This window comes from Hibiscus syriacus, unplaced genomic scaffold (assembly GCF_006381635.1).
Source record: "Hibiscus syriacus cultivar Baekdansim isolate YM2019G1 unplaced genomic scaffold, ASM638163v2 tig00117000_pilon, whole genome shotgun sequence".
Lineage (NCBI taxonomy): Eukaryota > Viridiplantae > Streptophyta > Magnoliopsida > Malvales > Malvaceae > Hibiscus > Hibiscus syriacus.
Window position 1 is genome coordinate 397,890 of NW_024063516.1, and position 144,179 is coordinate 542,068.

At 34.6% G+C, this 144,179-nt stretch overlaps 11 protein-coding genes and 3 pseudogenes across 14 annotated transcripts in view; 6 read left to right on the forward strand and 8 right to left on the reverse strand.

Moving 5' to 3' along the window:
* LOC120194763 (filament-like plant protein 4) overlaps positions 1 to 2,556 on the forward strand; it is a 5,331-nt gene extending 2,775 nt beyond the window's left edge. For all 3 annotated transcript variants that reach the window (XM_039196972.1, XM_039196973.1, XM_039196971.1), the window contains exons 4-6: positions 1 to 1,408; positions 1,521 to 1,575; positions 1,896 to 2,556. The exon at positions 1 to 1,408 is cut by the window's left edge and continues 912 nt beyond it. In XM_039196972.1, coding sequence (XP_039052903.1) covers positions 1 to 1,408; positions 1,521 to 1,575; positions 1,896 to 2,315 — 1,883 coding nt within the window. In that variant the 3' untranslated portion in view covers positions 2,316 to 2,556. The remainder of the gene's footprint in view (positions 1,409 to 1,520; positions 1,576 to 1,895) is intronic.
* A 7,445-nt stretch (positions 2,557 to 10,001) lies between these two features.
* On the reverse strand, positions 10,002 to 10,604 carry LOC120194665 (auxin-responsive protein SAUR50-like). The gene has a single exon (XM_039196918.1). It carries the CDS (start codon positions 10,562 to 10,564, stop codon positions 10,247 to 10,249), a length of 318 nt encoding a protein of 105 aa, XP_039052849.1. The 5' UTR covers positions 10,565 to 10,604; the 3' UTR covers positions 10,002 to 10,246.
* Positions 10,605 to 16,950: 6,346 nt separating this feature from the next.
* On the reverse strand, positions 16,951 to 19,808 carry LOC120194593 (endoglucanase 10-like). The gene is made up of 6 exons (XM_039196857.1): positions 19,365 to 19,808; positions 18,911 to 19,194; positions 18,376 to 18,813; positions 18,060 to 18,201; positions 17,626 to 17,792; positions 16,951 to 17,495 (listed from the first exon to the last, which is right to left on the reverse strand). Exons 1-6 carry the CDS (start codon positions 19,579 to 19,581, stop codon positions 17,163 to 17,165), a joined length of 1,581 nt encoding a protein of 526 aa, XP_039052788.1. The 5' UTR covers positions 19,582 to 19,808; the 3' UTR covers positions 16,951 to 17,162.
* A 2,806-nt stretch (positions 19,809 to 22,614) lies between these two features.
* LOC120194650 (putative HVA22-like protein g) lies at positions 22,615 to 25,719 on the reverse strand. Its single transcript, XM_039196902.1, has 7 exons — positions 25,432 to 25,719; positions 24,244 to 24,287; positions 24,056 to 24,154; positions 23,900 to 23,956; positions 23,753 to 23,816; positions 23,446 to 23,655; positions 22,615 to 23,126 (listed from the first exon to the last, which is right to left on the reverse strand). The coding sequence occupies exons 2-7, from the start codon at positions 24,273 to 24,275 to the stop codon at positions 22,707 to 22,709; spliced, it is 882 nt and encodes a 293-aa protein (XP_039052833.1). The 5' UTR covers positions 24,276 to 24,287; positions 25,432 to 25,719; the 3' UTR covers positions 22,615 to 22,706.
* Positions 25,720 to 26,701: 982 nt separating this feature from the next.
* Positions 26,702 to 29,486, reverse strand: LOC120194642 (tRNA (adenine(58)-N(1))-methyltransferase non-catalytic subunit trm6-like). Its single transcript, XM_039196898.1, has 13 exons — positions 29,205 to 29,486; positions 28,987 to 29,114; positions 28,767 to 28,887; positions 28,608 to 28,689; positions 28,396 to 28,466; positions 28,251 to 28,292; positions 28,039 to 28,163; positions 27,875 to 27,968; positions 27,639 to 27,741; positions 27,387 to 27,565; positions 27,195 to 27,300; positions 26,932 to 27,018; positions 26,702 to 26,857 (listed from the first exon to the last, which is right to left on the reverse strand). The coding sequence occupies exons 1-13, from the start codon at positions 29,327 to 29,329 to the stop codon at positions 26,759 to 26,761; spliced, it is 1,362 nt and encodes a 453-aa protein (XP_039052829.1). The 5' UTR covers positions 29,330 to 29,486; the 3' UTR covers positions 26,702 to 26,758.
* A 16,235-nt stretch (positions 29,487 to 45,721) lies between these two features.
* Positions 45,722 to 47,939, forward strand: LOC120194607 (annotated as a pseudogene).
* A 17,865-nt stretch (positions 47,940 to 65,804) lies between these two features.
* On the forward strand, positions 65,805 to 67,170 carry LOC120194716. Its single transcript, XM_039196949.1, has 2 exons — positions 65,805 to 65,808; positions 66,179 to 67,170. The coding sequence occupies exons 1-2, from the start codon at positions 65,805 to 65,807 to the stop codon at positions 67,168 to 67,170; spliced, it is 996 nt and encodes a 331-aa protein (XP_039052880.1).
* Positions 67,171 to 72,327: 5,157 nt separating this feature from the next.
* LOC120194570 (AP-2 complex subunit sigma-like) lies at positions 72,328 to 78,953 on the forward strand. 2 transcript variants are annotated; one of them, XM_039196837.1, is made up of 6 exons: positions 72,328 to 72,423; positions 72,543 to 72,641; positions 72,764 to 72,814; positions 77,771 to 77,944; positions 78,308 to 78,367; positions 78,630 to 78,953. In XM_039196837.1, exons 1-6 carry the CDS (start codon positions 72,421 to 72,423, stop codon positions 78,723 to 78,725), a joined length of 483 nt encoding a protein of 160 aa, XP_039052768.1. In that variant the 5' UTR covers positions 72,328 to 72,420; the 3' UTR covers positions 78,726 to 78,953. The 2 variants fall into 2 exon arrangements, with proteins under 2 accessions (XP_039052768.1, XP_039052769.1); XM_039196838.1 differs by having other exon boundaries at positions 72,329 to 72,423; positions 78,694 to 78,953.
* A 254-nt stretch (positions 78,954 to 79,207) lies between these two features.
* Positions 79,208 to 84,055, reverse strand: LOC120194717. Its single transcript, XM_039196950.1, has 13 exons — positions 83,395 to 84,055; positions 83,008 to 83,267; positions 82,857 to 82,914; positions 82,188 to 82,312; positions 81,891 to 82,089; positions 81,515 to 81,815; positions 81,367 to 81,424; positions 81,220 to 81,280; positions 81,072 to 81,126; positions 80,901 to 80,991; positions 80,455 to 80,802; positions 80,178 to 80,381; positions 79,208 to 79,866 (listed from the first exon to the last, which is right to left on the reverse strand). The coding sequence occupies exons 1-13, from the start codon at positions 83,465 to 83,467 to the stop codon at positions 79,441 to 79,443; spliced, it is 2,259 nt and encodes a 752-aa protein (XP_039052881.1). The 5' UTR covers positions 83,468 to 84,055; the 3' UTR covers positions 79,208 to 79,440.
* A 4,803-nt stretch (positions 84,056 to 88,858) lies between these two features.
* On the reverse strand, positions 88,859 to 89,506 carry LOC120194571 (gibberellin-regulated protein 1-like). Its single transcript, XM_039196839.1, has 3 exons — positions 89,287 to 89,506; positions 89,165 to 89,207; positions 88,859 to 89,079 (listed from the first exon to the last, which is right to left on the reverse strand). The coding sequence occupies exons 1-3, from the start codon at positions 89,368 to 89,370 to the stop codon at positions 88,898 to 88,900; spliced, it is 309 nt and encodes a 102-aa protein (XP_039052770.1). The 5' UTR covers positions 89,371 to 89,506; the 3' UTR covers positions 88,859 to 88,897.
* A 5,758-nt stretch (positions 89,507 to 95,264) lies between these two features.
* LOC120194572 lies at positions 95,265 to 98,082 on the reverse strand (annotated as a pseudogene).
* A 23,627-nt stretch (positions 98,083 to 121,709) lies between these two features.
* LOC120194627 (pathogenesis-related thaumatin-like protein 3.5) lies at positions 121,710 to 123,807 on the forward strand. The gene is made up of 3 exons (XM_039196887.1): positions 121,710 to 121,844; positions 121,963 to 122,656; positions 123,153 to 123,807. Exons 1-3 carry the CDS (start codon positions 121,781 to 121,783, stop codon positions 123,313 to 123,315), a joined length of 921 nt encoding a protein of 306 aa, XP_039052818.1. The 5' UTR covers positions 121,710 to 121,780; the 3' UTR covers positions 123,316 to 123,807.
* Positions 123,808 to 128,879: 5,072 nt separating this feature from the next.
* LOC120194682 (thaumatin-like protein 1) lies at positions 128,880 to 130,889 on the forward strand. The gene is made up of 3 exons (XM_039196923.1): positions 128,880 to 129,178; positions 129,250 to 129,913; positions 130,570 to 130,889. The coding sequence occupies exons 1-3, from the start codon at positions 129,127 to 129,129 to the stop codon at positions 130,802 to 130,804; spliced, it is 951 nt and encodes a 316-aa protein (XP_039052854.1). The 5' UTR covers positions 128,880 to 129,126; the 3' UTR covers positions 130,805 to 130,889.
* A 6,317-nt stretch (positions 130,890 to 137,206) lies between these two features.
* LOC120194681 lies at positions 137,207 to 141,662 on the reverse strand (annotated as a pseudogene).
* Between the last annotated feature and the right edge of the window lie 2,517 nt (positions 141,663 to 144,179).

The window sequence follows — 144,179 nt, forward strand, 5'->3', positions numbered from 1 at the left end:
GTCCCTCAAAAGCATTTGTCCAGATCCCTACAGAAGTTTACTTGAGCCAGACCGCTAGCAATCCACCGAGTATGACTTCTTTGTCTGAAGATGGAAATGATGATGACAGAAGTTGTTCTGAGACATCGGCTATAGCTTTGATATCTGGACTCTCTCAATTCAAGAAAGAAAATGGCACCGTAAAGTCGAACAAAACTGAGAATGCGATGCACCTGGACATTATGCACGATTTTCTTGAGATGGAGAAGTTGGCCTGTTCTTTAAAAGATTCAAGTGCAAATGGTAAGACAACTTCTGAAACTGTTAAGAGGAATACTTCAGGAGAGATTTCTTGCAAGGAACTCCATTCTGAAAAGCAGCATGATCTATCACCACCAGCAAATCACATTTCAGATACAGATAATTTGTCCGTCACAAAGCTTCGAGCGAGGCTCTTGACGGTGCTTCAATCAACTTCTAGAGATGTTGGTATGCGTAAAATTCTGGAGGACATCAAACATGTTGTGCAGGATGCAAGCGAAATCCTGAATCAGCATTCGATCAATGGTGTCTCTGAGGAAGTGCATGCCTATGTTGGCACATGCAATGGACAGACCTATTCTGGAGGTGGTAGCTTAACTGAAGAGAAAAAAAATCCCATGTCCCCAGGTGACAGGGTGACTTCTGAAACTGTGCGTCAAGAATTAGCTACTGCACTTTCTCATATTCATGATTATGTACGGTCCTTGGAAAAGGAAGCAAGGGCAGTTGGTGACATCTCTTCTGACGGAAAGGGATTAAGCTACAGAATTGATGAGTTCTTGGTCACCTACGATAAAGTCTTGTGCAGCAATGTGAAATTGGATGATTTTGTTTTTGATCTTTCTGCTGTTTTAGGCAAAGCCAGTGAACTAAGATTCAATGTGCTTGGCTTCAAGGGTAATGAAGTGCAAATCAGTAGTCCTGATTGCATAGATAAGGTTGCTTTAACGGAGAATAAGGTAACACAAAACGATTCATTAGGCAGAAGCTATCAAAATGGCAGTGCCCACTTTTTAAATCCAACTTCCAATACTGAGGTTCATGATGATGGAAACATGGTCTCAGAATATCAACCAAAACAAACAAACGAATTCTCTTTGGAAGAGTTCAGGGAATTGAAGTCCCAATTACATGAAACCGAGCAGCTTCTAGCAGAAACTAAATCTCAATTGGTTTGTGCTCAAAGGTCAAACAGCTTGGCTGAGACACAACTCAAGTGCATGACAGAGTCTTATAGAGCACTAGAAACACGTGCAAATGAGTTAGAGACCGAGGTGAACCTTCTCCAGGTAAAAATAGAAGCTCTGGAAAGCGAGCTTCAAGATGAAAAGAGATGCCATCATGATGCTTTTGCCAGATGTAAGGAGCTAGAAGAGCAATTGCAAAGGTAAACATTGAATTCTTGTTGGTACAATATAGAGTTACTGCCAAATATTGTTGCGTTACTCTATGTTCCAGTTTATTTTATGACTAACATAACTGTTTTCCATCACCTTTAGGAATGACAAATGTTTTGTATGTTCTTCAGCAGATAATGACCTCAAGAGCAAGCAGGTAAGGCTACATTTCATCATGTGTTTTTCAAAACCGGTCTTTTCAGACCCTCTAAGAAATCTAATATTACTGCCTAAAATGCCAAATACTCTTGCATGACCATGGCATGCTTTACGCTGTCCCTATCAGAGGTTTTTCCCTGGGGTGGAAATGTAGCAATGGAGAGATTTTCTAGAGCTTAATTCACACGGATTTGAAAATTTTGGATAAAGCTTCTTTCATTTTTATTATGTTTCATAGTTGTGCTGTTATTGAAACTTAATTTGCTGCTTTAGTACAAGTCATTCTTCCTCTTTTCAAGTTATAATTTTCTTCCACAGGAGAAAGAACTAGCAGAGAAACTAGCTGAATGTCAAGAAAACATACTCCTTCTCGGCAAACAACTGAAAGCTTTCCATCCTCAGACGGATATAATGGGATCACCATACAATGAGAGGAGCGGCAACTATGATCCCGACACCAGCTGCATCTACTTGCAGGATTTATATCAGACAAAGATAGACAGTGTAGCTGTTGCTTGGGGCACTGGAAGCGGAACTGGTGCAGAGTCCCCCATGGAGTCATTTAACATACCATGCAGCCCATCTGATACTGAAGCAACCCCTTTGAGATCACCCATCAATTCAAACCCCAGGTCTACAATGTCGAGCTCTTCATCTTCGTCTTCTACCCCAATTCCGGAGAAACATTCAAGAGGCTTTAGCAGATTCTTTTCCTCCAAAGGGAAGAATGATCATTAAGCCTGCGAATTATTGGTAATAAAGTTGATTGAGGTAGCCTCTTAATAAATGTTTGAAGAACTGAAATCGTTTCTTAGGTTCACGTCAAAGTAACATTATAACCAATGACTGTATATGGTATCCATGTCTGTTATTATTAGTGTTTTTCATTTACTCGCTTCAATTTCTGTATGTAGTTTTGTCCTTTGGATGTGCCATGTCTATAGTTCTAAGGTTTTTATCAAACGATTATATTTAAATACTCTTCCGTCTAATCTTTTCAATAAACAGGAGAAGCATATAATTTTTGCTCTAAATTGTGCCCTCATCGACAGAGAGACTGACCATTTTTCCATTATTATCTTATCTTCCAGCAGAGTATATGAAGTGCTTGTGGAAAATGATATTGACAGAATTGATATGCAGGTTTAATGAGCTTTATTGCAAACCCGAAAGGCTGGGGTCATCCATGGGTGAGAGGGAGATGCTTGTCATCCTGTTTCTTGGGCTCACACTTCAAGACTCCAGCATTGCTTATTAGTTAGCCCAAAACCCAGAAACAGCCGAAACTATTACCAACCAGCATCTTTAGCAGAAATGATGAAGAATGCAAATTGATTCAACGCAGCAGGCCCAAAGCTGTATTTCTCTGCTCTGTTACAGACAGCGAAACAGATGCCAATGGGCATAGGCAACTTGCACTGGGATTCCTATGAAATATATATTTTAATATATTTTTAAATAAAAATAAAAATAAATTATTTTTAAATTAAATTAATAATAAAATATTTATTTAATAAGTTAATATAAAAATATTTTTTAAAGTTAATATATTTATATATATAATATTATGAATTTAAGATAAGTACTCATACATTAAGATATAAAATATATATACATCATGTTGTTTATTTTAAACTAACTATTGGTCTTGGCCCTCTTGGCTCAATAGTTGGGCACATGCTTGGTGTCCTAAGTGACTCACGTTCAAATCTCTTTTGTTTCAATTTGCTTTGTTTTGTTTTCTTTCAACCATATGGTGACACGTGTCACCCTCAAATTGGTAGAAAATAAAAATATTAAATGAAAATAAAGTTAGTCATTTAACTGAATGGTGGCATATGACATCATTCGATTTGAGAATTAAATTTATTTTAATTAAAAGTATAACTAAATTGAGATAATATGTAAATAGAAAACACCAGATGTGTGATTACATCAAAATATTTAACGAAAGTTAACTCACAATTACCAAGTCTTAATTAAATAAAAACGAAAAAATGACCATATATTATGTTTTTTGAAATCAATGAAGAAAAGTGAACAAAACACAAACATAAATGATCAATTATGCAGTTAATCCAAATATATATATATAACATAGAAAAGCAAGAGTGCAACCAACAAGTATATATTCAAGCTTGTTTTGGTTTTGATGGCTTTCATTTAATTTTATAAACTCAATTGTAAATTATTAATTAGAAACTTGATCCGGAAATGGATATAGTATGGGTGTGTTTGACAAACAGTTTTTTGAAGATATTTTAGTTTATTTAAGTATAAATAATTAATTGATAGTCAAATCTTCTATTTTTAGTGTTTAGTAAATATTTTTTTGAAAGAGTTTATTGTGCAAAATAAGCTGAAAATGAAAACGTTGAAAAATCCAGTGGTTTGAAAGAGTTGATTGCAAAATAAGATGTTAAATGAAATATCTGACCTTATTTTTTTCATAATTACATCATTACCATAAAACCTAATATATTGAAATAGTCTTCTTCCTAATATATTTAAGTTGAAATTTTATTTTATTATTCTATTTTTTAGTTGTAGATTCTCAAATATATTTTAATTAAGAAAATATAACAAAACATGAAAGTAAAAAAGAATGTAGATTTGATATTTTATACAAAGTTAATAATATGTATGAATCTCACAAGATTAATATTTGAAAATATTAAATTTGAAAAATAAATTCAAAATTTTTAAAAATATTCACTAATTTTCTTAAGGAATTTTTAATTCATTGTCGAAAACATTTTATCCGAATAATTTTACCCCAATAAAAACTAAAATATTATAAAAAAAATATATGTACTTAACAACTAAATGTATCATACACTTATTTGTCATTTTATCTATATCAGCTATCAGTTAAATTTTACCAAATAATTCTATATACACAGTTAATCAGATCGATTTCTCAAATCAACTAACCAAATCAGTTAGTTAAAACAGAGCAATCAGTTGTTTGCTAAACAGCCTATATATATCTTCTTGTTTTCAATCTTGGAGCTGTTAATTGGAACACTCCAATAATCCCAAAAGACTTATATAAGTGCAGCGACCCCAACAGATTCGACGAATCAGAGAACGATGATTGATTTTGAAGTGTAATAATTGTTTTTGAATGCATGATAATGCATTATAATTTGTCTTCATGGACAAGAAAACTTCAAGTTCGTAATGATTTTCTTTTTCTTTTTCTTTTGAGAAGACTCTTTACTAGAAGTTTATTGTTGTGGAGGTTGACCAAAGAGAATTGACTACTATGCTCCACGCCTTTCCTTTTTTCTTGGTCAAAACAATCATAAATCACCAACAGGAGGACTCAAAAGATTTGAATCTTTCGAGTTTTAAGGTATTTCCTTATTCGTGTAACACCTTAATCTAGTTAGATTCGAAGATCTATGGATTAAAATGTTATACGAGACTATCGAAATAATGATATAAAAATTTTCTTTTAGAGTTGTTTGTAAATTTCTGAAATTTAGACATCCATAATGTAATATAAAAGCATAGTAATAAATTGGGTTTATAATTAACGGGAGCTCCCAAAATACATATGCAAAATAATATCAAATACCGAATTTCAAAAGAGTTACAACTGAACACATAACAAAGTCCATAATAGTACATGCCCTCTAAAGATGACTCAAGACGTACTCTGAATGATCTATGGAAACATGCACTGATACACTGGAATATTTGATGATGATAGCTCCCCACAATCTGCTCCCTAAGAACCTGCACACGAAAACACATTCCGAACGTTGAGTTTACGAGCTCAGTGCCTCACTAAAACTGTACTATATTATATGCATTCACTAAATAAAATGGCAAGTGGCTCAAGTTTGAGTATACAACTACTGGACTGCTAATTTGTGGTTTACATCATGAAGCAAGTGGATTCTACATCTCGGAGCTCACGCACCCCTCTAGCATTACCGAAGCACCATCGAGTACTCATGGGTGAGATTCGAAATTCTGCATCGGAACTTACACCCACTGACTTACTCCGTCGAGTCGGGGCATCTGCCGCCCAGTCGACTGCTGTAGTGTCGTGGCACTGACTTGGATCCACTAACTATCGTATTTTTTCTAAAAGGAACTCAAGTGTCCTGATCGTTTCTCAAGCGTCAAACAAGGCTAGTTTTATGTAAATCTAGCTATTTTCGTTTCTACTGTTATAATATTAATTATTGTTCTCGATTGAAGTCTTATTTGAGGATATACTGAAGTGTTGGGTACCTCGAGTTAGATTCCCTTAAAAATTTGCATTTTTGTCCAAAATAGACTAAAAGTATCGATATAGCCCAAGAGTATTGATACTCCTAAAAAAGTTTCGATACTTTATATAAGTACTGATACTTTTAAACATTGTGTTCTGCCTAGTTTCAAAACTTTTTGGGAGTTTCAAAACTTTTTGGGAGTTTCGAAACTATGACCCAAAGTATCGATACTCTTGCCCAGAAACTCACAAGTTTGCCCGAGAAGAAGAACAAGTTTCGATACTATCTCTCTAGTATCGAAACTTAACCTGCAAAGAGCATAAAATATGTACAAAAACTCCTATTCTACTATCCCAAAGACCTTAATGAGGTCCCCAAACATTATTAATGATTTATGAAGATACAAATGAGCATAAATAGGGCTTTAAACATGTTTATAACTCTAAAACATGAAATCTACCATGGGAATGCTTCAAGCTTATGCAACCTACTACATTTCATCTAAATGACTTAAATATGGTATAGTTGAGTCAAGAGTGAGTTACCTTTGATGCTATATTGCTGGAAACGTCAAAAGCTCAGCCTAAAGTAAATTTTTCCTTCTCCTTAGCTTTGAAGCCTTCTCCAACCTCTTGCACTAAACAAAACCAAATGCAATGGTTACTAACTGTTGCCAGGGATTAAGGAGGGTTTTGAAACACTTCCTAAGGCTAGAAATATCTAAAAAATGGGTTGGAGCCATCTAGTTCCTAAAACCCTTCTAAACATGTTTCTTGCAACTATGGTGAAATAAGTGTCTTGAGAGCTTGAGGCAAAACTTGAGATACAAGGATCATGATTCTTACCTTTAGGTTGCTGAACTAAGGTTGCAAGACTACCAAGTTTCTATCTTTACTTGGTTCTTGGAGAGGAAGAAAGAGCTATGAAGATGAAGATTTGAATAGGATGATATCACCAAGCAATTAAGGATTTCAGCCTTAATTTTGAACAAGGGTAAATTTGCTTCTTTGGTCCCTCCAATTCTGACTGCAGATTAAAAACACACTTTTTATTTCACAAATGGGCTCAACTCAAGCCCAAATCCTCTTCAATTTAGCTCAAGGTTCCTACAAGCTAAGGAATTAAACCAAGGCTCACTCGAGTTAGCCCAATACTTCTAACCCAGGATTCGGGGAGTTACAACTCGCTCATAAGATTATGCTGTATAATTCAGACAAAACTTCATCCCATAATGTTTTCATCTAATATTTGAATTCAACTTCAAATTATAACATTTGAACGGATAATACCTTGTACTTATCCCAAATTAATAAAAAAAACTTAAAATTACAAAACGAACAATATATTTATTTTTGAGGAGAATCAAATTTAATCATCCACCTTTTAGTGATTCAAATATAATTTATACTGAATCAAGTATTCATCATACCATTTAAAATTTTAAAAAGATAATAATATTCGAATAATTTATAGATAAAAATAAATTTAAAATTTTTAAATAAATTTCTTGATTCAAATCTAAATAATTAAAAATAATAATAGATATTCAGCAAATATCATATATTTAACTATTTTTTTTTACAAAAAGAACGATATACGTGTCAAATGATTCGTTCCAAGATATTTTGTTGGAGTGATAGTAGTAAGAGGAAGTTTTTCCACCATCCTTATTGGTAGGAAATAGGAATATAAGATAAATAGTTGGTTTTTCCACGGTGTATGGATAGATTAAAAGCTTAAAAAAAAAAGCTGAATATCGTGGAACCATTAGCAACATGTTAACCCTACACCTGCAGGCTACAGGCCACCCCACCTCCCAACATTAGTGGCTGCCTGCCTTTCCCTGTCCTAAACTCAATAATGGAGCAACTAGCATCAGTACAATGTGGCGGCGGGTCGGTCAATGGATCCACCAAAAATAAATATCACCCACTCATCCACACTTTATTTTAAACCATTGTTTATTTATCCACCACATTATGATTGAATTTTGAAACGCTTTCTTCTTTTTGTGTCAATTTTAAACCCCCCCCCCCCAGTCACCACTACAACTTCTGCTACTGCTATGTTGTTATATTCCATTCGGATATTTAAACCTTAAACATTTCTATTCGAAAACCCCAACTCTTTGGAACTGAAATAAAAAAATCTTAAATCTTAAATCGAAAAACTTTCGAAATTTTATGTGGGTTTTCACTTGACTAGGAGATTACTCTGAGATGAATCAATGTAAATTTTAGGTAGAAGAGAAGAAGAGGTTAAAGAGATGAATGAAAGCTTTTGTTGGTTTGTGGGGAAGGTAAGGAGATTAATGCAAGTAAAAGAAAATAACTATAATTTAATTACTAAATCTTCTATTTAATTAATTAAAAGTGTTTTATTAATTAATAAAATATTGTTGATATTACTGGATAACAAATTTTGTTAGACAAACATAATTCGGAGGAGTGAGGATCGAATATCAAAAAAGACTAAATTATTTAATTTCTAGAATACAAGTGTTAACTAAAAACTTGAGAGTAAATGCCTGCTTTATTCAATGTTTAAATTTACAAGGATCTACACTATCATTAGACCAACAAATTTGTAAAACGACCTTTCTCACCTTTTCTTTGAGGCGTTACAGTTAAATCCAAAAAAGGTTATTAAATGAAATGTTAAAATCTTGTAGTATTTATTCTAAAATCTCTTAATCAGTTGATAATAAATACTCAAATATCTTGTTGCTCAAACTCTATATCGAGATAGCTTACTTCATACCTTTCTTATCCTTATTTAGGTACAGCACTTTGATGATAATTGTATAAGATAAGGTTCATAGCTTACTTCATACCTTTCTGAATGGGTGTTAATACATCGAGCAACTTGCTAATCAAGGTTTAGGTGATAATCAAAAACGCCATTAGACTTGAAATTCAGTATCATGTTAGTACTCATTATCAGAAATATAAAAAGCGACATTGTAACCACTTGATTTGATATAATACAAGATCACATGGAGAATTTCCACTGATTATATATAATTCACGCCCATTCTATTATTAGCTTTACAATTTATAATGTATGCTTATACAATTTAGCTTCATTATAATTATAGTAATGGGTTGCCTCTGAACTAATTAATCCAAAGATGGGCAGATAGCAGTTAACCAACTGAATAGGTGAAGGATAACTCCCCTAAACAAAACTGTTTACACCAACCAACCACAGGTACTTCTAATTATATATAATATTTTTAAAAATATACTCTCAAAATAATTAGCCTACTTGAAACGATTTATTTTCGAAATGATTTTCATAAAAAAAACTGTTTATACCAGTTATATTGAAAATTATGTGTCACTCTTCGGGATTATTTGTAGCGAAAGTCAAAAGGTGGAAACAGACAGAAAATGGCATCGGTTGATGTCGACTATTGCCATCTAAGGATCATAGTCTCTGGTCAATAAGGAGCAGTAGTAGGGCTTTTTTAATGTTAAAGGTGGTCCAATGCAACAAATAAAATATTTTTAAATTTTTACAGAGTGCAGTGCAACCCTGTATCGCTATTGTGGAAAATATTATGTTACAGTGTTATGTCTATCAAAAACATCATCTGCAATCTGAACCGTCCAGTTTGTGGCTCATCACTTCACTTCACTCCACTACATTACATATAATATACTTGATTTCTTCTTTGTGGATCCCCGGGTAATTACAAAATAATTTGTTTAGATTTTATTTAGCTATAGATAATGCACTTTGACTCTTCGTAAATATTTTGAAGGACAACACTCTTTTCTACTAATGAAATTATTCATTAGATTCTTCTAGATGGATGTTGAAAGTTGATTAGTGATTTTGTTTCAAACATATATTGTAGAGGTCAAATGATCGGTAAAACTGAATGTGTAAAAGACAAAAACAATCTGATGGAATCAAGTGGACAAAGTATTGTGCAGTCCGCACACATGTTGTGGGGAAAGAACTCAAACTTGCATAGGAATTAGGATTGCAAGTCGGAAAACCAGAATTTTAATTTCCTTTCAGAATTCTTTTGGGTTTGGCTTCATGATCTGTGCTAAAACATTCCAATGACACCTGTCTGTATGTCTGTTATATTTGTTTTTTTAACAGTTGTTAACATAAATAAACCCAACACTAGGAGACATAACAAACATGCAAGGAAAATCAGATGATTGGGACGATGGGTAACGCCAAATATCCTTGATATTAGTTCCCTTGCCTCACAGAGTGTGGGTACATTGGCAGTTGGTATACAAGTCTAAAAACCCACATAAATTAAATACTATTTATGGGTTTTGGGGTTAGAGTTTAAACAACTTGGTAAAAAGGGGGGAAAAGAAGATACGAAGGAGAAATTCTGATGAGAGAAGCAATGAAGCAGCTTCATCTTAATCGTATTCTCCGAAAACAGATTCATATATGTTGTCCTGTTTTTCATCTGAGCATGTATGTCAGAGACTGGAAAACTTCTTCTTCACAAGGAATGGTGAGACCCCTGTCGTGATCAAACCCAAATTCTTCTTCAGCTTGATGAAGCAAACTCTGAAACTCGGGTCGGTTCAAGAAAGAGATGGGGATAATGTATCTGCTTCTGTTTTCACCCACATACACAACGAAATGGCCTTTCGGGACATCCAGAGGGAGTCCCTGCTCATCGTCGTAGCTTTGTTTCTTTCCTAAGCTGGAGCACCTCCTTAGGATTTGCTTGATGGCTGCTGTCTGAGGTAACTTGTTTGATTTCCTGATGGCCATCTTCTTTGAATTCCCACTGGGGTTTAGATTTGAGAGGAGAGTTTAGATAGATGTGATAAAGGTTGGAATGGAAGGGGGGATATATATACAAATATTTACATGGTTAGGTAATATGAGTTTGAAAAGGATGGACAAACAAAGTCATGTGAGGTTGTGGCCTTGTGGGGACAAAGGACAGACCATGGGTGTTTTAGGGGGGTTTGTACGAGTTAATAACAGGACATCCCTCAAAGGTAACATCATTGGGATTACTCCAACTTGTTGTCTGTTGCCCTACAGAAAGACACCATGGTCCAGCTCTCTCTCTCTCTCTCGCTCTCTCTCGGGCTTCAACCTTCCCTGTATTACTCGAGGACTAGCCCACCTCCCTTCATTTTCCCAATGTCCGATTTTGGTTGGTATATGTTAGCTAGTAAATCTTAAAAAGGATTTACTAATTAGCTAGTTATTACAAAAGGTAGAACCAGTCAAAGTTGGTGTCCAGAAATCAAGCAATCTTATCGAAATATGTAACCATGGTTTCTAATGTCCTAAGTTCGGCAATGAATCAGGAACTCCCAACCTTAGTTGCCAATGTGCCATAGCAAATTGCGCCTTATCAATTAGAAAAAATGGTGAGATTGGGAGGACAGAAACTGCCTCATTTGAGATAAACTTTCAGTGGCACGTGTGATTGTTTGATATAATTTGAGCATATTTGAATCGCATATCATATTCTTAATTGCATTAATCATTCACATTATGCAAATAAAGAGTTCCCTTTACTTGCAGATGATCTCTTGGTATATGAATATTTATGGACTTTTGGTAATGGTGGTCCTTGAGCTAGCTTGCTGGTGGAACTACCAAATATGAGCATAGTCATAATCAGATCATAAATTTGAAATTAAATGAGGACCACTTGCTCTCCCTCCTTATGATCCATGGCACCACAAACTCTCTCTCTAATTTCCCCATGTTCTAGGGTCCAGAAACTGCAACTCGTGGTCTCAGTTTCAACGCAAAGTATGCTCTGGTTAATGCTTCTTTTACGGCTACGTACGTCTTGGACTGTACTGTACACTTTTGAAAATCTTTCAGTCCGTTTTCAATCATATATAGTTGTTACCCTTATTATCAGTAGTGTTTTCTGTTTGGTAGCTATGGCATTAACTATGTATTAGTACATTGATCGTACCTGAGTCTCGTTGAATAATTAATGCATTGTTTTAATGTTAATGAGAGCATACGTGCTTTGGTTTAAGACAAACAGCGTGTATCTCTGTATAATATAATTTCCTCGTATTCCGAACTTCCCAAGCCAAATTTTTGTTCCACTTTTGGTTACAACTAGAATCAACACATGTTGAATGTGGGGTGAATCTGATCATAATAACTGATGGTAATTCATCAACAAATTCAATGGATTGCGTTGCAGGGCTTGTACTCGAAAAAGAAAATAAAGGCAGAACTCGTTGACCAAAGGGCACAACACAATGTTCTGTGATTGAAATTAATTTGTTTACCGGATGTAAGATGGAAGCTTAAAAATGGATACTGATACAAACAAAGATAGATCGACCGATGCTTAGATGCAATTGCATTTCTGAAAACTTTAAATTCTCATTTAGTTTAGATATATTTTTTATATTTTTTATTGATAATTTTATTTTGAATCCTTAAAATTTTATAATTTCATATCTCTAAATTTCAATATAATTTATTAAAAATTTGTATCTTAAAATAAAATCTTACAATCCTCCATAAACACGCAGGCGAGTACAAATTCTACCGATAGTCGAACGGTAGTGACTGTTTTAATGAAGATTTGAGAGGCCGGGTAAATATTTAATTCTCGGGTGGAAGAAAACGACCTCACGTTTAGGCGTGAAAGGTAAATGAATTAGGGCCATGTTAGGGGTTGTTTGTTTACATCTTAATGGAATTATTTAGCGCTGAATGTTGAACTGTTCAACATTCAACGTGTTTGTTTCTGACCTTTGAATGAAGACTGTGTTGAATGATTAAGCACCAAGGAATATTCTGAATGTTTCAGAACTATTATCAAACAACATGTCACATTTAGAGCTAAATCATACAGAGCATTTGAATCATTCAACGCTTAATAATTTTGAAGTAAACAAACAACCTCTTAGTTTTTGCCCTCCCAAAACTTCTCAAGATGAAACAGTGGGGTCCATCTGACATCTTGGTTTATCTTACTACGACTAGAAGAACCATGACTTTCAAAAAATAAACCGCGTATTGAAATTTAATTTTTTTAATTAGCTACTTATTTTAATGATGATATCTTATATCTATCATAAAGTTTTGTTTGTATCTATTCTCTTAAAAAATTGTGATATTAACATACGTGTGTACTCCACTAAAAAAAATCTCTCTAAAAACTAACCTTTTTAACTCTCGGGAACCATAATTATATGTTGAAGGAAGAATTATCAAACAGTGTTCGACGCGAGATATTATAAGCTTCGAGCATCTGATGGTTTGCCTCAGGATTCTTTATTCCAAGAGGTTCTTTTATTTGTATGTATTGCGTAAGCAATTGGTTTGAGGTGACCATCTACCTGCGGAGCAACCGTACAAGCAAATTGCATGGGAAAGAAGTTGACCTTTTACTAGAAATTTATGCACCAGACAGTAATTACAAGCATGTTCCAAACCGAAGAAAAAGCTAGACACCGACTTCACAATCTGTAAATATAGAATACTTGACGACAAACCAGAGGCAAATAATCGAAACCCAATGCTCCGTTCATATTTAAGGAACCAAAAAAATATTGGTAGCTAGGGATGGTGACCCTTGGAGGCAGGCAGCTCGACAGAACCAAGGAAATTCAAACGGTCAACTCATAGAAAACTCGATCTTTAATTTTGTGAATGTATTGGAGAAGAAATTAAAACGGGATGGTCCCGATTTCACAGGTAAGCCCGTATGAATCCGGATCGCCAAGGACTTACGGATGTACCATAAACGGAGAGATAAAGCACGTGTACTGTGTAAGGTGAAGGAAACCATAATGTGAACGTTTCCATTGATGTATATTGTAACAACTGCATTAGTTAATGGTCTGTTGAAATAATTTATAAAATAATAATAAATAAATTATATAAATACAAACTAATATTTTACATACATATTAGTTTTGTTAAGAATATAATAACTTCTTAAACTAACTTGTTGATTGTGTGTTTTAGCATTAGTTCATGAAAAGCTTTGTTTAAATCCCATGAAAATTAATTTTTCATCAAGTGAATCTAACAAAACGATGTCGTTTTGAGTTTTTTTAGAATCAAAACAGTCACGTCAAAACGATATCATTTTTGTGAGGCTATCACATCAGTAATGTCATAGTGTGTAGCTTTTATGTCATCATCTTGTTAAGTCATTTACGATGGAGTGGTATAATTGTACTTAAAAGTAAATGTTAATGCTGAAATTGACAAAATATAAAGCTTTATGGTATAAACAAGTCTACGCTTAAAGTTTAATGTAATTTACCCTAAAGAAAACTCTGTCGACTAAATAGCTTTGGTGATCTTCGATTGGAAATTAAAAAAAAGGCAAAAATGCATAAGTGGCCATTGTACTTTTTAAAAAAATTAATGTGACATTCGTATTATTTTTTTTATTTCAATGCGACCATCGAACTAAAAAAATAAAACTAATGTGGCCCTTTGACTAACAAATTTCATCGTTGACCATTACGGTGCTAACGTGGTAGTTCATGGTACTGACATGGCGGTCCATTATGGTTAATGACGTGGCAGATGATATGACATACAGACTAAATTGATTTTATAAAATTTAAGTCCTTATTTAATTTTAAAAAAAAATTAAAAATTATTTTAAATTTTAAATATAAAATTTTTCAAATAATTAAGAAATTAATTATAAAAATGTTAAAAATAAAATTTAAATTATTAGAAAATTGAATATACATATTTTTTTATTAAGTACAAAGTAGTATTTGTTCTAATATTTTTTCATTAAGTTAAGGTAATTACAAAGTAGTGTATGTTCTAATGAATATACATATTGAAAATACTAAAATTGTTATAAACTCCTTTTTAAAAAATTGAATAAATATATAATATGTTATAAAGTAATTACTTATAAATTATTAAACAATTATAAAATATTTTTAAAAAGATATATTATACATAATAAATACATGAAACATATATACATATTATCAACACTTATACAAAGTATTCTTCCTGAATTAATCAAGAATTACAAAATTTGAATTACTCTATACTTATAATTTTTGAATTAGTCGAAACTTATTATGTTTTTAATTACTTTTTGTAAGTCCCAACTAATTTGAAAGATAATTAATTATATAATAAGTTTCGACAAAAAATATAATTAGAAAATGTAGTAAATTTCGTCTAATATAAAATTTATTAAGTCTCGACTAATTTAAATTTTGTAAGTCTCAATTAATCTAATAAGAATACTTTGTATAAGTGATGATATGTCTATATATTACATGCATATATTATACATAATATATCTTTTTAAAAACATTTTTAATTTTTAAATAATTTATAAGTTGTCATTTTATAACCTATGATGCATATTCAAAATTTAAAAAAAAAATTATAATAGTTTTAGTATTTTTAATATGACAATTTAATTTTTTTCATATTTTCATATTTTATTTTCTGAATATTTAAATAATTTTATATTTAAAATTTAAATTTACTTTTATTTTTTAAAAAATTAAATAAGCCCTTGAACGAAAAAGAAAAACAATTTTACCCTTAAATAATATCAAAAAATTAATTTAGCATATCTATCATGTGATCTGCTAAGTCATCAGCCACTGTAGAATACCATGTCGGCATTGTAGACCTTCATGCTAGCATCGTCACAGTCAACAACGTAAAACATTGGTAAAAAAACACATTGAATTTATTTTTTGAATTGAAAAATCACATTAAAAAATAATACGATAATCATACTTATTTTTTTAACTACGGGGCCTCTAATGTTTTATTTATCTTGAAAACAAAAAAGTACAAACTGTTGTTCACCATACTGCTAGGACCAGAGACAAACTGCTGTGTTTGCAAAAGGGTGAGAAACTTATGGTGGAGACTGAGACTTATGGTGGAGACTGAGTAAGCCTTTACTTAACAGATATTTGGGCGACCAGTTGCTTTTGATGGCTGTCGGTGGATAAGCCTTTTAGGACACTGCGTCTGTGACGGGTGAACGACTATGGCTTTGCTCATGTGGGTAGACCATTCCACTACTTGGGTTGTGTCGTTTTGATCCCAAAGTCACATTTTTCCCTGTCTTATGGCACTGTCTCACCAATTTTGCGTTGCAAATTACAAACTCCAGCTTTGGATAAACATAAATCAAGCGTGCTATAGCTTTAACTATGCAGCTTGTAATGTTGCAATATGATAAATGATATTTTTGTGAGTGATACTTTTATTAACTTTGGAATGCCAATAATTTTGGCTTGCATATTTTTTATTTATTTGTTTTTTGAATTGGAAGGTGTCAATGGTTTAAATAAGAATAATTCTACAATACAGAGATTTTGATATATCATTTGAAACAAACGGTTGAATGTTGGACGATACAAAGTCGAGCAATGAAACTTGATAGTGGTCAAGAGCGAATATCTTCACCAGTCGGTTAACCTCAATTTGTATTCTTGTGGGATCCAAAGAAGCTCCGTAAAATAGGCTTGATTTCAAATATCATAGATGACTTTTATTACTGGGAGAGGGTTGAAGTCTGAGCTCGAGATAAAGACTAACTTCACGACTTCCACACAGTCTGATTGCACTTGGAACCATTCAAAACCATAGGTCCATGCCACTTGAAGGCCAATGTAGAGGCTCTACAGCTCACCTTGAAGAGGCGTGACGATGCCAAGCTTTCCGAAATCAAACAGTCCAGCTACAATCGCCAAAAGCGGAACACACCTCCAATAGAGCCGAAACCAATGATAGATGACACCAAAGAATTAGTGTTCAAAGCAGATCCAGTCTTGCAGAGGTGGAGTCTATCTAAAGGACTCTAGTCGGTGTTGATGAGGAGCGGCAGCCTTGGAGAGGCCTAGACTTGCGAAGTGGAGATCCTAGACAGAACTAAGGCGGACAACATCGGATAGAAGTGAGCAAGACTCGTGAAGCGAACTCATGGCGTCATTTCCAAGACATATTATCATGAATAGACTCGTAATATTTTTTATTAATTATTGTATATTTCAAAATGAAACAATAAATATATGATATGAATTTAAAAAGAAGCTAGACACTTAGAGTTATTGTCTCATGGTTGTTGATGTACGTATTTGTTCGACTCCCTGGGAATGTTGTATTCGGACCAAACTAGTGAATCCAGCAAACCAAGAAGATAATTGAAACATGGATGGAATTGAACGCTCACATAACCACCACCACAAGACGAAAAAAATAGATACATATGAGGGCATCCCTCTAAGATACGACCAAAACTCAGTGCAGGTGAGCCGCATCTGAGTTCACCCGTGTAGAACAAACTACATGGTATCGATACAGCTGCATTAAAGTACAAATATGAAATGGATTACAGACTATGGTTTTACTTTTAGGTGAAGGACTTGACTGCAGAAGAGGTAGTGACCAAACTTGAGAGGAGACCAACAATTAGAGCACTGTTATATGTTGTTGGCTCTGCTTGCATCGAGTTGTTCCGGGAATCGATGAATGTTTCATTAAGGAAGGGCCCACCCACGAGGCCTCCAACGGCTACATTAGGATTGGGAACAGTTGAATCTAGCCACTTGAAGCCATCCGTGCAACCGGTCGTTGCATCGGATGGAATGGAAGCTCCTCTATGATGCACGTATTGTGGGTATTTATCACCATACCCCACAAGATAGCTCATTTTCAAAGGGTTCTTGCCCAAGACATAATCAGCCTGGAAGCAAAGATCATTATAGAACTGTTACCGAGTGGAAATGCAGATTGATACTTTTAGGGGCGTATTTTTTATTCTTCAGCTGCATCTTTTTTTCAAACATATTTCTCTTAGAATGTAAACAACTTACTTGTGATTTGGCAAACTTCCTAAGATATGATGGTTTGAATGAATGGTCACCACAGGTTATCTTAGGAGTCTGTGATGTAAGCATGTAATCGCTGTAAAGAGCAGCTAAAAAGGCAGAAGCAACAGGGTGCTGCAGAGCATTCCATTCACTGACCCATATAAGACCACCTGCACCAGAAAGTTCATACAGGTAAATAAAATCCCAAGGATCAAAACATATTTAGTTTATATGTAGCCAAGTGATCTAGATGTAGAGGATGAATTTAGTAATCTAGATGTAGACAATATCCAATCTCAAGTCCATCAATTTCTTAATCGAGTCTAAAATCGTTTTATTTGATAAGGAACTTTCTTCAAACCATTTCTCTCTGTCGAATTCAAAGGTCCGTATGTCAAAATATGAATTCCATTCACTTAGCTTGAAAGAAGAATTACCGTCTGTTCTGCTGGATGTGGCATAGGGAGATTTTGGCAGAATACTACACATAACACCCTCGGCAGACTTCCTATAGTTTCCAAGGCCAGAATTCCCAGAAACACCTTTGGCACCAAACAAGCTTAACCTGGAAAGCAAAACCTGCATAGATATACGCACCGTACAAGTTAACGCCAACTATTTTCTCACTAAACGTGCTTAATATTCGAGAACTTGGGATTTCTCATATTATCACAATGCTTGCGACATGTCTATGTCTAATGAAGGTCAAAGAACAACAAGATCGCTTCAAATTCCTCTAAAAGAGAACATTACCTGGGTCCCTGCATTTTTATTATCCCAGCTAAACCACGTTGGACTTCCCCATGAAGCAAAATCTTTCCCGTTTTCCCCAGTCGCATATTCAAGGTAAAATCGATCGCCTGTGGCATGATAGAGCCAGCTTGCTGCCCATAAGAGCTCATCCCCGTATCCCGTTGAATTGTAATACGTTGCAACTTCTGGGATGTTCTCACTGTAAGAGCCTCTATATTTGTCTGCAAAAGTAAACAGTTGCTTGGCATGCTTAAGAAGCGTTCTCGAGTACGTTGAGTCAGACGTCTTAAACACCAGAGATGCCGAAGCCATAGCTGCTGCAGTCTCAGCCGCAACCTCTGTCCCCGGAACAGATGTGTTCACCTGAGTGAGAGGCCTCTTCTCTTTCATTTTTTCAGGCCTTTCCCAACATTTATGATCTGTCTCAGGGTCACCCACCTACCATAATGTTGGAAGAAGGAAAATATCTTTACATGTAAGTATATTTCATAGGCTTTCTTTCAAGAGATTGTGGAATTAGATTCCAAATAATAACCTGAATATAGAGTACGTTGTCTTCAGGATGAGCATTTATAAGGAAATCAGTTATCCACTTGAGAGAGTGGTGAGCAGGTTCCAGTTGATTCACTGCCGCCATCTGATCTCCATACTCGAGGATAGCCCATGATAATACAGTAGCAGTAAATGCCAAAGGAAACCCAAATTTCATGTGATCCCCAGCATCATACATGCCCTTGGAAAGATCTAACTTCGCTTCACTTCCATCCTTAAGCCCCGAATCTCCTCTCCATGATATCTTATTATCCACTAACTTACCAGCTGCAACAAGAAGCACGTTTCCAATAAACTACTTGTTTGAGTAACTAAATATCAAGCTAGTTTAAATCAGGGTCCCTATGCTAAAGGCTTGTAGGGAAAAAAAGTTAAATTTCGATCTAAAATGTACGAAAACTGAGCAAAAGAGGGTAAAAGAAAAGAAAAAAAGGTACATTTTTGAACGTCGAAGAATTGCATTGCGATTTTGAGAGCATCACCATACTTCTTGTCAATAGCGCCTGGAGGACCAGGGACGGGCTCCGGTTTATTATCATTAGTGTGATCCATTTTCTTCTTGATTCCATAAACAACAGCTCCCACAACAAGAGCCAGTATTACTATCACCAGAAACCACCCCAGACACCCTCCCGACTTTGATTCTTTCCCCATTCTTTTTGTCACCTCAAAATCCAACCAAAACACACAAATCTGGAACCTAAGATCTAGATGAAAACAAGCGCATCAGAACAAAGGAAATGTTAAAGAGAAATGCCGGGTTAATGTGCCAAGAAAAATAGGAAAGAAGAAGAAAATCTGTGGAGCTGAATGGCTCTCAAAATTTTTGTGACTTGTAAGGCAGAATCAAAGTATTTGTTTAATGGGTAACTTCTTGCAGGGCAGAGACAGAGATCACCGACACAAAAATTTGAGGCGGACTATCAAAATTTCAGTAAAAGATAATAATGTTTTCTTTGTTTGCCCGCTACTTGTACCTACTGATATCTTTAGTTTGGTCGGGCGAGATAGATTCAGTTCATCGCAGCCGTTGATGTTAATTTCATGGGGGACCTACACCAGTGTCTGGTGCAGTGCAATGGCTTAATTCCACAACCGATAACTGGTGTACTTGAATGGACCGTTGATCTTGTTTTTAACTGTGATTGGCAATTTCACATTTGGTGGGTTGAGTCGGTGTTCCTCCATGCATTGCTCTTTTTTTTTTTTACATCCTCTGGGCCTGAGGAACACCATGTCTTGGGCTGGAGATCTTTTACAGCTCTCCTGTTTGCTGTCTTTTTTTTTTTCAAAGAAAAAAAATTGTTATAATGCCACTAAATGATTACCGTTTTGTCGACGTATGGGATAGAAATCGTGGAAAAGTTCCATCTCCGGACAACATTTTCTGTTAACTAATCACAAATGGAACCTATTTAACTTATTACCAAAAAAGGAAACCTTATATTCAAATTTATTACAACTAATTATTATAATATGGGCACTAAAATATAGTATATTATTTTTTTTCAAAATCGTACCAAACATTTAGTTTTTATTTTATTTTAGTATTAGGTCGTTAAAAACTTAACGACGAGCTCATCGGTCATCGCATCTACAATCGTTGATCGTCGCGTCCGTCGCTAATGAAGCCCAACCTTTCTTGCTCGTACCTTTTCGACCCCCTAAACATGATTCCGACCTCCTAAACATGATTCCAACCTCCGTTTCGTCGGAAAATACATCAATCTCCCCAAATCGACGATGGATTCTTCGACTTCTCCATCCTCTAATCTCTGTCGTCAACCATATAATGATCCTAAAATGGACTATGTTGATTTACTCGTCATTATGTTGATTTACTTGTCATTCTCCCGTGGTCTACTCTTCGGATTGATCGTTTGTCCATCAGAGCTATGTTTCATCAGCTCATCTGTTAAGTTTTTAGCGGTGGGATACTAAAATGAAACGAAAACTAAACATTAGATATAATCTTAAAAAATAAAAAATTTAGATATTAAAACAGAATAGTTTAGATACTAAACACATAATTTATCCTAAAATATATTCATAAGGGATGAACAATTGATAAAACTTGGGTTAAAATAAATTAAGAAGATAAACGATCATATTTTAAATAATAAAAAGAATAAAACTTGAGCATTAGATTATTATTATTATCATTATTGGTTTCGACGGTCGTTAACTCGTAGAAAAATATAAATTGAATGGTTTTCCTAGTGGGCTCACATTACTCGATGGTCGAAGCTGCTTCTAGTGGGAACCTGTTCGACCCATTCCTTTCCATAGTTCAGCAACGGGCTGCGAATATAATAAAAATGGTTGTCCCTTGTTCTCATATGTAATGGGGTAAGGGGGAGGTAAGATAGTAGGCTGCCCTCAACACCAGGTTGAGAGCAGCTTCCGCAGAAGACCTCCGAATTATAAAATATCCTCCGTGGGACTCGATCGCACGACCTCAAAATTAAGAACCTTGTACTCTACCAACTGAGCTGGATAGTCATCTCGGGCTGCGAATATAATAATTATTCTTATTCATGCATCAACTTTCTACGTAACATTACAGACTAAGGGTTAATTTTGATGGAAAGCTCATCCATTGGGTAAAGTAAAGACTAGTTTTGATGGAACGCATACGAGAGAAGCTCGGGACCACAAAGGGTTCGTGTTAGGAATTAGGATGTGTGTGCGGTGATTGATTTGAGAAAGACTCTCCATCCATTTATGCCACAACGGCAGCTCGGAAAGGATTAGAGGTGGTGAATCATTCTGAAGGTGATTGATTCTCTCCAAGAGATTCACAAGCTCAAATGACATCTCACCAATTGAACATATCTCATAGGACTGTATATAAAACAGTGCGGAGATTAAACAAACAACTCATTTACATCTCCAAATTTCGCTGTTCTTGTTCTGAGGAGTTGTTTTGGTTAGAGGATTATCCTCCCTTATTCACCATTCTGTTATTACTGGCGCTATTCATGCTTAACCAATAGCGGAGTTCGGATTTTCCCAAAAAGAAAAGGTAAAAGGCAACTTCCTTCCACGTAAAACAAGATTAGGAAAAGCGATCCGAAAAGAAACAAAGCTGCATCTTGTCTTAAATTTACAAAAACTATACATTAGAAAGATCTCCAAAAACACATTACAGTTTCATGCTACCTAATTCATTTTTTTAGGAATTAATCGACGACCTTAGAGTCCATCTTAATCAGCTTTGGTGTGCCTTAAATTCTTTTAATTAATTTTCTGGCCCAAAGCTACATAAAAGATAAAGCTGAGCGGTTTAAAGGAGGTCGATGACGCCAGCAAATATTCTTGCCAAAGGTAATTTGCCATCCCTCGTCCTAACCCTTTTTCAGATCCCTTTCACCAACTCCCAAACAACTAAGCACTATAAAAATTTAAAAAGATACCAAGAAAGGCATCAAATAACGGTACTCATTGAATCTGGTGATTGTTGATGGAAGGATAGAATTAACTTTCATATCATTCGACCGTTGTTCCCAAGTACAATTCCAGAATTCACTTCATGCCAAAATTTTGTCGGATCTTTTGGCGCCTAACACCTATAACCAAAGATTATATGGTTGAATTAATTGGACCCAATAACCCACGATATGCAGTTCTTTGGGGGGGGGGGGGAAATAAAAGCAACAATTGAAATAGAAACTAGAAGGCAAGAAATTTAGAGCAACGTCAACAACAACGATTCATTATACACCTACCAATTTAAGTGTCAGTTCAGTATACAAAGTAAAGGAATTAATACCATTAGTTTAACGAGCTGCAGAGCGATTTTTCCTCAATCTACCACGTGTGAGTCGAATGCTTTCTTCCATGAGAGTCTCTATCGGGGGAGGCATTGTGATATCATTCCGTGGAGGTGGCGCCGGTTCTATTTGCATTGCTTCCGCTTCAGTCTCTGCAGGCTGGCTAGAACTTTCCAATGTTGTATCTACTTTTTGGCTATTCGATGATGCCGAAGAGGTAGTTGGTTTAGCCACTTGTGAAGTCACCTTTGAAGGTCCCACCTCTTCAGCTACTTCCTTCTGTTGTTGACTTGACGATGCAATAGATGTTGGTGAAGGCGGTTCTTCAGCCTCAGGCTCTGGCTCTGCTGCTTGTGCTTTACTAGATGATTGATGGCTTGGCACACCCGAGGGTTGGCGAACCCTAGCACCTTGTGCTTGAGAACTCTAGAGTTACACGAGAAGAAATAAATGAACTTCAAATAGATATAACCATGTATAGAGAAAGAAAAACCAGAATAGAAAAGTTGGAAAGATTAATTACTTTTCAAGTACTAAAGACATTCAATTAGCATACAAATGTTACAACTGGACACGCTGTACAGAGTTTTTGATGCACTATATTCAGGTCATTTTCTAACTCCATAGGAACCATTTTTACAAAACATCCAATTTTTGGTTTCATCAAACTAAACTTGTTGCATAAAACTCATACGGAGGAGGTAATGACAGCACAAACTAGCGTTGGTTATGGTCTCATAATTACCTGAGGTTGGTGAGGTCTTGGAGTTGACTGTGAAGCAACATATTGCAGGATCTCAAAAATTCTTGTCTGGCCATAGCTTGCAGCTCTTTGCCAGTAAAGAACTGCCATATCTCCAGCTCTTGTCCTTAGTTCCAACAAGTTACGGTCAATTTCATTTTCGTGCTTTGCAATATACGGTCTAAAGAAGGATTCGTACACATAAGATGTTCCCTGGAGAAAATTGAAAACGTAAGGGCAATTAAAGAAAACATCAACATGTAGATGGATAAGTAAATTTTACTTGTTTCTTTAAAAGTAATACACCTACCCTTGTTTTAGGGTACCACAGGTATATAAAGAATGCCAACTTAGCCTCACTATACATTGGAACCCTTCAAAAAAAACAAAAGGGGAAAAGGCACAGTGAGAAACAGAACAGACATGAAAGCATCCTTATTGTTTTAAGATTCCATACCATGAAACAAAAGCATCACCAATTCTCTCACTAATTGTCAAAACAGCCACCAATATCCTGAAACCAGAAAAGAAAAGGGCGGAAATAAAGGAAAAGTTGTAACATAAATTAAATTAGAACAATCTTATATGAACAGAACACCAAATGAAGACCTACCAGTACTTGCACCAAAACCGCAGTTGCTCAATGTCAGGCTTATTCATTTCAACAGTTTTATAACACTCATATGCTGGATACGCATAGCCAAAAACCATCCTGGCAAATTAAAACTAAAAGATTATTTTCAAGAAAGGACATAAAATAATACTAAAATGAGAGAGAGCCAGTTGTAAAGCAAAACATACACAAGTCCTCTGGTAAGAAATGATCCAATCATTTTGTTAATTTCCTGGAAAAGAGATTACTCCCAGGAGTTAAAGACAGCATCAAAATCAACATTATAAATCCTAGAAAATAAGAACAGTCATACATATGCTAATTGAAGCAAAATATCAGCCTGAGTGACAATATATATATATATCCCTATCTTTCATCCCCTATACTATCCAGATTCCTTGAAAGGTTAAAAATCCAAATCCTCACCATACAGGGAATTTGAGGGAAGTGATTATTTCTAATGGGAAATGTAACTTTTCAGTTCAAAAGAAAATGAAATTAGTAATAATTTGTACCATCTCCAATTGTCTTCAAAAGAAAACATAGAGTGATATTGTTACCCAAGTTTATCCTCTTTGGAAAGCAAAGAAAAATAGTTGTATAGTTTGAAACATCTCCAAATCTCTTTCAAAAGAAATCCTAGAGTGAATTTGTTACCTAGGTTTCTCCTGTTTCTCTTTCTTTCCTTCCTTGATGAATTACTAAAGAAAAGGAATCACTTCAGTTCCCGCTATCCGAACATGCAATAAATCCCAATCAAACAACGCCTTATCAAGTTGAAACGTAAGAATTTCTTGGGCCCATAAATCTAAGCAGGTAAGAAATATGCCAAATACGATTTAATGAACGAGATTCTCTTAACAGCTTATGAAAAGACTCTTAAACTTGGTTCAGCAAGAATTTTCAAATACCGGAAATGAAAACAACATTAAACCTGTTTAGATGTCTATTTATCATCATTTTTTCTGAGCAACCAAACAGAGGAGTACGAGTAACGTAAAGTTACAAGTACAAAAACCAGATTGATCCAGCTAATCAAACCCCAAGATTAGTCGTAACAAGCAATGAAGTATTAAACACTAATTAGATAACAAAATATAGGATGTCGTACGGAACTATAAGTGTTCAAAATTTATGCAACATATCGCACCGAGAAGCAGTGAAAACAAAGAAATAATCGAGTGAAACGGGAATACCGTCGAGTTCAAAAATAAATCAATAAAAATTGATTAAAAATATATTCAGGCAATCCAGAATTTTTTTTTAAGAAAATACAGTTATCAACATTCGATAATGTAATGTCAGATGAAATCTTAATTGCGGTGCTAGCGAAATCAATCACCAAAAATAAGTTGGGAAGGCAGAGCGATTGTTACCTTTAAACAGTAATTTCAATACGACGATGCAAACAAGAATGCAACACGATTAGAATCGGAAACGATAGTTAAACTAGAGCACTGAAGCGATACACATGAGGACTTTTCAAGGAAATAATATGAGTAACTTTGGAGAAGATAGCCGGCCAACAGTAAAATCGGCGCCGCCAAAATACGACGGCTAACCGTTACGAAGTCGGTGGTAGCGGTGGGAGAGTGAAAAAGAATCTTGGGGAAAAAATATTAAAGAGAGAGTCGGAGAGAGAAGATACAGCATTAGTCTTTTCCTTCGTAACGTTAAACCAACTTACCCATTATACCCTTTGGAGACTAGGAAGAAGCTTCTTTTCAGGGAGGTCGTATATTAGTAATATTGAGTTGTTTCTGTCATAAATTGATTTAAATACAACCTTTCTTTACTGTTAATTTAAGGAATTTACATAAGAGAGACATTAATTGATTAGTAGTTTATTTAAATATGTATAATTTTTTTATATAAATTTTGAATAAAATAAATCATCTCCATAAGAGAGGCATTATCAAAATTTTAAAAAATTGGAATTGCTTTGAAGTAAATAATATATTAAACAATATTTATGGTTTTTTAATTTTTCTTTTTTTATAAAAAAAGGAAGAATCAGCAGCTGAATAATTAATGGGTAAAGTAAGTGATCGTTAAGGATAACGATCAAGGACTCGTTTACTTGTAATTAAAAGCTTATTTAGAACACTTCGGCTAATATAACAAATCAGATGGTGGGTCCAATATTATTGGACTACTGATGAATGTCTAAGCAGCCCTAAATGTCAGCTTTACAAATGGGTGAGCCCGTTACAAGCCTAAAAAATAAATGGGTTTTCCAGAAATACGTGGTCACCACCGACAGCAGAAATAATGTACACATGAGCAGTTGTCAGCCAATGCAAAAAGCACAGTCCCAATTGGCATACTTCCCTGAGACCATTGATAGTGAACATGGTCTGGGATTGAGCCACTGGAAAATTAACCAGAAATTGCGATTCGAGATCCTGTCACTGTTCTTATTTCGACTCAGATTTACCCATGGTGGTGGTGGATCTCCAAGCTGCGCAACTTGAAACTCTAAGATACCAGCCTCAATTCAAAAAAAATTCAACTTTTAAATTCATTGGTTAAATAGAGGTTTAAAATAAGAGCAACCCTAAACTCTCGACATACTAGGAAAGTTTTATTTGAGCTAATAAGAAGGAAAAAAAAAACAAATCCCTTCTACAACTGATTCCTTGAAAATAAGCAACTGAATTTTACTAATACACAATCTTTTGCCTTTATTGAAAAATGTAGGAACTAGGGTTGACTTATATTAGTATGCATCCGAGTACCACTTAGGATGTAGCCTCCAGTTCCACTCATCTGCATGCAGGGATGGGTTCTTGATGGAAGCACCTGCATATTAATAACCCCGTTATTCCCACAAATAAAGCATCAGATAGTTTTAAAATGTTAACGAGGAAGATGACCTGATATTCCCGTAACCAAGGTTCTGAAATTTGTAATCCAATTGCCATTTTCTCAAGTTGCAGATTGTGCATGCATGTTGCAAGAGGCTGTATTTAGACACAATAGTTTGATCAAGTTATTTTCTAGGGAATGACTGGTACCACAGTTACTCTTCGCAACAGAAATACTGTAATTATCAGCTTTATAAAAACAAATAGAAGTCTAATCTTGGTTTCTTTCAAGATTTAGACCAGTAAGAAGAGGTGAAAGCGAAGCCAATGACCTGCAGATACTGGTGATAAATTGCAAAAGGAGCTGAGTATGTCAGAAGAGGCAGAAAATCCTTAACTAAGCCCCACGCATCCTGCTCCGGTGCAGCAATAATTAGGCTACACAAAGACATTGAAATTAAGAATTATGGCTATATGATTCTAATGTTAAGAAAGCAACTGTTTACTTCTGTAATTGTAGATACCTAGAGAAACCATTCTCTTTCCACGACTGAATGGCTTCTTTTGGGGCTTTTTCTCCAGCTTTTGGAGCCTTGCAAGTTTTGCTTGAGGAAGAAAGTTTATTCTCAGGAACAAGATCCGTATCACCATTATTGGATGAAAGGTGAACATCTTCCGTGCCAATTGATAAGGATGTTTTTTCCTAAAACATATCACAATACATTAAGGGGGTTTGAGATAAAGAAAAAACCTAATCACAAAGGAGCATGACTAACATTAGATTGACTTTCCATTGTACAGTCATCTTCATGTTGGCTGACCTGCTCACCAGTTTCAATTTGGACTGAGCACAGGTCATTGAAGGAACACCGCAAAATTCTGAGGAAAAATGGAAGAAAGTACATATTTTGATTAACATAATTTTGCATTCATATCTGAGTTATGCACATGTGAATGTCAGGTGACAAAAAGAGTGACTAGTTGGGAGCAAACTCAAAAGTTGGAAGTGTACCTCTTGCAAATTTCATCACTGAAGTTGAACATCCTTATTATCTCTATAGGATATGGTGTCCCTCCAAGATAAGTACTGCACACACTACCGGTACCTGTGACCACACAAAAGATCTTCAGGTAAGCTAAGCTATAAAAATGCATTTGAATAAACTTGTTCAATACCTCCTAAACGCTCAGCCACAGCACCAGTAACAAGTCCACCAACCATATCCACTACAAGGGCATCTGAGTTTGCAGTGACGTTAGCCATTGAAAGCAACAGAGATAAAGCATCCACTCGCAAAAATCTGGATCATAAGAAAGGAACAACAAATTAATTCCAATTGTTACATGACTGCAGAAGTAACTTATAAAAAACCATAGTTAATGATTACCCAATTCGAGCAGGATACTTCTTGAAGTATGCCTCACATATACTGACACAATAGTAGCAAAATGCAAGTCAGCAAGGAGAGAGAGATAAACCATTTAAAAACCACATCCCACAAAAGCAGCTCGAATAAAGAATAATATAGATACCTTCTACAAAAGGGTCGTCTAAGAAGTACTCTGGGTGCATATTTCTTTTGCTTCTTAAGCCTATATTTTTCCTGCAGATGAAACACAGAGACATTTATATCTCCGTTTCATTCTTTTTCTCCTGATCTTTTACAACCCTACCAAACCAGCTTGTATTCGAGATTGATAACCATTAATAAAGGTAAGACTCTTTGAGAACGAAATAAACTAACCTGGGAGAACTGTGTTTTCTTATCAAAAGTTGCACTGTTAGCAATGAGTGCCTCAACAATTTCATTCCCCGTTGCCCCCTGTCTGCATCACAAGAGAAAGAAGCAACTAGTGAAAATCCGTGCACACACAATAAGCCTACACAAAACACAGTTTTTAACCTCCGCATTGCATCTATATCTTCACCGGTGAGGGTTTGAGCTTGATTATTATCAATTATTGCTCGGTTGTCACGGGATTCTTCCTGTAATTGACTACCTCCTTCGTCTTGAACATTATTCTCTGCAAATAAAAACGACAGATGAGTCTTATCCAGAATGAGTTTGAAATCAATTAAGCCACAAAATCACGTTTTTAGGGAAGGGGGAAAAAGAAAGAAACCTTCAGTAGGCGGAACAAAGCGGGAAAGGTAAGGTTTTTCCTTTCCGCTTTCAACTTGAAACAAAGACCCAAAGGGACAACCAATCAATGGTTGCAAAGAGTATGTCTTATTCCCAATTTTCAAGGTACTGAAACAGTGACACTAACGAATTAAACAACGGAAAATTTAAAATTTCATAATCAGTAAAACGAACTGTTTTAAGTAAAATAGAGCTTACGAGCCGGCAGAGAGACGAGCGAAAACAAGGCGATCGCCGTCATTGATGTCGAGCAATACGCTGCAACCTTCGCAGGTTACTCTAGGATTTATAACAGGGCCCGATTCAGGTTTACTTTCGGACATGTTAATATTCTCTTATTAAACAAAGATTTGCTCTTATTCTGCCGTGTGTGTAAAAGAATAAAATTCACAAACAAGAATCTGAAGAACAACTTCAGTTCACTAAAGAGACTTAGGTTTTGCGGAACATTATCTAACTAGTTGGCATTCCAACAATCAACTTTCCCCAAAGAAAGTAAAACCTTAACGTCTAGGGTTTAAGTAAAAGTTTAAAATAAAACCGCTACCAGTACAACGAGGAATGTTCTGTTTTATCTTGGATTAAATCCTTGGGCTAAGCCCAAACCATAACAAAGGGATGTCCAAAAATCAGTCTTGAGTTTTTCCATTTTGTGGCATCGTTTAGATTGAGTTAAATGCCAAGCAAATTTTGGGGTTTTTTTTCAATAGAGAAGCCCCAAAAAATTGTAAAATAAGTCGCAAATATTTTTATTTTGAGATTTGCGGTATTTGTGCATAATGACATGGGGCTAGAGTGTAGGCTAGTTGGTCCGTGAGGCTCTTAGTCGCTTTGCTCGGTTGCTGGGTGCTAAGGCAGCCTTAAAGCTTAAGCTTGATTGCTTAAGTTGTTGCGAACGTGAGAATAAAAGAGAGTGAACGGAAATAAGAGATGCAAGAGAGTATTTGGCTTGGAAGTCGGGTTAGTCTTATTTCCAATAGAAAAGAATGAATGAATACAATAGGGTGGGGAGGCCCCTTTTATAGTGATAATCCCCTATGAGTTGATGGCTAAGTCTACTTCTACTCTAACTAAAATTACTTCCCTACTTAAGTTAAAACTCTAAAGGTTGAGTCCTATTTGAACAAGGATGGTGGTTTTGTCTCTTTTCTTAGAGGGGGCCAATTTTGGCTTGAGGAGGCTCGGATCATGTTGTGTTCAGCCTTATTCCATTCTGTTGTGGGCTTGGCCTGTGTTGGGGCGTGCTTGGTTCATTTCTTGATGCGTCTGGGCCTCGGAGTGCCTTGGTGCGTGTGGATGTGGGCTGGATGATGTTGGACTCGACTTCAAGGTCGCGGTCCGTGACATTCTCCCCCACTAGTTCTAGCGACGCCCTTGTCGCTTGGCTTGCATGAAATTGTTCGATCTTGTCTCTGAATTTCCATAGGGCTTCGGCTGGTTCCCAGCTCCCTTTGCTTTCGGGGAGCCCCTTCCATTGAACTAAGTACTCATGCCTTGGTTTGTGCCCCACTCGGTGAAATGCTCTTTCAACGTGGATTATTTCGACTTCCTTTTCGTAAGAGGCCTTTATTCCAATTGGATATCAATGAGAGATACTTCGATTGGGATCATCCTTGTCTGGATGGAATGGCTTAAGTAGGCTCACATGTAACACCGGGTGAGCTTTGATGGTTTGTGGCAAGTCTAATCTATAGGCCATGATGCCTATTCGTTTCTTAATCGTGAAGGGTCCTTCGTATCTTCGAACCAACCCTTTGTGTCTATCTTGGTTGTGCAAGATGTTTGTGAGTTTGGCAAAGACAATGTCACCTTCTTGAAAGTTTATGTCCCTGCGATTTTTGTCTGCCCACTTCTTGGTACGTTTCCCCGCTTTATGTAGGCAGGCTCGGGCTAACTCGTAGTTCTCTTGACATTCCTTAGCAAACTGATAAGCGGAGGGATTGGGTCCTTGGTACCCAGCTATAACCGTGTTGGGCGTGAGCGGTTGTTGTCCGTTTACAATCTCGAATGGGCTTCGATTGGTGGCTTCGCTCATTTGAAGTTATAAGAAAATTGTGCCACATCCAGAAGTTTTGACCAGACGCTTTGGGTAGCACTTACGTAGTGCCTAAGATAATTTTCTAAAAGTCCATTGCTCTTTCGGTTTGCCCGTCGGTCTGTGGGTGGACTGTAGTTGAAAAGTTCAGGCTTGTCCTCATCAATTTGAATAGCTCAATCCAGAACCTGCCCGTGAATCGGGTGTCTCGATCACTGATGATTGTCTTGGGGACACCCCAATATTTTACCACATGTTTGAGGAACAAACGAGCTGCTTCCTTGGTTGGGCATACTTTGGACGCAGAGATAAAAATTCCATACTTAGAGAATCTATCAACTACGACCATGATGCTTGATAGTCCCTCTGAGGGTGGGAGTCCAACGATGAAGACCATGGAGATACTTTCCCATGGTCGCTCGGGAATGGGCAAAGGTTGTGATACATGCATCACAAGGCTCACATCAAAGGAAAAAATAATAACTCTTCCTAATGATCCACTCGTCCAAGCTTTGGAAAAGAAGATCAGAACAACATCAGACTTGCGACGACGTTTTGAATGGGATCCTGATCGTTGTTGGTCAATATGTCTTCTTGATAAACTACCTTCTGTCTCTTATCTTTCCAACGGTTCTTGAATCGCATCAATCCGATATCGGGAACTCAAGATATGACTATTTTACTGAAGACGGTGCATGCAGGAAATCCTATACGGGATTAATATGGGATTTTGTAAATATTACGAATTTTCAATATTTATATTGATTATTTGTGATATAATTTAATATAGGATGATGAATTATCTTTTAGGATCAGATTTATTATTTTATTAGGAATTAAGGTTGGGTTAAAACAATAGTTTTAGTTATTATTTTTTTATTAGGAATTAGAGTTAAGACATGTTTAGTTTGTTATTATTTTATTAATTAGTTATTTAGGACCTTTAGAACTCAGCCCCTATATAAAGAAGGCTTCATTCAACTTTGTAATCAAGATTTCTTTGATTAATAATACAACGAGAGTTCGTTTTTGCAAGTGCTGATTGCCTTGTGCCTTCGAAGCTTCTTCTCCTGGAGTTCTTTCAAGTTATTGTGAGGGAGATTAATCTTCACACTCCAATTTGCCTTTTCATCGCGACTAGGAGGGTTGGTTAGAGCCATTTATCGAGTTTGCCTTTTCATTGCAACTAGGAGGGTTCGATAGGACACTTATCCATCTATTTTTCCACAAATCCATCTGCACCATCAATCATCTTTACCGTCCACCTTCGTAAGGGAGATCTTTTGATTTCTTTATTATCTTATCTTATTTTATTTTCAATTTCTTTATCTTTTGTTTATTTTGTTCTAATCTTATTGTCTTGAAGAAACCCTAAAGAATCCTAGTTACTGCCACCACCTTCCCCTATACATCCCCTTTATTCTTAATCGAGTCTAGAGTTTTCTAGGTTTGATTCTTCAACAAGAGCAACGTTCATTAACCCGCCACCGCTTCCCTATCAATTGGTATCAGATTTGGGTCGATTCTTGGAAAGAAGCAAGCAATCTTGCTTGTTCTTGCACATAAAACTGTCAAGGTATCTCAACGGAGCTAGTCCAGAAAAGATTCATCGTTTCAGGTTCTTTTTATTTAATTTTAATTTAGATTCAAATCCTTCTTGTTAGTTTGCTATTTTTTTCAAAAAACAAAGCAAACTTTTCAAAAAAAATTGAAAACGAAGGTATTTAGGGCTAATTTTCTCCAGATATCATATTCATCCTAATATAAATCTCCAGTCCGAAATTCACCCAAATCGGAGTTCATTAGAACCTTCAAATACGTTCTTCAAATTTCATCGGCAGATTCGATCTAGGATCTTGTCGAATTTCTTGAAAAATCTACAGGAGGAATTTCGTGGTGAAAATTTCCATATTACAACTTCATATATTGAAGATCATTTAAACAAAAAAGTAGAATATTTGGAGATTAAGAACACCTTCGAACAAAGCGATCAAGAAAAATAGATTGTTTGAGGACTCACCGTTCAACAGAGTCCACTGGATACTACTGAAGGTATTTTGTTCTGAAATTTTACAGGTAGTGTCTTGACGCATCGAAAGACATTCAAGAATTTTCCCAAAATTTTTGGACACCGGTAACCCCCTCAAAAACGTTGCTCAAGTTGATCCAGCGTTTTCCAGGCTTCTGGGTTGGTTCCTTTTTTTCTTTGACTCTTAGTGCTTTAGGTTCTTTTGCTTTTTCCCTGTTATTGTTCTTTTGCATTATCTAACACATTATATTCCTTGTTTTAGTAAGACTAAAGAGTTTGCATACTTCTTCCTTCTTTGCATTCTCGTTCTCTTGGAGTCTAACCTTTGTTTGGCCTCTTAGAGCTTTTAGGTTTTTCTTATCACCTTTGCTAGTAATCAAACTCCGATACGAACTGTGAAAGACTAATTGGTAAAGTGAGTTTTAAAGAGTACAAGATTGGCTTACTTGCCTCTCATTGTGTTACTTTCTTGGAGTGACTTGCGAGGTTTCTTGCTTTGTTGAATTTTCTTTTTTTATTTTACTTTAAAATTTTCTTTTAAGTGTTATGATTTCAGGATGGGCGACAATAACAACAAGACACTTACGGCTATCTTAGTCATACTTGCACGACTCACGACTCAAGTTGAAATATTTGATAATATCGTGAGAGAAAGACAAGAACCACAACTGGATCTACCAAACCAAAATCCAAGACCAAACAATGCTGGACTTTTGGTACCCAGACGAGAACAACCACGTTTCCAAGCACCCAAACTCTTTGCAAAACCAAAGTTCATGATCCCGTCTTTCAAAGGAGACAATGATCCGGATAGGTACATCGATTCGGAAGGAAAAGTTGATCTCATGTTCTCATACCATGACTGCCCCCAAGCTAAACAAGTTCCCCTCATCACCATGCAATTCGAAGGATATGCTCGAACTTGGTAGATGCAAACAAGGAAAAAGATCCAGAACTTCCAGATTCCAATAATCACTTCTTGGACCGACCTCAAACAAACTATGAGAAAGCGATTCCTACCGACACATTATACACGAGAAGTTAAACTACGACTACACCGACTTCGACAAGGTAGAAGTTCAGTTGAAGACTACTACAAGGAGATGCAGTCCTTACTCAATAGGGCTAATATAACCGAAAAAGAAGAGGTCATCGTGTCAAGATTCGTCTTCGGTTTAAACTCAAACACCACTGATCTTCTTGACCTCCATAGGTACGAAAACCTTGAAGATACACTAAAGAAAGCAATGACAATCTAAGCACAAATCCAAAGGAGATTCCGATTCAGAGAACATTACGAAGGTACTTCATCCTCTTACGAAGGTAATCCTTCAAATACTTCCTCATCTTCTACTTCATCTTCTCTAAAAAAGCCAAGAGATGACAAACCTGACAAGGAGAAAGAACGACCAGCAAAGAATGACACACTTCCAGCCCCTAAAGATCAAATGATAATTTGTGAAGAGGTAGGGAAAGCAAAAAAAGAAAAAGATGAGAAAAGGGCAAAATCAAATGAGGTCACTAGTTACAAAAGCCAAAAGAATAATGACTCATGGGTGGTGAGTAAACCTAATTGTGAGAAGAAAAGAGTGACTCAAAATCTATGTGTGAGCACAAAAGAATTAAGAGATAAACTTCTTTACAAACAACCTTCCATCCTTGTTCACTTTAGGGAATCAATTGTTTCGATTTCTAACATTAACAAGGATTTGCCTAGTGTGTTTTCATCTTTGTTACAGGATTTTCGAGAAGAGTTAGGTGATCCACCTAACAAATTACCACCGGAAAGAGGAAAACAACACCAAACCAATCTAATTCAAGTTCCATCATACCTCATCAAACATACAATATCGAAGAAACCAAAGAGTTAGATTTGTTACGAAAAGGCTACATCCAGGAAAGCCTTAGTCGTGATGTCATCTTAATGATGAAACAGGATTCGAACAACTCCACAGGCTTTATAGTTCATGCACCGGGAATCCATGTAAATGATGAGAAAGTAAAAACAACACGAGACTGGCCCACACCATCTTCCATCAGTAAGAGTTGTCAAATAGTGCTAGGTGACCTTCCTGACGGGTTACCACCTGAAAGCCCTAATCACTATGCCATATAAATGAAGTGCCACCATTTACTAGAGTCCATAGGTAAGTATTTTATTACTCATTTTAATGATATTGTAACGTACTTCTTCTCCATTTTACAAGGTAAGGCTCGTGAAGTTGTCATCCAAACTAAACACAACTCCTTTAAGTGCATAACAGACCGAGGTAAGCAAAACACAGTAGACGATGCACTACCACAAAGGTATACTCTTACCTATAAAATGCATACTACTATTCTAAGAATTGAACATATCAAATATGTATATCATAATAACTCGGATATTTCTGATATTTCTACCCATACTTTTAAAAGTGCTTTTAATGAGATTTATCTTGTATATGAGTTTCCTTGTCAACTAAACAGGTTCTACAGTCCACAAATCTCCTCCCGAGAATTTTTAATTTATGAACCACACTTAGGAGACTTAAGGGATTACTTTAACAAACCAGTTGATATGGTTTTTAAACACTCATTCTTGCCACACACGAATAAAACCATGGAGAAATTATCTGAAGCAATCATACAGAAAGCCAACAGTGGTCGGCGCCATGTTGAATTTCAACTAAAACATCAGATTACAAGACTTGTATATAAAAGAGGATTTCAAGACTACAAGAAATCAATTCCTACAAAGAATAAACCTCGACTAAAACGCATAAAGAGACATCACATTGATCCTGGTAAATGTTTCACAAGTTTTCCTTTCAACATATCTAATTCTCTTTATTTTGGATTTTCATATTCGAGGACGAATCCTTTTGAGGAGTGGGGGAATGATACATGCACTAAAGTCCATAATACATGCTTCTTTGGACTAATGTTTCTACTTGAACCTATTAGAAGAACAAAGTCTCGAAGATTCAAAGCATATCTACTCGGTAAACATCATGTGAATGAATCATTAAACTATTCTAATGTTACTCCCTTTAATGTTTCAGATTCAAGGTCGAATCTTTTTGAAGAAAGGGAGGATGATACATGCATCACAAGGCTCACATCAAAGGAAAAAATAATAACTCTTCCTAATGATCCACTCGTCCAAGCTTTGGAAAAGAAGATCATAACAATAGCAGACTTACGATGACGTTTTGAATGGGATCCTGATCGTTTTTGGTCAATATGTCTTCTTGAGAAATGACCTTCTATCTCTTATCTTTCCAACGGTTCTTTAATCACATCAATCCTATATCGGGAACTCAAGATATGGCTATTTTACTAAAGACGGTGCATGCAGGAAATCCTATACGGGATTAATACGGGATTTTGTAAATATTACGAATTTTCAATATTTATATTGATTATTTGTGATATAATTTAATATAGGATGATGAATTATCTTTTAGGATCAGATTTATTATTTTATTAGGAATTAAGGTTGGGTTAAAACAATAGTTTTAGTTATTATTATTTTATTAGGAATTAAAGTTAAGACATGTTTAGTTTATTATTATTTTATTAATTAGTTATTTAGGACCTTTAGAACTCAGTCCCTATATAAAGAAGGCTTCATTCAACTTTGTAATCAAGATTTCTTTGATTAATAATACAACGAGAGTTCGTTTTTGCAAGTGCTGATTGCCTTGTGCCTTCGAAGTTTCTTCTCCCGGAGTTCTTTCAAGTTCTTGTGAGGGAGATTAATCTTCACACTCCAATTTGCCTTTTCATCGCGACTAGGAGGGTTTGTTAGAGCCATTTATCGAGTTTGCCTTTTCATTGTGACTAGGAGGGTTCAATAGGACACTTATCCATCTATTTTTTCACAAATCCATCTGCACCATCAATCATCTTTATCGTCCACCTTCGTAAGGGAGATCTTTTGATTTCTTTATTATCTTATCTTATTTTTATTTTCAATTTCTTTATCTTTTATTTATTTTGTTCTAATCTTATTGTCTTGAAAAAACCCTAAAGAATCCTAGTTCTTGCCGCCACCTTCCCCTATTCATCCCCTTTGTTCTTAATCGAGTCTAGAGCTTTCTAGGTTTGATTCTTCAACAAGAGCAACGTTCATTAACCCGCCACCGCTTCCCTATCAGGTTGTAGCAATCATGCTGGTCTCTTTAGTTTTATCTTATCTTGTTGGCACACAAGGCATTTTTTACGTAGGCTTCTACGTCTTCATTCATGTGCGACCAATAATAATGTTCGTTTAACAAGGCCATTGTTTGATGAGTCCCGGGGTGTCCTGCCTACTTGGAATCGTGGTATTCCATAAGGAGTTCCTTGCGTAACTTTCCAAACTTGGGCACATAGATGTGGTGCCTATGGGTATATAGTAGATATCTTTCAAGCCATAATCTTCTAGATTTGCCTTCTCTGGCGTATTCGATTAGAGATTTGACTTCATGATCATGCAATAGTCCTTCCTTTATGCGTTCTAGCACTTGTCCCTTTGGTGAGCTAACGACTTCGATGTTGTACCTTTGGCTTAAGGCATTTGCGATACAATTTACTTTACCGGACTTGTGTTCCATGGAGAAATCAAATTCAGCAAGGAATTCTTGCTAACGAGCTTGTTTGGGGACACCTTCTTTTGGGTAAGGAAATAGTTGTTCACGATGATATCGGTGAATACTATGAATTTTGATCCGAGTACGTAGTGCCTCCATAAGCGTAAGCAATGGATTACGACAATCATCTCTTTTTCGTGGACTGAGTATCTTCTTTCAGTCTCGTTGAGTTTCTGGCTTTCATAAGCAATTGGGTGTTCATCTTGCATGAGTACTCCCCCGATAGCAACATCGGATGTGTCGGTATGAATCTCGAAAGGTTTGTTGTAGTTTGGCAGGCACAACACTGGCTCACTTGATAGAAGGGGTTTGATCTTGTCAAAGACCTCTTGGCATGTTTGATCCTAGACCCAAGACTTTTCTTTCTTAAGTAACTCGGTTAAGGGTATGGCGATCCTAGAGTATTCTTTGACAAATCTTTGATAGTAATTGGCCAACCCTAAAAAATATCTTAGCTCAGTTACCTTGGTTGGGGCCTTCCAATTTTCAATGACTCTGATCTTGTCTTTATCCATTTGGATCGTGCCCACTCCTATTATGTGACCTATGAAGGGGACTTTCTTTTGGGCAAACGAGTGATTCTCTTCTTTGACATATAACTCATTTTCTCGTAGAACTTGGAACACTTGCCTCAGGTGTTGGACATGTTCCTCTAGTGTCTTGCTATATATTACGATGTCATCCAAGTAAACCACAACAAATTGGTCTAGAAAAGTTTGTAATACCTTATTCATGAGGGTACAGAAAGTTGCTGGGGCGTTTGTAAGGCCAAAGGGCATTACGAGGAATTCGTTGGAGTCGTAACGTGTGACACATGTTGTCTTTGATTTGTCTCCTTCGACAATTCTAACTAGGTAGTATCCTAACCTCAGATCTAGATTGGTGAACCACCTTGCGTCGCCAAGTTGATTAAACAAGTTTACAATGAGGGGGATTGAATACTTGTTTTTCACGGTGAGCTTGTTTAGGGCTCGGTAGTCTATGCACATTCGGAGGGTCTCATCATATTTCTTTTAAAACAACACTGGTGCCTCATAGGGTGCCTGGGAAGGCCTGATGTAACATGCATTGAGGAGTTCCTTCAATTGTCTACGCAACTCTTCTAATTCTGGAGAAGCCATTTGATAGGGAGCTTTGGTAGGCGGTTTTGCGTTTGGCAAAAGTTCTATCTTGTGATCCACTTCCCTTTTTGGGGGCAATGTCTTGGGAAGTTTGGGGGGCATTATGTCCTTGAATTCGACCAATATTTATCCTACTTCTCGGGGGACATCTTCGGTTGCAATTTGTGTCTCGCTTACTAGTGATGCTAAGAATGTTGTCTCTTTCTTGTGCACAACTTTGGAGAATTGTATTACGGATAAGATATTGGCTCCAACTCCGAGTCCTTGATTAATTGGGACAATGCATTGATGTTTTGGGTCCAAGATACATAGACAGTCAGCAAAGGGGATCGGGAATGCATTGATCTTGTCGAGAAAACTTAACCCGAGAACCACATCGAAATCGTCAATGGGAATTACTTCTTTACCAGTCCAGCTTCCGATGTTGAGTTCAACTGCTTTGGAGACTTCTATGATTGGAACCTCTTCGGTATTTACGGTTTTGATGTAGCCACTCGTCTTGTCTATGCGAAGGGCAAGTTTACTTGCGACTTGGTTGGACATAAATAGTTCTTAGGCGCCGGTGTCCACAAAGGTACTTAGTTTCTGTCCCTTTATGGAGATGTCCATGAACATGAGCCCTTTTTCTTTAAACCCTTCTTGACTTCCATGGAACTTTTGATCGATCTAAGTTTGAGAGTTTCAGTTTCTTCTTCTTTTTCCTTATCGGTTCCTTCGATGGCAGAAAGTTGATTCTTTTGAGGGCATTCTCTAGCCAAGTGTCCCAGCCCCTTGAAATTTTAGCATTGGATGGGTTGTTTTTCCCGCTTTTCCCCTTGTTGGGCTTTGTTATTTGATGGCTTTCTATGACCACTTGGTTTTTTGTCCGGTTTACCTTTGAATGGTTTCTCCTTATCTCCACCTTTGGCTTTTTATTTTGATTTGGAAGAGTCATGCTTTCAAACCCCAAGTTCTATGAGTGACTCGACAGTAGCCAAGGCTTTGGCGAGATTCTTGACTCCTCGATGTTCTAGCTCGTTCTTCGCCCATGGCTTTAGCCCATCCATGAAGGTGAAGAACCCATCCTCTTCACTTAAACTCGAGACTTGAAGACTTAACTCGGCAAATTGTCGAACATGCTCTTTCAGTGAGCCGTCATGCCTAAGACTTCTTAGTTTTGATCGTGCCTCGTTCTCGACATGCTGGGGGTAGAATTGCTCTTTGAATTCAGTTTGGAACTCCGCCCAAGTTCCCATGGTGGTGTCGTCTCGCTTCATCTCGGCACACTTGCGTCGCCACCATAAGAGTGCTAAATCTGTTAGGTAAACGACGACAATATTTACATTTTCAGTATCATTCTCGATGCCCATGGCTCGGAAGTATTGATCCATGTCCCACATAAAGTTTTCCATATCTTTGACCGACCTGGTCCCTTTGAACTTTTCTGGCTTAGAGACTTCGGCTCGGCTCTTGGCGGTGTTGGTCATCATGTTGCCAGCCACGGTACCTTGCACAAGGCTACCTCGATCTTGAGTTGCTCAATCTGTAACATCCCAAACTATGGGTTAGTGATTAAATTATAAAATTTCAGAATTTGGTGATTAAAGTGGAAAAGTTGAAAAGTTCAATGATTTATTTGAAAATAATATTTGAAGGGTTATTGGTAATTATTGAAAGAGTCAAAGGGAAAAAGGGTCATTGAACAAATAAAATAATAAAATAATAAGTAATGGGTATTATATTACCCATGTGGAAGATATGTTTTGGGAAATAAGTTCCAGATTACTCTTCCATCTTCATCTTCTTCTCTTCATCACGTGAAAGCTCAAGCAAAGGTGAGTTTTTTATTTTGTTGATTATTTGTTGAATTAAAGGTTAGGTTTTGATCATTAGATGATAACTAAGCTTAAGGAAAACTTAAGTCATCTTAAAATCAAAAGATGAAGAAGTTATAAAAGATTAAAGAAAATGGGTTTTTAAGTGAATTTTTGGAAAAGGGGTGATATGTTGAATTTGAAACTAAATTTGACTTGTCATCAACTTAATTAAGAGATATGAAGTGATAGAATTGGATTTAGAACATCTTGAAAATTTGGTATGATTATTGATTTCCATATGAAAGATGTAATGTTGAGATTTAAGATGAGATAAATGGATATAAATGAGTTTAAGCATGTGTATGTGAGTTAAAGATATGAAAGGGGTTTAAATATAACAATTAAATTAGAAGGAATTAATTTACGTGAATAAATGAGAATTCTGAACTAGTGTGCATCGGTACACATTCAACATGTACCAATGCATCAAGGGTAAATTTCTAGAAATTATTCAGTGTGCATCGATGCACACAGGTAGGCATCGATGCATGGGAATTTCGAAGCCATTTGGTGTACCGATGCACCCATAATGCATCGATACACCCCTAAAGGAAAAATGGAATTTTGGTTTATTAAACTAGCTTGAGTTATTAACATCAAGTTATAAGGTTTAGGCTTTTAATAATCGTATCGGAATTTATGTTTATGTAGATATTGAGCCTAAACAAGTTTCGGAACAATCAAAGAATTAGGATCGAATCAAAGCAAGGTTAAGGTGAGTGCAATTTAATTTGTGCTTATGTTATAGAACGAATATTGGCTTGCGATGAGCCAGTGACGGATTTACTATGGTAAGAAGTAAATTCTAAAATATTAGGTGATTTATATGTGTTAACAGGTTAATATGTATGTTATATGATTTGCATAAGTATAGGTTAGTATGATAAGTCATATGAAACAACATAAATTATCTATAAAATTATATAAGAATATGAAATATGTTATAGAAATTACATGATGACATGTTTATTCCTTGGTGTTGTGATATATTGGAAACATATGAGAACAAGAGATGGTATGATTGGTATGATGTATGAATTCATGAGTAAAGGCATATATGAATATAATTTGTCTGCATTATATGTCATGTGGACATAAGAGAATAGAACATGTTATATGATACGAGCTATGTGACATATGAATTCATATGAAAAATGACATGACTTACATGAAAGTAAACTACGTGATTATATTCACATGTGATATGTGATCATAAGAGCAATGATACAAGTACATGAATATATGAAGCATAAGAATAATGCCCATGTTATATGATACGAGAGCTATAGGTATAGTTGGCATGCCAAGAGTAGAGAGTCTACGCGGTCCTTCGGGACAAATTCTACGTGGTCCTTCGGGACATATATGTATTCTTTGGAGCATATATGAGGTCTTTTGAGACACTTACCTGATCCTTGGTATATGTATATGATTCTTAAGAAATTTATATGTGGTCCTTATGAACAATCTTATATGGCACTACGGTGCATTTCTACACGACACTTCGGTGCAAATTCTACGTGGCACTTCGGTGCAATTTATACGAGCTGTGGTAATAGCATTAGTGCACAACCTCAATGTACTCACATACCTTCAGTTCTCACCAGTGTACCATGGGCTAAAAAAGAGATAATAACAAATATAATAAATGTTATGTATATGCTTTTAGTGATATGAAATATTTCACAAGAATGATACGATGTTATATGTGTTTCCTTATGAGGATATATATATGTGTTATATGATACACATAAATGGTAATTACAAGATCATATGGTAAATAAATTAATGATAATGAATGTGAAATGTTAAACGTGTTGATAATGATATATGTGTATGTGGGTATATGTTACGGAAATGATATATGTTTTTATATGATATGATAGTATTTGCAGATGTATACCTTTTGTTTATATGGAATGGTATACGGTTATATTATATGTTTTATATGCCTCACTAAGTCATCGACTTAGCGTGTGATTGTTTCACACGTAGGTTTGGAAAGCGAAAAGAGAAGTAAAGAGGAACAAGACATGTCAGTTCTCCTTATCTAAGATCAAATCATAAATGTAAATCGAATTACATGTATTTTGTTAGAAAGAATTTAGTTGGCATGTAATAATATAAAAGATTTGAATCCGATATGTTTTAATCGGTTTTGTAAAATCATATGATTGAATTTTGTAATGTTTTAAATGTGTATATGAAAAATGAAAATTTTATACGGATGAAACCTTGGATTTTATGAATTTATATGTATTTTACGAAGTTACTGTAGCAGTACTATTTATAAATACATTTTTGCTACAAAATTTTATAACAAACACAATTCAATAATATATGGTCGTATTTTCTTAAAATGAGTTCAAATGTTTTGATATTTTGTAAGAAAAAGGTTTTGAAAAGTCAATGTGACATCTCGGACTCGTATACGGGTCGGATACTGGTTGGGGTGTTACACAATCTCCTTATTGATATCTTCAACTTCGATCCCCGAACCTCTATTCTTGAGTTCTTCGACCTCTTATCTTAGAGCAAAGATTTGGGCGTCAACAAAATCTTCATGTTGAGAACTCTTTGAATCAAATCCATTGAGTGTCGCTTGCACATCCTCCTGGATACGCTCCAAGGCTTCAAGCTTATCGAGATCTAGTGATCCCAGCTTCTCAAGATCGATGGATTGTAGTAGATCCAAAACCTCCTTGGTCTCTCTCGTAGAATCCTCAAGTATGATGATCTTGCCTTAGATCAATGCGAGCATGTCCTTTGACGTTCATCGCTTCTTCTCTGGGTTGCGAGCCTCGATGCCTTCAGGTGTTGCTGGTTCGCCGCTTTGAGTAGCCATCTCATTTGGTTACGAAACAGGCTCTGATACCACTTGACACGGGGCTAGAGTGTAGGCTAGCTGGTCGTGCGGCCCTTAGTCGCTTTGCTCGGTTGCTGGGCGCTAAGGTAACCTTAAAGCTTAAGCTTGGTTGCTTAAGTTGTTGCGAACGTGAGAATAAAAGAGAGTAAACGGAAATAAGAGATGCACGAGAGTATTTTGCTTGGAAGTCAGGTTAGTCTTATTTCTAATAGAAAAGAATGAATGGATACAATGGGGTGGGGAGGCCCCTTTTATAGTGATAATCCCCTATAAGTTGATGGCTAAGTCTACTTCTACTCTAACTAAAATTACTTCCCTACTTAAGTTAAAACTCTAAAGGTTGAGTCCTATTTGAACAAGGATGGTGGTTTAGTCTCTTTTCTTAGAGGGGGCCGATTTTGGCTTGAGGAGGCCCGGATCATGTTGTGTTCGGCCTTATTCCATTCTGTTGTGGGCTTGGCGTGTGTTGGGGTGTACTTGGTTCGTTGCTTGATGCGTCTGGGCTTCGGAGTGCGTTTGTGCGTGCGGATGCGGGCTGGATGATGTAGAACTCGGCTTCAAGGTCGCGGTCCGTGACAATAAGCTATAGATCCTAAAATAAAAACTCTGATGACTTAATGTGTTAAATAAAAAACCAAATATAAACCCAAATTTTGAGCTATTTTAATTCCCTTATGGCAGAAACATGTGAGATCAGGTGTTATGTCATCTTCTTCCGCTATATGCATAAACATTAGTGGGAGGATGTCGCCATAAAACATCGCGACAAACACAAACCTTGTAAACTTGGTTTTTGTTTTTTTATCTCCGGAACGTGAGAGGTGACCAATGTCGGCCAACTAATATAACGTCAAAGGCTCCCAAGTTGCACATGCGTTTTTGTGCTAGATTTACCCTCTAGCTTCTGCATCTCAGCCATTAAAAACACTGTGGCTTGCACATGTAATTTCACATCGGAAGTTTCTTTCTTTTTACAAAATTTTTAGAACATACGTGTAAGCTTCACATTGCTACCCAATAAAACGATTAAGATTCTGTTTTGTTCTCGTAATTTATGGTCACAAAATAGAAGCTTACTCTAGCATTGAAAATAAAAGAGAAACATATAAGTTGAATAGTAGCAACTTAGGGATTAAAATAGAAAAAAATGAATGCTTGGTTTACTTTTTTATATTAATGAAATCATATTTCAGATGTACTTGCAAGGAATCATTGTTTAATTATAAATAACTTCCATGTGAGATTTGTTAGTTGGTTTGTGTTTGTTTTTAATCAGAGGTTTGTGTTTGTTTTTTCTTGTGGATGAAAAAAGGGATGGTTTCTTTTCATACACTACTGATCTGGCTGAGCCCTGTATTGCCAGTACTGTTTACTGAAATTAGTCATCACCCATTACGGGGCACAGAAAGCAAGTAGGGTTTTATACACCCACACGAAAACTCATAAGCTCACCAGTAGACATTCATGGCGAGTCGGTCAATTTGTACCATGTGTGTGAGGCCAGCTAGACGGTCAAGATATAATAACCTAGCCCATCCACGTCCATGTTGGATTCGTTGAGAATGGGATGGATAGATATAGATCGAGCCTTATTAGGTGGACATTACACGGAGCAGGTCGTTTTTTTTTTGTGCGCGCGCGCACCGCAAACGGATAGTGATTCAGACAGAGACATCGGGAAGATGCAAATTGCCATAGGGACGTTTCCAATTCTTTGTGTGTGTCTTGTATGAATTTTTTGAATCCCTGGACCCCATTCCTACATTATTATCCCACACTAATTAAACTCATAATTCATCGCCCTTTTCTCCCTTAATATCACCACTTAAATACAAAGAATAATTATAAGTGCAAATTCTTATTTTTAATGATAAAAATTTCAGTGTAGAATGAAAATGGGTCGATCATTCACTCAAGCAGTTCGGTGAATCTAGTTTTGTATTGGAGCCGGGAATTATAGTAGTGGTCCAAGAGATATGCTCATATGCACTTCCACGAAAGAAGTGAGAGAGTTAAATCACAAAGTGAAGAAACATAAATGCAATAAATAAACAGCGACCCCACTCTCACCATCCTCACTGTGCCTTCTTGGTTCTTAGTCCTCATTACACGTCTCGGATCCCTCTCCATTTCCCCACCCAAAAAAAATATATGACCCTCTTCTCCTAGTTCCTTCTCAAAACTCTTCTTCTTTTTTATTTTATGAAAGAGAGTTAATCTCTGCTACTACTATTCCTTTTATTATTATTGTCTCCTATTGTTTCGTTCTTCTTTTTATGGCTCTCCTCACTTTCTTACCGGAGACGGCGGCCGAACCCATGAGAGTGAAACCACCGTCCAAGCGTAGAAAAAACCAGGTGCAAAAGCAAAAGCAACCGTCTTCATGGGACCAAATCAAGAATTTTCTCAGTTGCAAACAGATCGAATGGTCGAAAGTTCATGATCCTTCCAAGAATAATCAACATGGGTACTCAAAGCTGGGTTCCTCTTGCAAGTCCATCTGTAGCTTCAAGGACGTTGTTCATGGCAACTCGAGGAGAGTTGTTCACAGAGCTGATAACTCGCCTGAGAGTAGCACAGTTGGTCAAGAAACTGGGTTACCGAGACGCAAAGCTGCAAATAGCTCGTCAACCCGGTCGTTTTCGGGGTCAACAAGATCTAATAATAGCAGCACAACTTACACGTCATCTTCATGCAGAGCTATTCAATTCAGGAAGCTTTCTGGGTGTTATGAGTGCCATATGATCGTTGACCCCAGCAGGTATATATATTTATAGTATAACTTAATTTTTCCCTCATTTTCCAAAATAAGAATTTGCTTCTTTTACATAAGAAAAATAATTTAAAGAAAGTATGAATCATCAGGTACCCGTCCTCAAGAACAACAATCTGTGCCTGCTCACAGTGCGGAGAGATCTCCCCAAAGATTGAAAGCTTGGAGATTCATCAAGCTGTTCGCCATGCAGGTACAGTAATTCCCATATCTTCTATGCACATATTTTACTATCGTTTTCCTGAATTATTGTGCAACAATTTATTTAACAACCAATTTACTGCTTACTTGATCCCAAGCCTGCTTTTTTATCTTTTAATATCAATTGTTTATATGGGTTACAACATATAAAAGCTTAATTGTCTCTTTCTTTTGCTTCATTTTGTCTTAACACCTGAACTCAAAAGTAAATTCCGAAATTGTAAACTTGCTTTTATTCTAAAAGGAGTCTCACTCTCTTTCCATTTATCCAATCAAACAGCAAAGTATGATCACTATATGTCTATATTATTAACAGTCAAGTTCTTTTACCACCGTTCTCCTTGGACTTCATTTGAAAAATCACTCGATATATGCTGCTTAATTTACATTTGCTTTAAGGTTATTAATTGCACTAAAATCTCGCCCCACCCATTTTCCGATTGATGTTCAGTACGACAGCTGTCACTTTTGATAGATATTGTAAACATGGTGTCTATTCATTGGTGTAATATTACCCCACCTGTAACGCTAATTTGCACGGTTTGTGAGGATCATGACCGATAAAATTATTTTTTAATTTGATTTTTTGTTCTTGTAGTTTCAGAGTTGGACCCAGACGATTCGGGCCGGAACATCGTAGAAATTATCTTCAAATCGAGCTGGCTTAAGAAGGGTATTCCGATCTGTATGATCGAACGGATACTGAAAGTCCACAACACCCAACGCACCATCCAACGGTTCGAGGACTGTCGTGAAGCAGTGAAAACGCGTGCTCTTAACAGCTCCAAAAAGAATCCCAGGTGTGCAGCCGACGGCAACGAACTCCTCCGGTTCCACTGCACCACAATGACGTGCTCCCTCGGAGCACGTGGATCCTCCAGCTTGTGCGGTTCGATCCCGGGTTGCGGAGTCTGCACCATAATCAAACAAGGGTTCCACAACAAAGGCGGAAGTGTCACCGCGGCAGCAGAATCCAAAGGAATCTGCACTAGGCTAGCAGCGGCAGGGCCCACGACTCACTTAAATGTACGGACGGGCGGAGGGCCATGCTTGTTTGCCGTGTGATCGCGGGAAGGGTGAAGAAAGGGGCGGATGATGCGCCGCCGTTGGAGGAGGATAATAGCAACAGCTTTTCGGTTTCGACTGGCTCGTACGATTCTATAGCAGCATACACCGGCATCTACTCCAACCTGGAAGAGTTGGTTGTCTTCAATCCAAAGGCTATCCTTCCTTGTTTCGTAGTCATTTACAAAGCCCTAGAATCTTAACTCGGTTGAAGTCAGTTATCTAAGTATCGACATCATTTTGTCAGAATTATCAAAACCAAAACATCATCCTTAACCGTGTACATATGTTTAGATCTTACGTCGTGGCACATGAGATCAAAGCCTATGTTTTCTTTTTCCTTTTTGAAAATAAATTGGATTTCAATGTTTGCTAGACTAGCTCGACTGCATGCATGGCTGATAAACCTAAAACTTACTTTTGTTGGCTGGATATTTAAATTGAAGATGCTCAAGTCATTGATTGCTCGTTGTATGATGAAAACACAAAGACAGACAAACAGATAATATTTGTAACAGAAATACACGGCACGGCAGTTAGCAACGGCAATTTTCTTTCATTTACTTTTCTTTCATTTACTTTTCTTTCGAAAGGGAGAGAAGTTCGAATTGTCCTCTTCAATGCACACCTTTCCCGGTCAATTCACTCACCTACAACTTGTGCTTTATCAGTGGGTTAGTGGTACCATAATTCCTAACTCATACCCATACCATATTTTACCCTACAATCTAATTGAAGAATATCTACCAGCACACGAATTACATTAAAGTATCATTTCAATATATTGCAACTAAAATTAATAAATATATAATTTAATTATAGTAAAAAAAAACCTAACCGCCTTCTTTCTTTTCCTTTTTTTTTCTTCCATGTAATTTGTGGCAATTTTATTGATCAATTCAACATTTTCTTCTTTAATTTTGTTTAACCGAGGGTGGCACAGATTTTGATGCTCATTGTCGTCCGCCGTTTATCTTCTTTCCTTGTTTTTTAAGTTTTTTTAATAAGGATAATTAAGTCTTTTTGACATGTTCTCTACCTTTGTAGCACATTTTTCTTTGCCTTTTGGTAGTTTACGGTTTTTTGCCGTTGTTTTCGATTATATTTTTTCTCAGGGTTTGATTTGACACCGCAACAACTAATCAAGATGGTGCTTATTAGTTATCATATTGATCTTTCCTGCTTTTGACCATCGGATTGATTTGAATATGCATTTTTTGTTCGTGAATAGTTTTCTCACGCCTCTCGACTTTGACTTGCGATTTATCGGTGGTCTTTCAGTAATTTTATCCCTTTTTATGGTTCGTTTACCGATGTATACATATTTGTTCATATTTGTTCGAGCATTTTGGTTAGATTTTTTAACATTTTTATTCTTTGGTACTTGTGTGATCTAGGTGGCGAGTTTTTGTCTCCATGGTAATAGGAAAATGCCATAATTATATTTTAGGTTTACGGATATTGTGACAAGCATAACCCGTATATGTCTCGAATAACGAGTTATATATGTCACATTAAACATTCTTACTTTCATTGAACATAAAGACCTTAATATTTTGAATCAATTTAAAATCTCATTTTAACAAATTATACCCATTTTATTAGTCGGGTAAAATTGTAAGATTAGGAATGGCAGAACGACCCGAACTCGACGGGGAAACCCCAAACCCGACGGGGAAACCTAAAACCTGGCTAAGTTCGGGTCGGGTTTGAATAATATCGGGTCGGGTATCGGGGTAAAATTCGGGGATTTTTTTTGGGTTCGGGTTCGGGTTCGGGGCAAGGTATCCCCGTCCTGCCCCGATATATATATATATATATATATATATATATAATATTTTACATATTTTATATTAATTATATATATAATATTTTTTATTTTTATATTAATTATATAATATAAACCCTAAACATTTAAACCCTAAACAATAAACACAAAACCCTAAACCCTAGCTTTTATAATTATTAAAGTAAAATTTGGTTGATTTATTGATAAATTTCTCAATGTAGGGAGCTACCAAAGAAAGTGACAAAAATGGCACGACGATTTTCGATGACTTTATTTGACTTAATATTACGTATGCATCTTCGTTGTATGATTTGAATATCGGAACAAGTTTGTATTTAATTATGTATGTGTTTTCTTTTGGAGTTTAGACAATTATTTAGAATTGAGTTTGAATTTGTGACTGTAGTTTGAATTGTAAATCATGTAGACTAATTTTCCAGTTTTTGGTGATCGTTTTTTTCTATTTTTTATGAAAACAACGGCTGCTCAATTTTTCTTGGGATCGGGTCGAGGACAGGGAAAAACAATTTCTGACGGGGAACAGGGCGGGGATGAGAATTCATTTCGGGGACGGGGACGGGGGAGCAAAACCCGCCCCGAACTCGCCCCGTTGCCACGTTGCCATTCCTATGTAAGATGATAATCTAACATTCAAATCAAAACCGATTTTAGACAGTAACTAAGAAGTTCAATGTTGTTTTGCAACACTTATGAAACTGTCTGAATGTTGTCAACTTTAAAATCATTTGGTTTACATTTAAAATATTTTAAAATCTAAGACTATTTAATCATACCTTCGAATATAATTATGCAAATAGAGATAAAGCAGCCTTAATTTACTATTACAGACCCTTTAAAAATTTAAGTCTAACAGAGCTACCAAATAGATAAATTATACATGTCACTAAAATCGAAATTATACCAAAAAATTCTTACTGATACTGTAGGTAGGTTGATTTTTTGAAAAGATGCATCAAGATGCCACTAAAATAATTTAATTATAGTAAATTAAAGTAATTATAAAGCTTGCATATATTTAAAACTAATAAATACTATTACAACTAAATATTTACCGAAAAGCCACACTTGATATTGAGACGCAAATGTATTATGTAAGTGCTCAATGTTGGAAATATGGACTGAAAAACCACACTATTAGCACTGACTGAGAATAATAAATTTAAAGGAAAAAATTGAAACCATTAATTGTGTCATGGTGGAACCACTGCCTTAGAAACGAATTCGCACCGATATGTGTAATTGCTCCAATAGGTGGATCGTCCCTCGAGGTTGACACGGTCGCTACAAATTTTGTACACTTGAAACCGGAGTGGACTGTTGGTGGTATTGCTCCTTAGATCGCTAGAAATCTCTTAGTAGCTGTGAGAGCTTTTGAGAGAATTATTTGAGAATGAATTGGTTGAGAATAACCTCTCTATTTATAGGCTTCACGTCAGGGGCAAAATGGTTCAACGTGTATCAGATTTATTTCTAATTTAATTATTGGATTTAAAATCTATTGTAACAGGTGAATTAAACAAATCAACCTGACCTCAAAACAACCCAGATTCATAGTTTGATTTCTAGCCATTTGTAACTCCTGATATTATTACTGTAACTCATGTAACTGGCATAATAATCAGCTGTTAATTCCCTTTGAATAGAGATGTAAAACAGTTCAGATACATCCAATGTTACACATGTTTAAATTCCAAAAATTGGCTTGAATTTCAGAAATCAAAATGACATCTAATTAATCTCAAATGTTACACTCTGAAATTTAAATCAAACACAACCTATAAATACCAGACGAAATTTTTTTTCACAATTTTATTTGGTATTTCAGAAAAAAAAAACTCTGGTCCTCACCTTTGCAAGTTTATCAATATCTTGTTGGTTATTACCTATTTTTATTTTTTAAATAAATATTAAAATTATACATAAAATTTAATAAAATATAGAAGGTGATTTATCAAATTTGATTTCATGTGATTGCATACAAAAAGCTTTAATTTTATTCAATTTTCCCAATTCATTGATATAATTGTCAACATAATAGTATCATTTTATGTTTATGTATTGCATTTACAAATAATTATATTTATCTAATATAAAAAATAATTTTAAAATTAAATTTCATGTTTATAACTACATAAATTTAAAATTAATATATCATATTGTACATTTAAACTAAATTAATAGTAATTTTAATATTTATCCCTTTATTTTCTAAAATAGATATAAGTATGTTGAGTTAATCGATTGACGGAATCGGCCAAGAGGGGGGTGAATTGACAATTAAAATTTTGTGGAAGCTTTTGCAGAAAATTGAAAGTAATTGCACAGCGATTTAGAGTGGTTCGACTTTATCAACCAAAGTCTACGTCCACTACCTTAGCTATCCACACTAAGGATTTTCCAACAAATTCACTAATTTGTTCTTTCTTTTGAGGCCAAAGAGATAACCTTACAACTCCATCAAGAATATACCCCAATTCTTGAGAACACTCTTTTCTCAAAGAGAAGATTACAAATTTGCAAACTCACAAGAAAAACCTCACAAGGCAAATATGTTTGCATAATTCTAGAACAAAGAAATAACACTCATGAATAAATACAATTGAGCACAATAAGTGTTCTTGAAAGCAAAACGAATATTGAATGAAAAATAGGCTTGAAATGCTCAAACTTGAGGTTTGATGCTTTCTCTTTGATTCTCTCTTGATTCTAGTTGCTTGATGTTTCTTGTTCTTGATCAATGACTTCTAAGCTTGCTTAAATACACCTTGAATCACTTCTGAACGTTGGGGATCATTAATGAAGTTATTGTAGCCGTTTAAGTGTGAAAACAATAAATATTTCTGCTTGGAGCGTGGGGGGAATCGGTACCCCTCATGGGGAATCGGTTCCCTAAGTGTAAAATTCAAATATTTCGACCGTTGAACAGTGGGGGGAATCGGTTCCCTCCGAGCATACTGGAATTCTCGGAGCCAAACCATTCAGAGGGAATCGGTACCCCCTTGGGGGGAATCAGTTCCCTCTGAGCAATCTGTAATTTTTTGCTTTAAAATAGTTCGAAATATTTTGTAAAATCGTTTTGAAATTATTTTAAGATTAAAACTTAATTTTACACTTGAGTAAGGATTTAAAATGAACTTTGAAATACTTTGAGTAATATTTTGATATTCGATTTAATATATCGAATATGCTTAGAAAAATCATTTTCAAAATTAAAATTCTTTTAATTTAATTTGTTATACCGAAACAACAAAATGTTTTCAACAATCTCCCCCTTTTTGATATAACAAAACATTTTAAGATTTTCTAATTTCAAAATGAATTTTGATTTTGAAAAATACTACTCCCCCTTACTTTAACACTACTCCTCTTCAAAAACGCTTTTAACATATTCTACCCATTTTTGTTAAATCAAAAAGACTCGTAAAGGATTTTAAACAAGGTTTTGAAATCATTTAGCCAATTGATTATATATATAAACATAAGCTGCTAAGAACACAATCAAAAGAGATGTTAGCCATTAGTTTCATAATCAATATTCATAAATATGTAAATGGATAATTGGTCATATATGTCTAAAGATGCAAAATAAACACGAAATTCATACCAAATGTATTAAACATAAGTTTGAACAACCAAAAATAAACAATCAAAAAACATTCAAAATGTTTTAACAATAAGTTTTAAGTTCAAAGTAATAAAGCAAAACACATAATCAAGCATCCGTAAGAGGATCGGGAGGAGGAAAACGAACTCGCATAGCGGTCATTTCATGAGTGAGTTCATTAATACGAGTGTTGGTTGCTTCATTGTTTGCACGCATCTCCCGAAGAATTTCCAATTGTTGAGCTCCCATTGTGGATAAATGGGACTCTATAGAAGAAAAGCGTGAATCTATGGTAGCATATCAGAAATCGAATGTCTCCATAAAAGATTGAAAATATGGAGGCATTTGATTAGTTTGTTGTGCTTGTTCCTCGGCTGCTCAGGATCATCTTCGGCTTCATCGATATCTCATATTAATTGCTCAAGTTCAGGATCGTCGTCATCTGCTGGAGGAGCTCGTGAAGAACTAGCTCCCGGAGTATCTTCAGAAGATCGAACCCATTCACCGGTGTCCTTATTCTTTATCCATCCCGCTCTCATTAAGGAAAGAAGATTAATTTGTTTCTTGAGAGGAAAGACGACATCTAGACCTACTCTAAACCCGACTTTAGAAAATAGATTACTTAGAATGCAACCATAAACTAGAGAGGAACAAAGTTTCTTATTTGGTACTAAGTTTACGGTTTCAACGATTTCAGCAAAAATAATCTCAGGAAGATTTATTTTAATACTGTTTTGGAAATAATGTAACCACCAAAGATCTAAAGCACGAAGAGTATAGTAACAACCTCCGGATGGTCGAAACCACCAAGAAATCATTAGATGAAGAAAACGATCATGAAGATCTAAGACACTCGCATTATCCATTCTTTTATAACGAGAACCTAAAAGTTGTTTTTCATTTGATATACCATCATTATCTAATCTTAATTCATTAGCTATGTAAGCCGAGTCAAGATGGATGAATTGTCCTAGGAGATAGGAACAAACTACTATGGTTTTGGTTTGAGCTCGGTTTTTAACACACACGACATTTGAATAGAATATGTGAACAAGTTGATGGTAAACTATAGGTTCAAGGTCACAAAGTTTATCAAATTTACACTCTTGTAAGAGAGGAATGTATCTAAAATTGATATATATCATAGCTTGACGAGAAGGGATACGTTCTTCTCTAATTTTGTAAGAGTCAAAATATTGATAATACCAAAAACGATGATTTCTAGGACCAGGATGATTAAAACACGAGTTTTGGATAGTCATATTAGGATCAATGGGATTAGGATTAGGAATTGGAATTTCAGGAATAGGAGGAGGATTTGGAGGTGGATTTGGTTGACGGTTTGAGCGACTAGATGATGACCTAGCACGTTTAGGATTGGACATTGTTTAGGAAATCAGAATAGAATGGATAACCTGCAATTTAGAAAACACATGTATGCAATTCAATTAATCCCAAAACTCAATTGAGTTCTCAATATTTCAAGGTTCTCTAAACCAATCCTAATGGGCAAAGTTTTCGAAAAACTTATTGAAAAATAAGGTTTTGAAAATCAATATATGTATAGTTTTTATAACAACAACGTAATTCAATCAAAACACAATAATTTTTTTATTCCAAAAATTTCAAAAATTTTGGAAAAAATCTTGTGTTTTTGATGAAATTAGTTGTACAAATTTAGTTTCTAAACACTAATAAGCAATGCCCGATCACTATTTCTATTTAGAACTAATTAAAACTAGTTCTATGTTCAAAATCAATAAAATAGAGAGTTTAGAAAAATTTACCTTGAAAGATGAGATTGAGTGGATTTTGATGTTGTTTGCATGATTTTAATGATGCTAGCAGGTTTAGGAGATGATATTTGAAGAGAATTCCGATTAAAAAAGTTGATTTGAGGCAAAAATGGAGATAGGGAGAGTAGAGAGGGGAAACAGCGGTAAGGAATAGAAGAAAAGAGGGTTTGAGCCAAAAATAAGGGTTCTGCCCGATAAAACCAGAACCCCAATCGATTCCCCTTTATGGGGGTATCGATTCCCTCTGCCCTATAATTAAAAATCTGTATTTTAAACACTCAAAATGCTAAATTACTCTTTTCTAGTGGTATTGGCAACTCATATATCAAAAATTAATTATGTTCAATCAATCAAATTAATCCTTAAACTACATTTGAACATAAAGTTAATTTTTCATCAAAAATCATAAACTCCCCATAACTAATAGCAAAGAATGCAATCAAAAAATATTATAAGCATTTTTCATTTATTCTTAAAAGTGCTAAATTTATTTTAAACACTAAGTGAATATAGGTCAGTTAAACCTAATTCTCTCCTAAGTGTCCAAAAACGTTCATTGTCTAAAGGTTTTGTAAAGATATCCGCTAATTGATGCAAAGTATCAACAAATTCTATAACTACATCTTCCTTAGTGACATGGTCTCTAATGAAGTGATGTATTATTTCAATGTGCTTAGTTCTAGAGTGTTGGATGGGATTTTTAGTGAGACAAATATCACTAGTATTGTCACACTTGATAGGAATGGTACCTACTTCAATTTCATAATCAAAAAGTTGTTGTTTCATCCATAAAACTTGTGCACAACAACTACCAGCTGAAATGTATTCGACTTCAGTGGTAGATAATGCAACACAATTTTGTTTCTTTGAAAATCAAGAAATCAGCATATTTCCAAGGAATTGGCAAGTACCGAAGGTGCTTTTCCTATCTAATTTGCATCCTCCATAATCCGCATCAGAAAAAGCATGCAAGCTAAAGCTAGAGTCTCTAGGATACCAAAGTCCTAAACTAGGAGTGTCTTTAAGGTATCTAAAGATTCTCTTAACAGCTAGTAAATGTGATTCCTTAGGGCATGATTGAAATCTAGCACATAAGCAAACACTAAACATAATGTCCTGTCTACTTGCAGTTAGATAAAGTAGAGATCCAATCATTGACCTATATAATTTAACATCTACACATTTACTTCCTTCATCCAAGTCAAGCTTTGTAGAAGAGCTCATTGGAGTGTCATGAGGTTTCCTATTTTCTAGTCCAAACTTCTTGAGCATATCTTTGACGTACTTAGCTTGATTGATGAAGATGCCATATTTTCTTTGCTTGATTTGGAGTCCCAAGAAAAATGAGAGCTCCCCCATCATGCTCATTTCGAATTCGCTTTGCATTAGCTTAGAAAATTCTTGGCAAAGAATATCATTAGTAGAACCAAATATTATATCATCAACATAAATTTGAACTACTAATAAATCTTTACCTTTATGCTTTAAAAACAATGAAGTGTCAACCTTCCCTTTTGAAAAACCTTTTTTAATTAAAAAATTTGACAGTCTTTCATACCAAGCTCTGGAGCTTGTTTTAAACCATAAAATACTTTTGTCAATTTAAGAACATGATCCGGAAATTTTGAATCTTCAAAACCTGGATGTTGTTCCATATACAGTTCTTCTTTTATAAAACCATTTAAAAATGCACTTTTAACATCCATTTGATATAGTTTAAATTCATGAAAATATGCAAATGCTAATAACATTCTAATTGCTTCCATCCTAGCTACGGGAGCGTATGTTTCATCATAGTCTATGCCCTCTTCTTGAGTATACCCTTGAGCAACAAGTCTAGCCTTGTTTCTCACTATATTACCACTTTCATCAAGCTTATTCCTAAATACTCATTTAGTACCTACAGTAGATTTATTACTAGGCCTTTCAACTAATATCCATACTTTACTTCTCTCAAATTGATTTAATTCTTCTTGCATAGCCATAATCCAATATTCATCTTTTAATGCTTCTTTAATATTCTTAGGCTCTATGCATGAAATAAATGCAACATAATTTCAAATATTTCTAAGAGAAGATCGAGTTGTTACCCCTTTGGATGGATCACCTATAATCTCACCATCATTGACATAGTTGTACTCTCTTGGATAAGATACTTCCCTTTCTTCAATGGTTGGATTCTCAAGAGGATCATGAGTTACCTCATCTTTTGCTTCTTTCTTTGATAATGGTTCTTCAACGTCATGTCTAACTTCATTTGTATTTATAATACCTATATCATCATTCACACAAGAATCATTCCTCGGAAGGGGATTATAATCGAAAACAACATGTATAGACTCTTCTACAACTAAATTTCTTTTATTAAATACTCGATAAGCTTTAGAATTTAAGGAATAACCCAGAAAAATTCCTTCATCACTTTTAGCATCAAATTTGCCAAGGTTTTCTTTACCGTTGTTCAAAACAAAACATTTACATCCAAAAGGATGAAAATAGCTAATGTTAGGCTTTTTATTTTTGAAAATTTCATATGGAGTTTTCTTTAAAATTGGCCTAATCATTACTCGATTTACAACATAACAAGCGGTATTTGTGGCTTTCGCCCAAAAATATTTTGGCAAATTATTTTCACAAAGCATGGTTCTAGCCATTTCTTCTAAAGTTCGATTTTTCCTCTCAACAACTCCATTTTGTTGAGGGGTTCTAGGTGCTGAAAAATTATGGCTAATACCATTAGAATTACAAAACCCAATAAATCCAAGATTTTCAAATTCAGTGCCATGATCACTCCTAACACTAGTTATAGAGTAACCTTTTTCATTTTGGATTATTTTTGAAAATGTGATGAAATTTTCTAATGCTTCATCTTTTGTACTTAAGAATAGAACCCAAGTATATCTAGAATAGTCATCTACCAAGACAAATGCATATTGTTTTCTACCCAAGCTAGTAGTCCTATTTGGCCCAAAAAGATCTATATGGATCAATTGTAATACTCTACTAGTTGACACAACATTAATGGATTTAAAAGAAACTCGCTTTTGTTTTCCTTTAGCACAAGCATAACAGATTTTATCATTATCAAATTTTAGTTTAGGCAGCCCTCGAACCAATTCTCCTTGAACTAACCGTTGCAAAACACTCATGCTAGCATGTCCTAGTCTCCTATGTCATAACCAACTATCATGCTCATCCTTTGCAACTAGGCATAAATTAGTCATTTCTATAGAGTCTAAATGCACCATGTATATGTTTCCTATTCTATGACCAACAAGCATAATCCTATTAGATGCAATGTCAATGAATTTACAACCATTAGTTTCAAATATGACATTGAATCCCTTATCACATAATTGACTAATACTCAAGAGATTATGCTTTAATCCATTCACATATAACACATTTTTAATTTGTATGGAAGAGGTATTACCTATTGTACATATACCTTCAATGTGACATTTTGAATCATCACCAAAAGTCACTTCTCCTCCATTTTTGACGTTAAGCTCTATGAACCGATTTTTATCCCCGGTCATGTGTCTCGAGCATCCACTATCAAGGTACCATGAATTTAGATTTGTTTACCGTGCCTTGTAGCAATGCTCATTTTTCTAACATAGATTAATTTTTGATTTTTGGTACCCAAATTCTTTTGGGTCCATATTCATTAGTTTCCAAAATCCTAGTCCCCTTAGGTATCCATTTGTATAGGATAACCTTATCTTTAGTAGTAATGAGTTCTTTAGGAACCCATATACTTCTAACGATTTTTCCATTAGAGGTTCTTTGGGGACATCTATGATTGTAGTTTTTAAAACTTTTTCTAACAAAGTTGGATTTTGAATTTTCTCCATTTTCAAAACGTTTTGTTCCAACTTTATCAAAAGAAGCTTTAAGATCATCAATTTTCTTTTGATGATCATCATTGACATTTGAAAGTAAATTTTGCAAATCTAAATTTTTCTTTTCAAACTCTTCTAGTTTGATTTGCAAATCTTTGATTTTACTTTCAAGATCGTTGTTGGTTTTGGATATGAGTTTATTTTCATTTTTCAATTTTGAAATATCATTTTTTATATTTTAAAAACAATTTATCATAATTCGAAGCCAACCCATTATATTCCTCTAATAAATCATCATAGGATAAATCATCAAAATCAGATGAGTTAGAGGTTACCTTAGAATCTTCCCCGAATGTCATCAAGCACAAGTTTGCTACTTCTTGTTCCTCTTCATCGGAACCTTCTTCATCGCTTCATGTAGCCACGTGAGCCTTGTGCTTATTCTTTGATTGACTCTTTCTCTTCAATTGTGGGCAATCATATTTGACATGCACCGACTTTTTGCATTCATAGCAAATGATTGGGTCATTCTCTTTTGGTTCATTTTTTAGGCCTTTATTTCGTTTGAATTTTCTTCCTCGGTAAGGTCTCATCATTTTTCTGAACCGTTTGGCAAACAATGCCATTTTCTCGTCATCTTCATCTTCATCCGAATCACTCTCATCTTTTGTGGATTTGAGAGCAACTCTAATGTTTTTCTTCTTCTCCTTCTCCTTTGGTGTCTCTTCAATCTTATCGAGGTTCACCTCATCTTCAAGCATCATTTCATGAGTGAGGAGTTAACCGATTAGCTCTTTAAGAGTTAAGGATGTTATGTCCTTAGACTCGATGATTGTCGTCTTCTTTGATTGCCATGATTTTGGAAGGAAGTAAACTAACTTCCTCACAAGCTTTTCATTTGAAATGATCTCTCCATATGATTTGAGACCATTGACAATCGTTGATAATCTATCCGTCATAGCTTTGATATCTTCATTTGGTTTCATCCTGAAATTTTTATAGCTATGCGTTAGAATACTAATTTTAGATTTCTTTACCTCATCGGTACCTTCATGAGTGACTTGAAGTTTGTCCCATATTTCTTTGGCGGTTATACAAGATGAAACTCTTCCGTATTCATCTGGTCCAAGAGCACAAAATATGATATGGATGGCTTTAGAGTTGAGCTGGAACATTTTTGTCTCTCATTCACTCCACAATCTTGGATGAGTGAGAGGCTTGATGTATCCTTCTTCTACGACATTTCATGCTCCTATGCCACTTGCTTGAACGAAGTACATCATCCTATTTTTCTAATAGGCATAGTTATCCCCATTGATGAAAGGAGGCTTGTTGACGGGCATCGAATCGAGACCGAAGTCGAAGTTTGAAGTAGAGGCCATTGATGACTTTGCTTATCGATGTAACTCTTCCTGAATCGACTCAAGAGGCGATTAAACCTTCAAATGAGTTAGGCTCTGATACCAATTGTTGAGTTAATCGATTGACGGAATCGGCCAAGAGGGGGTGAATTGGCAATTAAAATTTTGTGGAAGCTTTTTCAGAAAATTGAAAGTAATTGCACAGCGATTTAGAGTGGTTCGATATCAACCAAAGTCTACGTCCACTACCTTAGCTATCCACACTACGGATTTTCCAACAAATTCACTAATTTGTTCTTTCTTTTGAGGCCAAATAGATAACCTTACAACTCCCTCAAGAATATACCCAAATTCTTGAGAACACTCTTTTCTCAAATAGAAGATTACAAATTTGCAAACTCACAAGAAAAACCTCACAAGGAAAATATGTTTGCACAATTCTAGAACAAAGAAAGAACACTCAAGAATAAATACAATTGAGCACAATAAGTGTTCTTGAAAGCAAAACGAATATTGAATGAAAAATAGGCTTGAAATACTCAAACTTGAGGTTTGATGCTTTCTCTTTGATTCTCTCTTGATTCTAGTTGCTTGATGTTTCTTGTTCTTGATCAATGACTTCTAAGCTTGCTTAAATATACCTTGAATCACTTCTGAATGTTGGGGATCATTAATGAAGTTATTGTAGCCGTTTAAGTGTGAAAACAATAAATATTTCTGCTTGGAGCGTGGGGGGAATCGGTACCCCTCACGGTGAATCGGTTCTCTAAGTGTAAAATTCAAATATTTCAACCGTTGAACAGTGGGGGAATCGGTACCCCCTGGGGGGAATCGGTTCCCTCCAAGTATACTGAAATTCTCGGAGCCAAACCATTCAGGGGGAATCGGTACCCCCTTGGGGGGAAATCGGTTCCCTCTGAGCAATCTGGAATTTTTGGCTTTAAAATGGTTCAAAATATTTTGTAAAATCGTTTTGAAATTATTTTAAGATTAAAACTTAATTTTACACTTGAGTAATGATTTAAAATGAACTTTGAAATACTTTGAGTAATATTTTGATATTCAATTTAATATATCGAATATGCTTAGAAAAATCATTTTCAAAATTCAAATTCTTTTAATTTAATTTGTTATATCAAAACAACAAAATGTTTTCAACAAAGTACAATTACAATGAAAACGCATCTGATTGATAAATTGATTATAAAGTTTTGCAAATGAATTAATCTAATAAATACTAACAAAATAATTGAATGGATGGAAATATAATTGAGAAATCAAAAGAAATATGCATTTTTTGACACTGCAACTACTAATCAAGATGGTGCTTATTAGTTATCATGTTGATCTTCTCTGCTTTTGACCTTCGGATTGATTTGAATATGCATTTTTTGTTCCTGACTAGTTTTCTCACGTCTCTCGACTCTGACTTGCGATTTATCGGTAGTCTTTCAGTAACTTTATCCCCTTTTATGGTTCGTTTACCGATGTAGACAGATTTGTTCGTATTTGTTCGAGCATTTTGGTTAGATTTTTTAACATTTTTATTCTTTGGTACTTGTGTGATCTAGGTGGCGAGTTTTTGTCTCCATGGTAATAGGAAAATGCCATAATTATATTTTAGGTTTACGGATATTGTGATGCCCATAACCCGTATATGTCTCAAATAACGAGTTATATATGTCACATTAAACATTCTTACTTTCATTGAACATAAAGACCTTAATATTTTGAATCAATTTAAAATCTCAGTTTAACAAACTATACCCATTTTATTAGTCGGGTAAAATTGTAAGATTAGGAATGGCAGAAAGACCCGAACCCGACGGGGAAACCCGAAACCCGGCTAAGTTCGGGTCGGGCATCGGGGTAAAATTCGGGGATTTTTTTTTGGGTTCGGGTTCGGGGCAAGGTATCCCCACCCCATCCCGTCCCGCCCCGATTATATATATATATATTTTACATATTTTATATTAATTATATATATAATATTTTTTATTTTTTATATTAATTATATAATATAAACCCTAAACATTTAAACCCTAAACACTAGCTTTTATAATTATTAAAATAAAATTTGGTCGATTTATTGATAAATTTCTCAATGTAGGGAGCTACCAAAGAAAGTGACAAAAGTGGCACGACGATTTTGGATGACTTTATTTGACTTAATATTACGTATGCATCTTCGTTGTATGATTTGAATATCGGAACAAGTTTGTATTTAATTATGTATGTGTTTTATTTTGGAGTTTAGACAATTATTTAGAATTGAGTTTGAATTTGTGACTGTAGTTTGAATTGTAAATCATGTAGACTAATTTTCCAGTTTTTTGTGATCGTTTTTTTCTATTTTTTTATGAAAACAACGGCTACTCGATTTTTCTCGGGATCGGGTCGGGTTCGGGTACAATATTTCGGGTCGAGACGGGGCAAAAAAAAATCCCGACGGGAAACAGGGCGGGAACGGGGACAGGGGAGCAAAACCCGCCCCGAACCCGCCCCGTTGTCATTCCTATGTAAGATGATAATATAATATTCAAATCAAAACCGATTTTAGACAGTAACTAAGCAGTTCAATGTTGTTTTGCACCACTTATGAAACTGTCTGAATGTTGTCAACTTTAAAATCATTTGGTTTACATTTAAAATATTTTAAAATCTAAGACTATTCAATCATACCTTCGAATATAATTATGCAAATAGTGATAAAGCAGCCCTAATTTACTATTACAGACCCTTTAAAAATTTAAGTCTAACAGAGCTACCAAATAGATAAATTATACATGCCACTAAAATCGAAATCATACCAAAAAATTCTTACTGATACTGTAGGTAGGTTGATTTTTTGAAGAGATGCATCAAGATGCCACTAAAATAATTTAATTATAGTAAATTAAAGTAATTATAAAGCTCGCATATATCTAAAACTAATAAATACTATTACAACTAAATATTTATCGAAAAGCCACACTTGATATTGAGACTCAAATGTATTATGTAAGTGCTCAATGTTGGAAATATGGACTGAAAAACCACACTATTAGCGCTGACTGAGAATAATAAATTTAAAGGAAAAATTTGAAACCATTAATTGTGTCATGGTGAACCACTGTCTTAGAAACGAATTCGCACCGATATGTGTAATTGCTCCAATAGGTGGATCGTCCCTCGAGGTTGACACGGTCGCTACAAATTTTGTACACTTGAAATCGGAGTGGACTGTTGGTGGTATTGCTCCTTAGATCGCTAGAAATCTCTTAGTAGCTGTGAGAGCTTTTGAGAGAATTATTTGAGAATGAATTGGTTGAGAATAACCTCTCGATTTATAGGCTTCACGTCAGGGGCAAAATGGTTCAACGTGTATCATATTTATTTCTAATTTAATTGTTGGATTTAAAATCTATTGTAATAGGTGAATTAAACAAATAAACCTGGCCTCAAAACAACCCAGATTCATAGTTTGATTTCTAGCCATTTGTAACTCTTGATATTATTACTGTGACTCATGTAACTGGCATAATAATCAGTTGTTAATTCCCTTTGAATATAGATGTAAAACAATTCAAATACATCCAATGTTACATAGGTTTAAATTCCAAAAACTGGCTTGAATTTTAGAAATCAAAATGACATCTAATTAATCTCAAATGTTACACTCTGAAATTTAAATCAAACACAACCTATAAATAACTGACGGAATTTTTTTTCACAATTTTATTTGGTATTTCAGAGAAAAACTCCGGTCCTCACCTTTGCAATTTTATCAATATCTTGTTGGTTATTACCTATTTTTATTTTTTAAATAAATATTAAAATTATACATAAAATTTAATAAAATATAGAAGGTGATTTATCAAATTTGATTTTATGTGATTGCATACAAAAAGCTTTAATTTGATTCAATTTTCCCAATTCATTGATATAATTGTCAACATAATAGTATCATTTTATGTTTATGTATTGCATTTACAAATAATTATATTTATATAATATAAAAAATAATTTTAAAATTAAATTTCATGTCTATAACTACACAAATTTAAAATTAATATATCACATTGTACATTTAAACTAAATTAATAGTAATTTTAATATTTATCCCTTTATTTTCTAAAATAGATATAAGTACAATTACAATGAAAACGCATCTGATTGATAAATTGATTCTAAAGTTTTGCAAATGAATTAATCTAATAAATACTAACAAAATAATTGAATGGATGGAAATATAAATGAGAAATCAAAAGAAATAAATCAAAAAAATTGTTCCATAAACTATAAGTTGAGGTAAATATATAAAATAGGGGATAATATTTAAACAATATTTATAAAAATAAAAGGTGAATTGTTCACTGATAATATATCAGATATTGATTATTAAATCATTATTAATTAATTTAGAGTATTTAAAGTTGAGTTGAATATTATTAAATTCTTAAATTTGAACAAACATTGAAAATATACATAAAGTTACTTATTTTGTTTGATTAAGTAACCATTTATTTTTGTACAGAAAGACTTTAGTTTTATTAAAAATAAAAAATATCAAAAATTACAATGAATATTTATAAGTATAATCGTAAACTTGAAATATAATTATGACATTTTTCTATTATTAGTGAGACAAAAAATAGTCACCTAGATCACATAATGGCCAAAGAATGAAAAACGTTAAAAAAACCTAACAAAAAAACTCGAATAAAATAAAGATACGAATAAATCTTACTGTATCAGTAAACGAACCAGAAAAGATGAAGCTATTGAAAGACCATCGAAAAATCGTAAATCAGAGTCAAACGACGTGAGAAAACTATCCATGAACGCAAAACGTGTATCCAAATCAATTCGAGGGTTCAAAGCAGGGAATATCATTATGATAAAAAATAAGTGTCATCTTGATCAGTCGTGATGATATCAAATCCAACCCTGAGAAAAAAGATAAACAAAAACAATAGAAAAAACTGTAAACAACGGAAAAAAACAATAAACTATCAAAAGGCAGAGAAAAATATATCACAAAGGCATATATAAATGTGTCATAAAGACAGAGAACATGTCAAAAGACATAATTATTTTTATTAAAAAATTAAAAAACAAAAAAAAAGATAATTGACTGATGCCAATTGACATTAAAATTGATGTAGTCGCCGATTAAATAAAATTAAAAAAAATAGATTGATTAATAAAATTTACACAAAATAAATTGATAAATAAAATTGACACATCTTATATTGTAAATTAAAGGTATTCCGACTGAACAACCCCACTAAAATTAATTAAGTAATCAAATAAAACTTAAAAGTAATCAAAGACAATAGAGTGAATCGAATTAAGTTGACGTTCTAGACTTGTAGTCTACTGACCCCAGATCCAAATGTTTTTTTGTACTTGAAAATAGGATGTTGAAAGGCGGGGTAGAAGCAGAATTATTAAGACCCACCCACGTGAGATTATATTAGAATAAGTGCCAAAGGGAAGCGTGGGAAGTCAAAATCAAATCTATTTTCAATACTCACATATTGCTAATATCGAAGTCCATTGGTTTTTCAATAACATAAATTATAATTTGTCGAAATTAAAATATTTTCATGATTGGATTGTAAGCAGAACTCTGGCTTGGGACAAATGGAAAAACCACCACGTTGGCTCTACCGAACGGTCTATATGATAGTTCTGGAATTGCTTCTGTAAATGATATAGAACTCAAACGGATAACCCAACCCATGATTCGGAACTATATTCAACTAACTTTCCAATATAATATTAAGAAAATAGATGAATGAATTTAATTAGCGATTGGTTGAACAGATATGCGAGATGGGTTAACCTAATACCACAAAATTAAAATAGAATAACCACCAGGGGCTAGGGTACTGGCGTAGTACATGAGTCATGATGAATGGAAGTTTGAGTTGTCAGATTTTGGAACAACGTAAAGCTGTTCATTACATAATCCTCAAAAGCAAATTAAAGCTCTGCATAGGGTTAATCTTTATAAGGTAGATGTTCTTTGTTTAATGGAGACTAGAGTTAAAGCTGAAAATTCTAAGACTTATTTAAAAATAAGTTCAAGAATTGGAATATCTTCTCTAATTATGATTTTGATTCCAATGGAAGAATTTGGATCCTTTAGAGAAAAGAATTTGATTTCACTTTTTGCCAAGCTACTGTCCAATGTATTTCTGTTAAAGGATACTACAATGGTACTCCTTTTGTCATCTCTGCTATCTATGGATTTAATGATGGAACCCAAAGAAGACTTCTCTGGCAGCATCTTAGGGACCTTGATTCTAACTATGGATCTTTCCCTTGGATTCTTGGTGGAGACTTCGACATATTCCTTCAATCTTTTGAAAGTTCTGATCATGAATTTCTGGGCACTTATTCTTCTACTGATATGAAAGATTTTCAAGAAACTCTCAATGACCTTCTTCTCCATGATCATCCATTTTTTGGGCCAACTTACACTTGGAGCAACAAACAAAAAGACACTTTTCTTGCTAGAAAACTTGACAGAGTTCTCATAAATTCTGCTTGGATAAACTCTTTTCAAAATTCTTTTGTTGAATTTATGGCTCCTGGTCCTTCAGATCATTGCATGGTCCTTACTTGGATTAACAAAGAATCTCCTATTAACCGCCCAAAGCCTTTCAAGTTTTTTAACTTCTGGAATACTCATCCGAATTTCCTATATGAAGTTCATCAGTCTTGGCAGCAGCCTGTGCAAGGTAACTCTATGAAAGCTCTTTTCCTTAAGCTTAAACGCCTTAAGACTTGTTTGAGGAATATCAATAAGCAGTATTTTAACAACATTTCTGATAGGGTGAAACAAAAGAAAGATGAGCTAGAACATTTTCAACTTTTAACTCTTAAGGGGAATAGTTCCATTGACACTGAACTGAAAATTCAGACTGAGCTTTCAACTCTTGAAGCAGTAGAAAACATGTTTCTTAAGCAAAAATCCAAAGTCCAGTGGCTCAAAGAGGGGGATAAATGTTCAAAAAATGTCCACTCTATCATTGCTTCAAAAAACAAAAGGGAAACCATTAGAGTTCTTACAAATGATCAACGTAGCATACTAGAAAACTTTGATGATATGGCTTTTGAAATAATTGTGTTCTTAAAAAAAAACAATTGGGTACTGCTGACAAAAATGTTAAAGACATTGACCCAAATACTCTGAAAAATATGTTTAATCTAAACTTGCCTAGAGAAACTTTAATAGATTTAGAGAAAGAAATTACTGCTGAGGAGATAAAAGAAGCTACCTTTACCCAAGGTAATGACAAAACTCCATGCCCAGATGGTTATACTCCTTTATTCTTAAAGAAATCTTGGACTGTTATTGGGACTGTTATTGGAGAGGAATCTAATTTAATGCCAACCAGTACAATTTTTCCTATCTCTTTATCATCTTTTATTATTTCTAACAATAAAGTAAAATAAACATGGCAATGTTTTGTGATGAGACGTGCGAGCATTTCTCTATGTTCTTCATTTTTTAGTTTAAAATATTATATTTTACATTGATACACGCAAAACAATCAGTGTGACAAATTTATGTGTTTAAATTATATCTTTCAATGATTTTAGGAGTTTAAATTAGACGTTCCATTTTATTTTGTAATTATTTTTAGATCGTTTGTTTAAAAATATTTATTTTTCGTTACTCATCTATCCAAGTATTATAACTTTACTTTTACCTAATTCGTCACATTATAAGTAAAATCTAATTGTTTTGGATTACCACAAACCAAGTGACCTCCGTGTTAAATGAATTGTTGTTATTCTTGAGGACCCAGGTTCGAGCACCATAGATGTCGGGGTGTGAGCGATCAATGTTGAAAGGTTGAGAGTTTATCTTTGAACATATATTGTCTTGTACTTACAGATTAATAAAAAATTGTTTTTGGATTAATTTTTTAAGAGTTCAAAAATTTGATTTTACTTAATATAGATTTATTTTTGAAATCAAAACACTTGATTTTTTTTTAATTTCTCAAAAAGGAAATCAATTTTTTTGTAAGTTTTGTTTTCTTTTATTTCTTGTTTGTTTTTTACAAATTGAAAGAATATGATAAATAAAGACTACTTTGGCACCATTTGATTTGAGGGTTAAGTTTATTTTAGTTTATTAAAATTAGGACCAAATTGATAGAATATATAAGTAACACGGACCAAATGTGTAAGAATATCAAATATTTTAACTGTCACATCAGCTTTTCAGTTAAATATTAACGGCAAGTGGCTTAATTGAACGTATTTAAATAGTTGAGTGACTTGATTGACAAAATTTCAAAAATGATGGTCAAAATAAAAAGAGGCAATAGTTAGGTGGTCATTGTATAGTTTACCTTTAAATTTTCAATTAATTTATAATTATACGTTGAGTCCTTTAAAATTTTAAATTTTTATAAATTAAATTAATGATGCTCATCGTTAGTGGTTGTTATCAGTACTCATCGAACGTCGTAGAATTTTCAATCTTACAAATACTTTAAATATCCTTTTTAAGAGTTAAAGCTTTTAATGGGCAAGGGTCACTCATCATTCGCTAGCACTTCTAAATAATCCTTGACCTTTTCAACTTTCCAAGTGCATTATACATGGATTTATTAGGGATGGCAGTATGACCCGAAACCGATGGGAAAATTTGAAATCCGGTCAAGTTCGGGTCGGGTTAAATGATATCGGGTCGGGTTTGGAGATTTTTTTCGGAGATTTTTTCGGGTCTAGTTCGGGTTCGGGGCAAGGTATCCCCGCCCCGATTATATATATATATATAATATTTTATATTTTTTATATTAATTATATATATAATATTTTATATTTTTTATATTAATTATATATAAAATATTTTCGGGTTCGAATTTAAGTATAATATTTCGGGTCGGGTTCGGGGACGGGCAAAAAAAAATCCCCGACGGGACGCCCCGATACAAAATCTGTCGGGGATCGGGTCGGGTCGGAGATGAAGATTTATTTCGGGTTTGGGGACGGGGCGAGCAAAACCCGCCCCGAACCCGACCCGTTGCCATTCCTAGGATTTACTTGTTCAGAAGTAGCCGAGTTGCTGTTGCGAATAATAATAATAATAACATTAAAAATAATAATTATTATTTATTTCATACATTAAAAGAATACTCAATAACATTTTAAGGAGAATTGGAATGAATATGTAATTCGATAGATAGTTTTGGTCCTTTTGAACTACTGATAAGCAAACGAAATACATAAACTGTAAATCAAAGACAAGTGAAGCCCAAAACGAATGATTTGAACACATGATATCAGTTTTGAGTTTGAGTTATGCATACAATTTATGTTAGGAGATCCACCTATTAAAGTCAAACGTGTGACACATGTCAAGATAAAACCCCTTAAAAACGAGGAGAGCAGTAAAAAAAAGGGGAAAAAGAAAGAATAAAACACACGTACTTTAGAGACCTCCATCTTTTTATATCATGATAGCAATTACATTTTCCGGAGGGCATCTGGCTACCAAAACTAGACATAGAAATAATACACTGAAATCAAAATTAATTCAAGCCTTACAATATGCACATTCCACAAAGTGAGAGCTTCATTATTCAAGTAAGAGACAATATCGAAACCCTTGAGCCTCAAGCCACCGCTCTCTCTTCCAACCTAAACTTCTCCGCAGTGAACCTATTTACCCGATTCCGAAAACTTATTATGCGAATCTTGTTTTCTCTTCCGTGTAAATCTTCTGGCACGTCGAGTAGTGTGGCTCCCAAGCAAAGGAGCTGCGACAGGTTTGAGCCACCCAAGACTTCGTGCAGCTCGTATTACTCATATCGCTCGCATTACACCGAGGCCATTGTCGATTGTGTCAAGTTCTTCAACAAGTCGTCGCAAGAGGGGACATCGAACGGTCGGAAATCTGATTTTTTGGTTTGATCGTATCATGATACCATATACCTTTGTTAGTGAAAACGTTATGTTATAAATCATGGGTGCTAATGGTGCTCTCATTTGTTATATACTTTCTTCTTTGTTGGGTTTACGAATTTACTTGTCCTCGGAAATTCGGAGTATTTGTTCTCCCTTTCTACATTGAGAATGATATAAATATGTTTATGTTTGTTTTTTATACAATCAGATTTGTTGAGGCTCAAAGCAGAGGCTTGGAGCTTATAAAGTTTTAATTTATTATTGAAAGTGCTATAAAATAATATTTTTAAAAGTTTTTTTAAAAAGTACGGATTAAAATTTAATTATCTAAAATTATTGTTTAAAAGTGATTTTTAAAAGATAAAATGTCAATTTTAAATATTATGTTATAAATTGAAAAGAGTTAATTGTATCATATGTCCTCGAACTATACTCTCATTTTAAATTGATCCTTAAACATTTGAATATTCTAATTTCATCCCTAAACTATGACTCTCATTCTAAAATGGTCCATAAACTTTTGACCATTTCATTTCCAACCCGAAACTATGACTCTCATTCTAAATTGATCCCCAAACTTTGAATTTTCCAAATTCATCCCGAAATTCATCCAAATATGTAATTAGTTTCAATCATAGTTTAACCTAATTTTATTTTTCTTTCGAACATATAACGATATAACTTGGCCTAAAGATTTTATTAACAAGGGATGTGATTAGAAAATACATATAGTTTGGATTGAAATTGAAATGTTAAAAAAAGTTTGAGGACCCATTTAGAATGAAGGTCATAGTTTGTAGATGAAATTGGAATGTTAAAAAAGTTAGACCAATTTAGAATGAAGGCCATAGTTTGGGGATAAAATTGAAATGCTCAAAGTTTGAGGATTAATTTAGAATGATAGGCATAATTTAGGGATGAAATTAGAATATTTAAAAATTTAAGGACCAATTTAGAATGATGACCATACTTTGAGAACAAATAACGCAATTAACTCAAAAATATATAGCATTTGAGGATAAAAATATAATTTCACCTAAAAGTGTTTTTCAACAATAAAAACTAAAAATTTGTGCTTTTAGGTTAAAGTTAAAAATCAAAATTTCAACCACGATTTTTTAAGGGAAAATTACACTTTTCCTCACTCTACTTTACTCTATCTCCTATTTTGCTTACCGAACTTTCAATTTTTTTAGTTTGCTGACTAAACTTTACAAATTGAATCATTTTTCTCACTCTGCCGTTAACTTTTTATCGACGTTATGATATGGCACAGGAATCAAAACACACCATTTTGAAAAACTCAAATATACTCTAAAACGACATCGTTTTGGTGAGTGAAATATGAGATAAAGTTTAATGACTCATGGTGTAATTTACCCATTTTTCTTCTCTTCTATATTTTCTCTTCGCCGACCACCATATCATTTTCATTTCGGCCACCGTCGACCACCGTAGATGGTGGTCGTTCGGTCCCAAAATAGGATGGGTCCCAAAATAGGATGGGTCGGTTCGTCTCGACCCCTAAGTTTGGATCTGGTGTTTGTCTCACAGGAAAATGTCCCAAAACCCATGAATTTGGACTGAAACGTTTCGATTTCCTCACTTTCAATCTTAAATTTGTGGACTTCGGAGCAACTTCCGACAAAATGGAGGTCGGATTTGAACTCACGATGTCGAGGCAAAGCGACCCATCTCATTTTGGGACCAAACAACCACCATCTATGGTGGTTAACGATGGGACGATGGCAACATACCATATTCTGTTTTTATTTTGTTTTTTTAATTATTTTATATTAAATAATAATAAAAAAGTCACGTTAGAGAGAAAACGGGAAGTGAGCAAAATTATTTAATTTGTAAAGTTTAGTGAGAAAAACAAGAGAGATAATAAAATAGAGTTGGGAACGGTGTAATTTACCATTTTTTAATTAATTCAACTACTATTATAAACTAAAATTATGATGTTTAGTATTATTTATGGGTAGAAAATTATCATTTTTTCAATGTGAAAAGCATTCCTAAATTTATTGATGTGACCGTTCATATACAAATAATAACATAATAAGAGTATTAATTTTATTTTTTAAAATAAAAAATTTAATTAACCTAACAAAATATGAAAATAATAAAAACTACACTGTTAGTCATTTTAGATTTGAGAAGGAAAAATATACCGGTTGTTTCATCTCAGGTCACTCATTTTATGTTCATTTGACATCATCAAATGTTCCCATCTCAATTGTTCCCACTGTAGTAACCACCCATTTTGTTGTCAAGCTTAAGCTTTAAGCTTGCAGCTGGAAAGTAAAACACATCAACGGTTGAGAACGCCCTAATCAAAAGGCAACATAGTAATCTAAGTCTGCGCGACCACAACATAGTTTTGCTCAGCATCCCGTAAAAACTTCAAAACCTTTCGCGATCGACCATCCGAGAAACTTGAAAATATAACATTTTGGAGCTCTAGATTTTCGGTCTCTGCCTATCAACTCCTCAGAATTCATTGGCTCCGAAAATGGTATGTACGTTATCTGTTTACTTTTTCCCCTTTCCAAATTTGACCTCTGTTTGCCCGATAGAGAAAGCCGGAAACTCTCTGATCTAAGCTTCATGTTGTTTCTGTCATGGTCATGGCAGATCCGATTTATGTTGTTGCAAAACAGGCAAGGCAAGACTCGTCTGGCCAAATACTACGTTCCTCTCGAGGACTCCGAGAAGCACAAAGTCGAATACGAGGTATTACAATTTTCGTTTTTATCGATTATTTGGAAACCCATTATTTTCACCCCCTACGGTTTTAGAATTTGGGTCAATTTTTTAGCTAGAGTTGTTGAATAATTTTTATTATACGTTTACAGGTTCATCGATTGGTGGTTAACAGGGACCCCAAATTTACTAATTTCGTGGAGGTTGGTATAATCTCATACTCTTAGGTGGTTTTTTTTTCCTTCTGAAAATAACATCATATCCATTAAACTTGAGAAGCATGTGCAATAGCATCAAATTCTTAGTTTTAAATATGTTTTAATAACTTTCTGTTTTTTTTTGGTGAATTCCTAATATTTCATTTTTTACTATTGGAATTTTTTAGTAAGTCGTGGAAGAGTACCTTTTAAATCATGGTTTTAGATAAGAGACCCCAGGAGAAGACGAGAAGTTAACCATTATTAGAGTATATCAACTTCAGCTTGTAATCTTTGTATCTTATAGCAGATTAGTTATCAACTTGTAATTAGTTTGTTTGTTATCAGTTAGTTAGCTGATTAGTTAGTTAATTTTATAGCTGTATATAAATCAGCCTCGTAATCCTTCTTGAATGCAAGAAAGCATTATTCATTTACAGCTTCCTTGATCGTTATATGGTATCAGAAGTTTGTTTCTCTTCTCTCACACTTCATCATGGTTGAGCCATTGAATGACAGTTTCGACAATGGGGCAAATCACTATTACTTGCATTAGTCTGACAATCCTGGCATGATATTGGTGAGTCAATTGCTCTCCAATGATAATTTTCACAGCTGGAAAAGGTCGATGATGCTTGCCTAATCTGCCAAGAACAAGCTTGGATTTGTTGATGGTTCAATTCAAGCTCCTGACCCTTCTATGGTAAACCAGTTCAATGCTTGGACAAGAGCCAATAATTTGGTCAATTATTGGCTTATGAATTCAGTCTCCAAAGACATTGCTGCAAGTTTACTATATCATACAACTACTGCTGAGATGTGGAAAGATTTGGTTGATCGTTTCCAACAGGCGAATGGACCACGTTTATTTCACGTAAAGAAACGATTATGTGAGCTTGTGCAATATAAATTGTCAGTAAGCAATTACTAAACACAGTTGAAAATTGTTTGGGATGAACTATTTTCATTTCGACAGCTATGCAGTTGTCTCCAGTGTAATTATGGAGGAGTGCAGCGAATGCTTGCTGAACAGCGTCAAGGCGCATCCTGGCACTAATGCTCGCAAGAACAGACCCTTGTGCAGCCATTGTAACCTCCTTGGTCACACAAAAGAAAGGTGTTACAAATTGTTCGGTTATCCACCTGGTTACAATTCCAAGAATTGGTCCTCTTCGACCTCTTCTTGTGGTAAAAGTTCTCAATCCATTCATACCAACTCTGTTGTATCTCAGCAAAGCTCTCCTACTGTGACTGAAGCCTTTACTCCTGAGCAATGTCAGCAATTGATTGCCATGCTTACTTTCCAGTTACAATCAGCATCATCTTTGGATATTCCTACCACTTCGATCAATACTGCCATGCAAGGTAAGATCATATCACACATAACTGCTTCTGGTGTTGGAATATATGACTACTGGATTTTGGACTCGGGAGCTTCAAGACATATATGCTATTCAAGAAACAATTTTGAATCATTATTTCCTATAACGAGCTGCTCAGTCACCTTACCTAATGGATCCATCATCCCAGTCAGTTTTGCAGGCGCAATTCGGTTTTCATCTGATTTTGTTTTGTATGATGTGCTATTTGTTCCAGACTTTCAATTCAATTTGCTTTCAGTCAGTGCATTACTGAAATTCTCTGACCTTAGTGTGATGTTTTGCAAAACGAATTGCTTAATTCAGGACCTTCATTGAGTGATTGGGAAGGGTGAGCTGGTTCAAGGACTTTATTTGCTGCAGATGTCTTCATTCAGATCTAATATTTCATGTAATAATGTGTCTAGCAGTTTATCTAGTGACTGGCATAACAGATTGGGCCATCCCAGTCTCCATGTCATGCATCTTCTTAAAGATGCTTTGCCTTTAAAGAATGTAAAGATGAAAGAATCTTGTCAAGTTTGCCCATTGGCCAAGCAACAAAGGTTGCCATTTCCAGTTTCTTCTTCTTATACTACACGATTGTTTGAGTTAGTTCACTGTGATATATGGGGACCTTACAAGCACAAAACATATTCTGGACAGGCTTCATTTCTAACATTGGTTAATGATTTCTCGAGATCTACCTGGTTTTATTTGTTGCAGCATAAATCTGTTGTCAACACCATTATACCCGCTTTTATATCAATGGTTAAGAAACAATTTGAAATTGATATAAAATCTTTCAGGTCTGATAATGCTCCTGAGTTAAAATTCACTGAATTGTTCGCTAACTTGGATATAATGCATCAGTTTTCATGCATGGAGACACCTCAACAAAACTCTATAGTTGAAAGAAAACATCAGCATTTGTTGGTAGTTGCTCGTGCTTTGTATTTCCAGTCTAAGGTGCCAATCAAGTTTTGGGGTGATTGCTTACTTACTGCAACATATCTAATTAATAAACTTCCATCACCTGCCTTGAACAATAAATCCCCTTATGAAGTCTTACATGGTCATCTACCAGATTACAGCAGGCTACGAGCCTTTGGTTGCCTTTGCTTTGTTTCCACTTTGAAGTCTCAACGGGATAAATTTTCAGCTCGAGCTTTACCTGGGGTATTTATTGGATATCCTCCAGGTGTAAAGGGATATCGCGTTTATGTGTTGCAAAGCCAGAAGATTGTTATTTCTAGAAACGTGGTATTTCATGAAGGGTTATTTCCTTTTCGAAATGCAAGCTTGTCTGACAATTCTGTTGACATTTTTTGGACTTTTGCCTGCCAAAGGTTGTAAATGACATGGTTGATGCTTCACACGTGCATGAATTTCAACAGATTCCTCTTGAACATGCTGACTTGAATGGTGAAGCTTCTCTTGGCTCTAATAACTCAACTGGTGATGCTCCCCTGGGCTCTACTGATTCGAATAACAACGCTTCTCCTGAGCATGCTGAATCACACGCGGATGGTTCTTCAGAACCTGCTGCCTTGACTGATGAAATTTTAATACCAGTTCGACGTTCCTCTCGTACCATTTAGAAACCTTCCTACCTTCAGCACTATTATTGCAATAATGCTTTCTCAAAATGTTTATATCCCATCGAAAGTTTTGTTTCTTCCTCAAAACTTTCCACCGATTATGAAGCATTTGTTGCAAATATCTCGACTGTTGCTGAGCCCTCTTATTATCATCAAGATGTCAAGTCTTCAACTTGGAGAAATGATATGAGTGATGAACTTCGAGCCATGGAAGAGCTTGGAACATGGACCATTGTTCCATTACCTACTGGAAAGAGTGTTGTTGACTGCAAATGGGCCTATCGGGTGAAGTATAATGTTGATGTCTCAATTGATCGTTGTAAAGCCAGACTGGTTGCTAAGGGCTTCACACAAGTTGAGGGCATTGACTACATGGACACGTTTTCACCTGTTGCAAAGATGACCTCCTTTCGAGTCCTGCTTTCCCTTGCAGCAACACGCAACTGGCACTTGTTATTCAACTGAATGGCACAAAGATGTAAACAATGCCTTTCTAAATGGCACATTAGATGAAATTACCTCTTGGATACAAGTCTGAGCTCAAAGGATCTAACATGGTTTGCAGGCTTCACAAATCCATTTACGGTCTGAAGCAAGCATCCTGACAATGGTTCATTGCATTCTCGAACGTTGTTATTCAACTTGGTTTTCAGCAATCTCCATTTGAACACTCTTTGTTCACAAGGGGATGTGGCAGTGGATTCATTGCTCTTCTCGTCTATGTAGATGACATCGTTTTGGCCAGGGAAGATCTACAAGTTCTTTATAAAATACAAAGCCTTTTTCAAAGACACTTCAAACTAAAGGAGTTAGGGCCCCTGCGTTATTTCCTAGGCTTTGAAATTGCTAGGAATAGCTATGGAATCATTCTATCCCAGAGGAAATACGCATTGCAGTTACTAGCAGATACAAGATGTTTGGGTACCAAACCAGCCGAATCACCCATACTTTTATCCTCGAAGTTGAGTGCAAATGAAGGAGAATTACTTCCTGATTCCCAGGAGTATCGTCGATTGATAGGTCGTTTGTTGTACTTGACTAATACTACGCCAGATATTGTTCATACTGTACATTTGTTGAGCCAGTTTGTTTTCTCTCCTCGCCTGCCTTATATGACTGCCTTAAAGCATCTCCTGGCATATATTAAAAGTTCTCCTGGTCTTGGTTTATTTTTCCCAGTTCAGTCCACTAGCCACTTGAGCATATTTGTTGACTCGGACTATAGTTCATGCCCCGATACAAGACGCTCCACAACTGGTTTTTGTGCCTTTTTTGGTAACAGTTTGGTATCCTAGAAATCGAAGAAACATGCTGTCGTTAGCCAATCTTCCTGCGAGGCTGAATATCGAGCTATGGCTATGGCTACATGTGAATTAGTTTGGCTCGTTTCTTTGCTCTCTTCATTTCATGAGGATGTTGATTATGCAAGATTATATTGCAATAATCAGGTTGCAATTAACCTTGCAACTAATTAAGTGTTTCATGAGAGAACAAAGCACATAGAAGTTGATTGCCACTTTGTACGAGACAAGGTTAAAGCTGGTTTTCTGAAGTTGTTTCACGTCCGTTCCTTAGACCAGTTGGCTGACATCTTCACCAAAACCCTTTGACCTCCTATGCATCGAGCTTTCATTGCCAAGTTGGGTCTCCTTAACATACATACACATCCAGCTTGAGGGGGGTATTAGAGTATATCAACTTCAGCTTGTAATCTTTGTAGCTTATAGCAGATTAGTTATCTGCTTGTAATTAGTTTGTTTGTTATCAGTTAGTTAGCTGATTAGTTAGCAGTTGTATTTTGGTTGGTTAGTTAATTTTATAGTTGTATATAAACCAGCCTTCTAATCCTTCTTGAATGCAAGAAAGCATTATTCATTTACAGCTTCCTTGATCGTTATAACCATAAAATTGAAGTAATACAAAAGTAAGGCAAGACTTAGACTTTAGGCAAGCAATTGCGAATGTTTGATTGATCGTATGCATTCTTTTTTTTTTTTTTGCAGTTTCGTACGCACAAGGTAATCTACAGGCGGTATGCCGGATTGTTTTTCTCATTGTGTGTCGACATAACGGATAATGAGTTGGCATATTTGGAGTCTATCCATTTATTTGTGGAGATATTGGACCACTTTTTCAGCAATGTTTGCGAGCTCGACTTGGTTTTTAATTTCCACAAGGTATGTTATCGTCAACTTTTGCATGAACATCACTTGCTGGATTCAGTTTTTCTATCCGATTCACATGAAACTGCGAGTTCCAGTAACCAAAAAGTCCACCCCCTTTTTTGTTTTGCTTTATTTCAATTGAATTCGTTAGTTTGTGATCTCAAGTCTTAACTCTTTGTTTATCTAACTTGTCAAAGCTAGTTCTTCCGTCTTGTCTGGCTTTGATTAGTTCAATTTTAATTTTGGAACAATCCATGTGCTAACTTGATATGAATTTGATTATACGTTCCTCTCATTGGTTTAAATGTGTGTATAACGGTTGATTGTCATATTCCTCTGAATTCACTTCACTGTTTTCATTTGAAATTCATTAAGGTTTATCTGATACTCGATGAATTCATTCTTGCTGGAGAGCTTCAAGAAACAAGCAAAAAGGTTTGCTTCCCCCCCCCCCCTCCCCATATCTGACCTTTTACATATTATTTCATGTTTGATGGATTTTATTGACGTTGCAACTTTTCTTCTCTCTCCATTTATCTTTGTTACCTTTGGAATTGTTAGTTTTAGCAATGACACTGTGGTTGTCTTTCTTCTTTTGGTATAAAATATTATCTCATTATTGGTGGTTTTTTCATGTCATTACCAAAATGGTCTTTTACCAACGGCTTGAATATATTGATAATTTCTTGTTATATAGAGGCAATGCAAATATTTGATGGCTTGGAAACCAGCACTGAGGTTAGTCTTGTTGCATATTGCAGGCTATAATAGAAAGAATGGGGGAACTGGATAAACTTGATTAAAAATGACTCTGCATGAAAGACAAATGGTGCTATTTGTGTCAAATACTTATCTTATTTTTTGTTGTCTGTTTTGCACAGCTAAATCTTTATTGTGTTATTGGGAACCTGAAATACAGAGCTTCCCTTCAATCCGATCCCCTTTTCCCGATGTAGACCTTGTAATGATACTTTGTTTAAATTGGAGAAGTTTTATTTGGTAAAATTTGACCTTCCTTTTATCCCCTGCCTCTTTTTCCCCATGTAGTACTTGCAATATTTACATTGTTTATAAATTGGATAAAGTTTTTCTTTGTTTTCCATTGGGTAAATTTTTTATTGGAGGGAACTGATTTGCAAGTTAAACTGAAACATCAGCAGCGAAGTGACAATGCGGTCGATTTGAGAAACCCTACAAAATTGAAACAATTAAGCAAATAATACAATTTGAATGAAACAGGAAAAGAGGACACAAGATTAAGCCTATAAACATACACAATTAGACATTTTTATATCTTTCACCCTAAGGGGGTGATCACGAGGCAACGGGCATTAAAATATCTTCTTGGTAAATATTAGTGTCTACTTATATTTCATTCCCGAATCTGTAGGTCAATAGATAAACCTGACTCAGTCAACGATGAGCACTGGCTAGCTACGAGTTGCAGTTGAAAGAATAAAATAATGTTAACTGTGTGCATCGTAAGCAGAAAGGACCTAATTCAAACTCTAGAAGCGCTCATCGCAGAGTAACTGCAAAGGCATTCCACTGGCACGTAATCTACCATTGCTTTCTTCGTATATGGACGGAAGATGGTGGTCTGACCTTTTCGCTTTGGCTGGCAGCAAAGATGAAGAAATAGCAATTTTCGGCAGCTGATGTTGTGTGATTGTATTATACTTGGGACCAAAAGCATCTAGACTTGAAAAGGGAGGATTGGCATTTTGAGTATAAGGCATAGATGTAGAGGACTCGGGCTTTCCATTTTGCCAGCTTGGAAATTGGGTCAAGACTGTGGAGGTTCCAGTCTTGTACTGAGCTGCTCGGTGAGCTGCCCAAAGTCGCTGCTGCTGCTGCTTTGTAACTCCCGAATGACTCATGTAAGGAGGGGCACAAAAAGGGTTACTGGGATATTGTGGTAGCTGCAGTTGGACCTGCAGTAGATTACCAGAAAATTAGCGTAGCTTTCATGAAAAGAAATAACCAGGCTAGCACATAATATAAACCATAGTAGCCCTAAACAACCACAAGAAGATTCAACCGAGCTTGCTATGAAATCATATCGATGGTCCCGTACTGGTACTGGAACCTAAAAATGCAGCAATTTTATGGATAACCTCACACATCGGATGCAATTATTTCATGCGCTGTTGAATGTTAGGTTTTCAAATAGAATTCCCATCATTAACCTATTTTTGCAAGATATTAAGGAAAAGGGAGGGAGGACCATAACAGAGAATCAAACCTGCTGTGTAGCTGTTGTACGGTGGTCTGTGTAACGACTTGCAGGTATTGAGAAAGGCACAGGTGAATGTTGTTGAAATGAATGAAGGTACGGAACTTTTCCGTGCAGTTGTGACAATGATTCAATTGTATTTCCAACTTTATTAGAGCTATTATTAACTTCCACATTAATGCCCCCAGCCGACAAAGACAAGAAATCAAAAGTCTGTGCAGTAAACAGTACGTGATCAGGATAGTGGAAAAAAAAAACCACAAACAATCCCAATAGTTGACCTTACCTGCTTATTTGAAGAGTTCCTCCCAGATGCTGAAGCAACCTGTGTCTGTTCCTGATAGACCATCTTTGGCTGTAGAACACCATTTCTAGCTTCATAATCATTTCTATTGGTAGCAGAATGGCCAGAACTGCTACTAGGTAGATTGCCATTTGTAGGATTTCTCAAGTTATTGTCATCTTTAGGATACAAGAGAGCTGTTTGCTTGAGTCCGGTATGGGGTTTTAACTGAAGAGGCTGTTGAAGAATGCTGTCTTTGTTGTGCATCTGTAAATTACGAATGAGACAACTGATGTATACATGAGTGGCACACCTCTTCATCGACTTCCTATCCATGGTGACTTTTGGAACCTGTAAATCTCATCATTTGTCATAAGATTGATTTAGATGCTTGAATGGCAGAGGAAAATTCATGAATGCAGAGGTAACGGGAATTTGAACATGTATACCTTTTCACTCGAAGAACCACTTTCTAAAGAAAATGTTCTGGGGCCATACATTGCAGCGTCCAACCATGCAGGAAATTTATTAGCAGATGATCTGATATATAGTAAAAAGTATTAAGGATGCCATAAAGTTGGTAATAAAAACAAATATTTATGAAGATAAAAGAGAATTACTTTGAAGAACCTGGGGTACAAGAACCAAGGGCCAAGCTTTGCAACAATGCAAGACCTATAGGACCAACATTATGTCAGTGTACAGATATTAGTATCCAATAGCAAAGAAACAAAATATAGCAATGGAAGAACCCAAGCTGGTATTTACTATCTTTTCCGAGTTCCTTGATAATATGTTGCTGTGCCATTTGGTTTTCTGCAGCAGTAACCTACAAATAATCCAAATCAACCATATGAGTTCAAGATTGACCAATGAAATCAGTATTTGATTTTGACCTTGGGGTCAGGCTTATACCCCAAGTGTCATTTCTGCCTTTGTTTCAAAAAGATTGGTCACCAGTTGCTGCTTCAACCTGCATATGTATGATCAATTAAAAGAGAACAAAAAAGAGAACACCAGATAAGAAGAGGAGGAAAGTAAAAGAAAAACACTCGGCACTTACCCAGTTTTTAAGGTTAGTTCAGATCGAACATGAGAGTTGCCAGGAATGCAAGATGACTTATCAGTTTCAGGTTCACTCCTAGTCAAGAAAGAGATGGAACCACTCGGCCTCATTTGAGAACTACTACTATCTGGTTCAAAATGGGGCTTCCTGCTTTCTGGCAAGTCAGGCTTATCTTGATATATAGTTTCATTCAAAGAATTGCATTTAGCAGCATCGCTGGTTGAATCCTCTAAAAAATATGGATGAACAAACTCGGTTGCTTGTGGATAGGAAACTGTGTTTGCATCTTCTTTTTTAACTGCAAAATCATAAAATTCATACAACAGAAGAAAACAAACAAAAAGTTTCCAAATGCTTGGTAAGTGATGAAAACCTTCAATTGCTATGACGGTCTCTGGAGGAGCTGAAGGTTTTGCTTCTATCGGTTCACCATTCATTTTATTCGTATCAATTGAGTCACTATCAGGGAACATTCCCGCCAAAGCATACAGGGTCTCCACAACTTCTTCCTCATCTTTTGTTATTGGTCCAGAAACAGTCTCCTTCCTGGACCAGTCTAACTCTCCTTGTTTCTACAAAAAGCAATTTCAACAGCATAAGGTAAAATAGTTAACTGAAAAAGAACCATAATCGAGCTTGACAACTGGAGAATTAATGACAATTGACCAACCAATTTCAATTTTGGTTTCTTTAGACCATCCTTTCTATGGACTTCAACTCCACTAAGCGTATGGTTCGTTTTCTTAGATTCTGGTGGAGGAGGGGAGATCGATTCTTGACTGCGCTTCTTCATGGCTGTGAATAAAATTCCAAATATCCAAAAACATTAATCCCATGAAACGTCTTTTTTATTCCTCTACAAGGATTCAAGTTTTAAATTCATTAAAAGCTGGCCGGTACCACCTTTGGAAAAGTAAATTTCAGTACACAGAAAGGCGCAAAAACTCAACATAGTATAATTAATACACACCATAAAAGTGACAGCATAGATAATATTAAAGAATTGAGAAATAAGACAGCAAAAAGAATCTTGCGTCCATAGGAAGAAAAGAAAAGGAAAGAAAAGGCAAAAGGCCTTGGTTTCGCTTCAGTTCCAAACTTCTAATCCAAAAGCACAAACAAAAATTGAGAAACTTCCCAGCAACTCCACAATCAAATGCAAACATAATTTAAAACGACAGGACAACAAGTTCATTAGCCCTGACAAAAACAAAAGCAAAAGAAGGAAAATAGTTTTATAAAATACAGAAAAAGAAAATCCTTTCCTAGTACTTTTTTAGAATAAATTATTTTTATTCCAGAAAACAATCCTCCTGTTACTCATTCACAAGTTACACACCTGACCGCAGCTTCCGTGGAACAGATGCATGATTAACGACATTGCAGTCATAAATGAACTGCAGAGGAAAATAAATAAAATTTAAAGCTCTCAAATTCAAAGACGAAAATGTTCATTTTAGCTGAGAGCGATGAAAAAGGAGAAAACTTACCTTTTTGGGTATCTTAAAGATATTGGTAGCAGAATTAGTGACGGGAGAAGTTTGTGGTGAATGTGAAGGACGCTGATTTTCTGTATTATCAGAAGACAAATCACAGCAAAAAGAACTACCCATTTCAGTTTCACAATGTGGATTGCTATCGGGACAAGGACTGGGACTTTCTCTATGACCATTAACGCTACATAATCTCCGCATTTTCTCTTTCTTTGCTTTCGTTAAAGAAACGAACTCCCCAGCAACGCCAACGCTACCTTCAAAACCAATGGAATTTATCACATACTTAGCTCCTTCTTATCCGAATAATAATAAAAGGAAGAAAATAATTAAGGAATGTTATGAAAAAGACAAGAAAAGGGAGGGTTTTTAGAGTAAATTTACCAAACAAGATACTGGGTCGAGATTGTTGTTGTTTCTTGTTAGTATTAGCCTGTTGTCGTGATAACCTAGTCATTCCACGCCTCACGTCTCAACTCTTGTCCATTACATTCATGATAACATTACTAACTTCACGCTATATCCCTTGGCGGCTCCTTTTTCAGAAAACTGCATTCACGGTTTCAAAATAAACGATTCGAATCCAAATTAACTCATAAAAAGCTTCAAACCAGATCTTTCTTCTTCTCCTCCAATACAACTTCTTCAATTACATGAACAAAAACAAGAAGAAAAAAAACAAGGTAAGAGAAAGATTCCTTTTAATGCAACTCTGTGTATAATTTAGTGATGAAGACATGAGAGAAGGAAAAACGAAGAAGATGAGATGGATGAACTTTATTTAATTTTTTTCTGGGTTTTAGTTATGAGCGAAAAGTTAGCCGGAAAGAAAACCGAAAAAGTGGCGTTTGGGTTTTGGTTTTTCAAAGGAAAGAGAAAATAAATCAAATTTGATTGCCTTGCCTGATATCTCTCCGTTTCTCTCTCTTTTCTCTTGTTTTGTGAGTTTAGCAAAGGCTTAAGAGGATCTCCATTTCATCTCAGCCGAGAAAGCGGATGTAAGAAAGAAAGAGAAACATTTTTGTTTACAGAGAAAAGAGAGCAGAGAATGTTATTTTATATATAAAAAAAGTGAAAGTAATTCGTTCTTCGGGTTTTAGTTATGAGCGAAAAGTTAGCCGGAAAGAAAACCGAAAAAGTGGCGTTTGGGTTTTGGTTTTTCAAAGGAAAGAGAAAATAAATCAAATTTGATTGCCTTGCCTGATATCTCTCCGTTTCTCTCTCTTTTCTCTTTGTTTTGTGAGTTTAGCAAAGTGCTTAAGAGGATCTCCATTTCATCTCAGCCGAGAAAGCGGATGTAAGAAAGAAGAGAAACATTTTTGTTTACAGAGAAAAGAGAGCAGAGAATGTTATTTTTATATATAAAAAAAGTGAAAGTAATTCGTTCTTCGTGCTTAGAGAATCAAGTTGTTCGTGAAAAACAAAAGCAACGAGAGCCTGAAAGAGTAATATTAAGAGATAAAGATGGCATTGAAACTATATATATAAAAGAAAAACTCTCAAGAAAAGCATATCCTTTGAGGAAAACAAAACTCTTTTAAACTGTAAATTCATAAACAGAGGAGAAATCATTAATGCAACGAATCTACTTTCTCAACCAAACAATAAGAAAAGGAATTCATCACGCTTTTTCACTTTTCCTTTAATCTTTCCTTTCACTTTGCCCTTTTTAGATCAAAACCAAAGCCGCGCCATTGAAGGTTAAGCCAAGCAATCAAGAACGAAGAAAAGGAAATCTCAGGTAAAGCAAAACAAGATGAAATATAAGCAGCAGAAATTGAATGCGGCTATCAGGCAACCTTTGTCGTTCATTAAATTCAGAATTTCCCACTGCGCTCTCTACCTTTCTCTCTGTGGTTGGCTTTTAAAATGAATAATCTTCGCAGCAAAACGACTTTCATTTATTTGTACTCCCTATGCCCACAAACTCCAAGTCCCAGCTCACGTCATTCCATTTTTAATTCTACCTCTCCTTTCCATAGCCGTCCGATCTTCACCTTTTCACCCAGCAAATGGTGCAATTTGATTCCGAAATCTACGGTCGTTAGTCATCAACTTCAAGCTCGGCCAATTTTGACCCTTCGATTACTTGGATTCTTTAATTATATAAAATTGTTCAGTGCTTTTAATAAAAATTTAGAGTAACTGAAACCCGAGTTAAAGACGCTTTATCCGACGGCCAGTAATCGCATTGCACCGGGGATGTATACGCGTGGCATTCCTATATTTTAGTAATTAAGTAGCCATTTATTAAAGTAAATTAATGTGAGAGGGGAGAGAGAATGGGTTTGAGAGCCACGCGCTACAAGACACGCGAGTGGAACTTTGTGGTTAAAAAGTGTATTCTATAGTAGGAACAAAGAGAAGGTTGACGGTAGCGAGGCATAGGAACAAAAAAGAGTGGGACTCGGCGATTTAATGAGAAGGAGAGTTTCTTTGAATTTTTGGGTGAGGTTGAGGATGCGAATCGTACCGATCCCAGTTCGATTTGTCTGCTCCTCGGCGTGTCAAAGGCAGCCCAACTATGTCATTCATTGTGCGTGATTTATGGATATTTTTTCCAGGTGGATGAAGTTAATATTACCGTAGCACCATTGATTCTAACTTTTCAATACCATCTTAACAAAGTTTGAACTTAAAAAAATATTTCTTAGTAGTTGATCAAATAATTATCGGTAAATCGAACCAATTTCAAACTTGCACTTCAAACGAATTATTCATTAAATTAAATGCTAAAAATTGATGATTTTTCCATGCTCTATACTGACATATTATTATGTGTGGTATTTTTTTAATAAACTTAGAAATTTAGGGGTCGTTTGTTTACTGCTGAATGAAATCATTCAGGGTTGAATACTGTATCGTTCAACATTCAGCGTGTTTGATTCTTACCTCTGAATAAAAACTATGTTGAATGAAACAACAAAACACTGCTGAATGATTCAGCATTAAAGTACATTATGAATCATTAAGCATCCGATATTTTACCATAATACCTATTTTTTCACATGATGTCTTATTAAAACAATTATATCTTATAATATAATAAATCATTATGAAAGTAAAAATGAAAATATCCATAATTCATATTGTACATTCAGAACCATTATCAAATAACATGTCACATTCAGAGTCAATTCATATAAAGCCTTTGAATCATTCATGTCATTGAATCATTTAGCGTTTAATCATTTTATTTTATCAAACAACCACTTATAAAAATTCTAACTGATTTCTTCCTCCTCTCTCTCTCTTCCTTTTTTTTATAATTTATATCAATTTTATTGATCAATCCAATTTCTTCTTTGTTTTTGTTTAATTGACAGCGATATCGATTTTGATATTGGTTGTCGTTCGTCAGTTATTTTTTTATTTTTTTATTTTTTAATAAGAATAATTATGTATTTGTGACATATTCTCTGTATTTATTTCATGTTTTCTCTGTTTTTGGGAGCTTACAGTGTTTTGTCATTGTTTTCGTTTATCTATTTTCTCAGGGTTGTATTTGATATTGCCACGACTGATCAAGATAATGCTTATTTGTTATCATGATTATCTTCCCTGTTTTGGATCATCTGATTGATTTGGATACGCGTTTTGCGTTCGTGGATTGTTTTATCTCTGCTTTACGATTTGTTGGTGGTCTTTCAGTAGTTTCATCCCCATTTGTAGTTCTTTTGCCGATACAGTCAGATTTATCAGTGGTTTGATTTGCGTTTTGTTCGATCTTTTTGTTTAAGTTTTTCAACTTTTTTTCTTCATTGGTACTAATGTGATCAGGTGACTAGTTTTTATCTCAATAATAATAAGGAAATACCATATTTTTAATAAAACTAGCTACTTTATATATAAACGTGTCCTTGTCCCAACATATAAAACATAAAGACCTTTGTTTTAAAATGAAGAGCAAGGGTAGGTAGCGTTTCATCCGGGCATTGGCTCCAAATTCAGGTGTTCTCACAGGATCGTCTCTGGAGACGGTGAATGCCCTCTCGCAAGGGTTAGGTCTAACTCTATTTATTACCGCTAATCAAAGCTTTGTTTATTGTTGGGAAAGTAGTCCCTGCTAAGCCTACAAATCCCATCAGTCAAGGGTCATAACACCATGAACTCGATTAAATTCCATCTAAAAAAAATGAACTAATGGACCTCTCCAGGTAAAGCAAAAAATTCGGTGGGCTCAAATGCAATGAAGCCCAAAGAGGCCTGCAATATCCCTCATTGATAGTCCATTTCGGGTCACATATTTTTCAACCCTGACTCAGCCCAATTGATTATATTTGTATTAACTCTGAAAAAAAGCCGACTGGAAATATATAAACCAAAAGTAGCCAAAAGCTGAAACACATGCATGGCTTTTACATTGCAAGTGATTATTGTCATCATAATCTTATTATTATATAATTTACTATCTATAATTTATGGACATTTATGTCTACGGCCATGGGTGGTCATATCACGGTAGCAAGGACACGCATCATAGTTATTATAGGTGCCAGGAGGAACACAGCTGCATCGAGAGCAACATGTTCCACATGCCCTCTTGCAAAGGTTCGACCTCGACGATAGCTTGCATCTCCCAGCACATGCTTTACCACAATCTAATTAAACCATAACTCGTATAAAAACTTCAGTCAAAATTCAAAGCTGAGCTATTATTAGTAGTATACTTAAGGACGCAGGTATAATTATTAGCTATTTTTCCATCACTGATCACAAAATTATCCACCGGGCTTTTTGATCACCTGTAAACACATAAGTGAGCCAAATTCTGAAGGTTTAAGAACAAGATTCAGAATTGCGAGTGCTTTACCATTGTATCAGAGGAATCAGAAAAGCTAAGTAAAAGTAGAGAAAGAAGAAGGGAAGCCAAAAGGGATTTGGAAACGGCCATCACAAGTAGATTTCAGAATTATAGCTATTTTGTAGAACTAAAAGTTTGGGAGTGCGATGAGTAGATCCACACTGCTTGGCCTGGCATTTATAGCAAGAGAAAGGAAGGAATAGACGGTAATGTAAAGGTTTGCTGGATTCTTACCAAAAGTTATGGCCTTAAAAGGAAAGAAAGCAATCAGACTGATAGATGAATAATTCCCTTATGTGTCTCAACGTAGATGTTAAGTCATGTGAAGAAGAATTATGAGAATACACTGTTTTTCAAATAGCACGAGGGACGTGTGGAATTTCGTCTTGATCAAACTTCAGTTCTTAATTGCTTGCTTGATTGTTCAAGATTCTCTTTGAATTTGGTTGCATGAAATGGTTCACTTCAACCTGTAAACTGCCATTAATTGCCTCCTGAGTTAATGCTCAAGTAATTCATTCTATTTTATCAATGAATCTTTGGATGCAGGTTCAATTTTGCTCTATTTTCGCGACTGCTTAAAGCATATGTGAGATGAGGGAGGGTTGAAGTGCTTAACATGGCAAAAGCATGATACATCGAGTCGTAATCATACCTTTTTTGCTTGCTCCGCCACATACGTAATTTTAATATAGTACACGTGCCGTTTGACATCCATTTTACAATTTCTTTTTAGTTTTCTCCCGCTTTAAAATCTTTCTTTAAGGTAACTCAAATATATAGTATTTATGCAAATACAAGTAACATAAAAAAAGCGATGAGAACTATACAAGCATAATTATTATTTCATATTATACACACACATGATATATATTCAAGCTCGATACAAACCATCATCAACTATATTAATATCACACCAAAGAAAGAAAGAAAGGAGAACAAGTCATTAACATAATGACTTTAGCTTTACATATAGATAGTACGTTCTTTTATTTATTCTCACACCATGCAAACCTTCTTTATAGCAACTCGTTAATTATTATCAAATTAAGGAGAAATAGATTGAATGAGGTTGATAGGAACTCAAGGGCACTTGCGTTTACCACCGTGGGTGGTCAGACTAGCATAGCAGGGGCACATTTCTTGGTTGCCGGCAGTTCCTGGAGGAACACAGTTGCAACGCGCGCAACATGTCCCGCATGCCCTCTTGCATAAGTGTGGCCTTGATGATAATCGGCACCTTGCTGCACAAGCTCCACCACAGTCTGAAAACCATTTATATATATTAAAAATGGGTTGACTTAGCCTACTCATATCTCGGTATCATATTTGACGTGTTAAAATATTTACCAATTTTCTTCAGGGGCGAGGTTTTCTTTCTAGCATTTGCCACCTGTATTTCACAAGAATCATTACTACCACTAACAGAGAGTTCGTCGCATAAATTATCCAGGAATGTAATAAAGGTTTACCAGTTGATGATCAGCTTCAACCAGTTGAATGATGAGAAGATAGATGAGAAGTGAAGAAATCAAAGCCCTGGAAATAATAGCCATGACTAAAATCTAATGATTACTGATTAGAAAGAAACAGAGAATTGTTTGCCTTTCTAGTGTGAACGTATCGCTCTTAGCGTTCTGTATTTATAGCAAAAATGTTGGAGATCTAAAAGAAGTACTGGTTAGTACTTGGTAATTGAAAAGGGTTAGGTGTGCATGCTAAAATCCGAAACGATCCTATGGCAAGTACTCGGAAGAGATGAGAAAGAAGTGTGAAGCTGTGACTTGTCAAATTTCATGGAATATTGTGGACCGAAACGCTCCAATAGAATTATCTGGACCGGCCAAAGTAATTTTCTCATTGTTTATGATTGATAATTAGTAGTGGCTTTTCCAACATGACAATTGGTGCTCTTCTTGCTATCCTTTTCTGTGGGGTTAATAAATAGAGCTTTAAACTTGGATTCTTTTGATAATCCAAGTCGGTTTGCTTGGGCGAGTCCCTGAAAATCAATTATCACGTAACAGAAGCTTACATGATTCATGATATTTGTATGCTTATTGGCAAACTGACATTCAATTTTCTGATCCCAAGTTCAAACTTGCTTTTAAGATGATATTGGCCTGAGATGACAAGCGACAAGCCAAATTAACAAAACCTCTAATTAATTAACCATAGGTGCATGCATTCTGTAATACCATCATTGTCCAAGTCGGTAAGATAATTCAACACCCTGTCAACTATAGATATATAGTGTTTGTTTCCATATATTAATGGACTAGGTTTTATTATAAACCAAACGTGGGAGAAATGACATTCTGAAACTTAAAGGCATGAGACTTGTTTTAGAACTTAAACATAGGAATAATTCAACCACCGTACCCCAGGACAGCTAATACTATGGTGTAGGCCGGTGGGTTCAAAGATGGCTTCCATGAAAACTACTGTACATCATTGTGTGGTTTTTCCTCCTTTTTTTTTGTCGGTTAAAGAAGTTTGGCGTTCGTTTTAGGCTTGAAATAGAGCTCATCTCTTCAGCGTTAGCAATATTAATGAGCAACAAAGGGTTTTGAAATATGGGGTAATTTGCCTAATTAGCCATTGTTCAGTCGGAAAAGGATGGGAGTTTGTCACTTGTGCAAGTGCTCTTTATAAACATCACTCCAACTAACCAACCTAATCCAATCAACTAGACAGCTGTTCCTTCAAACCCTCTTTCCGACGACAGCTGTACCCTGCTCACGACTCTATTGCCAAATCATTTCAGCAGCTTTCAAGGTGTTTTAAGTCGCTGAATTATTGCATAAAAGAGGTGTTTAGTCTTTAGATGCCAGAATTGTGCTCAATGATATTCATGCACCCACAGTTCAAAGTGTTTTTAAAAAGGGTAAACTACATCAATGGTCACTAATTTTCGAGTAAGTTTTGTTTTCCCATTGAAGTTTAAAAAGTTACAAATTAGTCACTAACGTTATCGATTTGTAACAAAATGGTCACTCCACCGTTATCTATGTTAAATTGATGATGTGACATCGTTAATAAAAAGGTTAATATTTAGTTTTACCCCTAAACTATTGCTAAAACTTCAAATAGGTCCATAAATGATTTTATATAATTTAACCCAAAAGCTTTTTAAACTTTAGTTTTTTTCAAACATCCCACCATCTCAATTATATTCTGACCACTTTCTTTACAAAAACGAAAACCACATTTAAGCAAAACTCTTGTTTGTCTTTAAATATTCTAACCACTTTCCTTGCAAAACGAAAACCATCTAAAAACATTATTTTACATTAAAATTAATCCAATATGGGCTTTAAATACTCATGTATTGTCTTTAATAGAAAAGCTCCATTTATTTATGCAGTGTGATTTTCGTTTGGTAAGAAAGGTGGTTCAAATATAGTTGTGATGGTGAGGTGTTTGAAAAAAAACTATAAATTAAAAAGCTTTTGGGATGACTTAGATATAAAATCATTGTTAAGGACTTATTTAATATTTTAGCAATATTTAGGGGTAAACTATATATTAACATTTTTTAATGTTGTCACGTCATCGATTTAACATAGATAACGGTTGAGTGACCATTTTGTTACAAATTGATAAAGTTAGTGAACATTTTGTTACAAATCGATAATGTTAGCGACCAATTTGTTACTTTTGAAACTTCAGTATGGAAAATGAAAATTTACTCAAACATTTTAGGTTCTTTTTAAAGAATTAGGTAACATATTTAATATGAAATATAAAAGATTAATTTTAAATACAACTTTATTTTTATTAATTTTGAATGAAAAGTCTAAGTTAAACGACCAAAGAGGTTGGTTCAAGTGGTAAGTAGCATAATATCGTTTAAGCAAGGTCTCAGGTTTGAGTCTTTGTGTATGCAAAAAAATTTTGCTAGAAGACTTATCCACCAAGATCAGGTGTGTGACCCGGGTCGGTCGAGATTAAACTGGCGAAGCCTTCGAATTGGAGGAGAAAAAAGTATATGTAAACGTAATGGTAATCTTTGTAATTTTAAGTTAAATTTAACTTTTAATTTAAGACAGCATTATATTTAACCTTAAACCAACTTTAATTTTTCAAAAAGAATAAAATTATTATTCTCCAAACAAGTAATAACTAAAATATTAAAATTGAAATATCATTGATATGACATCCTACTTCATGCAGTTGTTTTCTAATTCTTTAACTTCTAAAATATTTTATAATTTTAAATTATTTATATATCATATATAAGATAAACGGTGTCACATTAACATGAAGTACATATGAATTATCATTTTAAAATCATTAAAATTTTAATATTTTAATATATATTTTTATTTTAAATTATTATTACTCTCATTTAAAATATTAAAAACTAAATTTAATTATTGAAAATAAAGATTATTTAACAATGAAAAAAATAAATGTTGATAATTAAGTTTATTATTATACCTTTTGAAACAATAAATAACAAGATTAAAAAATATTTTTTAGAATGCAAAATATTTTTCAATTCAACTTAAAAAAGATAAGTAATTAGTTTTTGACTTTATTTTTATGTTTGGGATATAAAGTTATAAAAAATATTATTTAGATATTATGTAAAACTTTTATTTTTCAAATTTAATTATTGATATCCAATTTATTAACTGATTAATCCAATCAAATATTGTAGAATCCAAAATATTTATGATACTTTTATTTTCTAACGACATTCCTAAATTATTTCATAATACTTTTGACAGTATTATTAAATATTTTCAATTAACATGCCATATTTTCTCAACACTTTAAAACATTTTTTAAAAGTGTTTTTTTTATAAACAATGTAGCCGTATTTCAACAACATTTTTAATCTGAATTAAAATTCATAAATAAAGTAAGAAATGTATTGCGAAGGGTTTAGCAGAGAAGTGGAATTGGAAGAGTTGGGCCCCTAGCCTGGCGTCAAAAGCCACAAAACACGCACGAATGAAATCATTGTTGGACTGGCATCGGATTTTGGAACAGTACTTTACTTGATAATTCAGCTTGTCGGGACTTGGGACAGGACGAGGATTTATGGATGAAAATGTCGGACAGCTGGCAGGCTGCTCGACCAATCGGGAATGTTTTCCATTTTATGCGTCGCGGTCCACTAATAAAATCGATCTGGAGGTTGAACTTTTGATTGGTTCGATCGGTCAAAACCTGTCCATAATCAAACAATGCTAATAACTATTCTAGTAAACTACACCAGATTGTTATGAGTATACATAGTTACCAAGTGCAGTTAGGGTGTTGTACTGCACTGGTATAGGTTGTTAGAAAGGTTAGTCTTCGACTGTTAGGAAGTTTCGCCCGTTCACTACCTCTCTTCTTCGTGTATAAGTAGTCTAGTCCTCTTTGGGATATTACAAGTTTTATCAATAATATGGGTGAGAGTGTCGTATCTCTTTCTTATGTTAAAATGATATCAGTCGCTTTTTAATTGTTTTTTGGTTCCTCTATGGTGTTTTTGAGTGCTATAGCAATTGATTCTCAAGTTACTGGTCATGGTTCTTCTAGCTCGTTGCCTCTGTCTACAACGGTGGTGCAACATTTGCCGAAGCTTGACACTCTCAGCTTTCCCAATCCAATTATATCCTTTGGAAGCATCAGATCCTGCTGATTATGGATGGATATGGATTGCTGCGATTTCTGGATAGCTCGTCTTCTCCAGATGAGTTAAGGATGGGTTGTTAGTCGAGAATCCGTGTTTTCAGATCCTTTGGCAACAAGACAAGTTGCTTGCGTCCTGGTTGTTATCCACGGTGTCTTTTGAGCTGTCTCACCTGATTGGGTCACGACGGCGCATGATATCTGGCAAGCTATCTCCATGTTGTTTGGAGCACATTTTAGTTCCAAATTTTCTGCACTACGTCATTCGCTTCACTCTCGGAATCATTAACTCTTTCATGCTTAACGGAGATGCTTCTTGACCGTGAGTCTCGGAATAAGGAGTTTTTGTCTGACAACCTGCTGATTCAAGCTAATGTGTCTCTCAGTCTCAGTCTCTTCCCGTTGAGGGTTGTCAGTTTTCCTACTTCTTTGACTTTCTTTTATTTTCTTTGTACATTTCATATGCAGAAAAGGGTAGTTATTCATTGCCACCAAATTACAATTTATACACAATTGTTAAACTCCTAACTGACTGCAACTGAAAAACTGTTCACAACAGATTACCTACCTAGCACGTGTAAGTGCTAACAAGGGTGATGGTTCGTTCTCGTTGAATGATTCATCTAGAAGCTCTCGTGGAGGTGTTTCCTATGGTCGTGGAAGAGTCAGAGGTCGATCTAATAACAAGCCACAATGATAGTTGTGTGGGAAGTATGGTCATTGTTATGAGTATACACACTTACACAGTTACCAAGTGCAGTTAGGGTGTCAGTTACCAAGTGCAGTTAGGGTGTTGTTCTGCGCTGGTATAGGTTGTTAGATAGGTTAGTCTTCAGTTGAGACTGTTAGGAGTTTGTTAGGAAGTCTCGGCCGTTCACTACCTCTCTTCTTCATGTATAAGTAGCCTGGTCCTCTTTAGGATTTTATAGGTTTTATCAATATACGAGTGATAGTGCCGTCTCTCTTTCTATATGTTAACACAGATATCATTGTGTTTTAAATTATATATCATTGTATTATAATGTAATATTTGTTTAAAATTTTCTTATCTTATGATAATATACACATATTTAGGCATAGTTATTCGAATTCGGATTATTTAGAGAATAATATTCTTTTTTTTATCACTGATACATATTATAGAAATTAAGTTTATAAATGAAGTAAACAAGAATTCTGAACTTAATAAGGCTAAGAAGAAAATCGAGGCAATCTTTTCCAATATAGAGGACCTGAGGTCATCGAATGCCGAAAAGGATGAAATAATTGAGAGATTAGAACTTGAATTATCTTAGGAGGAGGTTGATGCAAGTTGATTCGATGAAGTTTCTAAAATGTGAAGAGAGAATCCTTATGGAACCCCCAAGGAGTTCTTCTTGTACACCTGCATTAAAACGTTGTGCAGCTAGGGAATGAACTTCTGTTTAGCACTACAAGAACGGTGCATCAATGAATTTGATGCGATTATGAAGAACGAAAGAAAGCTCTGCTCCTTTTTGGTCAATCTAGCTGAAACATGGATTCATATGATTCGGACAAATAATAATTGATCTCGCAAAGAAAAGCATTTTGTCGCCCAAATTGTTCACTTCTGGCATTTAAAGCTCCGATCCTCCTCTCCCAAGGCAAGATAAGATGGCCTTTCTTCTAAATTTACTCATCCATTCGCTTATTGAAGCAATCAAAGTTAATTTATATCTTATGCCAATTATGTTTGCACAGGGCTAATTATTAACGAAATAGTGCTTGCACTACCTATTTGTAAACGAAAAGTGATCGACAAAGTGATTTTGAAAGATTATGTAACCTTTACACCGAATTCAAGCGTCCCAGATTATATCGTGTTCGAAAATATAACTGATAATTTCATGTCTGAAAAAAAAAGCATACATCATAATATTCGGAATACAAGGAACATAGCAGAGAATTAAACAAACACTGATAGCCACGGTGGTATATACCAAGCCAGAGGTTGCTGCTATTCTCAAACTTCATTCAGGTTCATCGCAGCTGATTACCAACACATTTTAGTTCTCATAGTTCTCGTCCGGAACCTCCTCGTCCTCCTCATACTCACCTTCATCCTCCACTGTTGCATCCTGATATTGCTGATACTCTGCAACCAAGTCATTCATGTGCTCTCTGCTTCTGTGAACTCCATTTCATCCATCCCCTCGCCAGTATACCAATGCAGAAAGGCCTTACGGCGGAACATTGCCGTGAATTGCTCGCTTACCCTCCTAAACATCTCCTGGATGGATGTCGAGTTCCCTATAAAAGTAGACGACATCGTTAGACCCTTCGGCGGGATATCACAAACGCTGGACTTCACGTTATTGGGAATCCACTCCACAAAGTACGATGAATTCTTGTTCTGGACATTCATCATCTGTTCATCAACCTCTTTGGTGCTCATTTTTCCTCGGAACATAGCTGACGCTGTCAGGTAGCGACCATGGCGAGGATCAGCAGCACACATCATGTTCTTGGCATCCCACTCTGCTGAGTCAGCTCCGGTACAGTGAGAGAAATGTACCATCTGAGTCAGCTCCGGTACAGTGAGAGAAAGTATGCTGGGAACCACGGGATGTGAGTGGTGCAAAACCAACCATAAAGAAGTGAAGACGTGGGAATGGGATCAGGTTAACTGCCAATTTCCGGAGGTCAGAGTTCAGCTGTCCAGGGAACCTCAGGCAGCAAGTTACACCACTCATAGTTGCAGAAATCAAGTGGTTCAGATCTCCAACTGCAAGATTAAAGTGTAGAGTTAGCTCCAGTATGTTAAATTAGTTTCACATTATAGCAAACCGCGGAACCTTCCATCAAGAAAAAAATATTTTATCACTCACAGCTAGGAGTAGTGAGCTTCAGTGTCCGGAAGCAAATATCATAAAGAGCCTCATTGTCAAGGACCATGCATTCATCAGCATTCTCAACCAACTGATGCACAGAGAGGGTGGCATTATAAGGCTCCACAACTGTGTCGGAGACTTTCGGTGAAGGGAAAACAGAGAATGTCAACATCATCCTGTCTGGATACTCCTCTCTAATTTTTGATATCAGGAGAGTTCCCATGCCAGAGCCTGTGCCTCCCAAGTGAATGACATACCTGGAAACCTGTTCAGATTAACATAAAAAAAAAGTTAGCTTCATCACAATCCAAGGGGAAATGGGGAAATTGCCAATTTTTAACCTATAAGATCTATTATTGCTAAATACAACACTCAAGGTCATATTTAAGTCAACTCTGTCCTAGAAGTAGAAAAACTGGATAGATAGTATTAGCACGCTCTATTTACCAGGACCAAACAAGGTTTAAGTAAATAAATAAGAAATTACGATTAACTTGTGCAAGATTCAACGGTGAGGTTTACATCTTATCTTAATGTTAGGCAATGACCACTACTTGGAAGATCGAACTAATCCAAAATCCAAACAGTCAATATTTTTTAATTGGTTTATACCTACTATTCTTCAAATTTTGTATTAGAAAAAATCCAGTACTCATGCCAATATTACAATTTACCATGTAATTTTTATCATTTTCAGGTAGATACAAAAGTCACATGACCCCATGCCTTTATGCACGTTAGGATTCTCCATGCTCATTTAGGAATCCTTATCTTTACTTCAGATTCAGATATCAAAATATTGACAAAGCCATTATAATAATGTAAAGACTAAAGACAGCATTCATATATATGATATAGCTGGCACGGGCCCCCAAGGCTCCACCTAATGCATTAAAATTAATCAGTGCAGTAAGATGCAAAATTTTGTTAACTTTTGCAAAGAAACATATAATGGTAAGAAGATTGTCGGTACGATAATGGATAAGAAGAAAAAAAATAAAAAGTGAGTTTTGCTTATATAGATAATAAGATATATAACATAAGGTATATAGATCCATGCTCCCGCCTCCGCAACAGACAAAACGAAGCTTACTAATTGAACCAAGAGGTACCTTCCAAATAATTTCACAACGAAATATTAATCTGAACATTTAAGATCTTGCTCGTCATTTTTAAAGCTTATAGATCAAATGAGATTAATTTACCTTTATTTTCATCGCCGAAAGAAAATCAATAGATCATCCACAGAACAATATTACATCGTTCTCATGGAAGTGACATGGCACTCAGAGAGATAAGAGTTTCAAACTTTGAGTTGAAAATAAAATGAGCAAAGCAATTATTGAAAGGGTCAGGAAAATTACAGATAGAATCAACTTCACAAAATCAAAGTAGATTTTGTCAAATTAAAAATTTTAAGCTGAAACATCAAACTATACTTTCATCCGTATCGAAATGTTGAAGCAAGGAAGATATATATACCTTGTAGGCAATCACAATTCTCAGCCTCTTTGCGAACAACATCAAGAACACGTCAATCAACTCGGCTCCTTCAGTGTAGTGACCTTTGGCCCAGTTGTTTCCGGCACCCGATTGTCCAAACAATTATCATGGCCTAAGATCTGGCCGTATGGACCGGATCTGATACTATCCATAGTACCAGTTCAAGATCCATAAGGACCGCACGAGGAACGTACCTTCCACCGGAAGCCTCATTGTAATACACATCAATCCGCTCTAGTTGCATATCGATGTTCCATCTCCAGTGTACCTTCCGTAGGATCACACCGTGCTCGCCGCATATCACTTCCCAAAAACTTGGATCCGATTTGGTTCCCGCATTGACCTCCTTGAACATGAAGGATTTCTCTCCATAGTACCAGGTTCAAGATCCATAAGGACCGCACGAGAACGTACCTTCCACCGGAAGCCTCATTGTAATACACATCAATCCGCTCTAGTTGCATATCGATGTTCCATCTCCAGTGTACCTTCCGGTAATCAACACCGTGCTCGCCGCATATCACTTCCCAAAACTTGGATCCGATTTGGTTCCCGCATTGACCTCCTTGAACATGAAGGATTTCTCTCATTGTTTAAATGAAATGAGAAACAAAGAGGTTCAAGGGTTATCTTGTAATCTTGTTTGGCAGAGAGCAGGGAAGGAAATGAAGGGATTTTTATTGAGGCGGGATGAGGTCAAATAAGGAAAATGAAAATAATCTTGATATTTTTTAAGGGTTGTCTGCTCTGTCATGAGAAGGACAATTTGACAACCCCAGCGTAACAGCAACTAACCACCCATCCAAGGCAATGAAGGGTGAGAAGCTGGCTGACTGAACCGTGACGCGCCATTTTGCTAATTTGTTTTCAATCGAGCGTATATTTCGGATTTTCTGTTCCTTTTTTTGGTTTTAACACACTTGCCCGCGTCTGTGAGTTGGATAATTATGTACGATTACTGCTTAGTGTTATAATGATCCTTAATTGAATTGATTAATGATTAAACGTTTAATTAACACAATTTCCAATTTTAACTATTGGGAATTAGGACTTGTGATCTGATTAGTTGAAGGCGGCAAATTTGATTGTAAACGGCACTTGTGCAATTGGTCTAGAGGTTGCAGATTACTTAGTTGGGCCCATTTTCTGGGCAACCAATCGATATACAGAACTGCTGTAGCAATATAATTGTATAATAATGAGTTATAAATAATATAACTCATATGTCCTTTAGTTGGGAGTCACCTTTATATACAATTAAAAAATGTTAATGATTTTATATTATTTAAATAATAAAATCGGTAAAAAAATATTTAAAATATTATTATTTTTATTTAAATACTATTATTTTTACTTAAAATATAATATTTTTTAATATTTCGATAATATTTAACAATATAAAATCGTAGAAAAATAATAAAACCGATAAAATAAAAATTTCCGATAATTTTTATCGATTTTATTATTTAAATATTAAAAAAACTAGTAACACCTATTTTAATCATATATAAAACTTTCGTACTTGATCATTTTCCTTTTAATATCATCTACAATTTATATGTATTAGTTATCTTGTCGTCAATATGAGAAAAATTATGTTGTACTTAAAACTTAAAAAACCTCTTACCGCTTCCTCCTTCCTACTACTACTCCTTTTTTTTTTCCTTTGAAGTTATAATTTTTTATAGGTCAGATCAATTTTTTTAATTTTATTTAACCGGCGACGACACTAATTTTGATTCTAGTTGTCATCGTAAGTTCTCTTTTATCTTTTTATAATTTTTAATAAGAATATTATGTTTTTGTGACACTTTATCTCTACCTTTTATGGTATATTTTTTTCGTTTTTTCTCGGTCGTTTAGTCATTCTTCTATTTATATTTTCATGTTAGATTTGCGAAATCACGACTGATTAAGATCGCTATTGGAAATCTTGTTGATCTTTCCTGCTATGGACTTTCGATTGAATTTAGATGGCGATTTTGCGTTCGTTGATAGTTACTCAACACTAAGCTCTAATTTGTGATTCTATGTGGTCTTTCAATACTTAGTTTCTTTTTTTTTTGTTCGTTTGCAAATGCAATTAGATTTGTTCGTATCTATTTTGTTTGAGTCTTTGGTTAGATTTTTAACCTTTTCCATGTAGGTCTTATATAATCTAAAGTGGTTAGTTCCAATGTTAGGAAATGTCCAAATTATGTATTTAGTTTATTATGATGTTATAACTCCTATTGTACTTTTAGATATTTTAATTTTTTATTAACATTAGCTTCTATTAAAAAAAATCTTTGTAGTGAATAAAACTAATTTATTTCATTATCTTCTTTATATCATCAACTCATTCAACGTAATATTAAATGTAATTAAACATTAACAAAAATTATATTAAAGTAACAAAATTATTGATTACCGTAATTATCCATACATCTAAAATATAGACATTCAACAAGTAAATTCCAGAAAATATCATAGGTTAGCAACTCTAGGCATTTGATGACATTCTGAGGTATGGGAGCTTCATCCCTTGAGAAATGGTGCGCGGCCATCCTCCCAAGCTCCTTTAACTATTAGTAAAGCTCTTGCCCCAGATACCAATTCTCTGCATTCTGTGACCTCAGATTCCACGTCCCAGGTGTCCAATTCTATCAGTATAGCCGTCCATGACAATGGATAAACCTGCTCGTTCAATAATTAACAGAATTCGTCATTCAAACACATGCACACTTCCTAAAACATAATACTCCATTTCTAACGTTTCCGTCAGTCAAACCTGAACCGTGATCGAAACCGCGTCAACCATGTTACATCCTGCTTCTAGCAATGGATTCTGGAAGACGATATGGAAGAAATCACAGTAGAGAGCATCGATAACGAAGTATACGAAGATGGAAGAGTAGCGGTCTGTCTGCCATGAATGTATCACTGTACTCGAATACATCATTGAGCTGGAAGTATTCTAGCAGCTTTAATGATGTATCTGGGTGTAAACGATACTCCATTTATGGTAAATCTTCGTTTTGTTCCAATGAACATCAGATTGTTTTCAAGAATAAGCGTTCGGGAGATACTGATGTTGCCGTAGTGGTAGGAACCTTGCGGATTTGGCCTAGCAGCTGATGATGTTAAATTCCACCTATTGAAAAAAAATGTAAAAAAACATGATTTGGGCAGTTTTGGGAGAGCACGACTCGTGTGATTTACCTCATGGAACGAGCCTGGTCGAGAGAGAAATTGTAATCAGATTGGAAAGGTCCTAAAGGAAGAGGACCAACAGGGTCTCCTGCAGAATGATACCTATGCCAGATTGTTCGAGGATCGTAAAACGGGAACTTGCGACCTTGTAGTATGACTTGCCATTGACCTGGTTTTTTTCCGTAACTAGTACCGAGTAAGATTGTCCGACATGGATATCCAAGCTATCATAGTATTTTTGAAGTAAGTAAGAACTTCAGTTCCACCAACAGCATCGGGTGCTCCTGGATTCTGAAATTCAAGGATTTTTCAAGCCTACATTTGAAATTCTTAGCCTGTATGTTGCACCTGTGAGATTATAAACAGAACGAATTGCCTAAATTTTCCTCAGATTCGTGATTGATTACTAAGTTAATAAAACAGTAATGTAATTTCACCTGGTTCGAACTAAAATCTTGCTTGATTAGGCCCTAGTCCCATGATGAGAATCCCATCAGGAATGGGCAAAAAGACCCCATTTTCCAGTGATGCTCTGTCCTGCAATATATATATGTATATATATTATTTATTTATTAAACCAGTCTCTCGGTCAAAACTATAAACAGCAGACAGTTTAGCATACCCTATAGTCCGCATTGTACCAATCACCAATCAGAACAGCATATCTCTGTACGGTGGTGGGTGGGAAAGGAATGGGAACGGCAGGGAGATTATACAGATGAATAGCTCCGTACCACCGGCAGCTTGTGTAGGAGAAGTGAAGAAAATAAAGAAACTTCCATCTGATCCTTAAGCTGAAAGCTGTATGTCCAGTATTGGCCTGGCAGTATGGGGCAGTTGGTCTCTTGCACTCCATCTTGCCATGAATTCCTCCTCATTTGAATCCCATTCCTAAAGACCAAGTAAAAAACAAAATCAATATTTGTACCACTCGGTCTTGATTTTCTGGTTTCTAAACTAATTTACCATGTCATGAGAAATGGATCTGTCAAGTTGTTATGAATATTAACATTCACAACGTCATTTGTTGATGCGTACAAGACTGGCCCTGGGAATATATCATACTGAGATTCAAACTACAAATAAATCTTCCGGAAAAAAAGGTGTGGTGATTGAGAGAAATAGAGAAGAACCTGTTATCAAAGCCAAGAGGGCACGTCGAGAGTAAGAAACAGTCCAATCCTAGGCAAGTTGTGAGCAGCCTCCATCAATAAAGAACAGCAAAAGGCAAGTGCAAAGGCAAAGCTCCGACGATGTCAACCCCCTGATGTTGTTCATTGTTTAGACGTTGGAGCAGATCAAACAAAACAACCCTCAACTGATATATAATAAATTGGTTGTCTTTCTTTTTTCGAAATTAACTTGAACTGCTATGTATATCTTCAATTGCTCCAAATTAATAATTCTCCTCTTTTTTGTTATGGTTTCAGTTATAAAATTTAATAGATAAAAATCTTACTAGCAGTGGGTGGTCTTGGAAGTTAAACGAGTGAATCATGAGAATGAAATGAATAGAAAATAAAATTTAAAAACACTTAAACCGATATATAATGAAATCGGTGTCTTTCTTTTTGAACTTTGAATTGCTACACTATTATTGCTTCAAATTAAGACTATTCTACCCCTTTATTTAAAAAAGAAGGAAAGAAAAAAAAATTGGATTTAGAAGTTAAACAAGTGGATCATAGATGACCTAAACCTTATATACTCAAGTGGGATGCTTTTTTCAACACATTTACCAAAATTGTAACAAAGTTTCTGAAAAATAAGGAAGAAAAGTTAAGCCGTGAGAATGAGATGAATGGATAAGAAAATTTATATATATATTCCAAAGATGATGTAACACTTCAATATTTGAGTCTTTAATCTAATTACAAATTGGTAGCAGCAATTCCATCTATTAAGTGATATAGAATAATAGGAATAGAAAATGATGAAATATAATCTCTTTTTTAATTTTAGTTGCTACGTAAAGGGATGAACAAGAGGTGGGAATAGCCCCTTAAATTTTAAAATTATCATATATTTTAGATTTTTCTATTGTATTTTTATTGAAAATTGTTTTTGCCCTATCCCTCAAATTTTAGTTAGTTCTCAAAATAAAATTATGCGTCCCTCCCTAGTTACGCATATCTTATAGCTCCAAATTAAGATTATTTATCAATTTGTTCTTCTTTTTTTAATCATTTTAATTTTGAAATTTAACAGATGCTTTAGTGTAGGGTGGATTTAGGATTCAAATAAGTGAATATTTTTTTTGAAAAATAAATTCTTTTATAAATTTTATATAAAAATATTAAAAAAATAAAATTAACACCGCTCTAAAAGAAATTAATATCATTTTATTAATAATAGATACCCATCACCTATGAAATCCTTTAAAAAATTAAATTCTAATATCACAGTCTAAATCTCATAATCCTCCATTAATTAGCGGATAAACTAGTGTAATTAAAATAGGATAAAAAGATAAAGTGGTTTAAATTTGAATCTTACTAGTGTAGGCTTGACTACAGACCCATAAACATTTTTTTTTATGGATTTATTAGGGTATTAATCTGAGCTAATTTTTATTTGGGAAATATGTCATCTCGAAGTGACAAGTTTATTTTATTATTTTTAAATGGTCCCCGAATAATAGATCTATGTTGACCATTTTTATTGTCATTAATATGACTCGTCATCTCAACGTGATAAATAGGTCCATGTTGACCATTGTTTTATTGTCATTAATATGACTCGTCATCTCAACGAGACAAATCTATTAAAAAATTATTTTAAATTGTAGAATAAAACTAAAAACTCTAAATTTCAAAAAAAAAACAAATTAGAGGGAATCATCACCTTCCTTCAATTCAAAAAATTGGTTGTTTTGTAGTTGTTTGTTAACGGGCAGCTGCACCACGGTCACTTGGATCTCATTATTCGGTCGATTAAAATTTAAAAAATTAAAATTTAAAAATAATTTTTTTATTTTAAAAAATAAAGTAAATAAATAATCAAAAAATAAATTGTTTACAGAAAAACTACAAAGAAATTATCTATATTTTCTAAGTTATTAACGATGTCGATGAGTTGTCGAATGATAATGGTGTGGGGCTCGACCGGGATCATTGCCTTGATTGTCGTCGTCTTCATCATCTTGCCGAGGAGGTGTACTTAACACACTCTAAGATTTTCCTTCGAAATACGGTGATGGATTTATGATACTTTACGCCATCATTGTCGTAACTGATTCGACTTAGCTGCTACTTGTTGACCATATAGGATATGATCTCATTCACCCGCAACCACATGTTATGTCGAAGATGCTTGAGTGTATTAAGGTGCATCCCATGAACCTGCAACCCAAGTCGGTCGAGTCTCGGTTGGAATATGATATGGAGGATAGAAACCGAAACTAGCCTGATATGCATAATAGTACTCTTCAGCTGCAGATGCTGAAGCGAAAGAGACGACGACGATGTTTTCTTCTTGGACTTGGCGCATATGGGTTGTTGATGATCTCATTCTCTCCTCTCTTCCAGTGTCGTGAGATATGGCTTCACATTTGCTTCGTAATTTCAGAGATAGGGAGAATAGTCGAAATCTAGGTCCAACGATGTAATATCGTGACGCGAGGGAACTGATAGTTCATACTGATTTCATAGCTCGATGTAGTAAGCGTGTTTCACATGCCAATTTTAGTTATGTTTCCCATGCGTGTCAATTCTATGGAGCACCTCCATATCAACTATTGCGTAGGAATCGACTGATGCGGCGCAAACTGTCGCACCACTCTATCAACGGTGTGTCACAACAATCGCATAATGCAATAACGACATCACGACACACCGTAAGTGGGAGCAGTCAAAAAATCGTGTTGGAAATAACCGGTTGATCTCCTTATCAACATAAGAAAGCCAAGAAAACTGTAAATAGTAAATATCAAAGTTAGTATATATAAAGTTAAAAAATCAAAATAAATAAATAAATAAACGTAGGTCATATTGCATATCAATCGACAATGTCAATCTTCATCTGTATATCTCGTGCAGTGGCACCCGCTAGCTTCATCTCATATATTTTATGACGTCATCTAAATATTTAAAATAAAAGAAGTATTATAAACAAATAAAAAATAATTAAATTTATGAAATTAAAAAAAAGTTAAATAAATGAAGTTAAACAATTACCTTGCAACCAACGAAAACTCCACTCGGGCTGTTGTAATTGGCATCAAAAAAGGGAATCGATACTAAGCCCACGATTGTAGCAGTATCAGACAGCCTGCTACATCAGCTTTGCAACCCGGCTGGACAATTATAGCCTTGCAAAGCTCCCGATACAAAAAGGCTAAAATCGTCGAGCCCCAATTGGTATTACGACACACAACGAAGTCTTCCAAATATCGCAGATACTGAGTGTGCGCCAAATTACTAGATTTATTCCAGTAATAATACCTCTCTTATCAGTTAGAGAATATATGCTCAGGATGCGAAAATAACCTCATTCTCGATAGAGTCGACTGTCACTTGGAAACCATACTCAACCATGTTATCCATACCCAATAACCCTCGATGAAGTTGGATAGTGGCATCTTCCCAAAAGTTGGTAGACCAACATCGCGAAGTCGTAAATGTTCTGCCTTACCACGGTGTATCTATTCACAGAAACATAGAATTGATAAGCGACGTCTTCTAAAGTAATCATCGCTTCACCACTCGGGAAATGGAACGCGTGCATCTTGGGCCGCCAGCATTCGATCAAAGCCTCAATCAACGTTGGATACAGCTTGAAGCCACGTACATCTATGGCCGAAAATAGACTGAATTATTGTGTATATATATATATATATATCAATATTTGCTGATGCAACTCTCCATATGTCATCATCCGCTTACGAATATTTCATTCATATTCATGCCGACGTAGGGTTGACGAAACATGGATGTTATCTAGCGTAACATGGACATTATCCAAGTGGTCGTTGCCCAAGTGATCGTTGCATTTGCTCACTTACCAACATTTAGTTTTACGAATTCCCTCTATTTTTTTTTTTGAATTTTAAAAATTTTAGTTTTATTCTACAATTTAAAAAATATTTTTAATAGAATCATCATGTCGAGGTGATGAGTCATATTAATGACAATAAAATAATGATCTACATGAGGTCTATTACTAGGAGACCATTTAAAAATAATATCCAAGAGAACTCGTCATCTCAAGATAACGAGTTACATGTGGACCTTAACATTTTTCGTATTTCACAAAATAAAAGTTAGGCCGGCCTAATACCCTAATAAATTAACCGGCTTGGGGTATTGGGCAAAAAAAAACCTAAAGTATAAGCTAATGGGCTTCAGAATTTTGAGTTGTTCGCAAATGGAATCAATTATAATTTCCCAAGTTTGTTCAATGTTTAAAATGAAGCATGTTGGTTTCTTAGCACCTGGATTATTTAGTCCCTTCTAACTATAAGAACTCGTTTACTAGTTCAAATTAACGCATGACAGATGATTGTAATCTTTCCTAATATCTTATTGATTCATTTGTTATCGAAGCTTGTGCAGCGTTGGGAAATTTTTTTCAGCTTTATTTTGAGGTAGACATTCCCTTTTTTTTTTTAAAGAAAAGATGGTTTTTAGTCTGTATGTGATTAAAATGGAGTATATATTTAAAAACAATTAATCTATTGATAGTATACATATAACCTGTAGATATTATTGCTTGAATCCAAATTTTCTACCAAGTTCAATATTTTTTTGCTACCACTGGTATGGAAAATGCACATTTAAACCCGAATGGCCCAATATGCTGAAGAGATTTGGGAATTGCTCGAGAAAGACAACACATATGTATGTGCGGCCTAGGGGAACGGAAAAGGGAATCTGGTACTAGATTATTTAAGTGCAAATCACAAATGTCTGCAACAATTACTCTATTTTATATTTCCTAGTGCTGTAGATCACTGGACTAATCGGGAAGTGTTGAACGTATTGCCAATCGACAACGTATTTGTCAATAATAGAAACCAACAAAAACTCGCTTGTTAAATTAAGCAACCTTCATACTCTCATCAATAATTAGTGTTTTAATTTTCTTACCGGGCCTGCCTCCTGCATCAGCTGATGTGATTTTAAAAAGTTGCAGGCAAACAAATCCAGATTAATTGCTTAAATATGCTTACCACTACCACCTCTCGTTGTTGGACCATTACGAGTAGTATGATGAGACCTCTTTTCAGTGCTTGTAGTCTTCTCATATAAAAATGTAATATGATTTCAGCCTAAAAGTAAAGTAATATTTTTGTTCTTGCTAAGTGCAAAAAATTCAATGTTTCACATTAAAAACCTTGTTTTTCCCCCTTCTGTTTCGATTCATTCATACGCCAAAACCCAACATCAATAATGCACACCTTGTTCATGCTTCTACTCTTGGAACTCTTCTTTGAATTTTCGCACCCTTTGTTATCAACATCATTTGGGGAATCTCTTGATAACCCATTTCTTGTATTACCAAACTTCAACGATTCCCACGATCAAGCTGTCTTATTTGTTTGTTAAGAGTTAAATAATACAGTGGAAATTCTTTAAATTACTACTCGGTAAATTAATAAACTCTCTAAAATAATAAATTTATCCGGCCCCGACTTGGGCCAATGTAAAAAATTAAAAAACTCGATAAAATAATAAGATAATAATTTTTCGTGAGATCCCTTTATAATTTTCGGTCCCAAGAAAATCATAAATTAATAATTCATAGAAACTGAAAAAAATATATACACTCTATTGAAATATGATTCAATAGTTGTCTGTTTTCCTTTAAGTTCAAGTCTATTTGGAACTAATTATAATTTAACTTATCTTTTGCAACGTAATTCTAAGAGGCATAGACTAATTTGCCTTTTTGTTTGTATGTACAGTCTAATTACTTAAAACTCTTTAAATTAATAATTATTAATTTATCGATAAATTAATAAATTTCTCCGATCCTGACATTATTAATTTATAGAGTTTTAACCGTAATTGTTGTTTTTCTTTTCTAGAACGTGAATCGAATTTCTAGCCCATCCGTGAACCGGTTTGGATTTATGCGGTATAGGTTAGCCTATATGTTTTTTGTTTTTTATTTTATTTAATGAAATTTCATCTTTTATTATAAAATGGTATTTCTTTTTATTTTCCTTTCAATATGTTTTGGTCCTTACTTTTATAAAAATAAAATTATAATCGTAATTTTTGTCACCTCTTTAGTTAATAATTATTATTTTATTGATATACCTTTATTCTAAATCCAACAGTTGATTTTCTTTTATCTTAATAATTGTTTATAATCAGTCTGTACGTAACGTATTTAAGTTGTGAAATCAATCTATACATGACATATTTAAGTTGTGATAAAAATCATTTATTAATATGTTGTCTTGATTTATTACTATATTGTGTTGATAATGTATTATTCATTGTCGATATTGATATTTGCTTACATATTTATTTTTGAGTTATTTAATTGAATTTTTTAATTCTTTCTTTATATATTTTTATAGGATGAATGATCATATTTAAAAAATAGAATTTATTTATTTATTTATAATTCAAATTTTTATGAATTTCAAAAATAGTTTATTATTTAACAACTTGTATTTCATTCATATTAAATAAAAAAGCATAATGTAGATGTCATGAATTACACTCTCATTTTCGTTTATCATACTAAACAATCTGTGTTACAGAAAACATACATATATGATGAGTAGCTTGCATAAAAAAATTTAGAAATTTGTAGTTTGTATCACTTGTAATCAGTAATCAAATCACTTTCGCAATTTGGTTGTTGAATGTTCTTAGGCTGATGAGTGTTAATTACAAGCAATCTGTCGTGGTCGAGAACGACCCACGCCCAGTAACATAAAACTGATGAATTTCGATCGTAAAACACTCTTCAAAGCTGACGTTCGCAGTTTGCTCACTGCAAATTCACCTAGCTGTCCTGTCGTTTTAAGCCGACGGCTGCGCAAAATCTTCAAAAACAACTTGTTTGTGTGTAATCCAGTGAGAAATCTCAGCATTTAAGCGTAGAGCGTTGATATTTTTAATTTATATATTTTGAAGGGGCGATATATTGAAATGAAATATCTTTTAAGCTGTTGTTTTCTGGTCAGACCATCTAAGCATATAGTTTAAGTTACCGATTGCTCATAAAAATGGCAAGTCAATAATATGGGATTGTCTCCGAAAAAGCGGGTTAATATACGGTTAATATACGACATTACTAGATACATTATATATATTTATAATATTCGGTTAACACTACCGGAAATGTTAAGTAATAATGTAGTAGGTCTAAATCATGAAGAAATATTAAAAATTTGGCAACCTGTAAACTTAGCTTGTCGGTTTGTGTCGATACAAATGAAAAATGGATCGTTCCATAGCAATATTACAGGTACAAATATGACAAAACCGGTCTCAAAATGACAAAACCGGTAAAACGCTACCGAATATGTTATCGAGTGTCGATAATTTAATATAAATATCGAAACTTTCTGAATTTAAAAGAGAATAAGTTATAGCACCTATAAAGTGTCGACACTTTAAAAAAATATATCGATCCACAACAATATAATAGGTAAAAATATGATAAAACTGGTCTAAAAAATGACAAACCGGAAAAAGTTACCAGATATATTGAAAGTGTCGATAATTTAATATTAGTATCGACACTTTCTGAATTTAAAAGAGAAGAAGTTATAGCGCCTAAAAAGTGTCGACACTTTATGAAAATGTATCGATCCTTACCAATATAATAGGTAAAAATATGATAAAACATGTCTCAAAAATGACAAAACCGGAAAAATTTACTAGATATGTTAAAAGTGTCGATAATTTAATATAAGTATCGATAATTTCTAAATTTAAAAGAGAAAAAGTTATTGCGCTTAAAAAATGTCGACACTTTATGAAAATGTATCGATCCATAATAATATAACAGGTAAAAATATGATAAAACAGGTCTCAAAATTGACAAAACCAGTAAAACGCTACCGGATATATTGAAAGTGTCGATAATTTAATATAAGTATCAAAACTTTCTGAATTTTAAAGAAAAGAAGTTATAGTGCCTATAAAGTGTCGATACTTTTAAAAAATATATCGATCCACAATAATATAACAGGTAAAAATATGATAAAACAGATCCCAAAATTGACAAAACCAGTAAAACGATATCGGATATGTTGAAAGTGTCGATAATTTAATATAAGTATCGACACTTTCTGAAATTAAACTAAAAAGTGTCTACACTTTATGAAAATGTATCGATCCATAACAATATAAAAGGTAAAAATATGATAAAATTGGTCTCAAAAATGACAAAATCGGAAAAAGTTACCGAATATATTGAAAGTGTCGATAATTTAATATTAGTATCAACACTTTCTGAATTTAAAAGAGAATAAGTTATAGCGCTTAAAAAATGTCGACACTTTATTAAAATGTATCGATCCTTACCAATATAACAAGTAAAAATATAATAAAACATGTCTCAAAAATGACAAAACAGGAAAAAGTTATCGGATATGTTGAAAGTGTCGATAATTTAATATAAGTATCGACACTTTCTGAATTTAAAAGAGAAGAAGTTATAGCACTTAAAAAGTATCGACACTTTATGAAAATGTATCGATCTAGAATAATATAACAGATAAAAATATGATAAAACCGGTCTCAAAATGACAAAACAGGTAAATAGATACCGGATATGTTGAAAGTGTAGATACTTTAATAAGTACGCGTAATAAATTATCGATACTTTCAAAGAAATAGTAAATATCCTATCGAAAGTATAGACATTTGACATAAAAATATCGACACTTATGTAGTTGTATCGATTAAATATAAATAACATATCTGGTGTAAATATAAAGGCATAGCTATCCTCTGAAAATAGATAGAGTTTTTGAAATCGAAGCGTAATTATTGTTGCAGTACAGAAGGCGCTTCTAAGTGAAGTTTTGTTTGTTTGTTGCTGTAGTCGAATCGAAAGGTACGTTGTTGAAACCATAGTTTTTTATTATTATAGTAATGGGAAATAGGGTTTTTATGTGTTGTTGTTTGGGGGAGTTTTCGAAGTAAAGAAGCATTTGAGACCGAATCGATACTTTTAGTTAATATTTATAGGTAAAAATGATATTATAGGTAGAAAATGATATTTTAGGTTGTATAAATATGCCGACACTTATTGTAGTGACCATTCAAATTCTTTTAAAGACCAACCGTTTTACCACAAAGAGTGATTATTGATTTTTGTATATTGAATAAAGTATATGTAAGCAGTATTTGATTTGATTTGCGCAAACTGATATATGAAGGAAAAATGAAGTCAATGGTAGGAAAGCAACCAAAGGGTGGATATATGTATTTCTAGTAAGTATTAGTCTTTTTGTTATTATTGTTGAAATGGTAATTGGATTAAAACTTTAAATTGATTACAAATTTTAAATGTTGACAGTATGGCCGAATGCAAAAGGATGAAGGAAGATGCCACACACAGCGGTTCGGTATATAAAATGAAATTGACATTGAGTATTATTTAGCGTTAATGTATTGATTAAGAAATATTTACGCTTAATATTAGGTGACAAAAGATGTGAGGTCGAAATGAAATTCGATGAGTGATGCCGAAAAGGAACCTTACATCACACAGTCAAGGAATGATAGTAAAGAATACAAAGAATGGATGAAAGCACATGAAAAGAATGTCACACCCCAATATGGGGTTAGTTTTCTTTCATATTAAAATATGTGAAATGATATGAAATTTGGTTGGCTAATAATTATTTTATTAGACCATTAGTTATTAAACAAATTGAAGATAATGAGTTATATAGAATGTGGACAAATTGTTGGGTGAGTAATTGATTAAATAAATAGATTGATTTGTTTTTTATATATTTCAAGATAATGGAGTGAATTATTGAATACAGGGATTGAAAATAAAAGATTTTTCTATTAATAATTTGTTTCAAATATTTGGAACCACAACGTGAGGAGTGTTTTTTTTTTAATAATATTCAATTTTAAATCGGGATACCGAGACCATATTTTGAATACATCCAAAGCTCTAGCAATTATTAACAAATGATCCAATCCAGATGGTCCCTTTTGTGTAATTTGCACCGCTCATTGAAAGCAAAGATAGGATGAGATATGGGAAGAAGAATTCATCTTCCTCTTTTCGCAACCAGGCTTGCCAATGGCCTCCCCTTCTTTCGATTCTACGCAGCTTTCATATTCATTACCATCTTCTTCATTTGTTTCTATCGACTCACCTGTTTTTCATTCCATCAAAGCAAAGACAAGTTCATGGGGTTGAAATTGGGTGAAAACGCCGACTAACAGCGAGCCCCAGCTTGTAGAATTGGCAACAAGAAGTCGTCCCTATGGTGGTCGATAATGATCAAGTCGAGGAACATGAAGAATTGGATTTCATCGAGTGAGAGATCGAGACGTTTTTCACATTCACCATGGAGAATGAATCCAGTAGTGAAAACATGGTTCACGTGGGTTTTGATATAGATGGATAATGAATGAAGGATAAACTGCAACTTCAGTCATCCGTTTTGGTATGGTTTCGACTTTGTCATCTAGTTTTAATAAAATTTCACCCAAGCCATGATTGTTTAAATCAAATCGATTTAGTCCTTGATTTTAGTAATTAAAAATTTTATTGACTCCTAAAGTTTATAGTTTTAACAATTTGGTCCCCAAATTATTATTTAGATTTTAATAAGTTATGTTTTTGGCGAAGGAAATTATTTGGATACGAGTTAGTAATTTTGATGGCCTGGATCGTGAGGAAAATATAGGAAGTTGAATTAAGGATCGAGGACGTTCAAATGGAATTTAATGGTCAATCAGTATGGCACAGAAATCGAGGTAATACTTTACTACCTCTTTATGCTTTATGGAACATGTTGATATTGGTAAATGCATGAATAAGATAATGTTGGTCACTTTTGTGGAGTTGAATAATTTATTCACTCGATATGAATGTGGTAGAAATTCTGTAACTGAATACGGATCGAATGACTAAGATAAGAGATTGATAATTGTTAGAATTAAATTACAAGTTTGTGAATGGTGATAAAGAAATCAGCTCTGGATTTGTAACTTATATTTTATATCATCAAGGGTTAAATGTTAAAGATACTTGGATGAAAAATTATGAGAATACTCTGATATGGTAAAATTACGAAATTACCCTTATGTTGGAAAATGATAAGAATTGCCCCTGGAAGTTGGTTAATAACTCTGAAAAGACATATTGATCCGATATAACTACTGATGTGCATAAGAAATGTTAGTTTTATTTGGAAATTATGGATAACTGGTTTTAATCCTATGAGAGTTTGTGAAGGAATCATTTCAAAATCTAAGAATGTTCGGGAAAGCAATTGATCATAGGATCTCTAAATTATAATTATTTTCGTTAAGTGCTAATATTGAAATTATTTGGTTAAGAAATTACGAAAATGCCATTGAGAGATAAAATAGTCTGAATTGACCCTGAATGAGAGAGTACTTTGAGGATTTGTACTTAACTCGATTAAGTACGAATTTAATTGTTAAGATCATGTCTTTGTACAGAAAAATTTATAATATTCCGTTTGTAAAATCTGAGAAGACACTTGACCCGAAAATATTCGAATAAGGAGTAAATACTTGAAGAGTAATTTATTGGAGGTATTCTGCTGACAGAATTGTTCGAAAGGACTGAAGTAAATGATAAGATTGAATTAATAATAAGACCGGATGGAAGGAAATGATTGAAATATTCTAGAATTATAAAATGACCAAATTACCCCTGGAATGGAAATAACTCAAGAATGTCACCAAGCTCAGGAATGAATGGATATACTCAAGCTTTGAAATGAATAGAAAAAAATGTTAAGCACCAAAATGACCAAAATGCCCTTATGACCTAGAATAAGTAAATGTCTTGGATTAATTAAGAAATCCAAATAAACATGGATGTTGTGCTACCAGTAAAAGTTGTGAAACGCAACTTAAGTGATTAACCAACGTTAGTATTATATCATTACCTGAATGATATAAGTATCACTTGAATGTTTGTTCATCTGCTCAAATTTGGATCGATGATAATTCTGGAAGTACTTGGCGCAGCTCAACTCTAGAGCGCATACAGTACTAATAAGTGGGTAGTCGTTAGTCAAATCAACCACGAATACCAGAATGACTTTATTATATGAATAAATTGAAATGAAATGTAGTACAACGTGTATTTGAAATTCAGAAACGTCTGAATTATTCTGGAAAACTTTAAAGTAATCGGGATAGACTTGCTTACCAAACGAACTAAGTAACATCAATGAGTAAGGATTAATAGGTGATTTGATGAGTTTGGAAACACTGTTGAACTTACATGATGAATTGTCATTATGGGTTATGAGCCATGGATCAAGTACGTCAGTATTTCCTGATATTGTTGAAACGTGGAAATGAAATAAAGACCGTTGGAAGATTTATTCAGTGATGATTATGGGGATGATCTATGGATCTGCACTATGGTATTAAAGAGTGAATACACTGGAAGGATAATGAATTGACTTGTTGACATGCATCAGTTTGAGAGTTGTGTAACTCGAGTTGTTTGATAATATGATCGATAGTCGTAGATTGTAAATGACTTGAATCTTCGATTCTATATTTCATCTAAAATCACTTCGGTCATGTTTGAAAGAAAAAAAACAAGTAACGCAGATGGAAAAGATTCTGAATATCTCATTTGGTTCAATTGGGCTGAAATCCTATGAATTTAAAGTATATTCCTGAATACCCCTAATTGTTTGGGTAATAGAATCACTCGCAGTAAATCTGAATTTAGAATTATTATGTATAAAGGTTCCTGAACGTTTTCCTAAAGCACACGAAAATATAGTGGGATTCTAATGTATCAACATTAAATGTATGGCTAGATCGGTTAGTAATCGATTCTCCTCAATAGAACCTTGTTCCAGGAATTCGATCAAATTTCATAAGTTTCATGTTATCCAAAATGATAACTACAATGGCCTCTGGAAATACTGGGATTCTCTAGTGTGTTCCCTACTTATTATTGAACTGTTTTATTGGTTTTAATATGTGGTACACCGAATTCATTGGTTATTGTTTTATGGATGCACCAATTTAATGTGACAATTTATGGAATATGGCTGCTATCAAATTTTTGTTTTGAAATGGTAAATGATTACCATGTTTTTGGATTTATGGAATTTATGTCACGGTGCAATTGAATTTTGGAATTGAATTACGATGGAATAGCTCTGATCAAGCTAACTGGGCCTAATGTGACTCTTGAGGGCCCCAAGATGTTTCATTAGGTCGGCTTTCCTTTGCTGTGTGCTTAGGGTAAGCTATATGGACTTATTGACTTGGGCTTAAGTATACAAGCTTCAGAGCCTATCCTTAAGTCGGCTTTCTTTTTGTTATGTGCATAAAGTAAGCTATATGGAAAATAATTTTGGGAACTACTGATGGTGTACCAGAAAAGGGTTTAAACTATGATTTTCAAAAGTTAAACTCTTTTACGAAATTGTGAGATTTACTGGACTATGATTTGTACCTATTATGATTTTATTATACTGTTGGAACACACTAGACATCCTATTCGATCTCCTGAAAATGTCATACTTTGAAAGGTTTCTTATGAACTGAGATTCATGGCTTCTACTCGATGAACTTCTAAGGGAACCCCAAATTATTCTGCAAGCTGTTATACATATGATTCAATAAGGAAATTATATGGCTTTCCATTTATCTACATGTCATGTAGCATCATCTGGTAGTTCTGTATTACTGAGCTTTCCAAAGCTCACTCTATTACTCACCTTTTCAGGTTAAAACAATTGTACCAGTGCATCTATCGACTTCAGTAAGGGAGTTCTTCCGGCGTGGTTGCAGAGTATGGTACTTGTGATTAGGGGGCATGTAATTGTATTTTGATTTATATACGAGTTTGGAAATCTGTTTTATTTTTAAATAGTGATAAATGATTTTATAAGTTTACATGTTCTGATAAAAAGTTTTAAAATTTCCGCTATTTTTACGGTGGGTCGCTCCGGTGGCCCTAATGTGACTTCCCGGATCAGATCGGGCTACCCGTATCGGTTTGGGGTGTTACAAAGAAAGTATTCATTAAACTTGTAAATACGTTGATACAAGATATATAAGAACAATAACATTATATATTGTTAAAAAATGTAGGAAGTGTCGACAAAGTGCAGCATAAAAAGGGTGAATTCATTAATTGAACACCTTAAAGAGAATGATCAGTTGAATGTGCTGAGGAAAATGGGGTTTGGATCATTGATAGGAGTAGGGGATCGACCAATTCAGAGGGAATTGTGTCGATCCTTGATGGAGCAATTTGATGTCAAACAATGTATTGCTAAATATGGTGATTATTCATTCCCTCTAGGGGTATCGACTGCTGCAGCAGTCTTGGGGGTACAAAACAATGGCAAAAGTGTTGTAGAAGTCTGTAGGAGTAAGAACTGGAAAGAACTTACCTCCAAATATAGTTTGAATCAGAAGGTGGCATATGCTGAAGTTGAAGAGGATATCAAAAGTGGATCTTACGAGGGGTGACCTGAAGGCCCGAGTTCTATTGTACCTTGTCGGGATATTTCTTTGTCCAACGGGTGATACGTCAACGAACAAGGACGATATGAAGCTCATTTGCGATGAAGGGTTGAAGGGTGAATTCAATTGGGCTGAATATGTCCATTAGAGATTGATTGAATCAATAATCACCTTTCAAAAGGGAAACCAGAGATACCTCAAAGGGTGCATAGCAATCTTAGAGGTAACTGAGTTGAAGAATGTTTTTGTTTTTTTTATATAAAATGATAGTATAGTTATTATATAAAATGATAACTTTTATTATAAATGCAGGTTGCACTGTTCGATTATTGGTCGGGCTGTGATAATTTGTCGGCTTATGAAAGAAATGGAGTGGCACGCATCCGTGCATGGGGGAAGGAAGAGGTGGTTAAAGTGATGGTGAATTTGAAGTTGGATAGACCGAGAAAGCTAGAAATGGTAATAAATGTAATTAAATAATATTAAGAATATAATCAATGCCTTAATACAAATTTAATTTTGAAGGTTATTGTCAAGGAGTTAGAGGAGGCAGAGGAAGCAGAAGAGGCAATGGAGAAGGAAGAAGAGATGGTTGGAGGGGTGGATGACGGTTGGGGGGATTACGATGATGGAAAATAAAGTAAATTCGATATTTTGATGTCTGAATTGGCTGATATTAAAAAAATCATTTTTGATATTCATCAAAGACAATCAAGAGATGAAGAGACACTTGAGAGGCATAAGGGGGAAGTGGAAGGAAAGGTAGATGTAGTGGTGAATGAAGTTGAGGTGTTGGGGGAACTTAATATGTTGACGGGTGGAAAAATTAATGTAGTTGTCAAGGAGGTTGTGGAATTGAGGAGTGAACTTACGGAGCTGAAGGAGGTGGTTGAGAAAAACTTGGATGAAGGGGGAAAAATGAAGGGTGAAATAAAAGAGATGAAGAGCTATGTAGAGCAAAAATATGATGAACTGAAAAAATTTGAAGAAGAGAATATGGAGGAAATGAGGAGAAAGGATGTCACTAACATCTACACACCGGAGAGTGTTATAGATGCAGATTTGGATTCAGAATGTCCTGCACCCCAGAAGAAGAAGCAGAAGGTAAGTTGAATAAAAGAAAACTTAATTTGATTTTTATCATGTTGTTGTGACTAAAATTTGTATGCAAAATTGTAGGTTGAAAAAACGGTTATTCCAAGCGGAATTGAACCGGTTGAAGCTGCAATTTGTGATTATTTATGGAATAGTGAGTTAGAATCGGGGTAAGTTAAATATATTGCTTTGTGAGTGATATTTAAATATTTCATGACAATATATTAATCCTAATGATTCATACAGATGTTCTGTAATCTCAATGGGAAATCAATACGCTAGTGTATCCAACGTTGCAACGTTGAAGCCTAGTGAATGGGTTGGCGGTGTGATAAGTAGACATCGATTAAAAGTTAAAACCTATTGAATATATTCTGATTGTGTAATTAATTTTGTTAGGTTATTGATTTGCTCGCCTGGACAGTACGCTACGATTCTAAAAAGTCAGGCCGGACTATTGGCTACATTCCATACCACTTAGCGATGAGTTAAATTAATAAATGTTGAAAAGTAATGTTATAGACGATAAATTAATAATGATTGTCACGTAATTGCAGCAACAGGCGTTGGACAACGTCTGTATTGAGGGTATTGCGAGTTTTTGGGGTCCCATATTGCATAACTATGTGAAATTCACCAACTGTGAGAAAATAAGACACATACGAATAGGCATAAATGATGTTTTTAGATATATAATGTTGAATTTTGTCAAATTGGGTGTGAAATTTGTTACAGATCATGATCACAATAAACCACAATAATTCACACTGGTATCTGTTGGTGTTGGATATGGTAGACCGTGTTGCAACTGTATATGATAGTCTGTTTACATCTGAAGCAGCAAAACAGAGAGTGAATGATGCTAAGAGATTGGTATGTATGAAAGGAAATTATGTCAATTATAATGCATAATTTGTTTGGATCATAACTTCATATTTTTTTAATGCAGATGAAAATATTAGATAGTTATAATAAGAAACGCATTTGGGTAGAAGCATGTGGATCTCTAGGAAATTTCCCCTTGCAAAGATTCAAATTCGCGAAGCATAAGATGAACGAGCAATCGAATGGACATGATTGCGGCATTTATGTAATGATGTGGATGGAATCGATTGGTTCTAGAGGGGCTACTTGTGATTTTGTAAGTATAATTAAAAATTTGTTAGCGGTTAAATTGTTAAAAGTCGTAGATTGAATGTTATGGTCTACAATACTTAACGTACTGACAATTTGAATATAGGTTGTTGGAAAATGGGATCGTATACGAATATTAAACGATCTCGTAAGCCACAATCAAAATCAACTAAAAGAGAATATGACAAAAACTGTCATGCTACACAATAATAACAAAAGGAATGGATGATGTAAATGCATGGTTAATTTGTATAAGATTTTTAATTTTGTATACGATTTATAATTTTGTATGTGAATGTAATTATGTATGAGATGGGAAAAGTCATCAAAATGTTTTGTGTACATGTTTCTTATACACAGTAGGAGTCATGTTTTTTGTCTGCATTATTCCAAATGTCACTAACATAATTGTCATCATGTGCGGGAATGAATGGTCATTCCATATTTCAGACGCAATGATGGAAGAAGCTGCAGAAGCTCAAGTTGGACATGATGTCACAATTACGACAGTGATGGAATACATGGTCAATTTTCGGGAGCATATTGATTCCCTTGTGAGCGGAATGCGAGCTGATATTTCATCATTACGCGATGTAGTCTCCATGTTGCGTGATGAATTACGGCAACGACATCAAACAAGTTAAGTAATTAATTATTTATGTTTCTAAACATTTACACGTTCTGAAATGTATTTTATTTTCTTTTAACAGATGTGGACAACCAAGCGGTCAATGAAGATGATGATGATGATGATCCAAATAAGTATATCGTGTCTGCAACGCCGCTTGCAAGAAAACTAGTAATTTTTGATGTCAATGGTGTCCTTGTCTACATCCCAAGACATTCAGAAGTTTACCAACCAATATGTCAGATTCATCAACATCATGTACTTCATGGCATTCATCGGTTGGCTTAATATTGTCTGCATCAGTATGATCCACGGCAAAAATTTTGTTGTGCAATTTCAGTGGTCCCAACAAGAGTTGATGGAGATGTAAGTAAAGGTTCATTGAACAACATGTTTTCAGTGGTGTTTTCAATAGGATGTGGTACTGGTAGCGGTAGTTGGAGGGTGAGTACAACATTAAATTTGCAGGACATATTCAGGTATGTACAATAACTACAACATTCAATAACTTTAAAGTAATAGGTAAATTTACAATGTAGGTTGTAAAAATATATTTTTTTAGTGACAAAATTAGTAAACACAAAGATTTGTTTCGATACATATGTAAGAATATGTGTCGATACATTTTCAAAAAGTATCGACCCCAAAAACATCGAAACAAATATTTATAATATAATATTTAAATTAACAATGTAACCAGTATACATATACCGATTAATTATAAAACATGTCAACATAAAGTATCGACACTTTTTAAGTTTGTGTCGATACTTTTTTCCAAAAGAAAGAACAAACAAGTTCACGCATAAAGTGTCGATACATTTAAAATTGTATCGATGAAAAAAAACATCGAAACCGATAATTATAATGTAATAGGTCAATTTACAATGTAACCGGTTTAAATTTACCGGTTTTATGAGAAAATAGGTCAGAATAAAGTATCGACACTTGTGTAATTTGTGTCGATACATTTTGTCCATAATGAATGCCCAACGAGATGCAAGAATAACGTGTCGATACATTTAAAATTGTATCGATCCCAAAAACATCAAAACGAAAATTACAATGTTATAGGTAAATTTACAATGTACCCAGTATAAATATATCGATTTTATGAGAAAATATGTTTAAATAATGTATCGACACCTTTATAGTTTGTGTCAATATTTTTTTCCAGAATGAATTAGGAATGCCCAACGAGGTGCAAGCATAAAGTGTCGATACATTTAAAATTGTATCGATCCAAAAAACAACGAAACCAATAATTATAATGCAATAGGTAAATTTGCAATGCTACCGGTATAAATATACCGGTTAAATGCCTATTTTATTATATAAGCGCTACCTAATATGTTTTTTGTGCTTGATAATATTTCTGGTTAAATGATATAACATAACCGATCACTTCTTTAACCGGTCACACCATTTTTTAGCTGTTTTTTAGGCGTCGCACAACAGAATCACCCCAATAATAAAGGATTGTGTTTACAAGATTGACGGTTCCAAAGAAAACTGGATAAACGTACCAAAATTAACACAATAATTTTAGTAAATGCATTTTGGTTAGTTAATGGTAGCCACTTCTTCGTATATAAGGTAGTGGCGGATCCATAAATTTAAGAATGAGTATCCAAAATTTTAAAAAAATTTCTTAAAAATAAAGGGTATGCAAAAAATTATAATTTTTTTCTTTTTTTCTTAACACATTAAGTCAAATTTAACAATTTTTTTCAAAATATTAACGATGCACTTGGCCCCTATGTAAGCTTAGTGCATCCGCCACTTATATAAGGTAGATTTAATTAAAATATTTTTAGATAATACCTATTTGTCGTAAAATTAAATTAACATAAAATTTGAATTATTATTTTTAAAACCCGAACCATAAACGTAAATGAAGCAAATACATTTTAAAATGTAAACGGGAAATTATTTCAGCATGTGAAAACTGTTTTCATTTCGTTTTCAATCCAATATTTGTATTTGTCGACAGAAATTTACATGCCAAAAAGCAAGAAGGAAATAAACTCTCAACTAAACACTACAACAAAATGGATGTGTAAACACACAATAGCAACTTTGTAGTTGGGCCCGCGTTTATCTTTCTGACTGTGTCTGACGTTAGTTATTATAGCTCAATTTCCCTTTATAAACACCCATTTTGTATTGCCGTTGCAGAATCTCACACTTCCTCAGCCACTATTTCCGAAGAATAGCATTGGAGTTTGCCCCCCCCCCCCAAACTTCCTCTTCTTCTTTCGCATTATATAGAGTTCTTGCAAGCTTCATGGCCCAGCTTATATTTATTGCTTCTATTTGTGTTCTTATTTTATCACATTCGTTCATATCAGGTACCTGTTTGGGAAACACTGATACATATTCAATCAATTCTAAAGTTAATTGTGTGGATTTGGATTCAAGTTTGGGTTGTTTTGAATTGATTTTCATTGCATTGTAATTTGTGAACAGGATTGCAAGCAACAACTTTCACCATAGTAAACAAATGCGACTATGTTGTATGGCCTGGAATTCTCACAAACGCAGGTATTTCACCTCTTCCCACTACAGGTTTCGCTCTTCAAAGAGGAGAAACGAAAACCATTGCCGCACCGACATCATGGGGTGGTCGTTTCTGGGGCAGAACTCGTTGCTCCCAAGGTTCCGCCGGTAAATTTTCTTGTTTGACGGGGGATTGTGGCTCCGGCAAGCTAGAATGTTCAGGAAATGGCGCTGCTCCACCTGCCACTTTGGCTGAATTTACTTTGGATGGTGCTGGCGGTCTTGACTTTTTTGATGTTAGTTTGGTGGATGGTTACAACATCCCTATGTTGGTAGTTCCACAGGGTGGTAAAGGGCCGAATTGTACCTACACCGGCTGCGCAGTGGATCTTAATGACTCGTGTCCTTCGGATCTCAAGGTGATGAGCACTGACGGCGGAGATGGCGTCGCTTGCAAGAGTGCTTGCGATGCCTTCGGCCAGCCTCAGTACTGTTGCAGCGGCGCGTATGCAACACCTGATACTTGCAAGCCTTCTTCCTACTCGAAGGTCTTCAAGACGGCTTGCCCACTCGCCTACAGCTATGCCTACGATGATAAAACCAGCACCTTCACATGTGCCAATGCTGATTACACGATTACTTTTTGCCCTTCGCCTAACACCAGGTAAATTTTACTTTACCAACCTTTTTTCAACTTTTTGGTTTCGCACTTTCAACGTCATCACGAGAAAACGTTCTGTTGACGAAGGCCGTAAATAATAAATGCAAATGTTGGCCTTTTTAGGTAGCTGAAAATAAATTAGCTTTCTAATTAATGCCCTTCCCTGTAAGATAAAATTTGGGTTCGTCTTCAGAGTAGTACTTAGGTAGATCGGATATAATTTTAATGCATCAGAATACATCTACATCTCCCGACGCGCATTTTATGATAGCCCGTAAGCCATTTGAAACCGAACCAGCAAATTGAGACCAATTATGCTCTGCCAGACGGAACATTGCACGACCATCATAGTTATATTATTGTAGTTGATGTAATACTCATAAAATAAGTGCTTCCACCAGCCCCAAGGGAATACGTTTACTATGAGCTGGAGTTTATTTTTATTATTATTTAATTTTCAGGATTTTGAAAGTTTTGTTTTGGCACGTAAAATTTGCAGCCAGAAATCATCAAAAGGGCAGAACGCGGAAACAACGCCAACGTCGCCTCTTATAAACAGCACAATGGTATACGAAGGAGTCTTTGACGAAAGTGCTGCATCACCGACCTCGTGCACCTACTTTTGTGTCGGCATCGCAATGGTAATGGCGTTTTGGTTGTGAGGGCAACTCTTCTAACTCATTCACCAACTATATTTATACGATGCCATATAGAATGGAAAATTTACGAAATACTAGTATAATTTAGCCCATTAAAATTGGGGCCATTTGGTTTTAATGTAGTTATACATTGGCTTAGTGTCCATTGGGTCCCACGAGCATGTCCAACAGTGACGTGGATTGCAGTAAGACTGCAAAGCTCTGCCGTCTATTGAAATGAAGTTCCCCAGGCAAGTTACCTCTTCAACTTGCAACAATCTAGTGGACACGTGTGAAGATCGGTGGCTTTGGGGGTGGAGAGCTTATTGTGTACGAAAGGTAGACCTTTTTTTTTAGGTTGATTTTTATTTATATTAAAAGAGGGGATGGGATTCTTTTGATTGTTGATTTCCCGGAAGGTATGGATAATATTTAATATTATCATGTACACTCGACCACTACTACAACTGCAGCATTTGCTTCCAAGAGAAATGAAACTAATCATTTTTATTATCAGTTTTTGTCTCGATGTTTTATGTCGTATTCTAATTGGAGAATTTTGATTAAATTAATCCTAGTGACTCGTCACAGAAATAAAAGGATTATTTAATTTATAAGGATAATAAATAAATAAAAATAAAATCAATTAGAAAGAACGAATGTTAAAGGTGTGCAAAATGAGTAGTAAAGCAGCTAAACAGCAACTGCCTTAAGTTACTACTTCGCTACTGGAGCGGTCGTAATTACTGGTAAGGGTGAGGGCCTTCAGGCCTCAGCTATTTGTTGGATTTCCTTGTCAATTTCGTCACACATTCCACCCACAATTTCTACCATTTTATGGACAACTAGCATGCAGAATCTGCAACCTTTTTCCTTTTCTGATCAAAGCAGGAGTGGCTTTGAGGATAAGATTTGGACAAATAATTGTTGCTTAATAATCGAATTGTTTGTACGTGAGTAATGCGTTCATTGGCTTCAACATGGTGACATAAATTAATCACAACCATAGCAATTTGGGCGCACAAGGCCGCTATTTCGTTGGTCGCATGCGCGTGCATTTTTATCCATTCCAGCAGGGAAACGGAAGTTAGGACGCTCGATGGTTGTTGAATAATTAAACATTTGTGAGCACAAATTAATTATAAGCGTACAGATGAAACGTCTTAGTCTGCTAATTAGCTAGTGAGCGTATAGCCCCACGCGTGAAACCGTCCAGGCCATGCGGGCCGGGAATCTCCAATAATTAAGCGGGGAGAAGCAGATCGTCTGTAGCTTTGGCCTTTGGTAGAAACTCACGAGCCAAAACAAAGTTCACAGCAGCCGAGACATTTCAATAGGATCAAAATTTAGTTTAAATATATCGAGTAAGTTTATTGGTTCAAAAGTTGCAGACTTCAATGTTGCTTTTGGACTTCAAAATTAGACTAGGGTATAAGGGGCAATTTTGGCCCAATATCATAGACGGGTTAATTATTTAGTCTAATACGGAACCAGATTTTTTTTTATTTCTGATAACTACGTAATTTTCTACAGTGATCTGAAACTCGTCACATGTGCATGACGAGTTCCAATAAAATATATTTTTTATTGAAACTTGTCACTCTGATGTGAGAAAATCTAATAAAAAATTATATTTTATTGAAACTCATCACCTCGACGTGATGAGTTTGAATAAAAAATATTATTTGAGAAAATTCATCATGTGGATGTGACAAGTTTATCTTGTACCGCAACATTTACTGTTGATCTCAAATTAATTTTGGAGATGGCTTAATGGACTAATTTTTTTACCTGTACAGCCTATTGGGCGTATTTTGCTGGGTATAACCTGATTTTGGGCCTCAACTTAATGGCCTTTCAGTAGCGCCCATCTTATCAAATTTAGTTTTTCCATTTCTTGTTACAGTATAACCTGGGAGAAAACTATGAAGCATGAGTGCATGGCTTCCATCCATCAACAATTTATTAGAAAAACCACTTTATCGTGGACTTTGCAGTATTCTATAACTTATGAGAATATAATAACAACTCATTTCGACTAATGTCTCAATAATGTGGGTCCCTTGTGCAATAATTTTCGTTCCAAATTTCGTTTTTATACGTTTCTTTTCTAACACCAAATTAGAAAATTCAAGTTGATCTTTGGAGGACCTAACATCATTTTTGTTTATGTCCACATTTGAGTAGTCACTATCTGATGAACAAGACAAGTTATGGTAGCTATATATTTTACTGAAAATCCCGGATATGGAGGAAACTTTCTCACTACTTCTCTTTAGCACAATCTGTCTAAGCGCCTAGTTAGCTTCTTATATATACTCAAGGAAGACAATCTAAGGTGAGGTTCGTGAGCAAGGCTTCCCTTTTCATTTCTTAGTGCAAGCGAATTTTTTCCACAACTAAAACACATACGAGTAGCTTTAGGGATCTTAAATTAGATCTCTTTCGTTTTCGGTAAATATTGAAGCAATAGGTTTGAGAAATGCAGTGACTTGTTGGTAAAACGAAAGATATTTGGGGGACAAAGTTTTGAATTTTCTTACACTTTTTTTTCTTCCTATTTTTAATCCAAGTCATATTTGCATCCACGTCATTCACCTTCTTTTTGACATCTTTCCCGCATCTCTCCAACTAATACTCGTGCATTTCCAAAAGGAGAATCTTTTATGAAGGCAAAAACTATTTTTATAGGTCCCCCATGAATGGGTGAAATTTCTAAACAATTCGGATATTGTTGGGTTCCCCTGATGATTCTGCCCCGAGAAAGCTGTGCTTCTTTGGTCCCGTCTTGGAACATGATCATCAACATGGCCGGCACGACCGTGTTTAGCCCAGTGGTGGATCTAAAAATTTAAGAATAGGGTCTAAAATTTTAATATTTTTCTTAAAAGTAATGGGTATGCAAAAATTGTAATTTTTTTCTTTTTTCCTTAAGACATTAAGCTAAATTTAACCAATTTTCTAAAATAATGGAGATACACTTGGCCCCTATGGAGGCTTAGTGTATCCGCCACTGGTTTAGCCTAATAGTAATCGAACACTTGAGCCACACCAATGTATTTTATTGAGCTTTTATGAGGGATTTGGTATGAATGATAATGAATCTTCTAGCAGATAATGTAAAGTAGAGAAACAAAAGGAAACAAAAAAAAGCAAAGAACTAGCACTGTTTTTAGAGGGTCTTCGAAATCATATAGATTTCTGTCGATATGACGCAAATCTTTTTGTAAGTAACTGAAAAGTGAGACTGAGAGGAAAAAGAAAGTGAAGGAAAAAAATAAAATTAAGTGAATATCAATAACAATTATCCAAAATGATACTTTACACGATGGATAACATGTCAAAAGGACACTGACAGTCACCAATCTTGTTGAATCTTTATAGAATTTCTCTTGTTGTCTGGTTGTGACTTGACCTTAGAGAGTTTGAGAGTAATGAATTCTAGCACGGTTGTCTAATCCTTGGCCTTTATTATGTCATAAGAATGTCTTATGTTGGTTGATGACAAAGTTTGATGCTGGAGATTGCTTACTTTTCCTCTGGCTATGAACACATGGAAATTAGGTTAGGTGCAGAAATAATGTTTGAACACGCAACGTGAACATCTCACTTTTGCATGTCATTACGTTTATGTAAAAATGGATAACAACCTATCCGTGATAAATATAACTGGAAATGTCAAAACAGTTAAAAGTCTTAGTGGTGAATGCCCAACCACTTGTTTAGGTAAAATATAGTTATAATATCCTAGTTAATATCAGCCACTAAAATGGAAAAAAGTCCTTCCATGAGCATCGAACTTTGGGTTAAGTGAAGATGTACTGATTCTGACGCTGCATTGCTCTCAGTTCATAACCATTGGGCAATGATGCGGGGAAATTCAGCTTTTCCTTCAAAACTGAATTTTGGACTTAAGAAAGACCAGTGGCAGTGTTTGGTTTCTTAATGGTTAATCCTCATAAGTAAGTTTGCAAGGAAAAGTTACCATTTATGACCGGGAATAATGTACATTGATCTTAAATACATATTTCTTGTTGTCTACTCTTTTTAGGAAATAGTATATCGATCATATACATGAACATTTTAATTGTAGCCTTGAGTAGTCATATTGGCATTTTCGGTATATTAATATTTATATTGTGGATGAAAAAGTTATAAACTTCTCCACACGGTGTTTTCACTTTCGCAAAACTTTGGCACGTGCTTTGAGACATACAATGCTTTTTCCCAAAGCTTTCTGTTGTTTTCTTAAATGAAAAATTTTGTAAAGTTTTCATGTCTCACCCGAGACCTCGTTAGGCAAAAATGTGCCAAGTGTCAATGTTGTATAGGCTCTCTGCACTCTGTAATTAATTTGTCGTAGAAATTTGTAAGCTACATCTAAGTTGCTTTGCCGATAACAACTTAAAAACATAATGGACCCACGGTCTCTAATGAGGTCTGGACGCTTAGGCCATGATTAAAAACTCTTATACGCTATAATGATCCAGTCCCACTTTGGTGGCCGCAGGCTAATGCCTTTCAGGGCAACGCGTGTACGTTGACCTGGATTAGCATTAACATTAGCATCAGCAAAATCTTTTAGTGTAATTGCTCGCTGAAAAAGCAAAGTTGGGTTTTTGATTTTCTCCAGTGTATTTAGCCCTTTAATGGCCTCAATCCCTAGGTTCCATGTATCTTCGATCCGGGTATCAGCCCCGATACAAACTCCATACATGTAAGTGGATAACTTTCTCATGATCCAAAATCCAGAGTCCTAAGAGAAATTAAGCTAGAGACTATCTTTAATTAATTCACATGTTAGCCTTAAAGGTATAATTTTTGCAGAATAAGTATTAATATTATAGTGGACGGACAAACGATTTTAAGTTGGAGAAGACGAATTTGAACTTATAAAAAATTTAGAAGCCGAATTTGAACTTATAAAATTTTATAGAGACAAAAACAGATTTTTAATAAAAAAAATATATAAAAAGAATTTAAAATATATAATAATTTTAGATTTTTATGAGGACAATTACCCTTACCTGCTCCTCTATGCCCCTCCCTAATCATAGTAAAACAATGGGTAAACAACCTACCTGATTGCGAGGAATCCAATTCCTTTGAAAAAAAATTAGTAATGTTTGCAAGTTGAGATTCTTGGCCACATGTATTTCTTAATGCACGTGGGTTTGTTAGGTTGGATCGCAAGTTTAACCAAATAAGATGTTCAATTACGCCTAATTCATAATTCTGAAGTACATCTTGCTCAACAGATCTTGTATCAGCCCAACATTGGCTCCCAATCCAGCCATCAATTTTGTATCAGATATTAAAATTTTCCAGATACTTGAAATGGCTGCCAAATTCAGTAGCGCCAATAAAGTCATTACTTCATTCAACGTTTTGTTTTGTTTTTTGTCAAAAAGATTCGTCACTTAGAAGGGCTAAAATCATAGCACTAAATTACTATTATTATTTATTTATGCATATATGTAGTTTACTGTTTTGCAACTTTACAAAATTTACGTGGTCTTTCTTCTGTCCTTGTACAAGAGTACAGTTTACTCCACTTTCCAGCCTATTATAAATATAATATAGGACATAAAATTTCTTCCGCATCATCAAAGTCTCCTCTCGTTAAGGAAGAGACATCAAACTTACACAATTTTTTTGGGATGATGATCCCCAACCAACACAATTGAAACAACACTTTGTTTTCCCCTTCAATTGATTATCATCACACTGGAAATGCAGCCTCTTCTTCCCAAGACGAAGCTGTACTCTCTTAATCGGCATTAGTAAAATCCCCACCCAATTATTTAGTCAAACCCCAAAAAGAATTCAGTAGAGATGGATCTGATCTCCTCCACCTGTTTATTTTGCCTCATCTCTCTCTTCCAAGGTAAGATCTTCAGCATCGAGTGCTCATAGCATTAACATGAATACAGTTTGAATTTATACATGTATACACAGGGATTTCAGGGACTACATTTACACTAGTGAATAAATGTGACCACACAGTTTGGCCTGGTATCCTTGGCAACTCCGACTTAGGTAGCACTGGATTCGAGCTACAGAGCAGAGGGTCCAGATCATTCCAGGCACAACCCGGGTGGTCAGGTAGGTTCTGGGGAAGATCCGGATGCACATCGGACCAAAACACAGGTCAACTCACCTGCCAAACCGCTGACTGTGGCTCGAGCCAAGTGGAATGCAATGGCAGAGGTGCAACTCCCCCGGCTACCTTAGCGGAATTCACTATCGGGTCAAGCACCCAGGATTTCTACGACATTAGCTTAGTTGACGGTTTCAACTTGCCAATGATCGTGGAGGCAAGCGGAGGGTCAGGCACGTGCTTATCGACGGGGTGCGTCAACGACTTGAACCAGCAATGCCCGTTTGAGTTAAGGGCTAGTTCGGGCGAGGCCTGTAAGAGCGCATGCGAGGCTTTCGGGACTCCTGAATATTGCTGCAGCGGCGCGTACGCCACTCCCGATACCTGTAAACCGTCCGTTTATGCGGGGATGTTCAAAGCGGCTTGCCCCAGATCGTATAGCTACGCCTATGATGATGCAACGAGTACGTTCACATGTACCGGAGCCGACTATACCATTACATTCTGCCCTTCGTCAACAAGGTAAGCACTGACGACATAGCAATATTCACTTATTTCTTTTTCTCTACTTTTTTTTTTCAATTCCATAGATTAAGAGATCTAGAAATTAAAAAAATGAGCGTCCAAAATTATAATACTCTATTTTAAAAAAATTTGGGTATGTAATTCTTTTTGTTTTTTCTATTTCCATTAACAAATTAAATTAAATTTAAAATCTTTCCCAAAATAATGGTTGCAATCTCCCTAAAAAGCCACATGCATCCGCCACTTATTCAAATAATGGGTGTTCTCTTCTTTCTTTAATTTGTTTTCATACGATTTTCTCAAAGCCCTTTTGTAAGGCACAAGCTAACAGGTCATGGAGTCATTAATCAGTGCCTTTAGCTTGTGGCATACATTAAGGATCTTGCTGTCAATTGTATAGCATATAATGTGCAAAAAGAGTCATTTTGATATGCACAAAATTGTTGTGAAATCCTTTTATGATTTATATATTAGAAACCATCGAAAAAGAAAAAGGCATGATTAAGATAAAAACAACTCTGTTCCGTCTGTATCAGAATCAGAATCTCCTTTTTAGTTAACTATTTAACTGTTGTTGTTTTTAAAAGCTCCATTTAGGTTCGAAGTCTATATTCTCTACCCCCTTTTTCAATACTGTAATTTTATTTTTACAGTAAAAAATCTGCAAGCAGTGCGGCCCCAACAACAGCAGGTACAACAGGGATGACAAACACAACATATGGATCTATTACAGGGTCATCAGGACAGGTTCCAACTGACGAAAATAATCCATGGTTACCAGATTTTCTTACAGGGGAATCTCCCAAGATTCTTTCTTCTGGTGTTTTTCATACCACATTGTTGGCTTCAGCGGTTTCCTTTATCTGCCTCTTCAGATTTTATTCATAATCTCAACCATCATTAAACGAAAAGCAGCTATATTAATTAGCATCTGAAATGGGAACTTTATTCGGGTTTCTTCTGCTTCATGTGGAGCACTGCACGGTGCATGCTGCTGAAGATCAGATTGTTAAAGCCCGAATCTCAAGGCAAGCCCATGTGTATACAACACAAAACTACTAAGAATTTTGTTTTTCTTCATACCTTTGTTTTGGAAGAGTTGTACACCAAAAGCAACAGACTTGAAAAAGGGGAGATCTTTAATCATTATTTTTAATTGATTAAGGCGGCATTTGAAGAAATTTACTTTATTGTGAATTGAGCAACCTGATTTGTAATATCCCAAATTTTAGACCGGTGACTGGAATATAAATTTTGAAAGTTTAGAGATTAAAGTGTAAAAGTTTAAGGATTAAAAATGTAAATTTTTAAAAGTTAAATTTTGGATTTGTAAATAAGTAGTTCAGCCAAAGACAATTAGTTTAGTGGGTTTCAAAATTTTGATTTGGAGTTTGAATAAAAGTTTATTAAAAGACAAAGATCAGTATATTATTCGAATAACCAGATCGAATCGAAAGATTACAAAAATTTGAAGGAAGGTAGATTTGGGTTGGAAAAATTATATGGATATTTTTAATTAGTGGAATTTAAGTTGGATTGATGGAATTTGGTTAGAATTGCACTATAAAGTGAAATAGTGCAATTTAGTGACTAAAATGAAATTTTGGAAAATTAGAGGGTCAAGAAGAAAAATTGAAAGATGAGATTTTTATGATTATTTAATAATATTAAAATAGAGATAATGAAGTAGCATGAGTGTAATTTTGGGAATTCATTAGTGGCAATTTAGTCTTTTGGCCCAAAATGAATAAAAAAATTATTTTTAATTGATTTTTAAAGGCTAATTAGGAGATATTTGGTTAGAAATGTGTAGAAATCTGGTTTATCCTCCAACAAACTGCCGAACCTCCATAGCCAAAGGGTAAGTTTGTTTTTTCTTCAATTTTGGTCCATTTTAATTAGATTTTGGACTAAAGTATCAAATATAAAAATAATCCACATTAAATTCTCTACAATTTGGTGTAACGATTTCTTGGTTTCATACTTGAATGGTGAAAGTTGTGATTTTGGTGGATGAAGGGGAGTTGAGAATTTGATGAAATTAAGTTTGATTTTGATTTTAGCAGTGTTTTAGAGTTATAATTAAGCATGAAAGTTGAATAAAAATTGTTGAAGGGAGTGGTTTGGTGATTTTCCCATTGATGGATATGTTAGGAACTTGGTTGATTTTGATTTGTTTTACTTCCAATTTGATTGGAATTGATTAGAAATGGTGAAATACGGTTTAAATTGTGATTGAATCAAAATGGAGACCATTATGGAAATTATTGCAAAGTTTCGGCCAAGGGAGAAAATTTTGTGAAAAATTCCTATCAGTTTAGATTGAATGTAGGATTGATTCTAGGTACATGAAATGATGTTTGTAACCAATTTGGAATTTTGTTAGACCTTGAGGGATGTTTTCGCATACTATGGTAACTTAAAGGGTTAATGTGCAATTATTGAAAAGTTAAGTTCCTATGCTGAAATTTAATATCAGGGCAGTAAATTGGACTGATTTGGAAGAGTTTATAAGTCTAGGAACTCAATTGTAAGTTGAAGGAAGTTGGTGGTGAGATGGTGAAGTTGTTAGGGGCATTTTACAAAGTTTAGGAAATTTAAAGGATTTAGATGCAACCTTTGGAAATTTTGAATGCAATGCTGGAAATTTTAGTTAAAATATGGGAATATTGAATTTGGATTAAGGTGGAAAGTTTCACAATACTAAGGGAGAGAAATTAGCTTCGAATATATGTCGATTATTTTTTAAAAAGTTGTTTGATTATAAATAAATATTATATTACTAGTTAAAGTGTTAATTCGTATTCAAAATTGTTTATGTTGGGAAATTGATGATATGCAGATCATGATAGAAAACAAAAACAAATCCAATCAAAAGAAAAGAAAAGGATTAAGTTCTAGGGTGCAAGAAAGATAGTAATTAAAGTGCAGTGAGACAACATGTGAGTGCAACTAACTTTTTATATAAAATGATATGAGGACGACTTGCGATGAATCAACTTTAACTGATCTGAAAAGAAAATATTTTTAAATCGTATTTTTTAAAAATACAACATTTTATTATTATTTATTTTATAGCATGTGAATATTTTGGGTATGATCTGGCCAGTACTGGGTTTTTATGAAATTTTTATTTATATTCAATTATATGAATGTTTCATATGGACAACAATATATGATTTTGAATTATGCCCATTGTATGAGATTGAGAGTAAGTGGTACAAATGACATGTCATGAGGTGGAGTGATTACTTATTACTGTTCACTGATTACTGATATTGGCACTATATATGCACCGTGGGTTCACGATGTTGTGACATTGTGAAATCCGTATCAGATTACTAGTACAGTGATGATATGTTTTACAATACATGTACATTACTGTTTCTGGCATCGGAAGCGCAAACTATTATTGATAATAAAACTGCAAATTGCGCGTGCACTTACTGACTCGCAAATAATTGATCACAATATTGTTGATTGTTTAAGTAAAAATTTTATTACAGGTTTTTAACTGACAGTTAAATTTTTAACTGTCAGTATATGCAAATAATTTTATTGATCACAATTGGATTATACATGTTAAATTTTAATAATATTTTTTATATGATATCACATGTTTTATATGTTAAAAGTTTTATTTATTTTATTATGTTACCTCACTAATTAGAAAAACTCAGCATGTGATTCATTCACACGTAGGTAAAGGGAAGTCAACAGAGGAGTAAGGTGCCAAGTCAAACATCCTATATTTTGAAAAACAGTTCAGACAACAAAAATCAATATAACATCTTTATGATATTTTGATATTTCTTAGTTAACATGTACATATTTATATTTTGATGCTCTGATTCGATATGTTTGAATTGTTTTTGATTTAAACTCTATATGTGCTAGTTTATTATATGAACATTATTAGATATAACTAGTATTTTATTAAATCATATTTTATTTTAGTTTTAAATGAATATTAAAATGACTAGTTATTGTTATTATTTTAATTATATTGGTTGATTTTTTTTAAAAAGAAACAAAATTTTATATATTTTTAAATAATATTTATTTTGTATGAATGATGTGACATCTTTAACCTGTATATACGTACATATATGAGTTAAGTTAAGGGTGTTACATGGTGGTTGTTGTTTTCACTTTGTGGATTGTTGATAAAGGAGGGCTCCCCCACTTTGCTGGAAATGCAAGCTTGGTAGTTCGATGATTTATTTACCCGCAAGCAATTATGGCGGCTATGATAGTGGCATCTTGTTCATATACTTTTTGTCTCTTTTATATGATGAGATTAATTTATCATCCCACTCTCGTTCGGTAAAGCAAAACTTATAAATCACTCCTATAAAAACTGAATTTTCTCTTCTTAAAAAAGAAGAATCGGTTCTTTTATCATAAAAGCTCAGAGGATGATGACAAAGAAAAGGAACCCATATTGCCTTTTCCAACACTCCTTCTAAAGCTGTCGGTTAAGATCATACTATTTGCTTTTTTTATCACTTGGGGATTGAGGTAATTTCTTACGGCTTAAAAAAACTGGTTCCGCCTTGGTATCTTGTGTATGTTTTTGGACATTCGCAGGGAAAGAGGTGGGTGAAACCGTGGATTCTTTCTTTTTAGGAACTGATCCATATGAACCAAAAATTAAGTATAAAACATTAAATTTATTGTTGTCGATGAGAATAAATGAATTGTGTGAATCATTGATGGTTTACCTTTCTTAATTTAGATGGAGAGATGGATATACGACAATAAATTAGTGTCAGCATTCTTTATTTTCATGAGGATAAATGTTACTCTCGTCCTTCTCTTTATAGTGACCTTTGATATATGTTATCATGACTATTTGTAGGTTAACATATTTGATTAGCATGACCAGTTTCTCAATTGATTTTTCTTATAATGTATATAATAGATCATGTTGAAGTATTGTTAACTTTTACAGACATTTAGAGAGGAACGACAATTGTCATATCTCGGTTTCAAATGACCAGAAGATATGGAACTGTAGAATGGGATGGTCATCGGTCTAGCATTTTCTCCATGTGAATGTACATATGGCACTTAAAACTCATTGGCTTTGAAGCTTGGGATAGAAAAGTAAAAGATTGCAGAACTTAGTCAGTAAAGCCGGAAAAAGCTACGCTAAGATGCTATATTCAGTGGGTTTTGAGCGGTGAGAAATTGCCAGAAAACTCATCTCGGCCGTTTATTGCACACAATATTTGATTAAGCCGCGAAGAAAGGCGCCATCGCTTATTGTCGTCCATGTACAAGGTGCCACTGATGTCGAGCATAGGCTTCCTCGAAATGTTAATTATCTTAATAAATTATATATTAAGGTGAATTTATAAAATTTTAAAAAATAAAAATATACAAGAATTTAAAATTTTAGAATTATCATTCATATTTCATCCATGTGAATGATAGAATAAGAAATCATTTCCTTCCTCGGGTCATTGTTAGGCTACAGATTAGGTTACTAGTAATGCTAAACTTTAATATGCTTCTGTGTATGGGTGGCAGGTTGTTGTATTTAACAGGGAAACAAGCAATACCATATGTTCATGGTCCAAAATTTTTATAATATATTATAGGTCTAATTATTTTAAATATTTGTTATTATGATTTCAATTTTTCTTAATATTTATTATTATGGGCTTATTTTTTCAATATTAATTATTAGAGGCCTATTTTATAATTTATTTTTTTTCTAATATTTGTATAAGTTTCTAATTTTTGTTAATATATTTTTTTCTAATACTTGTTAAAAGGACTAATTTTGTTCACACTTATTATCATAGGTCTATTTTTTTTAATATTTGTTATTAGGGGCATACTTTTAAAATTCAATTTTTTATAATATTGGTTTTTTTGTTACAAATACAATTTTTTCAGTACTTTTTACGGAAGGTTCAATTTTTAAATATTTGTTATTATGAACATATTTTTAAAATTTATATTTTTAATATTTTTATTAGGGACTCATTTTTCAGTACTTATTATTATGAAGCTACACTTAAAATTTATTTATTTTTCAACACTTAATGAATAATTACTTCAATAACGGTATCTGACCACAACAATGACTATAATGCAGTGATAACGATATCGTCCAAAACTGCGATCAACAATTGTTATGTCCACAATAGTATATGCTATTAAAAACCCACAACCTTGATACTTATAGTGATCACAATAGCATATGTTATGTTCACAATAACGATAAATACAAAGCGATCGAAGATAAAATACAAATCGATAAATACAAACCTCTGATTAGGGGTTTAATTTTTTTAATTCGCTCAGGGACACCAAACTCTCAGCAACGGCCCCGGAAACAAGTACATGGCGTTCGGCTATTGCAGTAATGCTTTACACGCTTCACAAGTTGAAGAGGAGCACGACAAATTTTAGGTCAAGTAAACGAAAAATGGTTCCCTTAACCCGTTGAGTGGCATAAATTGAACGAATCGGAATAAATTTTTTAATTACAGGTAAAATCTAAAGCAATTGCAGCTGATTATAATAAACCAACCAAATAAAAAAATGGTCTACTTAAGAGTCTAATCTAATCTAATCTAATCTAATCTCTAACGAATCAAATCTACCTCTTTTAGGCTCTCTTTTGCTAGTGCTTCTTCTGATTATTCTTTGGACGGCTCCGATGAAAAGCCAGCGAGTCCGTCATAAATTGTAAAAATCGTCAAATCTTCCAATTCACATTGATACAATATATAAAATTGAATTATTTTCCCGAATAATTCCGGTTTTTAAGTCCATTTTGACAAATAACATTCACAACTATTCATTCTTATAAAAGTGTAATAAAGAATACATTTCGAATGTACTTAATAGAGATGAAAAATAAATATAAATAAAATAAAAATCATTTTTGTATAAAAATAAATTAATCTAATTTAAAAATATGAATTAATTTATATTATATATTTTAAAAAATAAATTTTAATTTCAAATTGATTATCATTTCTACCGAACGGATAAATATATTTTTCATTTATATTTTTCGTATTTTAATTTTTTAACTATTAATATTTTATTCATCCACCTTACTTTTCACTCTATCAAACAAAACCTGAAACTAAACCCCAAAAAGACAGAAGAGGACTAGATTTATTTGGGTCTTTTATGGGCCATAACTAAACCCATACCAGCTGACATTGGTGAAACGAAGTTGATAAGAAACATCCATCGTCATTAATATATGGAAAATCTGAAAGTTCTGCCATGCATTAGAAGGAAAATGCGTAAGCTTACTCGATTTCAGCTCCTCAAAAACAAATTAGATGCTAAAGGCAAAATCCCTGGAAACTATAGTTACATTTTTAATCTACCGTCTAATGTACCCTTCTACTGAAGTTTCAGCTTAAAATGCATGATGAATTGATAACACAGTTTGTTCAGGTTTCATTTGACTGACCGTGATTACCAAGGGAAAAACTCAACAGTGGCATCTCATGGCCTCACAATCTACAACTCGTCCTTCAGATCAGAAGGCTCTGTATTTGCATCATCTTTGGCAGTTTCTGCTTCGGCCTTCGGACTGCCTGCATCTTCTGTCTCGATTTCTTCCACGTCATCTTCCTCCAATACTGTTGCATCTGGACTGATATCTAGGCTAGACCTAACAGAGCTGTAGATGCGTGAGGCAAAATCCTTGGGGTCGGCTAGATTGAAGCCGCTCTCCATCAAAGCTGTCTGGTAGATAAGCTGAGCTGTTTGCTTGACACCCTCATCCTGAAGATCCAGCAAATGGTTTCATCAAAAAATGAAAGTTGAAGACTATTATACTGATTCCTACATTTTAGATAATGAGTGCATGCAGAGAGGGACATCATCCCAGTTTCAGATTCACATGTGTGAGCATCATTTTATGGCACACCATGACCACTTAATGAGTTCATGCTAGATCACTACAATGGATCATGGTTGCGTTGAACATGCATGCACTTGCATATGTACGTACCTCAGGGTCCTTGACAACTCCCTCACGAAGCTTCTTGATAATTGGGTGCCTTGGGTTGATCTCAAGGACCCTCTTGCCACGCATGTATGCTTGTTTGCTAGCATCTGATAGGGTTTGAGATTGCATGATTCTCTACATATTAGCGCTCCATCCAAACTTTGATGTGACAACCACACAAGGAGTGTTGTCCAAACGGTTGCTAATTTTCACCTCATCAACATTTTCACTTGCAAGTGCACCCTTCCACCATTTGGTAAGTTCCTTGAATGACTCCTTGAGTTCTTTGTTCTTAGAGTCTTTCCCAATTTTTAGGCCTTCCTTGGATACATTCTGGAACTGTTTTCCTTCGTAATCCATCAGGTACTGCATCAGGTATTCATCAACAGGATCTGTGAAGAAAATAACCTGAAAAAAAAAACAAAGGCCATTAGAAACAGACGAAAAGAAGACGAACACAGATCAAGCAGAATAAAATAAGTCAAAGAATGATGTGAAAAAAATGCCTTTACAAGTATATATCTGAAGTTTCCAGCATATTTTTTTCAATACCTCGTAATTTTTCTTCTTAAGCCTCTCCAAGAATGGAGATTTTTCCAAATGCTCCTTGCTGGTTCCTGTAATGTAGAAGATATCTTTCTGTCCTGATTTCATTCCTAAGATGTACTGATCTAGTGAAGTCAATTTACCATCTAATTTGGTGCTGCATAGCAATTTATACAGTATTTAATCATGACAAGTAATAAAGGGAAAGTTATATCCAATGAGACTAGAGACTGCCACAGAACTAAAGTAAGAAAGGGGAAAACATGTATAAGGTCAGACACCTCTCAAATCGTAGGAGTTTTGCCAAACGGTTTCTGTTGGTTGCATCCTCAATGATACCAAGTTTAATGGATTTTCCAAATTCATTCCAAAATTTTGTATATTGACCCTTTTTCTCATCATCATCACCAGATTTTTCAACTTCTGCAAACCAAAATTCAGTACAATCAGAACACAGAAAGAACACGAAATGAAAGAAACCATTTTTAAGAGCAATCAGGCCACAGTCCAGGCTGAACTGTTGGTAAATTAATTTCAAAGTATTTACTGAAAGAAGAAATTATAACATGCCTGTATCTTCTTTGCCATTGGACTCATCTGGATCCTCCTCAGCTATTTTACGAATCATATCAAGGGCTTTCCTAATGAGTTTCTTCTTGATTGTTTTCAAACTGCTGTGGGCTTGTAACATCTCTCTTGATACATTGAGCGGTAGTGTATCAGAATCAACAAGACCCTGCTCAATAGGGTATCCATAAAAACAGGAAAAAATAAAACAATCAGGAGGTTGCAAGAAAACAACTCAGAGACCTCCCTACTGCAAATTCCAGGGAAACGTAGAACTTTGTATATCTTCAATTACCTTCAAAAAGCTCAAATACTTTGGCAAAAGCTAGTCAAATTCCTCAGAGATAAAAACTCGTCTAACATACAACTTCAAGTTGGCTTTATTGGTGTTGTAGTAACTCTCATAGAGATCATGAGGAGCCTTAGGAGGCACAAACAAAACAGCCTTGAACTCAACATCAACTTCGGCAGTGAAGTGGCTCCACGCCATGGGCTTCTCGTCACTAAAGTCCTGCAGAGCGTGAAAATTTACATTTACAAGAATAGAAGTTAGAAACCTCCCCATAGTAGTTTAAGGATTCTGAAAAATTACCTTTGCTAAAGATTTATAGAACTTCGTGTATTCCTCATCTGTCACCTCCTTTGGACTGCGCAACCATATAGCTTTGACATCATTCAGAAGCTCCCATTCATAAGTAGTTTCCTTCACCTTCTTTGTCTTTGGCTTCTTTTCGGCATCATCATCCTCACTTTTTTCAGCATCTTCATATTCTCCATCCTCGGAAGAGCGGGTATCAGCTGTTTGAAGCAATATAAGAGAACAAAATACAAAAGACGACAATTAGAACATGCACACTTTAATGAGAAAAGATGGCATCAGAAAGTCTTGTATAAATATTAGCATGCTAGTTTCCAGTGATACGTACCGTTGTCCTCCTCATCGCTTGAATCTTCATCGGCAGGTACCTCAACATCAATCTCTTTGCTTGCCCAGATATAGATGGGGAAGTTTATGAATTCAGAATATTTCTTCACCAACTCCTGCATATAAAACCACAGCCTGTATTCTTAGCATACAACTGACAACGTGATGGGTCAGATAAATCCCACAGAAATCACATGCCTAAAATAAAGGTAATGTAAATATTGATAACTTTAACCCACACTCACCTTCAATTTGCCCTCCTCCAGGTACTCCTGAGCTTCGTCCCTAAGATGCAATCTAATCTCAGTTCCACGTCCCAATGGTTCATTCCAAGTATCCTCAGAAATGGCAAATGCTCCATCAGCCTTCGATTCCCACACATACCTTAAAATTTTCATTGAACCACTAGGTAACAATGATTCAAACACTTCAATAACAACTACATTAAGCTAGAAAACTTACTGTTTGTCGTCATTGTGTTTACTAATAACTTCAACATAGTCTGCTACCAGATAGACAGAGTAGAAACCAACCCCAAACTGCCCAATCAGATTAAGGTCTCCACTACTCTGCATTTTCTCAACAAATGCTGCATAAAGAGAAGGGAAAAATAAATTAAAAAAATTAATAATTTAACAACATTTAAAGAAAATCTAGTATTTATTTACCAGAAGTTCCAGATTTTGCAATTGTTCCCAAGTTCTTTATTAAATCTTCTTTTGTCATTCCTATACCTCTGTCACGAAGTGAAAGTATTTTCTTCTCTTTGTCCAACTTAATCTACAATTTCATCAGGTTTATAAGGTTCCGAAATACTGATACAGAAATTCCACATGTGCATGCTCAAGCCCGTTTTGCAACATTTCTAGATAACGACAACCAGAGTTTCTGCGTCTATATTTCCATAAAATAAAGTTCTAACGTGAAGCACTAACCTGGATCTCCAGCTTGGAAGTGTCACCTTCACCCAAAACTTCTTTGTCTGTGAGTGAAAGGAACCTAATCTTGTCCAACGCCTAAAATTCAAAAGAAGTTTCCATTCAAATGTTGAACTAAAAAACAACAAAAACAAACACAAGAGAAAAGCTGGAAGCTTACATCAGAAGCATTTGAGATCAACTCCCGGAGGAAAATATCCTTGTTGCTATAAAGAGAATTGATAATAATGTCCATAAGCCGAGAAACCTCAGCTTGGAATTCAAATTTCTCCGCATTATTGCGAAGCGATCTGGAAGAGATCGACTCGGATTCCCTGACAACAAAAGCAAAAAAAAATTAAAATACATTTTCGGATTCAAAATATCGCAAATAGAGGTAAAATAAATATATAAAAGCGTGCTCATAAACAGAACTGTGCAAACCTTTTAACGACATCAGAATCAGTTTGTAAACCGTTAGGCACAGAGCCGATCTTTTCCTCGACTTTTGGGGGATCTATGGCTCCTTCTTCAGCATTTGCATGAACTTTTCTACCTGGAACAACCGTAAATCCTGACTCAGACACCAAACACTAAAAAAATAAAAATAAAAAACATAAAAATGAAAGTAAATTTGGACTAAGCTGACCTTGATCTGAAAAGAGACTAAAAAGGCAAAGAAGAATCAAAGCGGAAGGGACCGCCCACTTCTTCATTGTTTGCTTCAAAGCTGGTCTTTTAGTGGAATTTATCAGTAAATAGATTGCTTATCTATTCGTTTGAAATCAGTTTAGCGAGGTTTTAAATATTGAAGCTTTAGATCTAGCGTACATTGCACCTTAAGGATTGTCTCTCGATTGGTTATTAGAGCCAGCGTGTGTGATCTAGCGTTTGGCAGTTTATCCCGTAACACGTGTAATAATATTATTGGGTTTGCTTTGTGTTTCGACGTGGAGGAGGAGTCTGTGTTATTGCCGGCCCCACATGAGACGACCTCAAGTTCTCACCTCACCTATTGATAAATGATCCAACGGTTTTTCTTCAAGGAACGTGGCGGAATACGATTGGGTATTTGTCCCCCGCTTGACATAGATGGACAGAATTTTCTAGACTGTTCTATGGGCTAGATTGGGGTGATTGTAGAGCACAGCAGCTTAATATAAGAATAACGAAAAACGTTATCTAAAATATTTTAAAATAATATAATATTTTATGTTATATATAAATTAAAATTAAAATTTTTTAATTTTTTGATTCAACTAAAAATATTATGGAAAATGTAATATTTTCGGTTATAATTTAAAATATTTACAACCAAAAAAATTAACATTTTAATTACGCATTTTCTTAATCTTATGTTAAACTGTTGTACCGTACAACTCCCCCATGAGATTGGCTCGGAAATATTTTAATACCAACAAACTGTCTATTTAGATATGTTTTTTTTCAAATAAAATATTAGAATTAATTATATCATTGATCATTTATATTTGTGCTTTTATTTTATTTTCATTATTTTAAAAATCATGATATATGATTAATTTCATTTTTATTTAATTAAGATGTGGTCATCACAAATTAACTAACATTAACAATTAACATATTAGATAATGTGACAGTTAAATATTTAGTATAATCACACATTTGGTTTGTGTCATTTATATATTATTTCAATTTAATCTTATTTTTAATAAATGAAAATAAAGTAATCCTCCAATCGAATGATGGCACATGTCATTGGTGTCACGTGTTACAGATCACTTGGAGGAATTATTTTATTTTATTTTAATTTAATATATTTATTTTTACCAAATACAATATGACACGTGTCATCCTCTGATTTAAAGAAAATAAAGAAAAACAAATTCGGGCAAAGAGATTTAAACCTAAGTCACTTAAAAATCAAGCACGTACCCAACCATTAAGCCAAAACCAATGCTTAATCCAAAATAGATAACTTGATGTATATATTTTGTATCTTAATATATAAATATTTAATAGAAATTCATAATATTTAATATATATTAAATTTAAAAATATTTTTATATTAATTTATTAAAGACTTTTTAATAATTTAATTTAAAAAATATTTTGTATTTTAATTTAAAATATATTTTTTATGTTAAAATATTTTGAAGTTAAGATAAGAATAAAATATATTTAATAATTTAAAGTAATAATCTAATATATTTAGTAAATTAAGATAAAACATATAATTTAAAAAGTTAAAATAATATTAAAATATTTAAAAATTAAATTAGAATAAAATATATATTATTTTTAAATTAAAATAAAATATTTTTAAAATAAGTTAATAAACAAATATATTTAATAAGATAATATAAAAAATTTCTTAAAATTAATACATATAAAATATTATTAGTTAAGTGAAGTATTTATACATTAAGATACAAAATATACATATTATGTTGTCTATTTTAAATCAAGTATTGGTTTTGGCTCAATGATTGAGTGTATGCTTGGTTTCCTAAGAGATCTAGGTACAAAATAATGTCAAGTGACATGTGTCAGATATAGTTTTTCTTAAATATTTTAAATAATATTTTTTAAAATAATTTAAAATATAAATATGACATATTTCACTTAATGATTTATTTTTTAACGGTAAGCATCTATTAATGTAACAGATAAAACATTAAACATATATTTTTAATGAAAAATATAAACATTACTTTAGCTCACTCACTATAAATGATTTAAGATAAATCACTAATATTATATTAATTCTTGAATATTGGTTATACTTTTATACTAAAAATTCTTAATGCATAATAACATATTGATGACGTGGCCTATTATATATTATTCAAACGACAAGTTGATTATATATCAATCCAGCGATATAACTGATCATATATAATTTACGAGGTAAAATCAATTATATTTTAAAACCAACATAAATGCATTAAGAATTTAAAACAAATAAAATTGTAACACTTTTATTAATATAAAATACAATTATAATATTAAACACTTACCTCAATATTTTTTTCTTCTCTACATTTAAATATTTTTTCTCTAATTCACACTTTTAACACATTTTTCCTGTTTTTTACTCTATTTACCCCGTTTCACTATGCGTTCTAGTAGTAGTTTTACCTAAAAAAAAGTATTTTTCACCATAGAAATAATACTTAACACTTGGATTTTTAGAAAGGGAAGTGTTAGAAAGGGGAGTGTTTTTCCACACTAATTAACAGTACAAACTCAAAAAGCCAAAAAATAGAGGCTTCAAAAAGTTGAGTTTTGTGGTAATTAACACTTATGCCGCATAAATTTATGAATCCCGTCAGT

Coding starts and splice junctions, on each gene's coding strand:
- LOC120194665 (XM_039196918.1), bottom strand. CDS start 10,564: ATGGCCATCAGGAAATCAAACAAGTTACCTCAGACAGCAGCCATCAAG.
- LOC120194593 (XM_039196857.1), bottom strand. CDS start 19,581: ATGGGGAAAGAATCAAAGTCGGGAGGGTGTCTGGGGTGGTTTCTGGTG. Junction 18,814..18,910: donor ACAACGTACTCTATATTCAG/GTTATTATTTGG, acceptor ACATTATGGTAG/GTGGGTGACCCTGAGACAGA. Junction 17,793..18,059: donor CACATCCAGCAGAACAGACG/GTAATTCTTCTT, acceptor TTTCTGGTGCAG/GTGGTCTTATATGGGTCAGT.
- LOC120194650 (XM_039196902.1), bottom strand. CDS start 24,275: ATGATTGGATCATTTCTTACCAGAGGACTTGT. Junction 24,155..24,243: donor TTTCTTACCAGAGGACTTGT/GTATGTTTTGCT, acceptor TTAATTTGCCAG/GATGGTTTTTGGCTATGCGT. Junction 23,127..23,445: donor CAAGACCTCACCAACCTCAG/GTAATTATGAGA, acceptor GTGTAACTCTAG/AGTTCTCAAGCACAAGGTGC.
- LOC120194642 (XM_039196898.1), bottom strand. CDS start 29,329: ATGTCCGAAAGTAAACCTGAATCGGGCCCTGTTATAAATCCTAGAGTA. Junction 28,888..28,986: donor CTTTGTTCCGCCTACTGAAG/GTTTCTTTCTTT, acceptor TTTTATTTGCAG/AGAATAATGTTCAAGACGAA. Junction 27,019..27,194: donor TTTATCACCAGTATCTGCAG/GTCATTGGCTTC, acceptor GTCTAAATACAG/CCTCTTGCAACATGCATGCA.
- LOC120194570 (XM_039196837.1), top strand. Junction 72,815..77,770: donor AATTTACTAATTTCGTGGAG/GTTGGTATAATC, acceptor TTTTTTTTGCAG/TTTCGTACGCACAAGGTAAT. Junction 77,945..78,307: donor TGGTTTTTAATTTCCACAAG/GTATGTTATCGT, acceptor AAATTCATTAAG/GTTTATCTGATACTCGATGA.
- LOC120194717 (XM_039196950.1), bottom strand. CDS start 83,467: ATGACTAGGTTATCACGACAACAGGCTAATACTAACAAGAAACAACAA. Junction 80,992..81,071: donor TGTACCCCAGGTTCTTCAAA/GTAATTCTCTTT, acceptor ACTATATATCAG/ATCATCTGCTAATAAATTTC. Junction 80,382..80,454: donor GGAACTCTTCAAATAAGCAG/GTAAGGTCAACT, acceptor TTTACTGCACAG/ACTTTTGATTTCTTGTCTTT.
- LOC120194571 (XM_039196839.1), bottom strand. CDS start 89,370: ATGGCTATTATTTCCAGGGCTTTGATTTCTTCACTTCTCATCTATCTT. Junction 89,208..89,286: donor TTGAAGCTGATCATCAACTG/GTAAACCTTTAT, acceptor TGTGAAATACAG/GTGGCAAATGCTAGAAAGAA. Junction 89,080..89,164: donor CTCGCCCCTGAAGAAAATTG/GTAAATATTTTA, acceptor AATGGTTTTCAG/ACTGTGGTGGAGCTTGTGCA.
- LOC120194627 (XM_039196887.1), top strand. CDS start 121,781: ATGGCCCAGCTTATATTTATTGCTTCTATTTGTGTTCTTATTTTATCA. Junction 121,845..121,962: donor ATCACATTCGTTCATATCAG/GTACCTGTTTGG, acceptor ATTTGTGAACAG/GATTGCAAGCAACAACTTTC. Junction 122,657..123,152: donor TGCCCTTCGCCTAACACCAG/GTAAATTTTACT, acceptor TAAAATTTGCAG/CCAGAAATCATCAAAAGGGC.
- LOC120194682 (XM_039196923.1), top strand. CDS start 129,127: ATGGATCTGATCTCCTCCACCTGTTTATTTTGCCTCATCTCTCTCTTC. Junction 129,179..129,249: donor CCTCATCTCTCTCTTCCAAG/GTAAGATCTTCA, acceptor ATGTATACACAG/GGATTTCAGGGACTACATTT. Junction 129,914..130,569: donor TTCTGCCCTTCGTCAACAAG/GTAAGCACTGAC, acceptor TTATTTTTACAG/TAAAAAATCTGCAAGCAGTG.